The sequence below is a fragment of the Hetaerina americana genome, unplaced genomic scaffold (genome assembly GCF_022747635.1).
Source record: "Hetaerina americana unplaced genomic scaffold, ioHetAmer1.1.p SCAF_4, whole genome shotgun sequence".
Lineage (NCBI taxonomy): Eukaryota > Metazoa > Arthropoda > Insecta > Odonata > Calopterygidae > Hetaerina > Hetaerina americana.
The window spans coordinates 76,665,059-76,788,758 of NW_027286985.1; the positions used below are offsets into that span (position 1 = coordinate 76,665,059).

Below are 123,700 nucleotides of genomic sequence, written 5' to 3' on the forward strand. Positions count from 1 at the left end.
ACGTATATGTACACCTCCTGCAGTCACTACGCAGTCCAAGTACTCATTTTACTTGTCACTATGAAAGATCCTCTTCAGAGATCATTTCAAAGTCTTCGTCACTATCCTCCTCTTCTTTGTGCTGACTACGAACAGGGGGTTGATGGTGCCCTGACGCTCTTTGTACAGGTGGCACCAATGACCCCATTCCCCGAACAACGGATGCTACTGCACCGGAACGTACGAGGATCTCACCAAGCAACTGACTGACCCCACCAGTGACCTCACTTCGAATCCCAACAAGATCGTCCTGAGGGACCCTGTCTAGGGATAGCCCTTGAGAGAACACCTTGAGCTCTTCCTCTTCTGAGCTGCTGTCTCCCCCTTCAAAGTGCATGCTCTCAAATTTCATCCCCTGATCGTCATCTCCATCTCGTTCTTCAAAATCTTGGTCGACACTTCTCCGGGCCTTCTTGCCACTGGAACCCTTTTTCCTCCTGCGGATGTGCTCCGAATTGAGGACGCCATCCACTTCATAGGGTGAGAGCTCAAATTCTTCCGGAGCATCTAAGCTTCCTTCCAGACTCTCTTGGTCATGAGATGGCATCTTCGTGACATCCAAGTCCAAATCCAGGTATGATACATGCGAGGATGAGTCTAAGTAAACAAAAAGATAAAACTGATTTAACATACGAGAATCAAGAAAGGATATAGGTAAAACATTGCCGTAGATACATGTATGTATGTATGTTTCTAGCTCATGAGAAAGACACTATACTGCATCACTTGAGCAACATGAATGAGAAAAAGGGAAGAGAGGAGTGAAAGCCAACTCAAGAATGAAATAAAAGAGTGATAGAGACCAGCTAGAAATTAAAAGGAAAGGTTGGTTTAAGTATTGCGCAGGGTGTAGCATTGTAGAGCATGAGAAGAAAAGGATGTTAGTAAGCTGGAGGTTTTCAAGAATAGCTTTGGATGAAGATGGAGAACGAACTGGACAAAGAAGGGGGACAAAAACAGTTGAATGTTTAACTTTTACACATATTTTACAAGTAAAATATTTTTCAGGCACATCTATAATAACCCTTCCCATGGACTACAACCTTGATGTGGTGAAAGTGCTTATGCATTCTGATGACCCCTAGAGCTGTGCAGGTGGGTACAATGATAATTCCTCTTCGTAGGGTTACTCATGCCAGATAGGTCGACGGTTACCAGCCAGACAAAAGACAGTCTACATAGTGTCTGCTACTCAGTGAGGCGACTGCAAAGACGTCTGACCCCAGTGGTGGAGCCATTAAGTGATAGTGTCACGTTAAAAACAGTATTGAGGCAGGCAATGGGAAACCCCCTCAATTATCATTCCCAAGAATATAATGATGGACGATATAGAGAATATCAGTCCAGGCAATTACAGGACTCAGTCCAGTTGGCCATGTGCCATGCCTGGCAGCGGGAGAGGCAAGGCCTCCACGGTCGTCATCTCTCGAAACCCTTGCAAAGGAAAACCGACAGCACCAGGACATAAGGTGCAGAAGAAGAAAACCACATTAGTTAGAATAGGAACTTGGAATGTTAGGACCATGCCGAAGACTGGAAAATTAGAAAATGCTAAGCGAGAGATGGAAAGAAGAAATACAGATAATTTAGGTTTATGCGAGGTGAGATGGAAGGATAGCGGGGATTACTGGAGTATTAAGTTATAGAATAAAATACAGCAGCGTGGATGAGAGGCAACATGGGATTGCCATAATATTGAATGAAGTGATAGGAAGAAGCATAGTAAACATAGAACAAGCAACAGATAGAATATTACTCCAAGAGATAAAAGCAGAACTGACAAACTTGGTCATTATTCAGGTATGCATACCACTGAGATATCATAACGAGGAAGATGTCGATAGGTGGATCAGTTAAAAGACATAATGGCATATGTTCCTGCAGGGAAACATTTGATATTGATGGGAAATTGAAATATAATGGTAGGTGAAGGAAGAGATGGTGATGAGGTGGGAGACTACAGTTTAGGTAAGAGAAATGACCAAAGGAGAAAGTAATTGAGTTCTGTAGGAGACAGGGGTTTGTCATCACCAACACTTAGTTTAGGCACCACAAAAGGCATAGGTATACGGAAAATTCCAGGCGACTCAGAAAGGTATCAGTTAGATTATATTATGGTTAAGCACAGGTTAGGAACAATGTCATCAATTTGCACAGCTTCCAGGGAGCAGATACGGAATCTGACCACAATTTAGTTGTCATGAAGCGTAGCGTTCATTTCAAAAAGATAAGGCAAGGGTGGCAGGTAAGGAAATGGAATGTAGAAGCATTAAATGGATTGACAAGGAAGGATTATCAGCAGGCTGTAGAGAAAATTATGGATGACAGTAACTAGCAGAATACTAATGAGAAAAAAATGGGAATACATCAAAACAGAAATATATCAAAAGTTGCAAAAGAAACTATAGGCACCGTAAATGGGAAAAGGAAACCATGAATCACAGATGAGATGATTAGAAAGATAGAAGAGAGAAGAAAATGGAAGAATGCAAACACAGAGCTCCGCAAAAGGAAGTACAAAGAGTTAAATAATAAATTAAGACAGGCAAAAAATAAAGCAAAAGAAGCATGGTGGAAGACGCAGTGCAAGGATATGGAAAGTCTGCAGAGGAAGGGTGAAATCGGTGCGCTGTACAGCAAGGTTAAATCGCTAGAGGGAAATAAGAAGGGAAGATCTATGCTAACAGTTAGAGAAAAGGTGGGTAAGATAATAGCTGACACACAAAAGATTTAAGAAAGATGGAAGGAAAATATAGAAGCGCTGTATGGTAAAGACCTTAGGCAAACAAGGTTAGACATAGAAAAGGAACATAATGTAGATGAAGACAGCTTAGGTCCAGACATACTCGACAATGAGATAGGGCATTACGGGAGATGAAACTAAATGAGGCTGTGGGGGTAGATCACATTCCTGTGGAACTACTGAAATGTTTAGGAAAATGTGGAAGAGGCCATATGGACTGATTCATAGTATCTATGAGGAAGTAATCTGGCCGGAAGACTTTGTGAGATCAGTGTTAGTTCCAATTCCGAAAAATGTTAAGGATAGGAACACAGCTAAAGTTGTTCTTTGGATCATCAACGAAAAGATAGAGTATGGCAAATGACTACTTAGGGGATGATCAGTTTGGGTTTAGGAAGGGGAGAGGTACGCATGATGCCATTGCAGTTATGAGATTATTAATCGAGAGGAATAAAGCATACAATTAGGACGTATTTGCCTGTTTCGTAGCTTTCAAAAAAGCGTTTGATGGAGTGAATTGGGAAAAACTAATGAGTATATTGAAGAAAATAGGAATAGATAAGAGGGACAAGAGGCTAATGCACAACCTGTACATGTCTCAGACTGCACAAGTGCGAGTGGGGAACAGGCAGTCCGGATGGGCGGTGTTAGGGAGAGGGGTAAGGCAGGGTTGCCCATAATCACCATTGCTGTTCAACGTATAAGTAGAGGAAATGATTAAAGAGGCATGGGAAGAACTCGAGGTAGGAATGAAAGTGGGCGGTGAATTCGTAAAATCAGTTAGGTTTGCTGATGACCAAGCTTTAGTTTGTCAGTCAGCCAAGGGGCTGCAAGCATTGCTGAGTGAATTGGAAATTCAGTGCGACAGCAATGGGATGAGAATCAATATTAAGAAAACAAAGGTTATGCGATTTTCTAGAAAGAAAAAGGCCAAGCTTAACATTAAAATAGGAGGGCAAAAACTAGAGCAGGTAGAGCAGTTTACGTATCTCGGTAGTGTTTTGGACCAACACGGTCAAAGTAGTAGGGACGTAAGGAGAAGAATTGCGCTAGGCAAAGAGGCTTTCACAAGGAGGAGGGAGTTGATGACGGGGACTCTGAGTAAGGATGTTAAGAAAAGACTCGTAAAAACTTTGATATGGAGCGTAGCTATGTACGGCGCGGAAACGTGGTCATTGAAGCAGGAGGATAGACGTAGACTGGAGGCTTTTGAAATGTGGGTGTGGAGAAGAATGGAGAAGGTGAAATGGACAGAGAAGAAAACAAATGAGGAAGTACTTGGTATGGTGGGCGAAGAGAGGGGTTTGTTGGGAGCAATCCTATGGAGGCAGGAAAAGTGGATGAAGGGGGTGTTGACCGGCAGTGGGATGTTGACAACTGTACTAGAGGGGAAGAATGTTAGGCAAACGAGGAAAGGGCAGGAATAGGAAAGGGATGTTGGACGGGATGAAGGGAGGAAGGAAGTACGCACAGATGAAGATGGACTTGATGTAGAGTAGGTTGCTGGATGGTTTTTGTTAGGAGTCGCAAAATTTTTATTTTGTAGTTGTGTCCATCCAAAACCTTCCTTAACCAGTAGATTACTTAATAATTAATCTACTAAGAGCCTGATGAACAATCCTAGAGGTGAGAAACATTTAGGGTTCCATGGGAAAGTATCTGTTTTTGCATACCCAATGAATCCTATACACAGTAAATGTAGGGTTTGGGAGAATTTGCACACAGGATATACACACTATTTCCCCACAATAATGAAAGTTTTCAAAAAGTTGACTTACAATGTTGTTGTCTGCACCAAAACTGACTTTAATGAATTTCACAATTATGATTAGAAGGCATCAGAGTGCTGTACGTTGAAGCATCAAAAAGATAGTAAATTAGGATATCTTCATACAAAAAATTCAATTTGTAAAGGAAACATAAAAAACAATTTGCTGACCAACGAGTGGCTAACCATTTTTTAGAGAGACAATGCAAACAGTAATCTCCAGTAAAAAATTAGATTACGTAGCGCATCTACAGCATAATGCAAAGCAATAATATCCTAATTATGAACTTGAATGTAGTATGGATATTAGAAGGTTTTATCTTTAAGTATGTGTAAAATGACAAAACCTTTTATCAGGAATGATGATATTGCTAAATACGACATTATGAAATGTAAACTCTTACACCATATCAAAAATTCAGATTTCTATAAAAAGAATTTTACTTCAAAACTAAAAGAAACACTTTTCACCCCTACCTGGCACAACACTAAATCCCTTAACAATACATAATAAACCAAAATACACATGCATGCCATCCACACACTGCCTGAAATTTTCATGCATCATACATCATTTACAAGTCATCATACATCGTTTACAATGGATTTCAAACATAAATTATTATGCTTTTCCACAGAAAAATGTACGTTACCATGTAACATTATGGTAAGGCACACCACCATATGGTACCAATTTACCATTTTAATAGTATTAATCTTAGGAAAATCACTATCGCTTAATAAAGATGGACATTCAAAGCTTCCTTGTAGTTATGCCCAGAGCAATAATTAATTCCTCTGAATTTTTTAAAAGAGACATGATAACATAATACTCCAAAAATAGATGCATTGTACGAAATCCAAATGTAAAAACCATACCGGAGGATTGGTTGTTCTAAGCTTTCTTTGAGGGATCAATTTTACCTTTTCACAATTATTACACACAATCCTGTGAACACATGACATATTCTCAAATCTGATTTTAGTTTTTTTAATTCAAAAGAATAATTATCTTTTATAATTTACACTTTTGGGGATATTACTTTGGAGACTTATGAAATTTAAATAAATGTCCTAACACAAAATGTCTAATTGCTGCAGAGAATTACCTGGTTAAAATAATTGAGATATTGGATGGAGAACATATATAACATATACGCAATAAAAATATGAGTATTCTTAATTTGTGGTTTTCATTATGTCTCATACCAAAAATCAATTGAAATTAAATATCCTCTTGGATGAGGAGGCTGAAAATCTAAAAGAGATATCAAGTGACATGACTAATTAGCCCTTCATCACAGAGTTTGGCATAAATAATCTGAAATGTTGCCAATTATGGAGATAAAAGCATCAAATATACTCTACAATAAACATCAAATAATTTTGCTTGGACAAAGCTCTAAAATTTTCCTTTGAAACAAGCCGGTTACTAACTTGTAAACAGCATCATCAAGGAAACAATGACATCCTGCAATCATAAGGATTTATTACTTAACCTGTTAATAGGAATTTATTTAATTTGTTATCATTTCTTCCCATGTTACCAACAAATCACTAAATTTGAAATAACAGTTTCGAGTAGCCACTGCTTGGTTAGGAAATTGCTACACCCAATTGGATTACCAACTAGAAAGCAGTGTGTGGGAATGTGTTTGAGAATATGACTGAAATGCAATAATCTATAGATAGGAGATGCAGGCCAATACAAAAGCAAATGGAAGGCGAAAAGATGATCATTTAGACCCAGTCCTGGGGAAAATACTGACAAGAAGAACAGATAACAAGAGAAATTTAGAGGAGGAAATGGCACTATCAAGCACTACACAGAAAAGAAGAACCAGTATACTTTAAGGCGCAATCAATTAGTTATGAACATCATAGAAAATACAGCAGGAAGACTGTATTCATGAGGATTCTATGGGATAAATTGTCCAAAAAAGCAGAATGTGAGATGGAACAGGAAGAGAAAATCTGCATTGAATAGGGAAGACTGTTAGACAAAAATCAACAACTTTCAGGTGTGAAATGCTGATAAAAGAAACTTTTCGACCAATCTTTGAAGACAAAAAGCCACTTTTTTCGAAAATAATATAGACTATTAAGTCCTGTTACAGAACAAAAGACCTTACATAATTGTAATTGGATAAACAATTACGATGCAACTTAATAACTGATTAACTACTGTGTTTAGTAATATGCTTTATTGAATAATAGATAAAATCTAGCTGCAAACTCAGAGCATTAAGATATTTTGAAGTATTTTCATTAATTCATGATAAAATTTGTGTTTTCAAAATTTCAGGATTTTAAGCTGGACAGATACTACTCTGTCCAATAAATATGCAAACTGAGGCCATAAAAACTTTATTTTGCAAAATTTAGTCTATATTCATATTGTCCCTTTCAAAGTACTCTCCATTTGTTTTTATGCTCTTATTCCATCTTCTTTTCCCCTGTTTAAAGCATTTTTGGATGCCCTCGGCAGTTAGGCTTTTTAGTTTTCTCATCTTTTCTTGCTTTATTGTGTCAAATCAGAAAACATCATAGATCTTACCTTCCAAGGAGAAGGATTTTCAATTTTCTTTTCCATATTTAACAAGGATGATGGAGCATATGTAGTAGCTACTAAACTCAAAATGACATCAGTACCTGCCTCCAGCTACAGACTGTTAATACCATTTAATAAGTATCATCCTCCACCCTTGACAAAGCATTGCCAAAAACATGTTCTTACTATATGAACACTTCCTGGTGGCCCATATCATCAAAAAATAATATTTTTGTGGTTTTTACAGGCTTGTAAACCTCTCATCCAGGACTGAAGTGAATAAAACTATTGAATCTTACTGTGATATATTTACAAACACAATAACCTGGTGATACCACATCCCCAGTATTGGCCTCCTTCCTCAATGGAATATTACTAGACAATATTTGTGATAACTAGCTACAATATGAAGCTGAGGAAGTGTTCCTCGTGAGCAGCAAAGCCAGCACTTGAGCATGTTGAAGCAATAGCTCAATATAAATCTCAGTGTACCTCCACCATTTGTGTGATTGATGTCATTTTCTGGTATTAGAGAATCCAATCCCTCATCCACACCTCCCTCAGCACTTGACTCACTTATGTCAGTTGCCTGGCTCAAAACAGCAAGGGTTTCCTTGTTGCTCTCTGGAAGATATTCATCCACCTCAGAATCATGTTCCCCTAAAAGATTATAAATTCCATAAATTATCACATCATAATATATTAAAACCAATCAATCATTGAATTTAAGAACAATGTAGAATCCACATAATGTGGACGTGGTTTGTGTCTAACATTTATATGAACTTCTAATACTGCAGAAGAAAAAAATTGAATTATCAACATAGATAAAATCGGAATCATATTATTTATAATTTTAGACATTACAATATAAAAAATAAAAACAAAAAATTACTATAAATATGTGAAATTATCATACACACGCAGATGAAAGAGACAAACAAATGTTGATTTCGTGTTTCCATAATCGGAAGATACCCTAAACTTTTGAATTGCCCATTATTTACCATTCTAACAGAAAATTAAATACTCCTGATATATTTAGTCAAGCTTTCTTTGAAGAGTTCTCAGCTTTAGACAATAGGCAAAAAGCCATGGTTCTTGGGAAAGGGGATGAATATATGCAGTGCAAAATAGGAAGAAAGAGTCAAAAAAATACCGGACATTTTATTCCATTTGCAATATTATAAATGCACATTAGTTTTCTCTCTTTAGCAACACAGAGTTCGTAGACAATGAATTCTGTTTTGGGTATAACACAAACGTAATAACTGACTAATTCACAATGATTGAAAATTTATCTTGATTTTATATTATCTGTTTTGATGGTTACGATGGGTTAAAAACGACATGATCCTTTTTCAGTACCCATCTTAAAGCACAAGTCACATAATCAATGTACAAGAATAAACTCAAGATATGGATTGTATAGATTAGGAAATATAAGTACGAATATATTGTATATTTAATATAAAATATTCACAGGTGACTGGAATACCAGTACCTTGCATTTATATATTTAATGTCATCTTACATGCAAAGGGTACAGTACAAGTACAAGTCCAACCACAATTACCATTGTCACTAAACAAGGACCTGCAACGACCTGCACCAACCATTTGTCAGGACACACAACACTGCTCATGGGCCCAACGCAATGGGCTTAAGGTTATTCAATAAACTTCCCCATGAAATCAAATATTTAACAAAAGTACCTGTTTTCAAGAAAAAGCTGCTTAACCTTTTAAAAAATAATATGTTCTATTCTGTAAATAAATACCTGGAATTGTCGCTATGCATCAATTCTGGCTTAACCAATTAATATGTAATTATACTAGTGTATTGGTATGTGTGTGAGTGTGTGTGTGTGTGTGTATGTATATACATATATATATACATACATATATATATATATATACAATACATATATATATATATATATATATATATATATATATATATATATATATATATATATATATATATATACATACATACATACATATATATATATACATACATATATATATATATATACATACATATATATATATATATACATACATATATATATATATATATACATATATATATATACATACACATATTTTCTTGATATTTCGACGGAAACAATCCGTCTTCCTCTGAAGATATAGAAGTAATGACTGCTGGAATTGTTGAGGTGAGGGGTGCCTGGGAAGTAGGTAGTACTACCTACTAATAAGCAGCAATACCTTCATTACAGCAGTTGTCACCCCTCCCATACCAAGCGCTCCCTCCCTTACTCTCTTTCTATCCGCGGTCACCGCATTGGCAACCATCCCGAATCCCTTAACAAATACCTTAACAACCTTCACCACTCCCTCCTCCAACGAGGATACCCTGATTGCCTCCTCCATAAAAAAATACTTAAACATTCCTACACCCCCAAGCCTGCCTCAACCACAGACTCCCAGCCTCTCTCAATCTGTACTACCTACTTCCCAGGCATTCAGTCTCTCAAATTCATCCTCAAAGACCTATTCCCCATCCTCAAAAATCACAACACTTCCTCCAACCTTCTCCCCAATTGCCCCTCTGTCACCTTCAAACGTCCCGCCAACCTAGCAGATATCCTCAAATCCACCAGGCCGCTCTCAAAATCCCCTCACACCCCCAGAGCCATACCCACTCCATGTCATCGAGCAAGAAACTCTTGAAATGGCATTCATTTACATCTGTATGGCCTATCAGCATCCGGGCCTCCATGTCGTTCACTGATGGGAGTGGCCTAAAATTGTTACTTTGTGGAAGCAAAGCATATCGGGGGGTGGACACTGTGTTTTTCCGAATGAGTTTTGGTGTACGTGGCCTTTGTTTTGACTTACGTGGTCTTTATCAATACTTTGTGGGTTGAAACATGAGTCTCGTATGTTGCAATAGTTGCGGTGAGCATGTTGTTCTATTTTCGGATCTTGTGTCAATTCCACCCCTTCCCTCTCCCCAACCATTCCTTTCACCCCTCCTTCGCCTCCCGTTCTCCCCTTCCCCTGGCCCCTATATCTGACATGTCCTATATTTGTGTATGTATGAATATGCAACATATCTCCGGACAAATAAATGTATTATTATAATTATTATCAGTATGCTATTAGGCCTACAGAATGAACTAATATAAGTACAAATTTCCATCCATAGTACACAAGCCACTAAATTACTTCCTTATATCCTTTCATGCTGACAATGGGTACCATTTATTTATTGAAAAAACTTGAAATCAATTCCTATTCGAGTTGAATTATTTTTACAGTTTGAAATTTCTCTAATTTGTATGCAAGCAAGCTGATGATCTCATTGAAACTACTGTTGCAGCATTCCTTACAGTTTCTAATGCTAATTAAAACTTGGCTTTAATTATTTGCCGAAGATAACAAGGAGCCATTAATATGCAATATAACAGTCAAACATTGCAATTTTACTTGAATGAAATGAGATCATCCGACCAAGAAATATTTTTGGCTACAGTATACCATTAAACATCCATGTAGACACTTCTGAGAAAGCTGATATGGGCTTGATGGTCACATGAGGTAAATGGAAAGACAAGGGTGTAAATTATAATGTGGTCGTAAAGAAGCAAAGTAATGAATGTGGACCATGGCAATAGTTTCCACTCAAAAGAGAATGAAGTGTAGGAAGAGCATAGTACACCCTCAAACTGAGTCGCCAATCAGTTCTCTGAAGAAAAGATAAGAAGTCATTGTCCCTTGGATTTGGGATCTTATACTTGCACAGGGTACATGGTGTCTAGCTGGATTTCTCGCTGTGACCAATGTGGTATTAATAAGCTATGAAAATAATTTGCTGCAGAACTCTGAATACAAGACCTCTTGTCTGAGCAAATACTGAAATGTTTATGGTCAGACGGATAACATAGGGAAGGGACAAAATTTTGCTGTTTGACTTTGTCCCATAAAGTTTATCTGTTGTCATTATCAAGTGACACTTCATGACCATTGAAGATTAATCATTTGGATTTGAGCACTCATGAAAGTTGGCTTTCAATCAAGAAAACAACTTTAAAACCTTAAAGTTTTTATGAAAGACATATTTACATCTAGAGGAGAACTTGACATTTTGAGGGTCTGATGACTTACGTCAGAAATCATAAAACGTGTGGCCATTTTGGACAGATACAAGAATTTCTCAGATAGATTGCGGAAGACAATTTCGAAGAAAAAATGTGAACAAAAATGAAACGCTGGGCAAAATTGAAGGAGTAGTCTCATCTACCCTGAATAAGTGGATCCCACATGTTTTGGGGGTTAGCTCACAGTGAGCACTGCCCTAATTTATGTCCCATAATTAAAAGTAACTTTGCTTTGAGTGTTGCCATAGAATTGTCGGAAATACAATGTTATTTTTGTCAAATTATGTATATCCATTATTTTCACATAATTATGAGTATGATGTTCATTGGTACCTAAAATACATGCTTGATACATGTATGGAACAGGTCACATCGATTGTAAATATTCCAGACAAACACAATACAATTGAATAGTTTGAATACAAATGATAGTTACAAACAACAAAGAAAACAGGAGCAGTTAAGTCGTACATAAGAATAAAATTATTTATTGACAGAAAGAGACCTGAATTCATCCACAGTAGAGAACTAATGCTAGCACAGGAACAGTTTAGACTTGAATGACATTTTTTTTTTATTTCCCTTACATTTCTAGGTAATGCATTCAGGAATTCCACAATAGCATAATTTGGAGTCTTAGCAAACATAGCAGAGTTGTGGGCAGTTATCCTCAGGTCATTAAAACCTCTTGTGCTATGCCTATGAACATCAGCATTGGTAATCAAATTGACATGGCTTTGTTTCACTATACAATATTAATAGCATGGAAAATATACGAATGGGGAATAGTTACAGTTTTTAAAGTAAGGTCTACAACTAATAGCCCTTGGAATATTAACTTGGATTCTTACCTCTCATTTGCGCAACCTAAAGAAGTGCATGGAATGATATGAGTGCCCCCACATGGCAATTCCATATTTCAGTGTACTATGATTGGATACAAGATGAACTGAGAGAGCCATATCATCGTTGGCCAGGGTCAGAATATCCTATGGTAACTTTAAAGCTTAATTCATCAACAGGAGTTTGTCTGACCTCTGATGGTAATGCTTAAAGTTAAAGTACTTTGACCAACCCTTTAGTAAATTGCCATGGATAGAAATTATTTGGAAAAAATCTGATTCTTTTCATTTTCATGAATCAACTCTAGTCTAGTCATTTATATCTAGCATAATAAGTCTCCAACATTAACCGTTTATAAGGAAAGTTTTAGTCCTACTCATATTATCACAGGATAAACTCATAAATATTGTTTATCGTTAATTTTATATTACCTAACTAGGACTTAAGTATAAAATGGGCACAAATCACTCATCAAGACATCTACAGTATTACCACTGTCATCATGTTTATGCCAAGAGTCATTTACCGCACAATACTTTCACATAATTCTCCCCGAATATTTTATTTTCTTGTCTGGTGCATCGTATAACAATATATACATCACAAAGTTCGATTTTGAAAAAATACTTAATCAATCAAGATTGAGCAAACACATAAATGACTCACGGAGAATGGAGTGAAATCAGAATAACATTTAAACATTACTTCGAAAATGTATCAGCCACTGCGATATGAAACTTAAAATTAGCATTAAAATATCGAACCCACCTGTGGTTGGAGGAATCAAAAGCTGACGAAAAGTAGAGATTCGATGAACGACAGATGACGGAAGGACATGAATCACAAGTCCTGGACCAATAAGCACAGTCATAGAAGCAATATAAGCCATTAATAAACCAGGTACTGCTTGGCCCAAAGCTGCGAGGCACACGAAGAAGACAATCATCCACACACAAAACTGAAATAATAATTATAAGGTAAGTATGACCGACAAACAGGAAAACTTCTTCAGGTTAAGTTATCTCTTGAATTTTTTTTTGACGAGTTATATGTCACAGATTTTAGCTACTGGTGCAGCAGAACCTTTAAACGCCCAGTATTTTATTCATTAGTTTACGATAATACACTAGACAATATGTTTTACATACAGTGGTAAAGAATGATCGAATTTATGGATACCACGGAATCGTAATTAATACGTATTAAATGGATCATACAAATTTAAAATTCATCCCCAGCCCAAAATTTAGGTTAGTTTAGTACGTTCTTTCATTACTAACCAGTACAGTGATTAGTCACAATATTGCAAGGAACAAGGCTGTCGCGACACTTTTAATAGCAATTTATTATAAACATGATACCCTTTAAGGTATTCGTAAATATCGCATTTTTTAATTAACATATAAAAATGAAATTATATTACGAAATTACAAAACAAGGATAACTCGTACCAAACCAGGATACTCCTGGCGAAAATTCACCATCCAACAGCAACATTTGGTAATACATCCACGTATTTGTACATAATATCGACCGCATTCATTCACAGCTGGGGCGCTGAAAGAATAGCACATATAAAATTAGCTTCAAGCCGGATATAAAAACTCTGACACAACATAAACTTGATACATGCCTGCAATTTTGATTACACCAATCTCCTATAAGGGCAAATTTGGTCCAACGCGTTTTCATGTACGGAAATATTTGCTCATTCCAAAAATTATAGAACAAGATTAGCCACAATATTAGAGTTATTATAAAATAAAATTTTCGTTCCAAGGTAAATATGATCCTGAAACCAAATGAAAATGTCAAAACTAGCCATTTTGGGGTGAAATTACGCATTTGTCAAGATAATTAAAATTAGGCCATGACTTACCAAAAGAAAAGGTTAACAGATAAGACACATGCTGCACTTACAACAGGATTCTCCCATACAACAACATTTTCGATTAGAATAGCATATTGGTCAAAACGATTTGCAGCCCTGTCCGTACTTTTCAACGATGACTGTTCATCTCCTTGATTTTTCTTCCATGGCCACAATCGCCACAAACAAGTTCTCCAGGTGGACATATTTATGCGATTTAGACCACTCAAATGTATTATTTGTGTATGCTCCGCTGTCTCTAGCGGGGGACTAGGAGAACACTGTGTCAATACAACAATAACAGCTGATGATTGCACTCCATAAGACAGCAATACCCACAAAAATTCAAGTTGCTATGAACAGAATAATACGTATGTTACTTTCACTATGTCCTTCACATTTCACGCGTTTACATATCGATAAACAGATGATTCGAAAACCTGACAACAGATTTGCGCATTGAATTACGAAACGTGCTGCTACTAGCGGGAGTGCCTACGACGAACTTCGGTGAAACTTATGATCACAAGATCGGCCTACCCTACGTTCCACGGCGTACGATGCATGCGCAACGTATTTACGCTTTGGAGGATCAGTTCTGCGCATTCGATTGGGAGATCACACAATGCGTTCTGTAACTAAATGTAACATCTCTAAATTTCGCTCAAAGGAAGACCATTAGATGTGATTGATTCTGTCACTCAAGTCATTCGACGTAATAAGAAATTAGTATCAATGGCATGACTGTTGAGGGAGGAGAAAATGTTTCTGCGAAGTTACCCAAAATAACTCGAGTGAATGACCTAAAATTTTGGCGAATTTACAAAATTTTCCTTGCGAAATTACGACTATTAAACGGAACAACGTGCGTCTCAAGCAAAAATAGCGTCCATTGAAGAGCGATTTCTCTGTCGTATTTCCCGAGTTTGGTTCGGGGTTTCGTTTATGCAGTCAGATATATTTTGATGTTCTAATATGGGAAACTAAAACTTGACAGCTACGCATGCTGTGTTTTAACTGTTCGCATAATTTACTCGAGCATTTATTTAATAGTATGTCCTTTTGTGATGCTATAAGAAAACGGAATCGCGCATAAGTAAATAGACATAATGTGGCCATTATTTGGTCGGGGGCAAAATGCAGATTCATTCCCTGGTACAATTCTCGACGTAATGAAATCTTTCCTCGCCTAATGTTCTTCGAAGGAGTATTGTACACATTTATTGGAAGAAAGTTCTGAAAAACGTCTCGTTATTCACAATAACGCATATGATCAAACAATGGATTTTGGAGAAAATAATTTTAGAGGAATGGCAATTGTTTTTTTATGTGTTAAATCTTTTTTTACTAAATGCCCAGATCAGGCCGATGTCAGTGATGGACCCCTTTTTGGCCTTATTCTGGCCATCTTTGAGAGGGTTTCCCAACTAAAGATGCCGACAGAACTCCGGATTCCTTCAGACCGAATCTCGTTGAATTCCGGAGAGGAGTTTTTTGTGACGTTTTCCCGTTTAATATTCCATAAAACAACTGCAACAACAACAAAGGCACCTGGAAGATGTTGCGCGTTCGGCTGTAACTCGGGAGGAGGAAAACAGTTCAACTTTCCAAGGGTGATTGAGAGGATAGTAAGTTGCGTAATAAGATTCATACCTAATGAATTCACGCGCTCCTGTTGCCAGTCAATTATGGAATCATTTTAGCTTTAATAATCATAAATAGTTATTCAATGTGTAGAGTAACTCTACTATACTCATACGGGAGTTGATTAATGAAGAATTATAAATATAAATAAAATTATATAATAAATAAAAATAATATAATAAATATAAATAAATAAAATAAATGACTCGATTAGGAAAATACTGGTTCTACCTGCAGTGTGTTCAGGAATTATTACAATACTTATACAATTCCCAAGTAAATTGTGTATTTGTGCCACATGTGGACTCAGTTAGTGATATTGATGGATAATATGCAGGGAATGTAGATTTTAGTCGTTTCACATGAGGATGACTCGGCAGGCCAATTGCCGTTACGTCGTTGTTAATGTCTCAGGACGAAAGCGTGACATTAAACTTTTAATTCTGTGTTATTAATAAATACTTTGTGATATATATAACTTATCCTTACTTAGAATAACTTCTATGTGTATATTTATACGACCCGACAACAACCCACCCACACAACTCAAAACCAACCAAGTGAAAGTACTCACGAGAGCAATATAACGCGTGGACGGCTGATTAGAACAAAGAAATGAAATACATGACACGTAAAAGGACACTCACATTTCAGAAAGTTGAAGCTTTCGGGCTTATTCAGGTCACTCAAATCTGACTTAAATTAGGCCGAAAGCTTCAACTTTAAAGTCTTTTTATGTATTATCTATTTATTTTTGTGTTCAATTGTGTCGTCCAAATGTTATATAGATAAATAATCCTCAACCTGTCCCTCTGAAGGACTGTCTGTAATTGGCGAAGCCATGACTTCTGATAGGCATGAATTAACACAATCATGTCACTGGAAAACATTTTCCAATTTAATAATCCCAATGCCGTCTGAAGCAGTTGATTTTCAATTTTTCAGGTGTCACTATTAGAGTTGATTTTGAGAATTTTTTTCCTTTAAGTTATCGCTGAAGTATCCATGAAGCAGTTTTATGTAGGGATGGATAAAATGACCTATTGGATTATTTTTACATTTCCTGCCTTCAATAGCCCTGGAAATTAATTCACTGTAATTGTAAATATGCAACCATAATAATTCTTTTTTCACAACCTTTCTGTGATACCGTTATCTGAAACTACTTTCATGGCGATTGCAGCAGTCATAGTCATTCATTTCATAAATTAAGGAAAACAAAGCTTATCCTTCTACTGTTAAATGACCAGATTTACTATACATTTCTGCAAAGTCCACAATTCCTTGCACGATGCCACAATTGTAATATCATTCTTAAGGTTGCAGCGCCAGATATTAGAAAATAAGGAAGCAACTTAAGAAGATTTTAGAGGTACCTACCAAAAATTTCTTTTGTAAATATTTGTCGTAAAAATATGCATTTAAATGTGAGGTCCATTTTTAATAAATAATTTGTAATTTTTGAACTGAATTTCTGTGCGGTTCTCCGTTCAATAAATAAACAAAGGCCACTGCAGATGTTTTCCTTTCCTGCGGACATCACTCAAATCATTCCCCAATGTCCCTCAACCAGTAGATTGCCTTATAATAATAATTGAAAAAATTAATACTATATGGGAAAAGATATAGGAGATACGCGTTTATAATAAGACGGGATATGAGCAACGGTGGAGTCGTAAGATGTCAGCGCTACCTATCAACCAAGTTAGTGACTACGTCGTAGTTTCATTGTAAAGCATCTCCCTCTTTGAACGGGTTTTCTAAAGAAACTACAGTTTACCGTCTTAACATGGGAGTGGTTTATCCGTCGTGGTACTGTCTTGAGCGTGTTTTATGAGCCACCTTCTCAAGCGTTTCCCGTTCCTTGGAGTCATAAATAACATTCAATTTGTATCGAATTTTTTTCGTAGAATGGGTGATGAAAGATCATATGCTAATATTTATGAAGATTATAGCGATGAGCGGTATTCAGAATTCTTCGAACAGAAAGATCCATTAGGGTTACCGGAGGTACTGCTGCATTTTTACCGGCTGGTTAATAATGAAGGAATTTGTCAGAATAATATATATTTTATTTTTAGCTAAAAGTGGACTTCAAGGAAAAACTCAAATCCACAGTGGATAACCTACTGGGAAGACTGGAAACAGGAATGGCAAGCTCCAGTAAATCAGATGTCACCATGTACACTGGTACATCTGGATATGCACTTCTTTTCTGGATGTTAAGCAGAAAAAGGAAGGATGATACCTTTAGAGATGTAAGGGTTTTCCACAATCCATGTGGTTAGCATCGTTCTCTAGCACTAATGTTGGGTGCCTAATTTTTCAGAAAAATTCGGCTAAACCGGCATTAAATTGTTCATTTCTGTTGACAAATTTGATATTCTGCTTTTGACCAAATATTTACAGTCCTTTGAGTGCCCATTTGAACATAAAATAGCTTCATAAATACCAATAGATTGGTTTCATTTTCAGCGTTCAATTCAAATTCTGGAAGTTGCATTTTCTAAGTTGAGAAATCGTGACGTAACTTTCATAATTGGAGACCCTGGACCGCTAGCTTTGGGAGCTGTTATTTATCACATGCGTGGTATGACTGATCGCTCTTCAGAATTAGTGAAAAGGTATGTACAGTCACCTTTGTGGTTTGGTGGAAGGAGTACTGAAATGAACCACCGCTCATAAATCATTCTCTTCACAGAATAAAATCAATGGTACCTGACATTACTGATTTGGAATCCGATCTACCTGATGAAGCTCTCTACGGCAGAGTGGGCTATTTGTACGCACTTTTATTTTTGAATCATTACTTACAGTCTAATACGGTTGAAGATAGCATTATACGTCAGGTAAGGATTACTTAATTAAGTTGATATGTACTTTATGGAAGCAATAGCTTACTCAAGAGTAAACGATGGATTTGTTTGAAGAATTTGTCATCTTCTGTTTACAATTGAAGTGTATAATATGTGCATATAAGTTTCATGATGTATTTGGGTCGTTCAAGTCGAAATTTCTGATCATTGCTTGCAATTAGGGACAAAATTATGCCAAAACAGTGGCAGTTGAATTATTTAGTTATACTATTTTTGTTATGTATGCAATTAAAATTTCATATTTCTCTTAAATATCACCAAGGTTTTAATTATGAATGAGATAGCTGTTATGGATTCTACATTTATTATTACTCTGGTCACTAATTTCCCTTTTGTATAGAGGGTGAATAGTGGTCAGGGTGGCAAAAATTACATATTGTGCAGCCAAAGTTACTTTTAAAATAACAGCCTATGTGTACTTATTATTTATTTTAACTCGGTAATAATCGGGATCAGTTCTTAAGATTATTTTTTTGGAGTTTGTTAGAATTCTCCAATTTTTCGGCTCACATTACACTAGACATTCTCCTTGTACAAAAGCATTTATTAAAGCTGTACTACTTGGGAGAGTATTTCATGGGTTCAACAGCTGAGATAGGTGTTCAGTAACCAAGGCACATTATAGAGGGTTTAAAATTTTTCAAGCAAATTTTATGAAGAATTTGTTTGCCTAGAAAAATAAGGCTGAATCCTTATAAATCAGGGTAAGCTCTATGCTGAGCAGCATTCACAAAAAAGCAAGTTTTAATATTTTAGGGAAGCTTTATGCAAAGTTAAAAAAATACACATTTTTTTAAATTTCAGGTTGTTTCAGCAATCCTTGCATCAGGGATATCTCTCGCAAAATCTGAGCGACGCAAAGTCCCTCTAATGTATTCTTGGCATGGCTCTTATTACCTGGGAGCAGCTCATGGAATTTCAGGCATTCTTTACACGCTCTTGCTGGTAAGTTTTTTCTCTGAATATTTACCATACTTGGCTTCATAACATTCAATATGGTATTCAACTGAGAAAAGTGGATGCAATTACTACTGGTTTAATGGAAAATAGAAGTAGGCTGGAGGTATAGTTGACATGTCAGAAGCCCATGCATGCCTCTAATAGTTAAGTATGGGTAGTGAATGGGTAATCAGGGTGGGCAGGATGTAAGTCAGTGCTGTTCATAATCACTTATGCTTTGTGGAGGAATGGAATGAGCTGATGGTTGGAGTGGAAGTAGGTGAGGAATTAATTTAATAACTTATGGATGTCCATATTAAAAGGACTTGGTACTTTTCCTAAGATTTTTATTATGAGGTACAATGCGTTTCACCGACTTGCGGCATCATCAGGTACAAATATACGTATACTTAACAACAGTGCGATAATATATATGCTCAGGACAGAGTGGGGGTGGGGAGGGGAAGGAAGCCTTGAGAGGGGAGGGGGCCATTAGGTGCATTGAGGGGTTGGTTTGACCAATTCCAGGCTAATTTCTCAGAAAGGAGTGGGGAGGGGGACGGGAACAATTGCTCGTTACAAAGTGTCTTGTTGGGGATTGCTAGGTGCCTCCGTATCTCCATTTGATCGAGAGCATCCATTTTTAATCCTTTTGAGGGAATATGTAATATTTCTTGGACAAAGTCCCTGCTGTGGTTGAATTCTAGTAGGTGCTTAGCAAAGAGAGAGGTGGTAATCTTATTTTTGTCACACCTTGCGCGTTCCTTGGCTGGTAGCTTGACATTCCTCCCTGTCTAACCAACATAAATGGTGTTACAAATCTTGCATTTCAGTTTATAAATACCTGATTTAAGAAGGCTATCCTATGTGTCTTTACTATTGACTAGATGTTTTGAGAGGGTTAGGGGTGTGTAAAAGGCTGCTTTGAGTGAGGTGGGTAGGCAGTTGGAAATCCTATAGATCTCCCAGAAATGGGATCAAGCACCACCTAAATTCTTTAGATACTGCAGACCGTGCAGAGGAAATTCTATTTTTGGCTATTGATTTTTCTTTTTTACGAAGTAATTTATCAACTAGCTTAGGGTTGTAGCCATTGTTGGTAGCTATATTTGTGATTGTTACGAGTTCAATGTTGAAGTTTTCGGGGGAAAGGGGGATAGTTGGAGGCGGTGGATCATTGAGTGGAGGGTCACATGTTTGTGAGAAAAATGGTGGGCGGAATCATTAGGAATTATGTGGTCTGTATACTTGGAATTCCTGTTAATTGCAAACTCATGTCTTTTTTCCCTCAAGGTAATTGATAAGTCGAGGAAGTTGATTTTGCCGTTGACATCTTTTTCGATGGAGAAAGAGATTTTCGGGTGGAGTGTGTTTATGTAATTGAGGAAGGTGTATAACTGGTGGTTGGTTCCTGTCCAAAGGCATAGAATGTCGTCAACGTAACGGAATCAATAACCCACGGTTTTTTCATGCTGATTGTCAATATTGAAAAGATTTTCTTTTAATGAAAGAAAAATCATTTGCCATAAATAGTATTTCCTCCGCACAGTCCGCAGTATCTAAAGAATTTAATCGGTCATCTGTTCTGATTATCATTATATTGTCGACAAATCAGTCTTGAAATGAACAATGGTGGATTCCTGATGCCTTCCTCAATAGTGTTTTTAATGTGATAACATCTGTCAAACATACACCTCAGCGTGGTCAGATGTCTTTGCAGCCACCTCACTGAGAAACAGACACTGTATGTACTACCTTTTATCTGGCTCCCACCCTTCCAATTATCTGGCATGGGTGCACCTACCAGGAGCAATTGTTAACTCTTCCACCAGCACAGCTCTAGGAACCATCTGAACACTCAACCCCTTCTACTACATCGAGGTTGTAGTCTCTCAGAAGGGCTGCATGTTAATATTGGTGATGTAATTATTAGGAAAATGTGTGTTTTAAAGTTAAGAAATCCTCCCACACAATAAAACTGTCAATACATGAGCTTTGTAGCTAAGTTTATTCATAATAAAATCTATCATCACAGCTGTCTGGAAATGAGTGAAAAAAAATAAGTGGGTGATTGCTAAATTCACTGCTCTATCCTTAAGTCAAAATTAGTACATTTTATCTTTAAAACTATTGAATATTAGGTGTTGATCAAAGAGCCTCAGTTAAAATTTGCATCATGCCTCTTGGTACCAAGATCTAAAAATTCAGCGTTGTGGTTTTCTGATCACCCAAACTTTCTTGGAAATCACTTGGAAAGGAACTTATCCCTTGTCCTCTCGTACCATGAGATTTATTCTTTTCGCATGCTGAAGGTGAGTTCTAGGTGAACTCCATCTATATTTGTCAAAACTGTGTTAGTTTACACGGAGGGTGAACCAGTTAAAACTATAGTCAGTGCACATTTTCTGTCCATTATAGGCCAGGGAGCATTTAACTGACTCAGAGCTAACAGAATTGGTTCGTCCTACCATTGACTTCCTCCTTTCAACTTCATTCCCAAGTGGAAACCTACCATCATCTCTGGGTCGAGAAAAGGATAAGCTGGTGCATTGGTGTCACGGAGCCCCTGGAGCAGTTTACTTGTACTCTCTGGCATACGAAGTGAGTATATATGTGGTCGAAAAATTTCATTTGAACATATGCCATGCATTGTTTTTATCGCAATATGATTGTTGATGGCAATGATTGGTATAAGAACAGTGTTGTAGATGAATGTTCAATCCAAGCCACACAGCTCTATGTTGGTATTATCTTATTTTAATCTCAAAATTGCCCTATGATTTCTAATTGAGCCATGAAATTCCCCTTGTGTTCTGATAATGATAATATTTTCAGAGTTCTAACTGGGACATTTCCAGAACTTACAACTTTTCTAAGTGGATGCATGAAAACACCTACCAAATTTCAGGCCCATAGGCCACCTGAATATGATCAAGCATATGAACAATCCATAAAATGAGAGTTAAGCCAGATCTAATTTCCTGTGTAGTTGCATTATGGTGTTGCTTGTATAGCCAAAGCACTTGGGGCAAGTATTATAAATTAACACTCCAAAAAGTCACCACTAATTGTGAGACTAGAAGTTTTATTCCCAATAAAGTTACCATGAGAGGCTGTATAATGAAGTTGAGGTAACAAGTATTTTTCTGGAATATCTGTTGTAACAGAAATCAGAATGAACAGTCATAAAATTGTTTGGATAAAATTGCATTTGAGGAAAGAAAATGCCTGTTGTGTTAATTAATGAAAAAAGAGTATTTGAAATTCAACCAGCATTAAAAAGATTACCTGAACTGTTGATGTTTTAGGGTCCACTAGTAAGCCATCTTCATAAATAATTCCTTATGTATAAGTTAATACACTTACAATTTCCAAAATAAATCCATCAATAGGTATCCCTAAAATATCATATGTATGATATAGCTTTCTAATTAGTCCTAAATCCTACAAAGTGAACAACACATCGAGATCGATGTAATTCCTATCTGAATTTCAGAAAGTAAGTTTTGTGATTATCTTAAATATGCCTATTTTTGAAAGGCATTGACTGAAATAGCACAACATATTGATATTCAGAGGGATGTTGTTGTCCATGGGTAGAGCATTGAACTACCAACTGTAGCCTCTGTGAGCACCCTCAGCTCCACCCAAGCTGTGTTACTTTTGGGTACCAGTTCTTCCTGGGACTTCCTGGGACCATAACTGGCACAGGGAAAGGAACTGGTCCCCTTACCCTAATGTATGAATATCCTATCCTGTTAGGCTTAGTACTGGGTGAACTCTACCACTACCTGCCAAACCAACCTTTGGGTTGATTACAGTGTTTATGGTTTTTATTGATTTTCATTGGTGTAGAAGACCTTTATCATGCATAATTTCAGAAAGAATATTTATTGATAAGCATATCCAATCAAGTCATGTTCAATCACTGTTTTCCTAGGAACCTTCCCTCAATGGAAATGTGCCAGTGTCATTCTGATACTTAGAACAGGTCCAAAGAATGATGTTTCAAACTATCACCTTATCTCATTGCTTCCAATCCTGTCTTCCATTTGTGAGCATATTATTCTCAACAGGATTTATTATTTCACCTCTCCTTTTTTATCTTCCCAGCAACATGGTTTTCTCTCAGGAAGATCATGCCTGACAAATCTTGCTGTTTTTCAGCATCACACAGTCATGGCAATAGAAAAATCAAGTCAACCTGATGCTATCAACCTTGACTTCTCAAAGGCTTTCGACACCCTCCATCATCAACTCCTCCTTCATTAACTCAGCCAGCAGTTTGGCATACATGGTATGGTCCTCAGTCTTCTTTCTAGCTTTCTCACCTACAGAACTCAGCATGTGATACTCTCGGGTGCTTCTTCCACTTGGTCTTCTGTGATATCTGGAGTTCTCCTGGGCAGTGTCCTTGGGCCATATCTTTTCAATTTATTCATGAATGATCTTCATTCCGGGCTCCTTTCCTCCCAAGTTCATACCCTTCTCAATGCTGATGATTGAAAGATTAACAAGCAAATTAATAATACTTCTGATTGTATTCACCTTCAGCTTGCCTTAAATTTCCCTGTGGTGTCATACCCGGAAGCTTAACTTAAACCCTGGAAAATGCAGCATCATGACTCTTGCCTTGAAAAAACCCCTGGAATTCTACTACACCATTAACTCAACTCCCTTAAACAGAGAAGCAACCATTAAAGACCGAAGTGTTTTAACCGACGATGAACTAAATTACTCCGACCACATTCAGACTATAAAAAATAAAGAAATGTCCCTATTAGGCCTTCTTTACCACTTCACAGAAAATAAAGATCAAATAGCACTCCGTTCGTACTTCTCAACAATCATCCTTCCCATATTATCATATTGCTCCCCAATTTGGTCCACCTCAGCCTCAACTAATCTGAAATGCCTCAATTGTATCTCTCACTTCTTTGCCAAAATAGTCAAACATAGAGTCCCACATTTCCGCAATATGTCCTCAAATGCTGTTCTGTCTTCTTTATCAATTTCTAGCCCCCAAAACTGTAGACTTAAAGATGATTCTTCTCTCAGGAGCTGTTGAACCACCAGTTCTTCTGCTCAAAACTAAGCAGTTTTGGCAAACTTCACTGACACATGTCTCATGCCCAAAGCATGCAAAAAAAATTGCATTGCATGAGCCAACCATTATGGCAACATCCTCTGCAACTTCCCTAATAGTAATTTGACAATTTTTCAAAACAATTTTCTTTACTGCCTAAATGTTTTCATATATTGTTGACATGCTGGGGTGTCCAGAGCGAGGCATCATTGGCATCTGCTTGGCCATCATGGAAGAGCTTTTACCACTTATAAACATTTTTTTTACTCAGAGTAGACTCACTGTATGCCACTGTGAACATTTCAAGTGTTTTGGAGCCATTAATTCCATTTTTACATAAAATTTGATGCCAATTCTTTGATCCATTTTTTTGTAGCAGAAAATCACCGTACACACCAAAACACATCTAACATTTGTATCTGTCAATAATAAACTAAACATGCTATGTTTTTGAAACTGTAAATAAATATTTGGGACATGTGTTCCGGAAAAACATAACCAAAAAATCAAAAATCGAATTACGAGGGTCATCCGGAAAGTAGTACCCGTTCGTGAAATAAAGACACAAAAGTAAATATTAACAAACATAAAAAATTTTATTTGAAAGAGGATACTTTAAACTACTTCTCAACATAATCTCCAAGCAAATTAAGGCATTTGTCATAACGTGTGACAAGTTTCTGTATTCCTGCTGCATAGTCCTTCGCCGCCAGCTCATTGAGATACGCGAGGGACCCATCTTGCACAAATTTTTGCATAATGCAGATGGTGTTTAACAATTTCATGAACAATTGTTCGAGAAACATTGGGAAAATGCTCACAGATGTCATCAATTGTGACGCGCCGATCGTTCCTCATGAATTCGTCAACTGAGCTCACCAGTTGGTCTGTAATGACAGACGGTCTCCCCGAACGCTCATCGTCGTGTGTGTTCCCCCTCCCCATGTTGAAGTTGCGACACCACCGCCGAACAGACGACTCGTCCATTACATTGTCTCCATACACCTCCTTTAATTGGCGATGAATATCACATGGGCGAACGTTTCTTGCATTGAGGAATTTAATCACTGCCCTCACTTCACAACTGGCGGCGTTCTCAATTTTTTTAAACATTGTAAACAATCACAGAAACAACACAGGCAATGCTAGCGTCACGCAACTTGGCTCAGAGAAGGCAGACAAGCCACTGAAGCTATCTGACCTCGTCCAGCGGCTACTCGCGTCGTCAGCACTTCATGCGGCACGAACGGGTACTACTTTCCGGATGACCCTCGTAGTATTGCCTGCAAAATTTGAAAAATCACTTAACTTTTTTAACACACCTCTGATAGTAGTGTCAGTTCATGTGATCAATGGTTTAATTTGATTTCCCTTGTCTCTCCTTATGGATTGCTTGAATTGGCCATCATCTTCAGTAGCAGAATGCTACCAAAGGAATCAAATTTTAAAAACTTGGGGCCATTCATTGGATGATATCCACCACCTATAGCATACATCTTTGATTTCTAGGTTTTTCTTTGACTGCGAAAAAATCCTTCAGATAATAATTAATTAATAGCAAAAAATGCTTCTTTTACAATATTAAAATCACATTCGGGGCTGGCTTACAGTGGGAATTAAGGCAGGTGCATGAAATTTTTAAGATTTTGAACTATTGGAAACAATAGGTATGTACCTAAAATGTAGAATCTATAACAATGTTTTTTTCGTTCCTTGGCATTGTAACAATCAGCCAGTTCAGGCCCCCTTACCATTCCTACCTGACCTCCTGTGAAGCACTTACTGTTTTAAGTGCCTATTCATATTCCATGAGAATGAATTTTTCAGCAGAGGAATTTATTAGTTTTCCAAGAAATGTTCTAATTATGTTCTGTGAATAACTCAAAAAAAATTAGTTTTTAGTTAAGACACACTTTTCATGAATCACCTATGTATCAAGGAATTAATTTCCACGTACAAGGACCTCTGCATCCTATGTTAATATGTGGCAGGAGTGCACAAGTTGTGAATAGAGTGCACCAGGTATGCACTATCCACAATACATGTTGATGTAGGTTTGGAACTTGTAGATAAGTTATGTGAGTCAAACAATGATACAGGGTGACTGAGGTTGCAAAATACTTCACATGCCCTACAATATTTAGGGCTTAGCTAATGGTACTTGCTAGGGCTTAGCTAATGGCACATGAAATAGGAGTGGTTACTGTAGTTGTACTATACAAGTTGTATACAAAAATGCCTGCAAACCTGTGCCTAATCTTGAGTATATAATCTAGTCACTTGAGTGATGTGAATTAACTATGTACCTTATGAAAGATTTCTTCAAGTAAGATTAGCCTTGTCCAGGTGGAGGGTTTTTCTCTTCATCCCTCCCTCTCTCACCATCCCTCATACTGATTTATCCTTTGACTAATAACTTTCTGAAGTGGTGACATTGATCTTTAGTTATGGAACAACTCCCATAAATACAACCATTTGCATAGAAAGAAAGACTCTTACTTTTCCACAGATTTTATTATACGGCACGACGCGTTTCACCGACTTGCGGCATCATCAGGTACAAATTTGCAAAACAGACAGGGCAAGCATATATACCCTCAGGACAGAGTGGGGGCGGGGAGGGTTGGAAGGATTTGAGGGGGGTGGGGGCTCGCAGGTGCGTTGATGGATTGTTTTGACCATTTCCAGGCTAATTTCTCGGAGAGGAGTGGGGAGGGGTATGGGAATAATTGCTCATTACAAAGTGTCGTGTTGGGGTTCACCAAGTGCCTTCTAATCTCTAATTGCTCGAGAGCGTCCATTTTTAATCCTTTTGGGAGTGTGTGTAATATCTCTGGGACAAAGTCACTGCTGTGGTTGAATTCTAGTAAATGCTTGGCGAAGAGAGAGTTGTTATTCTGATTTTTGTGACACCTAGCGTGTTCCTTGACTCGTAACTTGATATTCCTGCCTGCCTGTCTGTTTTGCAAATTTGTACCTGATGATGCCGCAAGTCGGTGAAACGCGTCGTGCTGTATAATAAAATCTGTGGAAAAGTACGAGTCTTTCTTTCTATTTCAATAATGGATATCAATTACTTCCACGAAGTGAAGCCTGAAACAATAGAATATATACAACCATTTGCTTTTGCTATGCCATGGAGGCATTATTGATAAACTTCGACCTATTGCTTTTGAATAATTTTCCAAACCTAATGATCCTTAAATTCATTTAGCTGAAATTTGGTGAAAACTAACATATCTTTAGAAACTGGTTGCTCTCCACTCCTTTTGTGACTTTCATCATGCCACCTTTCAGGTTTTCAATGATGAACGCTACCTTGATGCTGCAAATAAATGTGGGGATGTGGTTTGGGACAGGGGTCTTTTAAGAAAGGGGTATGGATTATGCCATGGAGTGGCTGGAAATGCATACACCTTTCTATGCCTCCACCAGTTGCTGAATAGAAAAACAGCTGACCCCAAAGCTCAACATAAAGCTGACTCCCGGGTATGTATTCCTCTTAGTTACAACATACTACCTTGATCAAAAAGTTCCCGGAATTTATTCAGAAAATTAAAAATACAAGTTTATTCATCTAAATCTATATTGTCCCCTTCAAAGTAATCCCCATCGACTGCAACACACTTATGCCAGCGCTTGATCCAATCCTCGAAACATTTTTTATATTCGGTTTTCGGTATGTCCATCAGTGCTTCCTGCGATTTTTCCATTACTTCCTCTTGGCTGCTAAAACGCGTTCCCCGTAATGGTTTTTTAACTCGATTGAACAGAAAGAAGTCACAGGGAGCCAAATCAGGTGAATTCGGTGGCTGTTGGATGGTATTTGTTGCATTTTTCGTCAAAAAATTACGAATAATGATAGCACTGTGCGACGGTGCGTTATCATGGTGCAAAATCCACGAGTTTTCTGCCCACATTTCTGGTCTCTTTCGGCGAATTGCTTCACGCAAACGTCTCATAACGCCCAAATAATACTCTTTGTTTACTGTCTGGCCTTGTGGCAAAAATTCATGATGCACTACACCGTTGTAATCCATGAAAACCGTCAGCATTGCCTTCTTTTTTGACTGAAAACGACGTGGTTTTTTTGGTCTCGGCTCATTTGGTGAACGCCATTCACTTGCCTGATGTCTGGATTGCGTGTCGTACTCATAAACCCACGTCTCGTCTCCAGTAATGATCCTTTTGATGAATGTGGGATCGGATTCAGCCTCGCAAATCATGTCTTTTGCGACGTCAACACGGTCTCTTTTTTGCATGAAATTGAGGTCTTTTGGCATGCTACACGACGGAAACCCAAATCATTAACCACAATGTCTTGGGCGGATCCATAGGCAATGTTCAAGTCCTCCGCTATTTCTCTGATGGTTAATTTGCGGTTATTGACCAACATTTCTTTTACTTTATCAATTTTTTCACCGACTTTCGATGTCGATGGTCTGCCACTGCGTTCATCATCTTCGATTGACTCACGACCACTTCTGAACCGCTCGTGCCACTGGTAAACGACCGTTTTTTTTAGAGAATCGTTGCCGAAACACTTTTCCAACATTTCCAACGTCCGTGCGCCACTAAATCCGTTTTTTACGCAAAATTTAATACAAGTTCGTTGTTGCAAATTTAAATCCATTTCTGAAATTGTAAAAAATCGCCAACACACACAGAGATAGATGTACTCTTGGCTACGTAACTTTTGCAAATGTCAAGTTATGACACTAAGATTTAAAGGGAATATCAACAACAGATGTACCAATTTAACAAAAAAAACAGAACTCAAATCGGAACGATGGGAGCGCCACACGGTGGTTATTCCGGGAACTTTTTGATCAAGGTAGTATAGTTATGTTCATGCATATCACAATGTTCAGAAGTGCCTTCAAAAGTGTTGGCTTCATAACCATGAGGTCCATTTCTCAAAGCCGCAAGCTAATTTGGAAGTCAGTGTAGTCGGCACGTATATTACCTTCTAATGAGTGTCAATCCACATAATTGCATTGGCTTTTCAAATTGATGTCATTTCAACAGTATATGCTGTTTACAAAGTTTGAAATTAGATGAATTATTGTTGTGTTAGAGGACCTGTGAGTATACTTTGAGACATGAGGAATGGACTCCTGGGTGGCTCAAATATGACCTTCCCAAAAATGCTGTATTTATTATTGAAATACATATTTTATATAGGGAGTTTTAAGGCGATTAAGGCACTCATGTATAGCATGAGTACTTTGATCACACCTCCATACTTTCAATATGATAAATAGAAAAGTAACGTGCAAACAAAAAAGTTAAAAAGTTGTATATTTTGAAGTTAAAAAGAGGTAATTATGCATTACACTAGCTTATACTAATTTTTTAGCATTATGGGTAAATGGTTTCATAAAGATAATTGAAAAAAATTCTTGCCATATGATAAGCAAAGAAAACATGCATAACAATATGCTTCATATACATTCCTCATTGCATCTGAATAAATTGAGTAATTAATGTTAAAACATGAAATTGATGCAAATCCTAACCCAGTTGCTATTTGGAATTATACAAATTAAAATTGTCTATTTTGATTATTATTTTTCATAATAGGCTAATCAATAATTGGGTTTCATTACTTATGAGAAAGCTTTACAAAATTTTGCAGTTAATATGCATAAGGACACAGTAACTGAGCTTGTTGTATGTTATGTTTTATTGGAATACATCATACAAAATAAGTCATTTTGACGTACTTATTCCTGACATTCATTTGATTTATTGTGGTTTTATTTTTTTGGAAGAATAATAGTTATTTTTGCTATTTTATTAACCTACAGTTATAAAATTGCATTTCTTTCAAAATTTGAGTACCACTTAAATCAGCGCAAACTTAAAATTTTGATTTTTGAAAATTCATTGCAATGATTTACTATTCAATTTAATTACAAGACTTATTAATATTATCAGTAAACTATTCTTTTCCAACTCTTCAGAACTTAGGGTTTTTGTAATGTTTTTTATTTTTCTTTTTAAAAATGTTACCCCTGTGTATATTTACAGTGGTTGATGGCCGATTTTAGGATATGTCCATCTAATGGTATAGATAATATTATTAATAAGACAAGCCAAATGGGTACAAAATGGCAAAACTATTCATCAAGTTCAATTAATCCAAAGATAACGAAGCAACAAAACTATAAACAAAATTTTCAGTGCATAAACTAATGTTTTGTTCACTCTTCTCATGGTATTTCAGTTTCATTCTAGTAGTTGAAAGGAACTACCCCTCATGAGCTTTTAGACAAACAAAAGTTGATGTATATAATAGTATCTAAGAAATGGAGTCAAAATTTTGGTTTTGATGCATATTTCATAAATAATAACATTTTTTGTTAATTTTCAAAATACTGTCAATTGGTCATTGTATTTTCCCTCAAAAGGATTTTGGTATTTTTATTTTTTCAAGCAGAGATAACCATCTATTTTCTTCGAAAAAAAATTGATGTAGATCACTGACATATAATGATGGTAGCTACCTGATTTGAGATGTAAATGGTTTGTAGATAGTTAAACATTTTTTAATGGATTAAAGAATTTCTTATAATTGCTCCTTCTGTAAGAGCCCATATAATATTCTCAGTTTTCAATTAAAAATTTTTTTAAATGAAAACATGAAGCTCTTTTTCATAGTTTCATGGAAAAGACAATGATTTAATAGAGCAATTAATAAGTTTGGTGGAACTTATGTATTCTTGTGATAGCAAAGTGAACATTTTTTAACCTTGGCATAAATTTTACAAGCTACATATTTACATACCCGGAAATTAACATTAATTTTTATTATTTTTGAGACATTAGCCCATCTGAGATACAGAATTTTTCATAAAGCTTCAAAATAATGTTGCTTAAAAGTGAAAAAATGAATGAAGTGTTAATATAAAACTTGTATTTACCCTCAGGATGTGAAAAATCTCTACCGAGCTTGTAAGTTTGCTGAATGGTGTACGACCTACAATCAACATCAAGACAGGACCCCTGATCGTCCCTTTTCACTTTTTGAAGGTAGATATGATGCCCTTTGTTGCCTTTTTTCAGCTACTTTGCTATGCCTCTTTACATTTATCATAGCAAGTATGGAAGGGAGAGACCACCTGAAGTGAGGAATAGAAGGAACCAATCAGAAAGGAGGATTTCAAACCTTGTCTGAGCATCATTACAGCGAAAACTTAATGTTGTTGAAAATTTTGAAAACAGTTTTATGAGTAGATTTATTCCTTGAATTCTGCACTTTATTCTGAGTGAGATTTCAATTTGCTAATTGTACCATGATATATGTGTATATATGTGTGTGTGTGTGTACAATATATATATATATATTCACTCTCCTTGTCAGGGGAGGAGTATGTCGATCAACATGTAACATCCTTTGCTATGGAATAGGCTTAGATGGGAAAGCAGCTCTTTGGAGTCAGTTGCTTTTCATTTTCTGCCCTCAGTAACACCTGAAGCTTCATGAGAGAAGTCAATTTCTACGCGTTATCCTTGATGAACTTTTTTTTTACAATTTGGCTGTTTCTGATCTTGCTTTTGTCGCCCTGACTCGAAGGACCCCCTATAGGTGGCTATTTTCACCTCTGAAAAAGGAACATTTGAATTTTCTTTATTTATATCTGTGATGATTTGTTAATTTATAGTGATTGGAAATTTGAGTGTTATTTTAAGATCGTGAAATCTCTCAAGATGGGGAAGAGGGAAGGCAGCATCACCTGCTTCTTCTTTATGTGAGTAAATATTAAACTACATTCATTACTATTGTATTTTTGTGGCTATTTTTCATGTAGTCAAATTTTTTTCTTTGTTCCAGCGAAAACAACCATCAAAAACCAGGCCCGGATTGCTCAAAATCAGGTGTGTCATTGCTATTATCATCATTTGTCATTACCTTTAGCCCAGTCCTCATTGACAGGGGTGATATCCATTGTCCTTCAATTACTGAATTAATTGCACCTTTTAATTCGATTGGTGTTAAAAAAAATTAAGATGGCATTTCTGATGTATTATGCTATGCTTAAAATCTATGCCTTTATGTAAGTGGTACACTTTTCCAAAGATATAATATTTTGCTTTACATTTTAATGTTGCATCATCTTTTGTTATTTTTGAATAAAAATTATTCTTTTTCTCTTCAGTCATAATTTTATTTATTTCAATAAAATATTCACTATCAATTATATATGTAGAATGCTTGAAGATCAAGTAGAATAATTTTTTCCGTTCCCTAAAATATTTTCTGCTGAAGTTAATTTTTTATCGTACCCATGCATGTCCTTACATATGTATGCATGATTTTCATATAAACATCTTCATATTTCCTGAATTATCTCCTTTCAATGCATTGACTGGTTACATTTAAAATTTAATCTTGATTTATACATGTATTATTTTTGTCATATGTTCATTTAATGATATATGCTTTTTGATAATATAATAAAGTGTTTAAGAGGCTTTTAATTTTGAATTTAATTTGTATTTTAGAGTCAATAGATAAATTGCAATTAATATTGGTGCAAAACTGTCAAAGTCTAAAATTTTTAATTTTGTCCATGTCTCTAGGAGAATCTTCTGGAACATCTAAGTATGTAAGCAAGGATAGAGCTTCGTAGAAAAGGAATTTGAAGAAATCCTCTTGATTTTTTCAGATTTTGACATCAGAGGTATAAGTTTTGTTCTCTACTGTGATGGGGACAACAATGCTAATAATGCCAAAGATTTAGAAGACTTTGTCCTCATGGAAGATAATATCTTAGCCACAGATTTTTTTACGGCCAGACCTCAAAGGCTATCATCAAGGACAAAAGACAGGCCTAATGTTTGCGACATCCTCATCTACTGATTCATTGAAAAGCTATTGCAGCATTTGTTTTATTCCTGAAGTCATTTGCTTGTCCATGTATGCAAACAACAATGTCTGCGACAATCGTTCATCCCGCCAGCTGTGAAGTGCGTTCTGTCATACGATTCTTGTATGCAAAAGGATTGTCGGCTGCTGAAATTCATCAGGAGTTATGTCTAGTTTATGGACCTACAGTTATGAGTGAAGGAAAGGTTAGACAACGGTTCCGTGATTTTAAAAATGGACGAACAAATGTCCATGCAAAGTGGCAGGCCCAGTATTCTGATGGATGCAATTGTTTCGCAAGTGGAACAAAAACTGCGATGTGATCGTCGATTGATGATTAATGGCTGGGCTGAACAATTTCCTCAACTAGGATGCACTACTGTCTACAATATTGTCACGGAAAACCTCGGATACCACAAATTGTGTGCAAGGTGGGTACGGAAAATGAATGCCCAGTAGATAAGAGTTTTTGGGCCGTGACCAACACGATGGAGATGACTTGTTTTCTCGCATTGTTACCAGGGACGAGATGTGGATACCCTACTTCAATCCAGAAACAAAACAGCAATCGATGCAGTGGTGACACTCACATTCACCAAAACCAAAAAAGTTTAAGCAAACTCTGTACAAAAATCGAAAATTGATGGCTACTGTTTTTTGGGACATAAACAGTGTTATTTTAGTGGATTTTATGGAATGTGGGAAAACAATTACAGCTGATGTGTACTGTGAAACGCTCAAAAAATTGAGACGTGTGATCCAAAACAAATGATGCGAGAAACTGCCATCTGGTGTAATTGTCCTCCATGATAACACATGTCCTCACACTGCTGCCAAAACCAATAAGAAAATTCAAGATTTTCGTTGGTAACTCTTTGACCACCATACAGTCCTGACCTTGCACCTAGCGACTACTTACTCTTGTTGCACTTGAAACAGTGGCTCGGTGGACAACATTTCGAAACCGAAGAGGAACTCAAGAACAGTGTTGTCAATTGGTTCAAATCTCAGGTGGCGAGCTTCTATGCAGAGGGGTTAAAGAAGCTGGTGCAGCGGTACGAAAAATGCTTCGAAGTGAACGGCAATTATGTAGAGAATTGAAGTAGGTTTGTAACTAACTAAAAGTGCCAATAAAATGGGTTTCTTATAAGTATATTTTTTCCTGTGACCAAACAGCCCTTATTTTATGAACATGCCTCATAGTTGAACAGCACAGGTGAAAATGGACATCTCTGTCTTACTCTTCTTACTAACACTGTGCATCCCGACTATCCATTTGCACCTGAATATTCTGAGACAAAGGTTAGAGAAAAAGTCTCCTATCCCTCCAGTCTACTCCTATTTTCTGCAGTTCGTTCATTAGTTCTACCCAATTTACTCTTTCTAAATTTCCTTTTGGCACACTAATTTCACCCTTTCTCCGTAAACTTCCCATATCCTTGCACTACTCCTTCCACCACTCTCCTTTCCAATTTTTTTCATGCCTCAGTGTATTATTTAGCACTTAATTCCTCTTTCTACTTAATTCTGTGTATATATTCTTCCATTTCCTTCTTGTCTTTTTTTGATCATCTCTTCCTTAATTAATGGTTTTATTGTCGTTTTGTTATAGTTTCTTATGTGACTTTCGATACCCCATCCTTTTTTAATATGTTCCCATTTTTGCTCTTAGTACCCAACTCCCTTTCCTCATTCACAATGTTCTCTACAGCCTGCTGGTGCTTCTAGTCCATTTGGTTAGTGATTCTACATTACATTTTCTAAACCATCTTCCTTGTTTTATCTTTTGGAATTTGACTCTAAACTTCATTATTACTTAATTATAGTCTGAATCCATATCTGCTCAAAGGAAACTGTGAATTGATCACCTTCTTCATAAATCTGTGCCTAACAGTAATGTAGTCTGATGGCTTTTTGAGTCACTTGGCATTTTCCATGTACACCTATGCCTTTTGTTGTGTCTAAACCATGTAGTCATTATGATTAAATCCTTCTCCTACAGAACTCAATTGCTTTCTCCTGTGGTCACTCTTGTCCCTAAACGATAGTCCCCCACTTCACTACCAATCACCCATCACTATCAAATGTATCCCTCCAGAAACATGCGCGATTATGCCCTTTAACTGATTGTATAGCCTATTTACTTCTTCCTCCCAAGAATTGCTTGATGGCATGTATACCTGAATAATAACAAAGTTCATCGGTTCCACTTTTATTTCTACCAGTAATATTCTACAAGTATATGTTACTTGCTCTGTGTTAACTACACCTATTGCTACCTTTTGATTCAATATTATTGCCACCCTTAAGTGGCTCTCTTCTTCTCTCCCGCATATTACAACTATCGCTCCAGTAATCCTTACTATCCTTCAATGTTACCTTGCACAGCCCTAAAATGTCTGCATTACCTTTCTCTATTTCTTGCTTTATATTTTCTAATTTTCCTGCCCTCAGCATTGTCTCAACATTCCAAGTCCCTATTTTAATACATCCTTCTGTGCTGCTACTGTCGCTTTGCAAAGATTTCATGAGATGACAACTATGGAAGCCTTGCCTCCCCTGCTGTTCGGACATGACACATGGACGATTGGGATGAGTCCCATAGTTGTCAGGACTCATTTGCTCTATACTGTCCATCATTGCATTCTTGGGATGACAAATTCAGGTAGTTTCTCTTGCCCAATAGTGTTTTTAACATGACACGTTCACTCAATGGCCATCCACTGGTGTCTAATGCCTTACAGAGGAACAGTTGCTTCACAGTCTACCTGATGATGTATGATGTGTATTCTGGACTCCCCTGGTGATCCATGTGTCCCTTGGGATCCTCCTAAGGCTTTGCCTTGTCATCAGGTTTCCCAGAGGCTAAACCACCGGAGTCGGCACTGCACACATGCTTGAGGTTGGCCTTGAACCATCAACCTTTGTGTTAGCAAGCAAGCATCTTACCCACCTAACTGACCTAGTTGGTTAATATGTATCTTTAGAGCATTGTTTTTTAATGTTATGGATAAAACAAAGATGTTAACATAGGCTTCTAGCCTATCTTAAGTTAATGCGCATTACAAATATCACTGTATTAAAAGGTACACAATCTATAAAGCATATATTTCAACTTTTAAGATGCTACATTGTTTTGTATTTGTTTAGCAGCCATCATAGCAAACGTTTTCAGTGAATTTGTGAAAATTAGTCATCGTTATGTGATACAGTACTTTTATTTGAAAGGCCTCAGCCCAACCAACTTAAAAGCTAAACTGGATTCTATTCTGGATGAGTCTGCTCCTTTGTTTACAACAGTAAAATATTGAGTAGCAGAGTTTAAATGAGGCCGTACGAACTGTCTAGACAACTGTCGCATTGGTCGACCAAATGAGGTTATGACTCCAGAAACAATGTAGAAAATCAACAAAGTGATGCTGAATGATCATCGATTGAAACTGCGCGAGTTAGCAGACATAGTAGGAATCTCAAAAAGTGCAGTACATCGCATATTAACAAAAAATTTGGACATGAGAAAGCTGTGTGCAATATGGGTGCCGCATTTGCTCACACTGGAGCAAAGCCAGTGTCATGAAGATGTTTCAATTGATTGTTTAGCAAAGTTTCAAAGCAGCAAAGCAGAATTTTTGCAGTTTCATAACCATGGATGAAAAATGGGTCTATTACTTCACACCCAGGACAATAGAACAATCAAAACTATGGATTCAAAAGGGAGAACCAAAGAAGGCAAAAACCATTTCACCTGCTGGCAAGGTCATGGCGTTGGTTTTTTGGGATGGGTGAGGGATAATTTTCATTGACTCTCTTAAAAAAGGGAAAAACTATGAACGGCAAATATTATGTGAACTTATTGCTACATTTGAGCGAAGAAATCAAGCAAAAGCGGTCACATTTGGCTAAGAAGAAAGTGTTGTTGCATCAAGACAATGCACCAGCTCACAAATCCGTTATTACAATTGCCAAAATTCATAAATTAAAGTTTGAATTGATACGTCATGCACCTTATTTGCCAGGTTTAGCCCTCTCGGATTATTTTCTGTTTGCAAACTTGAAAAAATGGCATGGTGGTCAAAGATTTTCCAACCATGAAGAAGTGATGTCAGCAGTTAATGGCTATTTAAGGAGCAAGGCAGTTCTTATTATGAGAAGGGTATCGAACTTACTGAACATTGCTGGGAAAAGTGTATAGAGCTGAAAGGAGATTATGTTGAAAAATAAATACATTTTTTCCCCAAAATTTTTGTGTTTTCTTTGTTGGATTGGGTTCCTCTTGGATTACCCTCGTACATTATATCATAGCAAAAATGAGGTCACAAAGTGAGAGGAATATAAATACAATTAAGATGTATTGTTTAGCAGATTTCAAGAAGTGTCTGGTAGAGTAAATTGGGTAGGGCTATTCAATGTATTGCTTAAGATAGAAGTGGATTGGAGGAATAGGTGACTTATCTGCCATCTGTACTTATCCAACTGCTCAGGAGCAAGTGGTGGATGAATAGTCAGTATGGGTAGTGTTAAGGAGAAGGGTAAGACATCACGTGCTGCTCCACTTATATGTAGAGGAAATGATTGAAGAGGAATGGGAATAACTGGAGATAGGAGTGAAAGTCAGTAGATAATTCATAAAATCAGGTTTTTGTATGATCAAGCTTTACTTTATCAAGAAGCCAAGGGGTTATAAGGCTGGGCAAATCAGTAATTCTGTGCGACAGGTATGAGATGGATGAGAATCAATGCAGACAAAGCAAAGGTTATGCAGGTTCCAAGAAAGAGGAGCTAAGTTTAATTTGGACCAAAATGGAGTGATTACTACAGGGTACAATTGATGAGATTTTTGTGGGGGAGCTGAGTACAAATGACAAGTTGCATAAATTGCAGGGCTATTATTATTTTTCTGAAAGACTTTTGGGAGAAGCGACAACCACCAGATAAGTGCAAAGGTCTGTGTGTAAATTCACTGAAACCATCTGAAATGTGTTTCCATGCATGTGAAAGGACAACATAAATTGCTAATCATTTTAGGGTACCATTGAAACCTTTAGATCTTCACTTCCTATAACACCTCTGCCACTGCTAGGTGCTATATCTAATGCCCACAATCATAACTTGCATAACCAATTAATTATATTTCCCAGGTTCGTAGCTAATGATATGAGATTTTTCCTCATTTGGGTTCACGTAATTTGAATCTGAAATTTGAAAGATTTTGCTTTTAAAACTTATTCTCCCATTAATCCTACGACAAATGCTGGGAATAGGCCCGATGCATGCCGAATATGATTAAATTTGGAAGAATTATTTTCCAATGAAAATCAAGACAGAAGGTTTCATTTATATTTTGGAAGTAATGTAACCTTAAAAATAAAACATTAAATTAACTAGTGCTATGCATTCTTAAGCATGGTTTTGATTTTTAAGGCTTGTATTACAATCTCTGCAGTTTGTTTTACCAGAGTAAGAAGCTAAACCAAGCAGTGCACCAAACCGTTTCGTTCCAAGCATTTCTAGAGATGCAACATACTCATATACCATAAACACAGTAATGAACCCAAAGGTCAGTTTGGTAGGTGATGGTAGAGTTTACCCAGTAATAAGCCAAACAGCATGTGAAATTCACACATCAGGATGGGGCCAATGTCTTCTCTGTGTTGGTTATGGTTTCCCAGGAAGATCTGGTTCCCAAAAAATCCCATAGCTTGGGTGGAGCTGAGGGTGCACAGAGAGGCTTGCCTGGGAATCAAACCCAGACCCTCCGGTCAGTAGTCCAATGCGCTACCCCTCAGCTGACGCGACCCATATAAGAATAAATATAATTTTCTGTGGATTGCATTGCCATATTTTGTTACTTTCCTGGCACACTAGTCTATTACATTTTGATTAAAAGGTTTTTCTTCAACATTGTATTGATTTTTGCCATAATCTCAGAACAGTGTTTGTAGCCCTAAGACTTTCCAATACCGGACCTTTTCGTTATTGAGCTTTTTGTCAGGCATGGCATTGAATCTTACACATTTTGCTAAATATGATTTAAGTTTTCTTGGAATGAAGGTACCACAAATCAATGAGGGTTATGATATTCAATATTACTTTTACAGACCTTCGGTCTTCGACAGCCCTCACCTCTTACTTTAATGATCCTTTCCTTGACCTTAACTAAGAGTAGCAAAAATAATATCCCAATTAGGCATGTAAAACAACTTAAGTTCAAATCACTTTCCTTGCAGTTCATGAAGGACTACATGTGATAATTGTCTGATTCATGAAATCAGCATTTTGAGTCCTCTTGGCTGGAAAAACGATGAAACCTCTGAAATGTGATAAACATTATGCTTGATTACAAGAAATCAGTAAGACCACCATACATGATTGAGACAGCAAGTGGGCCAATGTATTATCTTTTCATATTTGTGTATATGAAAAATAATTGATGGAAACAAAAATGTTTACTTTCCTTACCGGGTAAATACACTTACGTTATCACTGCCATGTACTTAAACTAAACAAATTATGTCAGTTTTGGTCAAAAAGTTCCGTACTTTTAGAATTATGCCAAAGCAAGTCATCCATGTGGCTGGAGACATTGTTTACAAGTAAAACTCCTATCCTAAAATAATATCCTAGTTTGGATTGTTTTTAACTTCTGACAAAGCTATTCTTTTGTATAGAATATGTTCACTTTCTACTTGATTTAATTGGCATCATTTGAGCTTGATTGGAGAGCAGTAGGCTTACATTAATTTTGAAGATACGGAAACTGTTAACAGAAGCTTTCATCATCTCACTAAATTCTTAGGGACAAGAAATTTTAAGTCATTCATTATACCATGAATGACTTTCAAGGTTCAAGAGTGACCAGGACTCAATCAAAGAGTACTCTAGTTGTGGATGACTACCTATGTGAACAGAAAAATCATGTAGCACAAGTTAAAAACTTGTGTGATGAAATCATCAATTAACCAGTCAAGAAATAACTGAAAAGGGCATCATTTAGTTTCATTTCTATTTTACTACCTCGAAGTTTCGAGATGATTGTGTGAAATTGTTCCGAGAAAGAAACCTGAACATTGGTCGATGGGCATTGCACCATAATAATGCTTTCAGTCAATTATCCCTTGTTTTGCATGAATTTTGCAACAAAAATGGGATGTCTGTTCCTTAGCTCCTGTAATTGACCACCCACCATCACTTTAGTTAGCCCCAGGTGACTTTTTTTACTTCCTCCTTAAAGTACCTGCTGAAGATGTGACATGATTATGAATTTTACGTATTGTAATTCTTCCAGGATAAAATCAGGAACAGTAAAATGACCATTTGTAAATTTCAATGGTTATTAAAGCACATGGATAAATAATTAGGAATATAACCTATTGAACTATAACACAATTTCGTCTTATCTTCATGATGTGGTTTATATGTACAATTTCAATGCAACAATTTCAGAGTGTAAAAATCATTCGCCTTGACTGGGATTGCATTGAAATGCACATTAGCGGATGACTCCGTTAAAAGTTACTGTTGCGACATCTCCTGCAGTTTCTATGGAATTTGTCAAAGTATAAACACCATAAGTGTTTAAAGTTGGCTTTAACCTCGTGGACTGTGGCACCTCGCGCACGAATACGAATACCTGTGACATTGTATGTACGGTATTTCGTCACAACATCTTGTTCCTTTATAAGCCCCAAAATTTCAGAGTTTAAGTGGACGCCTCGGTAGCTTAAGTGGCTAAAGCACTCGACCGGATATTGAGGGATCTGGGTTCGTATCCCAGTCAAGGCGAATGATTTTTACACTTTGAAATTGTTGCATTGAAATGCACATTAGCGGATGACTCCGTTAAAAGTTACTGTTGCGGCATCTCCTGCAGTTTCTTTGGAATTTATATGTACAAATTTATTTAAATTGATTCCCTTGGACTTAACTTCTTAAAATCATGTGCATAGTTCCAAATTATAATACATTCAGCTGCATTTATTTGTATTTGAATAGTGGAAGTAATATCTTAATTTTCACCAGTGAACATTAAAATAATGTTTTCTACTTCGTGACCTACGTCAATGTGTACAGTGTCAACAGTAAAACCTATCCAAAATCAATCCACTTCATTGAATATTTAGATTTTTGCAATAAAATAAATCCTTGTGTGTGCATTTGGTAATGGTTATTTCAATACCTCTGTTGTTTGCTGCTACATATTATGACCATATATATACATACAATATATATATTTCTGAAAAGTTGCTTTTCTTCCTAATAGGTCTTGCTGGCACAATTTACTTCTTGAATGACCTACAAGATCCAATGGAGGCACGTTTTCCTGCATATGCATTGTAAAGGTATATTCTATGTTATTAAAAGAAAAAAAGAAGTTCATTACTGAATCATTTTCATTCTTTCAGGCAAAAACCCACACACACTCACACATAATTTATAAGACAGATTAACATTGCGACATATGGTACCCATATTCACTTCAAATTTATATTATAACCTCTATAGATTATGTACAAATGTGCTATGTGTAAAAATGCCTGTTGTCTTGTTACAAAAAAGGCAACAATAGTGATCAAGTTGTGAGCCCATGTACTCACTGACTGCAGTACCATGTATTAAGAGCTTTAAAGGTAAGGGAAATTTTAGGCACATCATGAATTACAGTACTAATAATTTGGAATACTACTCTCTTTGTTCATACAGGCATCCTTAAATTCATTGTGATATGTAAAAATACACAAGTCTTTTTCAAAATGTTTAAATCATCTTTTCTTAATCATATTAATTTGTTCTATTTTGCTTTAAACTTCATGTAACATACCAATAAAGTTAAGAATCTGATTACTCTCATTTCTTTGGGATGGCAACAAACAGCAGCCAATAAAATATTACTATCTGTGGTAATTGTTAATTAAGATGTAGCAATATCTACAGTCAAAAAAAGACATCTTTAAATCATTATAACAGATGTAAATCAAAATTTCTCAATAAATAAGGTGACTTGATGACATCTGTTGGTCAAGCAACTTTCCTAACACATCCGAAACTATGTAAACATACTGCACATCCACCTACCATCCACTAACCTCGCACCTTGTTCAGATACCAAGGTCCAAAATTGTTTGCATTTCTGGAGATGATAACAAGAGACATGAGCCATAAAGAGCATTTTTACATAGGCTCCCATGCTGTGATGTAATCATATCAACTACAAACAGCAGTTCCCAAAAATCAACAAGAATGCCTACTTTAAAGCAACTCTTTCAGCAGGAGAAGGAACAATGGATGTATGAAAAAATCTATGGCACAAAGTTCATTCCGACCCTGAGTATGTACCACTGACGACAATAAAGAATGATGATGCATAATTCACAAAAAATATCGCCTTTAGGGTTATGCCATTAACGCCTCATCATTCGGCAACATGCACCATATTGAGAATTCATTTGCTCAGCAATGACTTGGGAAAGAGACGAAACGGCAGCTTCTCTCATCACAAGCCTTATAGACACTTTTTTTTGTAATTGAAGGTTTTTCCATCGATTTCATTGTATAAATACAATATTATCTTACATAACAACAAAATGTTAGTATTTTCTTTGAGAAACAACTTCACTTAAACACGCAAAGAAAGGAGTTACATCAAAAATTTAAGAAGGTACTCATTTTTTTCCCGTACGTGTGGCAGAGGGGGTCCACATTGAGACGGTTGGCCAGTTAAGGCAGGTGCAGCTTCCTCTTTCTCCCCCACTCATGCACTTCCTCTCCTGCACCCCAACACATTTATCCCCACAAAACGAGGACTCCCTCCATCCCCCCACACGCACCAGACTATCATCACAGCTCAAAAGCAAGATTGGCGAGGCACCCGCCAACCCACTGCCCATTTCTAATGGGTTTACTTCACTGCTCCCGTTCTGAGGGGCAGGCAGAACAAGTTACTGTGTCCTGTCTCGCCTGTCCCCACTTGCATATAACAACTCATTCACTCCCGCACTCAGTTTTTTGCTGGCAGTACAGTTCTTTGAGGGCCTTCAACTCGTCAATGAGTGCCTTGTTTTGATTCTCCAAAACTGCCACCCTGTTCTCCAGACACTTGATGTACTCCTTCTTCTTTCGACGACATTCCCGAGCAGCTTCCCTGTGAAAAGTTTCCCACCACTTCTTTGGTATTTTGAATTTCCACTAAAGTAATTTATCATTTAAAAGTAATTTCTACACTTGGTGTAAACACTTCAATGCCTTGCTGTAAACACGTAAGGATTTCTCCTTTTACTACCAAGACAATCTGCAATATACCACGAAACAGATTAAAAAGTGATCTTAAACTCCGAATTTCTTTGAAATTTTATGAAATCCCTACACTTTCTCATGCGAAGGATAATGGGGAATGGTAGACAAGTACTTTGAATCATAGTTGAAAGATTTTAAATTCATCAAAAAAGTCCCCTGAAAGCTGTAGAGATTGATTAAAAAGAGTAAAATGGTCATTGCTTGAAGCCTAACTCTTTTGCAATGCCTCTATTCATATGAAGCAATAGATGATTCAACACTACTGTAACTTTATGCCATTTACCCTTCACACATGGGAATAACCCTGTATATTGATACCAGGGTATAAATAAAAGGTGATATACTCCACTTAACATTCCCCAAATGGTTGAATTATTAATCAATTCTTGGCAGGAATAAAGAACATTCAGGGACTCACAAAATTATATGATATTAAGTTTCTTGCATTCTGTGGATGTAAAATTTCAAGTAGCATAAGTAAAAGACAATATTACGTAGTATAAAAATTCATTAAATGCAAACTATAAAAGAAAGAAAAATGAATCTTCCATCCAAGATAATTGTAATTGCTAATTAAAAGATGATACCTGAAACTGATTTCAGTATCCAGTTAAAATTAGAATTCTGAAGTTTCTCTACAAATTTTGAAATTAACTCTCTCTTCTCTAAATAAACTCAAAATTAATAGCCCACTAACCTTTTTTATCAAAACAACATAATTTTATACCATTCACGATTAATGGGCAATCAAGGGCACAAAGTGAATAGACCAAGTTTATATATATAGATACACATTGAAGTACACAAATAGCAATTAAGAGAGTTTGAAAGCCAAGTTATGTGTCCCATAATTGAAAAAAACATCATATCAAGATTACATTCAAATTACCAACTTAATTCACCATATAGGTAAAGAGTAAAACTATAACCTTTTGGTGATATTTAACCAGTTTTGTAAGATTATAATGGGAGCACTAAAGGTCATTAGTTGAAAGCTTTAAAAACAAAATTAATTTTCATTGCATTATTTCCAACTTATTATTATATTTTTCTGGGTTTAAATCATTTCAGCTTACAAACTCTCTTATACACAACGAATTTTCAATGACTACTTGAATATTATATTTAAGCAATAACAGCATTAGAAGTTCAAAAGGAGAATGGGGTCAAGATTGCTTGGGGGAACTGAGTAATTTTAACAAGCCAACTTGACCCCAATAGCATCCCTTTAACTTACTGATGTCACTAGAACTAATTCAACATTTAACTTAAAGGAATATATCAGGTCAACGGAGGACAGCATATTGTACATGTCAAGCACAATTTAAATGAAGTAGCACTTAAACAACATGAAGAATTTAACTGCACATATAGCTATACCTAATATAATTAAAAGTACAGCTTTAAAATCCTCACCTGTTCTTCATGAGCCGCTGCTCACGCTTTCTGGCCATTTATGAAAACAAATAAAAATCATTTCTAATTAACAGAGGGATATTTTCACACTAAACAAACTGAAGTAAAACAATTTTGCCCTTTAACAGCATGGTGTAGACTATAATATGTCTATTAAAGAGATAAAGCTACAATATTTACTAGCATAATTATCACCTGGCATAATGCAATATTTTTATAAAAAATTAAGTGTCTTCATAAATCTACATGAAGTGGCAGTCATTTCATGCCTTTACAAATATGACCTCAGAAAGTTTCCATAATTATGCCAAATGATTGCAGCAAACTCTTGGTCACCCTTGGATGTAAAAATGAATTGGAAAACAATCCACCACTGACTCCCAATCAACAAGAAATGAGTAATCAAGAGAAGTGCTCCTGTGAACAGCGATTCAAGATTCAATCAGACAACAGTCCAAAGGGAAAGTCTTCTTCATATGACAATGTAGTGTTCCTTAACCTGTAGACTGCATAAAATTGTATTGTAAACATTTGACAGTAATTAACATTAGACACTTTATCATATACTCTACTAAAAACACAAGAAATTACATTATTTTTAATCGAAATCCATGCAGTAGCCCAGTGAATATACCAATACGGGTCCCATGCAATAAAAAAGTTCCAAACTATGAAGGAGAAAAAAGTTCATAGAGTGTAACCTCAAACTCCCCTCCCTGCTGAGGGGAGCCAAGAAGATTCTAGAACATCAGGTCAACAACATTGACAAGGTTAAGCAACACTTTACATCATCACACTTAATAAGACATTTGAGTATAAATATTAATCTTATAAAATGAGGAAATATCCAAAAGACAAACAGAGAGTAGAATATATCTCCACCATGAAAATATCAGTCACCAGCTGACCAAAATTAAAGATAAATATAAGATGAGGGAGATTGACACTTGGAGGGAAGGGAGCATAGAGAAGCATTGTTCATTGACTTAATACTAGACAAGAAAGAGTGATTTTGCACATGATTTCCTATCTCAAACTCCCAAATTATTCATCCCAAATATCAGTCAGCTGGTCATTGAAATATTAATCATGAAGATATAATGCTGATAAATTACATCTAGCAGTGAAATGGTACATTAATTGTTTAAGGAATTGAACTAGAGGAATTCAGAGAAATTGTTATAACTGCAGAGGTAATGTAACATTTAAAAAATTGGCTGTTGGGAAATTTTTGTTCAAATATACATACATTTGACATTAAAGCACCTGATGAAAAGAGACTATTCAATGACAATAGTGAACCATAATGGAGGATATTTAATAGTTATTTCAACATTTTAAATAAACCTTGAGTTGAGTTAAAAATACCATGATAGCCTTAAGGATATTTTCCTAATTTTAATAACATTCAACCATAAAAAGTGCTCAAACCATCCCTACAAACAATTTCAATGGTCATCCCCACTCATCAACCCGGCTCACCAAGAGTTTGCTGCAGAGAAAATCGATGCATTTCTATGGCTCAATCAGTCAATCACAGGTGCACTCACCTGTTCTTCATGAGCCGCAGCTCGCGCTTCCTGGCTGCCTCTTCAGCGAGCTGTTGCGATGACTGGATGTTGGAGCCTGCGTTTGTGGTGACAACTGCCCCGATGCCACCCGACATGACGCCAAGGGACGAAGATGAGCCACCGCCGGCCACCAGTGGAGAGGACGAGCAGGAGGAGGATGACGGGGATGAGAGGGAGGGGGAGGGGGGCGGAGAGGAGTAGGAGGAGGAGGTGGTCGTCACCGCGCGCACGTGTGCGTACCCCAGAGGCTCCAGTTCCCCTGCAACTCCTCCCCCACTTACTCCCCCCACCACTCCACCACCTCCACCCACACTTACTGTGGGAGACACGCAGGGGCACAAGGGGGGTAGGGTCGGGTGGGGGAGGGGCAGGGGGGGACAGGAGCCCACTGCAGCACTCCGTCCGTCCACCACCCTCCCCCCTTCCTTCACACCCCTGAGTGTGTGCTCCCAGGGGTGTGAAGACCCTTACATTGTCTCTCTCTCTCTCTCAAACACACACCTCTTTATTTTGAATCCATTAAAATGTATACAGTGCACGCACTCCCCCTCAACACGAGTAGACATCAAATTCATGTTCATACAATTAGCAGTAATGAATACATTCATTGGCATCACATGTGCAATTACATCACCATTTCCACCAGTCAACTCTCAATTATCCATGATGATGGAAACTCGATGAAACAGTCAAAAAACATAGATAACGGAAATATGCAGAAATTTTGGTTGAGATATAAGCAGACTCCTTTTATGTTTCTTTAGATTAATTTGTATTTTTCAGCTATGCAGAGTATTTTGTTTCAATTTCAGCCATTTTTATAAGGGTGGTATTACAGTTTTATAAGAAAACGAAAATATCATCAAGCGAATAGCAGAACATACTTTCTTCAGAAAGTTAAACCAGTCATGTGGCCAGGAAAAAACAAATGGCTGGCAAAGGACAAACAAGGGGTTGGAGATATGGATTCATGTTTGTCATATGACACATTAAAATAATGCAGTTTAGATAGTTATTGACTTCTTAGTTGCATAGTAATACTGTATTTACCCACCTTCCAGAAGAGTTTGGAATTCTCAGGGCTAAAGAATGCAAGAGAAACAATAATGGGAAAATATGGACAGTATAAAAATGCTTAATTTGAGACAAATACCATTGGCAACTTTTTATCTTGCGAAATTAAATACTTTTAAAGAAGCCCAGGTATTTCAAACTAGTATTTTTTTAAAAAGTATATTGAAGTTTCAAAGAATTAAATTATCTTTATGATGGTAATTTTATTAAAATATTGAGGGGCTAGGAAAAGAATAGCATGGATAATCTGCAAAACAGATAATTAAGAGTTTACTGTGTTTATTTTTTACACACTACAAGCATTAAAAAAAGGCGATGACTTTCTTTCTAAATCTTGCTCAATAAATGCAACCTTACTAAATAAGAGCAGTTTTGTGAATTGATAGTTAAATGCATGTTACTTTCATTATTTCCACTGAATATTCCCAAGCTTCTGATTCTCCACAAAATCTTGACACACGAACTCTACCACCAACTTGGGCTACAAGGGTATTTAATTAACCTGGCCAACTTCCTGTCTAGCCATTTAAAAAATGCTGCCACCTCTTGCCTTTTCCTCCAGCTGATAATTGGGCGAAGATATGCATACAATGAACAACATCACATTCACTCAAAAACTTTCAACACCTTGTTACCAAGCACTTTTGACGTGTCAAAAGTACTTGGTAACAAGGTTCAAATACCCTAAGGACACCCCTTATGTGAGGTAAATCCCACAAACAAAGACAGGCAATTCAACTTTACTAAACCTCTGTAAATTTTTATAACCCATTTTAACCATAGCCATCCTCCTTATTTTACCAATTATTCTTCAGCCCAATTGGGTCAAGTTAAACAGTTGAAAACAAGTCATTTAGTGTCTGCAAAAACCAACCAATATTTTGGTGAAGCCAGCAAATGTGCACTGTTAAAACATTTTCCTCTACCACTGATGCTTTTTCCTTCTCTTTGCAATAATAATACAAGGAGCACCTGTAACAATCTCCTGAATGAGACGTCATGAAAAAAAGGGGCAGTTTAAACAAAGTTCCATTGTGAGCATTCAACAATCCATTTGAAGATTTCTGGCATTGATGATGATAAGATAAGAGTGTTTGTTAATGATCATCTCATGGCAATACCTCCATTTAACCTCATTCCCCTGTTGCCATACACTCAGGCCCATTTTAGAAATTCAGAAGCAAGTTTCTAGGTTGAATTGATGTTGTTCACTGCATACATAGCTAGACTCCCAAGGAATTTAAGTTTAAACTTATATTACTCCAGCAAATAGATTCTATGGCCAATTGCTTTTAGCTACTAGCACTATGATTTAGCGTCAACAATGGAAGGAACTAGTGTAAACTTTGGAGACTAATGTTATCCTGTCCAAATGTGTAATCAATAAATTACTCAAATATTGATCATTTCACAAGACAATGAATTCCTATTCCATACAAATATCAAATTTCTTACATAGTTCACTGAATATTAATATTAACTTTTTTAAATCAATAGTCACTTTGAGTGCATAAAGAACCATAAACAGTAATCAAATTAAAGGTTATTTTGGTAGGTGATGGTAGAGTTCACCCAGTACCAAGCCCAAAAGTGTGTGAAATTCACACATCAGGGTAGGGGTCCCAGTTCCTTTCCCTGGGCTGGTTATTGTTTCTCAGGAAGATCTAGTACCCAAAAAATTACATAGCTCCGGTTGAGCTGCGGGTGCCCGGAGAGACTTGCACGGGTATCGAACCTGGGCCCTCCGTTCAGTAGTCCAACAGTCTACCCCTGGACTACCGCGACCCATTTTGAGTGCATATTAAATGGTAATTAAGATTTGTATTAGTTGCCCCAGTCATTTCAATTATTTTTTTCACTTTCAAAAGATAACTATTTTCAATATTTTCTCAAAAAGGAAAAATTATTTTTTACTGTAAAATAAACTCAAACAAAATTTCCATTATTATTAAATCCTGAACCCTTTCAAGAAAAAACTATTTCAGAGTAAAACCATTTATTCCCCCAAATTGTTTTGCCCTAGAATGAAACTCTTTAAATATCTCCAAACACCACTTAGTTAACCTGCCAAACTGAAACTATATATAACAAAAGTTTAATTTTTAAAGAAACTACATATCTGTTTAGCTCAGTTTCATGTAACGTCTACTCTTATAATTCATTATGTTTTGCCTCCTGATGATAACACCATGGTGTTCATACTGCAAATTCTCTTCAACTCCATTTAATCTAATATTTTTTCAAGCCATTTCTGCCACTCTCATTCAACATGAGTAAGAAGTGATTATTTAGGGTTGCTATTGTAATTTATGAACAAACAGAATGAAATGCAATTAGCAAACAGGTAATGCCAGGAATGTATATGAACTTTTCCCCATTTATTAACTCTTTTCAATATTTCTTATATTATTCCCAACATCAAATGCACGTAATCTCAGTGTGTGCGCACATGAAAAAATGCATTAAGAGCTACTTCTTGTGTTGAGTGAGGAATATCTGCATTTAATTCACCACATTGTAAAAGCCTCTTGGTTTTGCCTTTAATCAAACAACAGTGATTGCTTTTTTTCCCATAATATGAGGCTAATATGCAAATTCAAGTTATTATAATTGAAGTTAGAGAAAGTTTCCCTTGCATTTACTTTACAAGTATCACTGCTTTAACTGCTTAAGTGATGAAAGCACAAGGTCTCATGAAGCAAATATCTATGAATTGAAACAAAATTTGAGGCAAAGCTACAAGGTTGGCCATTTAGTTTCTTACAAAGAGAGAGGATCATTTTTACAAAATTCAAAAAGCTTAAATATACAATAAAAGCTAATCAAATCAACTATGAAATATCATGCATACTTTATCTAATTAATATAATTTGCTAACAGAATTTACCAACAATAAAAGGACAATACATGTATGTAAGCCCTTCTTATAAAAATACATCATCCCTTAAGTAAGCAGATGTAACTTTCAACAAAGCAAGAGTTTTTGCTACTAGAAAAACATTCCAAACAGAAGAAGACAAAATTTTCTCTACTCATTCTCAACACAAGTGAACAAAAAATTAGCATGACAAGTTTCTGGTGACTCAATTTAAAACTTTACATTAATGTATCTGCCACTTGAGCTCATTTATATCTTGTGGCTATTCATTCTTTCTCAATTATAGAAGCTAAATTTGAAATTAACAATGAAATAGTTCATACTCATAACAAGAGCATTATGTGTCTCACTTGCTAGTCATTTAATAACAACTTGTCAAAGAATTTGAAAAATGAAAACTAAAGAAACATGTATCCATGACTAACTGTCCCATCAGAATTGCTAAGTGATGAATAATGCTACAATATATTTTTAAAGGGAATCACAAGAAAATTATCTTCCAATGACACTACACTGACACAAGCCTGAGTTAATGTGATACAATGCTTTGAATTGAACAGTAGGCATTTTAAACGAAATTGGAGTCCACCATGAATGTTTCTGCGCATTCCAAAGAGTAGGAAATGAATGTATCCATAGATTTTTACTGCACCAAATTGTTTCATTAACATAAATTTATTACACCTTGAATGAGAAGGTCAATGTGTGAAGGCCTGAACAAATGTGATTTTATTTGCCAAGATATGACGGTGGCACATAAAAGAGTAAAAGATTATGCCCTTCATAAATCTGGGAATGAGTTGGAGCAGCCACGTGCTTAAGATGCACAACTTCAACCTGCATGGTCATTATATGCACTATAAATAAATGAATCGGTTCCATAAAGTTACGCCAGAAACCATTAATTATTATATGCGCTGTTAACAGCATCCACTGATGACTGAACTGAACTAGAAAAACTTAGCTAACCTCACAATTACACACTGATGGCCACCCTTGCATTTTCTGTATTTACTCTGCCCAATGAGTGAACATTCTATTTATTTAAGAAAATTCAACAATAAAATCTTCAAATATTTTAGAGTGAACTCACTGAATTTTAAAGCTTAAAACAGAGAAGGCATTTTTGCTATGAAATACAAGTTAGGTATTCAATTATTTTATTCTTGTCAACCTCAAGAGTAAGTTAAAGGGTTTTTATTAGCATTTCACACTATTGAAAATAACTGTGATTTACATAGCAATCATTAACCAGTATTTCAGCTAGACCAAATATAAATGGCTTCATATTCAAGGCCTATTTTTCCACAGGATTTTATTTGCCAATAGTAATGTGAAACTCAATGTATGATGAACTGTTATCATATTCCATTCACATCTTTCCATAATCAAAAATTCAAATCCTGGCTATACAAAAAATTGCGAGGAAAGGAAAATGATTTTATAGCAGTGCATAATCTCAAAAGCAACATTTTTAACATATTTTCTCTTCTATGTAACAATTCATCAAAATCTAATAACTGACAAGATATTCCTTCAATGAGAGAAGAATGAATTTATTAAATATACCCCTGCACTGATAAGCTCCACTGCTAAATAAAACTATTACCAAGCAAACCATCTGGTTGGAATGATTCAACAGCATTCTTATTTTAGACTTCCCTTTTGTTAGTCCCTCCCTTTGTATTAGCATGATTATTACTTCACACATGAAAATGCTAGTGTGGTTAAGTGCCTCTGACCCTAGTCCAATGACATTGGAGAAAATTATTTTAACTGCGAGGAAGTTTATTTTCATTATGGATATCAAATATCTATATGGATATATACGAGGGCGGTTCAATAAGTACCCGTGTTTGACGACAAAGGGTGGTCCTGAGGGAAGTTTATGTTATCATTCTGTGCTGCCATCTATCAAACAACGGTGAAACAAATTTCAGGCATTTAAAGGTTGGTTTGGATTTGGCCACCATTCGAGTAAGACGTGTTTCGTGATTTTTCCTAAGATGGAAAAAGAGCAGTTCCGTTCCGTAATTCCCTTTTTGTTTTCAGATGGGAAGAAATGCGAGGAGATAAAAGCAAAATTGGATGCTGTTTATGGGGACGCTTCACCATCTATGACTGCAGTTAGATATTAATTCAACGAAATTAAACGTGGGCAAACATCTGTTTATGATGAAGAGCAACCAGGTTGCCCGGCAGATGTGGTTACCAAGGAAATCATTCAATAAGTCCACACCATGACTCTTGCTGATTGACCAACGAAAGTGCGCGAAGTAGCAGAGGCCGTGGGTGTGTCGACCGGAATGGCAATTAATATTTTACATAATAAGTTGGCGATGAAAAAATTGTTGGCCTGATGGGTGCCACGATTGCTCACGGTGGGCAACAAGCTGATCTGGAGTTGTCGCCGCCAAACTGCATGAACTACGCTATGAATTGCTGCCACACCCCCCGTATCCACCCGATCTGGCTCCCTGTGACTTTTCCTTATTCCCTAACATGAAGAAATGGCTCCCGGGAATAGATTTAGCTCGAACGAGGAAGTTATCGCCAAGACAGAGGCATATTTTGGAGAGTTCGACAAACCCTATTTTTTGGAGGGGTTAAAAAAATGGCCGGAACGTTGGGAGAAGTGTATCCTTCTAAAAGGGAACTATGTTGAAAAGTAAAGAAAAATGTTTTTGAAAAAATAGTTTCTCCATTTCTAACACGGTCACTTATTGAACCGCCATATATATTTAAGTTACTCTTATTTTGTCATCAAATGTTTTTATCGGGCATTTGAACATGAACTACTCCATTAATACAAATAAACGTCATTAACAGTTAGTAACAATATTATACTACTGCCTGAGTAATTCAAGCAATTCAAAAGTAATACAGAGTCTCCCTCCAGAACCTATACAGGAAAGCATTATGAGACATTTAACGGACATTATATAATTTAACTTCATCTCATCCAATACTTGATTTATCTTAGCAATAACAACGAAAAAATGTCAATGATAAATTATTTAATAATGTTTATTTTTTCTTATGAAATTTTTACCATGAAAATATGCAATTCTAATGAAGATAATATTTGAGATTCACTCTAAAATATTGAACGAAGGTCTGATGTGCAATCCTTTCAAAGCAAAATGATATACTTTCTCATCACAAAAACGCTGTTTAAGCAGTGATTATACTTTAATATCCCTACATAATTTCAGCTAGAATGAATAATGTTCATGGTATGGTATTTCATTATCAAGAAAGATATACAGCAGCGCTTCATAGGGTGTCATTTACAATTGCACTAAGATATATTTTAGGAGCATACCAGAAAAAATCATGCTACACAGACCTCACATTCGAGTCTATCAACATAAAAAATTCAAATTTATTCAATTTACCCTAGCACGATACTAGAGTAAACACCTGAACTTGCCTCCATCCATGAATGCTGCTTCGAAAATTACTTCTTTCCCAATCAACTCACCAGGGACGAAGAACTGGCCATCTTGACCTTGTGCATACTGAACAATGGTACCACTAGCAGTAGTAGCATTGGTCATGGTTAACGTATGTAAACCCTGGACACCATCCCCTTGCCCCCCAGGACCAGTGGCTATCTGAATGGTTCCTGCTGGTATCACTGAAAATAATTCAAAATTTAGTCCATTAAAATGATTTCACCAGAGAATTAAAGACATTGCACATTTTGCACAAAATACATTAGGTTTCAAGTAAATAAGACATGATAGTATATATGGCTGCGTAGGTTTTCGTGGCGGTGGTTTGAAGGATTCTGCATTCTTGGGTTTCACCGCATCGTTGTTTGATGCCGACAACAGTTTTGCCGAAGTTGCATTCGGCATCTTCAGGTCAAAGATGAGGGACTCAGACTTCTGCACCAAGAAAATAGCGGACGCTCTCCCAGGACCGAAGGGCAAAATTCCAAAAGACTAATATGAAGGGGTCTACCAAGTACCCTGCTCATGTGGGAAAGCCTACATCGGGGAAACATGCCGATCAATGAAAGTTTGGATGAAGGAACACCTCCGTGCAACAACAAATACGCAGTTTCACCTGTCGGCCATCTCAGGACACAAATGGAGTGAACCCGGTCACAAGATCTTATTCCAAAAAGCAAACGTAATAGCAAAGGAGAGTAGATTTACCCACGATTAATTAGAGAAGCAATTGAGATCGCCAAAAACCCGGAGAACATTAAGAGAGATAAAGGCTACCATCTCCACAATGCGTGGAAAAGAGTTCTCCGGAAACAGACCAATCAGCGAGCAGTTACTAGACGAGACCACCTATTTAAGGGTGGCAAAATCCGAGTCCATCATCTTCAACCTGAAGACGCCGAATGCAACTTCGGCGAAACTGTTGTCAGCATCAAACAACGACGCAGTGAAACCCAAGAATTCAGAATCCTTCATGATAGTATATTTATGCTTCATTCCAATGTTAGAGAAGGATAGGAGGGGGCATGAGAGTTTTCTCTCGAAGGGAAACAGAAGGTGAGGGGTATTTGGGAAAAGTGAAGATGCACAAGGGTTAGGGAGTAGTTACAAGGGAAGGTGACTGACAGCTGAGGTTATCTTCACCATAGGTAAGTGGGAATAGGTGTGTAATTCAGTAGGAGTAGGATATTCAGGGAATGGCAGAAGGGTGGAGAGTAACCCAGCATTGGAATTAGCTTACTTTTAGCTTTACTAGCCAACTAAAAGACCAACCGGTCCAACATTTCATCCATTGGATGGCATAATCCACTTCCACATAGTCCTCTGATTACAGATTAGGATACCATTGAAAATTCCTGCCTATTCCAGGATTCAAATCTAGGACCTTGAGGGAGGAAGCCAGTACACTAGCCACTGCATCAACCTGATTAGGTCAATGGGGATCTATCTTGCAGGTAGATCAAATTCATACATTGGCCTTGCCCTAGGTCAAAACCACAGTGTCAATCAGAAAGCAGAGGGATGAGGCATGGTGAAATTATTTCAAAATGGATTCATCTGGGTTAACTAAAGATATGCCAAATTTCTTACTTACTAAATACATATTTAACTATGCAACGAACATTTGTTTCTGCCCCCCTCGACCTGACTAGCATCAACCATTTTTTCTATAAAATAATTCACTCTTTCACTACCTACATTAATTCCTTAAACTATCATATCTCTGGGATGTCTGCTATTGGATGTTCATATTCAATGGAAGCTACATACTTAATTACCATAACACTTATCATGTTCTACTTACATACATAAACTATAAATCCAAACTTCCCAAGCATTTTGGTGCATTACCCAAATCAAAACATGAGGAAACCAACACATGCCACTCTAAATATGATAGAAATGTGGACAGCACATTGCCAATTTTATCCCAGCTCTTAAAGTTTAATCTTGAAGTAGAAGGTGTGAATCTTCAATAATTGAATGAAATGTGGATGAGCCTATTTCAGACACTTACGCTGAGGTTTGCCAGGTGTTCATGAATAATAAAATAAACTTGCAATTACAATACCTAGCCACTGTATGATTTTCCTTTCAGTAAAATTACAAAAATGCTCTGAACCAATGGAGGAAATTTTAAGCCATTAGGGTGAAGCATTCAGCTACTGGCCAATCGGTATGGTATGTTTATCACGGACTGACGTCCCCAGCTTCACCCAAGCTATGTGACTTTTCAGATACCATATCTTACCAGGAACTCACAAATGGCAAACAGAAGACCTATCCTCTCCCATAATGAAGTATTCCCCACCAGGGAATCCCATATGACATAAAGGACTTAGTGTGAACGCAGCTTCTATTGAGGAATCATTTAGCATTGTCCTAAGTTCCATCAAACCACTCAATGCTGCTCAATTCAATATAATATCGTTAAGGCTCCAGATGACATTAAATTTTGGTTTTCACGTTATTCAAGTACATAAATATTGACATAGTTACTGAAGCATGCTTTTAAAATATCAAGTACATCTATAGCTGTAGATCTGAAAAAAGATATCATTGTTAAAGCAAGAAAAATCTCAAGAAAATAAATAAATATTACCTAGTTGGTTTTGAAGTTTTACAGAGAATAATTTATTTTATGCAGAAGTCTTTTATATTCAAAAATTTTCATTTGTTAAGTCCCTAAAAATCCACTTCTCTAAATTATCCATAAATTCACCCATGCACCTTTTTGGTTTTTATAGTTAACAGTGGTCAGTTCTTGAAGTCATCAAGGCTTTCATTTAAACTTTACAATGAAAGTAAATATAAGATTACTCTCATCTGATACATTTGAAAACGTCAATAAAGTCACTCTTTTCTAAATTCAGTTTCACTCATATCCAGCATTACACTTTTCACTTGTTAGCACTGCATAATTTATGCCCAATTCACTTCAGTTGCTAACTTGATCAAAGCTTTGCCAGTGGATTACACTATCACTTCTAAAACTTAAATGCTCAACCTTGTTCTCCATTTCTCCCATAAAAGTCGATTATTTCTACCTGCGATGTGCAACTGCCAGTCTTAAAATTTTCTCCAATGCTGCCTCCAAACACTTCTCACATTCCCATACAATATGAGTGGATTCTCATGAATCACCTATACATTTGAAACAACTTACTTTATGTTGAATGATACAGTATGGGTTATCTTTTAATAAAGCTAGTAGTCTATTATATAACAATAATAAATTATTCTTGTTTTGAAAAATGTGTCTGTTAAAGTATTGGTTCTATAAACTTGTATTTTAAAGCCACATTGGATTAATCTCTAACACCTTTTCTAGTAGATGTAACAACAGCTAGCTGAACCTCAATTAGAAAGGTGAAAGATGAATGAAATAATTTTAAGAATAGAAAACTCTTTCCTTTAATTTTTTATTTATAGCTATACAACATTTTAAAATACATAATGCCCAACAAATAAGGAGAAAGATAAAAATAAATATTACAACCATAATGATTAAGAGTACAGAAAATATCATAATATATCTCCCTCTCAGACACATTTAAATTATTGGCCACAAGAATACTTTTGCAGAATGCATGATAATTAAATTCTAAAATTGATACATTAAACAAAATTATCACTTCATTGCTTGTCATTATTGTCATATGAACTTTTACAGCAACCCACTTCAGCTGAGGCCATGGGCATTCTTTGCACTGATAGCAATATTCTGCCACTTGGTTCTTAATGCTGTTAGCCCTGTTAGGCTTCCTTTGACTTTCATTATTGCTGGCATTCTCATTCCGATGGTATTTAGGAAAGATTGAAAAATTTGCATGCTGGTTTCAAGCAACATCTGAGCCTTGAGAAACATTGTTGGAAGCCAATTAGTTCAGCACAATAAGACTTCTTTCCATCACCTCCTCTTCAGGATTTCATCATCAGTGATGCCCTTTGATGATATCGATACATTCTGTTAATCCCAGTTTTGCCACACCTTTCTCAGAAAGCCTTGTTCCGTTTCTCCTCACTTTTTCTGATGTGCCCTCCCTTCTCTCTCCTGTATCTCACCTCACTTGGAAGAAAAGAAGTAAAACTAAACCCTGAATCACCATGCTTACTAGATGATAAATTCACAGGAGATACCCTTGGTTTTCTATATAATGTAATTACTGTTGCATCGACAATTAATTAAAAATTAGAGGAATGGATAAAGTATGTGCCTTCTCCTTTTTCTATGCCAGAAATGCAGTATTTTTTCTGGAAATCCAACAAATTCTCAGGTAACCCTAAATAGATTTAGGTAGGTAATAAGAAGAATAATTGAGAATAAATGCATTTAGAAGGTGTTTTTGCAATTGGATACTAAGAGTGGTAAAGTGAGAATGGCAAGTTAATTGAACAAATAGGCAATTTTGTAAATCTTGGGAGACATTTTTCAAAGAATTGCATGATAGATGAGGAGAGATTAAAAGTTGTTTCAATACCAGCAGAAATATTGCCGGTAGCATGTGAGGTATACATGAAATTGACTATATAAAATACAGGTGTCTATGACAGCAAAATAGCATCCTATAGCGGTGCACCCTTCCCCACATAATCTTAATGAAGTGAAACTAAGGCATGTTGGGATAAGCGTAAATACTAACAATGTGTAGTGCATACAGAATACTTGTAGAATATTCGCAGTACAGGTGGGAGAAACAGTAAGTGTGAGTGGGATATAAAGAGTTTTTGGATTGGATGTACCAATTAAAGAAAACTATGAGAAATGAGCTTCACCATTTTGGTCATATTGAGATAAAATATAACAGTAATAGCACCAAACAGTCAATGGAGAGAGAAGTAAATGATTTGAGAAGAAAAGGGTAAACAGAAAAAGGCACGGGTGAATATGGTCTCTCAAAGGAGGATATTAGAAATCTCAGGAACAGAAGAGGATGCATGAACATGAGGAACGAGAAATAAGTATACATGGATAGGGCAGTATGGATGAAATTAGTAAAAGATAGTGGGTTCCCTGAAATCTTATAATAATTTTTTTAAATATTAAATACTCCAGAGGGAGCTGCGTAAAGGGTGTGTATTTAAATTAGCTTAATTATCATTTAAAATCAGCTGTTGTACATAATGCACTGTGATAAAGATTATTGCCTATCCTTGAAAAATATATACATATGTACTGAAGTAAGAGTAGGAGTATTGAAAAACAATGGAGGTAAAATCAATTGAAATACATGATTTTTAAAGTTATCTCAGTTAGAGGTCAGGGTAACACCTGCATCAGTTTGAGTAGGAGAGTTAAAATTCAACAATATGAAACAAAAATAATCATATGGGTGAGGGATGAACAAAATCATTTCAAATTCACATTTACTTACTTTCATTTACTTAAAGCAGTGGGTAATGGTGGAAATGTTCACTTCCTTTCCAGTGTCAAGACTCAGGAAAAGGGAGTGTCAATAATCTAAAAACAATGCCCATTATATTATTAGAGCTTTAATTACAAAAGGAGACGAATATACTGTTAAAATGACATATGATTCTGTATGATTATTCAATTAAAACATTCAGAATAAGAAAGGTTCCACAATTTGCATCAAATTACCTTTTAAGGGTTTGAAGTAAACAATCCAGATGACAAAAAAATAAGAACATGCCTAAGCAAAGGTGACCTAACAGCACTGACACATGAGAAATGATAAGGCCAAGTTGTAGGAAGCAGTGATAGGATGGCTATCATCCAGGCCACGCTCAGCATGCTAAAATGCTTGTGATGAAACTCAAAATCTTTAGCCATCAAAAATCTGTCTAGATTAACTAATTTTTCACTCTCCAAAATAAAATTCAAACGCAGAGCTCCCAAGGATTATACAAAATCTCTTTTCTTCCCTGATTTCCTTCGCATGTTTCCACCATTGTATGGAGAAGCATCAAGGGCACCACTTGCAAATTTCTTCTCTTTTGTTCCAATCCAGTTACTTCCCCAACATCTCATTACTCACTTGTTAGATTCCTTCTCATTTCTTCAATGATTTAAAAGCATTCCACATAACTTCTGAAGGCATGACAGCACACTTCCATTTGTTGCTCATGGTATATGCACTCCACAGCTTTCATATCTTGACAAATTTCTTAAATAATATGCAGTGTAGATTTAACTGATGTTAAAGTAAGGTTCACTTAGTAGTAAAAGACCCTGTAGTTGTTGAAGTGGACTACTAGTAATTTGATGTGGATAGTAGAACATCATTAATCACTGAACCCAAGAGGGTAAGGTACTCATCATAACTCACATCACAAACATCTCAACCGCCGACTTGAACAGGTACTATCACAGTTCACAAAATCTCTGTGATGATATTTTTTTCTCCCTTGTACAGCAATGGGTAAATGCTACAAGGAATGGAGTTACAAGAATGTATAAGGGCCTCCATTTCAAATGCAATGAAGGGGATACGATTTCACCTAAATGATGCATATAATGGTATGTCAATAATGCCATGAGACAATAAATGACCTGTTTAACCCTAATTTCACATAAGTACCAATGCCCATTCCAAGGGCCCACGATGCAGCTTTATTATGTTATCATATCATCTATTTTATTCATAGGCTTATTTCAGCACCAATAAAAATTATTCAAACAATGTAAGGAAGAAGCACATAGAAATATACACAAACTATAGCTCAGATAATAGACACTTGGGAATGCATATGTCCTATATGACAAGCAAATCTGAAACGATGTTAACGCAGCACAATGCACTAAATTACTTATTCTGTGTAGCCCATGTACAAATTTGCCACACTGATCCAGAAAATTTTCCCCGTGAAATAATTATAGTACCAACAGGACCTCAGTCTGTATATTTAAACAATGCAAGTCATCAGTAAAGAATCATACTCCAAAATGACATAGATGAAGCCATAAAATTTTTCAAAGGGAATCTAAATATAACAATGCATCACAAGATCCATTAACTACAGGGGACAAAACGAGTAATTTTTAACTTCCTTACATTAGTACACATTTTATGGAACTAGGACAAATTGATTCCCACAGACAGAAAACTATGATAAACTTTAAGACTTCTCTCGGTAATAATGATTGGTATGGTGCTGCTCTAATGTCCAAAGGGTTACAACTAAATGATGAAAACTTGTAAATGACAATGTCATCTCTGATTGTTAAATACCATTCATAAAAAATCCAAAGTCTGCTTCTCAAAGCCAAAAGTGAGCTTTTGAGGACTCAAAAGAGTGTCAAACACCCAATCTAAAACCATATCAGCACAGCCAACCAAGAATATTTTAATGCACAAAAATACTCAATGAATTCATTTTTAAAAATTAAAACACTTTTGATTAAGTGTTGAAGACTATTTCATAAGTAAAAAACAATTCTTGCGAACACGCTCAAAATATTAGTCAATATTGACCACATTTCTACTATGGCTATATGCTATTTTTTTTATACATCACTAACTCATTCCAAACAGTCAAATTATTCACACATACAAATTGAGTAGTTTCAGGCATGATGTGGTGGGATTTGAATATAATAAAGAACAGATAGCAGCAATTTTCCACTGGATAAATTAAAAAATAAATTATTTATCCGGTGGAAACTTACTACCATCCCTATTAAAGAAAATGTGTATTGTACTTTGTAAGTTAAATAAAGGTATCTCTTAGTTCAAAAAAGGTTTCTGATATTCTAAACCTTGTCAAGGAATACCTATGCCACTAAGTGAGTAATTTTAATCATCTGATTGGCAAAGTCCTCAAAAACTACACACTGATGTGGTTTCTTGTATACATATTTTGCAATCTCTTGGAATATTGTTAGTAATTAAAGGTGCATGAAATGGGATTATTTTTGACAATAGATCAAATCTTGTATCAGCCATTTTTTCCAACAAGCACACACTAGTTTAAAAGATAACTGACAAAGTATGATAATTATTCTTACGGCTTCCACAACGTCTATCTAATGAAGGTTCCATGCTGCTTCTGAGAAGACCTTCACATAGCTTTTCCTCCAAGACTGGGGTCTTAACTGTTCAACAAGCCAACTTACAGGAAAGTAATTCCCAGAAGCAGCATAGAACCTTCAAGTGTGATAACATTATATTTGGGAAAAAGTGGCTATGCGAATTGAAAATATTAGTTACTTTAGACGGCAGAAGTATGATATTTACTAAGTTGTCAGGGAATTTAACCCAGTAAGGAATTCAGGCCAGTCAAAACCTTACTTGGAACTTCTATACATTCACATTTCATAGGTTGAAAATGTTAAATGAAAGCAAGTAAAAATCATCATCATTAAACCACTATATCAGAAGTTATATCATTAAAAAAACATTTTCATGTGAAAGTCATAATAATAACAAATACTTTCCGGCATTTTATCTCTCTATATCTGAATTTCCATGGTGCACAAAAAAGATATGACAATGAAAAAAGTACTAGGATTAAAGATTTTGAAAGATATAGCCTCATGTTGGAGGTTAAATTCTTTACATGATCATTCTGGGATAATTAAACACTAATTAAATTAAATAGACCAACTCCCTCATCCAGTAAACACAGTTATTGGCATGTATGCATCCATATGTTTCAACATCTGATAGGATTACCAAACAAATCAGTAGAAATAAAAAACATTAAAAAGTAAAATTTTCATAAAAATATTGAAAATATTTTACCTGCTATTTCTCCTCCTCCTAGATCATTTAATATTTTTCTATAGGAAGGCCTCCTCGTTAAAATGTCTCTCCTCTTTTTTGCTGTCTCATCGTCATTTGACAAGCTTTCGTCACTTCCAGTTTCGACAACCTAAGGAAAGAAACAATATCAGCATACAAATACAAAATGACATAAAAGATGCAAAATCATTAAATTTAGACCACAACAAACAACATCCAACGATGTAAACTTAAGATGACTGGTAAAAAATATTGCTTGAATAATATCTCCAGGACCTTCTAATATAAGACAATATTGAAGGATTTTTCATTGAATGCCATTAATATTCAATCCACTATAATAATTTTACTCCATACATTGAAAATAGATCAAGTGGAATCCTTCATCTAACTGAACAGGAGTATATGTATAATATGAGATTCAAGAAATTCTACCAACATCAGGTGGAGAAAAGCTCAAGCTAGGAAGCAACTTCTAAGCCAGCACTTTAGGGATCAGAGACATAACATATTGGAAAAGTGAACAAGCAAAGAATTGAAGCCTCAGAAATATGGCGCTAGAGGATAATGCTGAAGATTAAATGTATAAAGTGAGGAACAAGGAAGCATATAGAAGAGCAGAAGAAGAAAGGACCATATGGTGAACTCCATGGCAAAGAACTTAATGGATTGGGTACACCTTGAGGCACAATGGATTACTATGTAACATAATAGATGGGATAATTCAAAGAAGATCCTGTGAGGAAAGCCAAGAGTGGGTTAAAATTAAGGAGGATGCAAAACAGATCTAAGGGGATAAGGAAATAAACACTAAATAGAGAAAACTGGAGTGCTGCAGTAAACCACTCTTAGAATTGAAACACATGATGATGATGACAGTATAATTAATAACTGTTACTGAAACAGCATTTGAAAACCCGAAAAAAAATTAAAATCTCAAAACTTTCCAAGGAAATATTTCGTGGTAAGGCAATTTTTGGCAAATAATCTCATATAATTGACTCATTTTATTATATTTCAAAATTAAAACAAATTTTCAGAAGGCCAACTATATTTTGAGCCCCTTACCATGCTAAGATACATGATGTTCATTTTCTAGAAACACTAAACAACATTCATTTTATTGCTTAATTCAAAAAACTGTTTATTTAATATTGGGAAGAGCACATTCATAAGATGACAAAGTCACCATCGGGAAAAGTAATATTTTATTTTTACTTTAAAATCAATTTATAATCGTTTAACGTGATTTAGCTGCCATTACTGAAAAACTTGAACCAATTACAATCAATGTAAACTGATAAGTATATAAAACTAAGTTTTAAGAACATCCACAAACCTGTAAGGTCTGAAGGTTTCCACCAGCAGTTTGAATAACAGAGTTTGGTTTGCTAACCAAAATAACATTTCCTTTGGACAAATGTACAGGATGAATATTTGCTGCAGTTTGAATAACTGACTGTTGGTTGGGCTGAATAACTGATTGCACCTAAATAAAACATAAATTATATTAAAACACATTTCATTTGCATAATATATTTTGTTTCAATTAATTTTAAGTAAATAAAAAATAAAATATTAAAAGCTTGAGATGGATAACATTATTGCATGGCATGCAAAATATTGCATTTTAACATTAAATCTACTACAAATATTTATATTCACTTATCTCTACCACACCTAGAGCATTCTTCAAGCCACATCCCAAAGCACTCGGCGGTAGACAAATGGTAACTAAAATCAAAATGACCTTAAACTGAAAAGGGGAGTTTATGTTCACTGAATTTAACAATTTTTGTCAGATGAACAGGGAAAATAATTTCGCATTCCAAATCAATGACATGATCATTATGACCATAAAACAATGATGAAAAGGTTTAAAACATGCAAAATACTTCAAAATATTCTAAAGCATTATAAGTTTGACGGAATATTCATTCCAAATAAATATTTAAAAGTTTGTTGTACATGCCCATGTAAGTTTATGAATGGGTATTTTATGATGCATGCACTTGAATATCCTGAATAATCGATGCAAATAACTGCGATATACACGGAATGTAAAATGGAGGGAGAAGGTAACAATAATATGAAAGGAGTTTATTCAATCAGTACTATTCCTTCTTCACTTCTCCCTCTACCTGTGCACCGGGAGTCTGTGGGATGGTGACATGTAGAATGCTGAGACCCGTTGACCCCTGAGCAGAAGGGGTCGAGGGTGCAGGGGGGGCTTCCAAAGTGGGAGTCTGAGACTGCAAGGAGTTCTGTACCGAAGTCACTGTCGGTGATGAGGCCTCCCCAGGGGAGGGAGCGAGTGGATCACCTCCGGAGTTGCCCGCATTTCCATTTTCTTCGACCATAGTTTCCATCACCTCGAGGCACAATTCCTTGAGGTAAAAAATCCATGGATATACATACTGGCAAGCAGCTTACAAATATAAGTTTGACAAAAGTATTTCCATTTATGACTGCAACAATAAAAGATCTATTTCACTAACTTGTATGCCAAACAACCCTGAGTTGATTTCGACATTCAAATTTGCCTTAAAATTCTTATAACTAAAAAATATTCCCCAATTCGCCCGCTAGTTTGATTCCATTTGCAAAATTAATACCCAAACCGAAGTTGTCAATCGATAACAATTTTGTAAACTGTTTTTAACATTACCATTCACAACAATGATGACGCATTTCTTTTGATTCGTAATTTGGATAATATATTAAAATTCATTCCGCGATCTATCAACATCGATAAATTAAATAATTAATTCGTTTGAGTTGAGAACACTTATGTTGTGTACAAAGAGGTTCTAAATTTACACATTCATTCATTCCACTGGACGCCATATTCTCTACCTTGGCTTGTTTCAAGGTAAAAGCGTCGTTTAACGCTTCGTATCCATTTATTTATCCGAAACTAGCCATCTTAACCCCCCTATCCTGACCAGCTAAACCCTAACCCATGCTTCGTTGTTATTTTCTTCAACTGAGTACTTACCAGTTACGTATTCCTCGTCACCAAGTTTGCTGCAATCGGAGTGGGCAACCAGGCAAGTACGTAGTAGCCACGTCAAAATTCCAGGGCCTTCGTCACACCACGGAATAGGTGGGAGCCGAATCACCCAATGGCGAGAGGATGCTGCTTTCGTATACGTGCGCGAGCTAGCAGAATAAATGGTAGACCATGAGTAACCTAGTGTGCGTTCCGTTAATTTCCAAAGTTACCACTTTTTTTCATCTTTTTTTATCGTCAATAATATTAATTGCTGGATCAATTATTAAAGTATTATTCCCTCGCATTAGTAATACTTCCATGATGTTTATTATAAGCATCATTTCTCTAGCTATTTAATAAAATTTTGCTGTAATATCAACCATTCCGAGCTAAAACTAAGGAATCACCTTAAAAGTTGGATTTTGATCAGAATTTAGGTTAAATTAATATTAAATAAGAGCTTAGCTAATTTTATTGACGCGTTAAACGTGTTTCTAACACCACCATAATGTGTTTATCGATGGAAGCGTTGCCCTTAGCTCAAAATACAATTTGAGAAATATTTTACCTAGTTCACCATTGCCAATAACATTATTACTCCTCCGTAAACAAGCATATTTCTATCGCCAAGTAAAACCAGAATTAGCGCTGACGTCATCGCAACTTAATGTCTCGAAACGAGTAATCTGATCTACATGAAATAATGAACAAGGGTTAGCCGCAACCGAGTGAAGTTCAAGAATAGAATCACTAAAATTTACCGCTTAAATACCCAATAAAATCCAGAAGTTGGAATAATTTGGCGTCATTTTGTCTACGAATATTTTATCTTATGTAATTTCTTCATTGGAGGTTCGACTTATATGCTTCCATCATTCATTGCGTTTCTTAGTTGGAAACTGTTTATTTTAAAATTTATTGGTCATAACTGTTTCATTACATTTTAAGAAGAGAGTAGAGTACTTCGCCTGTAAGTGTACCATTAATTGTACCTTCCCCTTCCTGAAGGTTAAAAGAGTCACGTGTTTAAAGGAAAATGAATAACAATTATCTCGCAGTTGAGATCTATAATGACGCAAATCGGGAAGCGTTTATCCCAAGGATTGGTTTTGCCCTCAAAAATAGTTCTCATCAATTTTAACGCGAGATCCCAGTGACACCCGAAAGCATTGATGACGTCAATACTATGACGTAACCGTGAGTCATGAATCCGGAGTTTTTGGTTTTGGAGTCAACAAGTTTCACTTTCGCGATGCGAAAGAGTCCGTTGGGTTGGGTATCTAAAGGTAAATATTCAAGGGTAGCAACTTATTATAGTATTATTAAAAAAATTCATACAATAAAAATATAGCATTTATTGCATAATTATGTATAATGTTACATTTGGAAATAAACAAAATTTATGGGAGGCATGCGATACTTCGCTTCGGTTATTTTTACTTGTTCACTAAGTATTGGTTATTTTTCTTGAAGAAAGTGTTAATGGATGCGTAACTTGAGGGTATGTATTTATGAGAAATCTCAAATCTTCGAACGGCAATCGATAGATAGAATAGCAATATGATTTTAAAATGCACTCCATGGTGTTTCCCAGAGGGCAAATGCGCGGGCTCGTAACAGACTACGCCGTAGGTTACATCGACGTGTTGTTGGATATTAATCTTGAGATTTGAAATGTATTGACATTACATAGGAACTACACTGGTCTCTTCAAATAGACTGCATTGTTCAATACACCTCACGAACTTATTACCAGTTGGTTTCTACTTATAGCATTGTGGGTACCGGCTCAGTGATCCACTGACCTGTATGCCTATTTAGTCTAGCGTTGTGATGCTTAATATCATTGACTGTGCGTAGTTTTCCATTGAAGAATTTTATTTCCTAATGTACGCACATTTAATCTGTCACCACTTAACTATTTATTTCTAGGATGTTGGTTGGGGGACATGGGGAGAGTAACCCCAATACTGTATGGTTGCAAAGCCGGGGCCTGTGGCTGAGCTACATAGTTGGTGTTCTAGTGTTGCATTTGATTCTTCTGAGCGTACCGCCGCTCACTATCCCCTTGGCATGGACTTTAACCAATCTCATTCATAATTGTGTAAGTAAATTGATATGAATTTTCACCTTTGGTGTCTTGTAGTGTTCTGTTAAATCGTAGTCAATTATTTTCATTTATTAGGGCAATTAAAGTAAATTAATTGAAGTAATTTCACTTGCCTGCTCTTTCCTCAAGTTAATATTATTGGTTTTAGCCCTCATAGTATGATAAAATTACTATTTTGAAACTGTCGTGCTGTCATTCACTCTTTTGCTAACTCTCTTCTTACTGAAATTCTCGCTGCTTACGAAGAAGATGGTGGTGTCTAGAATCTTACATCGTTTCAGCAAAAATTGGGGATACAAACTTCATTCAAACATTACTTTTTTATTACTGATATTTCTGTCTAAAAATAACTGAGCAACAAAATATTAGCGTCAGTCTGACTGGAGTATACTTTCTAGTTAAATTAATTAGCCTTGAATGTATTTCACAAAAGTTGGTCATGATGATACCTCTCAGCTGAACAAATGTAGGAATTTTAAAAGAAATTTCAAACGGGCCATCTAAGGTAGTAGTGATCTTAAATTTGAGTCATTTCTCGTTGATTATGTTTTTTGTTATGTCATACAATTAAAGTACTGATTCATGGGAAGCAAACATGCATGTATTTTGTGAGGAGGAAATGTGGATCATTACATTATTTTAAATTCCCTTTTTTATGATGTTGTTAGAATATTCATGGCAGAAATGTATAACCTATTTTGAGACCAAAATGTTAGCATTTTTATTAGGGTCATACATATCGATTATAAAATGAAAACTACGTAGGATAGGATTTATTTGCAGATAATCATGGGTTAACATTATTTAGTAATCAAATGAAAAATTACCTGTGTTTACATCTTCAATAGATGTCATTGAGGTTACATTTTTGTTACCTGTACGCAGTGGCAGATTTTTATGTATGTAGTAAAATTCAATGTTATGAAGGTCAGTAGATAGATATAAGTTGAATTGCATGGATACTGTTGAAGAAATTGGTAGCATAGTTTCAGGTTGATAGGCAGAGTAATGGGTTTTCCAAATCCTTTTGTTATGGCTATGGTTTTATCCAATTGTCCAATAATTGGGCTCATCAGTCATTTCATTTCATTAACAGAAGCATCACAGTAGCAGATACAGATTAGTTTGAGTATATAGAATTACACTATTTAGCCGGATTTTAGGAGGAATGGAAGCAAAATATTTCATGAATTCTACAATTAACATTATTGAAATGATCTAAGATGTGATGGATTATTTCGTGTTAATTATCCCCATGTCACATGTGGAGGAGATTGGTAGTAGTTTGTATGGGTAGGAAAGGAGCATCTTACAAAAGAAAAGTATCCATTTACCAAATTGTGGTAATGGTCCAGTGAATTAAATCTTAAATCAAACATTTGGGGCCACGGGCATTATATATGTTTTACTGTGGAGAAATTGGAAACACTGTTTGTCAAATTCATACTAGATAATTACTTCCATAGAAACTTTCATCTCAAAATTCTACTCTTGCCTTGCCTTGTAATCATGGCAGTGTCGTCAAGCGGCATGCTATGCACCAAAGTTAAGTGGTGAAGAGGGAAGTGCACACCATAAATATTCAAGAACAATGTGGTGACATTGTGCCTCTCTTTATTATCCCATCTTATATATCTTGTTCTGAAATGCATGTTTCTGTGACTCCAGTTATACCTTCCCTCTGTTCCTTGTCTTCTATTCCTTTTCCAGTATAAGGTGGTATTAGTACTAAGTTAAAGAGTGTTTTTCTTTCTTTTACATTAACTCAGATTCATCCACTCAGAATAATTAGCTATTCAGATAATCACTAAAAATGCTGGCAGAATTATTTTAAAGAATTTTATTTTATATTTTATTTTTATTAATTTTATTAGATTTAATAGAGAATTTTATTAAATATTAAAATACTTATGAAGCATATGTTGAATTATTGTATCCTGAGAAGTCACCATAATTGTTTATTCAACTATGAATTGAATTTGTCTCTGTTGGCTTGAAAATCCAAGAAAGGTGTTGAATTATACCAAAAGAAATAATTTGCTGAGGCATGAGCAGGCTCATATAATTTTTAGTATGAGATTCACGAAATGTATTGTTTTCTTTTCTAGTCAATAGTGAAACAATGCCACAAAGTTAAGCTTAAGTCCCTTTTTATCTTGAGAGAGACTTAAGCTGCCTGCCAAATAAAGATTTTTTAGCAAGATTGATTTCAAAAAGGGCCAAATTTAAATTAGCTCTGAGTTAACATAATGGATAAAACCTAGTTTCGCTTGTTGCCTATAAATTATGCCGGTCAAATACTTATTAATGTGTTCATATTAAAAATCTAAAACAATTTCTTTCCCTATTCAAGTTATTTTTGTTCATTGTCCCTAAATATAATCAAATTCAAAATATCTGCCTAAGATAAGTAGAAAAATATGATATATATATATATACATATATATATATATATATATATATATATATATATATATATATATATATATATATATATATATATATATATATATATAGTATATGCTTTCATAGACGTAACACGGAAGTGCCGAATAGTACAATACACAGTAACACATAATATAGAAACACAAAAAAAGAGAACACTCACACGTATTTTCTTGATATTTCGACGGAAACAATCCGTCTTCCTCTGAAGATGTAGAAGTAATCATCACTTCTACATCTTCAGAGGAAGACGGATTGTTTCCGTCGAAATATCAAGAAAATACGTGTGAGTGTTCTCTTTTTTTGTGTTTCTATATTATGTGTTACTGTGTATTGTACTATATATATATATATATATATATATATATATATATATATATATATATATATATATATATATATATGTTTATGAACTTTATTGGTTGAATGTGTGTAGATGTATCGAAAAAAGTGTCAAGAGTGAATTGAACAATTTAGTTCTGCTTATGTTTCAAAAGAAAATGTGTTTTGGCCCAAAATTTGTTAAATTTTATGAAAATTCAATTTTTTTATGTCATAAGAAAAATGTGTATTGTGATTGTTAGCAAAAATGTTCTTTTGTCCAGTACTATGTTATAATATTATAAAAATCTAGAAAACATGAATTGATGGAAAATACAAAGGTGCTTGTACAATTCTTTATTTCAAACAGAAAGCAATACTCATTTATGTCATATATAGTCATGCAATGTCTTATCTTTAACTTAAGGACATGTTTTTAATTTCTTTAGTTCTACAGTTTAATTAAATTAATTTCAGTAATTTGAGAACTCTGGATTCTTTAATTCCACTATTGGATGATAGCAAATTCCCTTGAGGCCTTAAGCATCACTCATAGCGTGGGTCTTAACTGCTTCGTGTCATAAGATAAAAATACATGCCATGGTAGTTACTTTCTTCATTCTTCTTTCTAGTGCCACCTGGTATTTTTGCACATCATCAAAGGAGCACCATGGATTCCTCAAGACCAAGGGTATTGCAGGTCCTTGACTCACTGGGAGCAGATAGATTATGGATGTCAATTTACATCCACTCGAAAGTTTTTAACGGTTGTCCCCATTGTATTGTGAGTACAATTGCTCCTGCTACCTTATCCATTTCAATATTTTCTGGTGCTTTTTATCATGACGTGGTTCTCGGTAGTCCAGGGGCAGAGCATTGGACTATTGACCAAAGGGCCCAGGTTTGATTCCGGTCAAGTCTCTCTGGTACCCTCAGCTCCACCCAAGCTGTGTGATTTTTCAGTTACCGGATCTTTCTTGGGAGGAAGGGAGTACTCGGAGATGAAGAGGGACTTGTAGAGTAGGATGTTGGGTTGTGTTTTGTTATGTGAAACAAAATATATATTTGGTTGTTTTGTCCATCCTTATCAAATATTTTATACTCTTGCAAGAGGATTATCACAATGTGTAGATTAGCTTTCCTTTTAGTGTTTATGTGATGATAGTCTATTTATGAAAGGCAAGTACAAAAAGGCTCACTTTATTTCAGTCACCCTCTGTGGTAAGCTCCTTTGATGGCACATGCAAAGCTCCGATGTCAGCAATTAACCTTTGATGGCACTTAGAAAAATGTTATTATGACATTTGTTTTGTAAAATTTCCAGATGACTTGAGCTGTTTAGTTTGGCTCCGTCAATGTCATGTTAATCAGATTCCATTGTGTTTTGCTAAGTAATTGTGTTCTTTAATGGTTGGATTTCTTTCACAGGGACCACTGGGATGATATTAGCTTAGCTTGTAACCTTAATTTATTCACTGTTGTGGGGTGATACGGGAATGTGGTAGTCCAGTGGGTAGAGAATTGGACTACTGATTGGAGGGCCTGGGTTCGATTTCCAGGACCGCCTCTGAGCACCCTAAGCTTTACCAAAGCTGTGTGATTTTTTGGGTACCAGAACTTTCTGGGAAACCATAGACAGTGCAGGGAAAGGCAATAGCTCTCATGCCCTAATGTGTGAATTTAACATGCCATTTTTCTTAGAACTGGGTGAGCTCTACCCTCACCTATCAAACCCAACTTTGGTTTGATAACTGTGGTTAAGGGGTCATTGTACAATTTGATAACTGTATGATACATTAAAGCTGGTCCAGTGAAATCTAATATTCTTTAGCTGGTTGTGACTCAGTTTATTTAAATGGAGTTTCCATGAAACACTCTTCTCTGTTGTAATAAGGCATTATTGGACTAGGGACCCAATCAAAAAAGTATGCATAATTATCTTCAGTGATTTGTTTACAAACTGAAATTATAACATTGTGATTGATAATGAATAGTAGTGGTCGTGGTTCATTTATGGGAAGATGATTATTTTAGGAAGTCATGGCTACTAATATGTATTTGTCACTATTCATAACTGAGCTGAGAGTAATGTTGTCAATTATTAGATGACTCAGATCATTTGTGGATAATGAACGTGTGTTGTGCCAAATCACCTCTGAATACACTGGTCACTGGGGTGCTCTGAGCGTGCCTCATGGTTACTAGTATAAAATTTTGAAGCTAGACCTAATTAGACATAATTGCAATTTTTTATGTTAATTCAGTATTTTTGTAAAAACATATTTTTTAAAAATAAATTAATTCAACTTTGTTTGGAGTGGCAAGGTGGAACAACCTGTATAAAATAAAGAGCAACTTTTTTACTGTCCAATTATTAGAATATAATAATATACAGTTCAGCTCCTAGATATCATCATCAGTTCAACTGGTCTCTGATAAGTTTATCATTATCCGTACATCTTACCTCCCAGACATTGAAATGTGTCTAGTCATATTTAAATGAAGAAGTGGTTACTACAAACTGGGGTCTGTGTTTTATCCATAAAAAATATTATTTTGCTGTAATTCCTCATGCAAAAATTGAGAATGTACGATGTAGAATAAAACTCCAGGAAGAATATGTACTTCAAATGCCACATAGAGATGAGAAAACAATCATGTTATCTTCCAAATGTTCAGGAGTGGTATGGTGTGTAAATGCCTTCTAATATGATTAAAGGCCTTTTTGTTCTAAGTTAAGGAATGAAAGAGATGTGTATAATTAATGAGTCGCTTTATGATCATATTATGATGTTGATGGACTTCTGCAAAACTTAATGGAAAAAGAGATATGTCATAATCAAATTAAACTATTTGTTCCTTCTACAAACCAGCATGCAACATCTTGCATCCCTAATGATAGCTTCGCAGGACATTTTATTTTTAATAGTCTCAATTAGAAAGCAAAAAGAAATTCAAATACGACTTTGTTGATAATACCTTCATTTATATAGAAATAATTATTTATGCAAATCATGAAATACTTCAATGTGGCTTAGTCAGCATTTAAAAGTAGTGTGCATATTAAATTAGGTTGTCAATTAAGCACTAAATTGTATAGTAATTCATTTCTGTATGATAGAACAGATTAAGAAAATTAATCTTATAAACTTGTTCAGATTGAGTTTGTTCTACAAAATACCTGGTTGTCCCTATCATATTTGACCTTAAATGAGATAGCTAGTATTTGTTAAGCCTGCACTGACAAATATAGCAATGCACAAATGCTAGAGGCAAACTATTTGTTCCCAGTATTTAGAACCTGTTTAGAACCTGTCAAATGTGCTATTGGTATTTAGGATGTATCTTAGTGGCCCATAAAATTGAAAAAAAAATGCCGGAAAAGCTACAATCTGGCTCATTTATTATTTTCATGAAAAATACAAAACATCTCACAAACAATTACTGGAAAATCTGGGATGGAAGCCCCTGGAGACATTAAGATTCAATGTTATGTTAAATTTTGTGAAAATACATCAATAATGCAACTTGCGGCATTGAGAAAATAATATCCCAGAATGGCGAATTAAGAAATGGCGACTAAGTAAAAAAGATAGACTAATGAACAAGTTGGAAATGGATTTTTTTATTTTCTCTCTCTTAATTTCCAATCACTGCGTAAAAAGTGTAAATATACCCCTTTCAGGCTATCACTACACCCCCTGCCATGCTCCCCAGTGGTGTGCAGAATGTTATGTAGAGGAATGAAAAAATTGCTCCCTTTTCAATACTATACCACTCTTCTTAATTAGGTTCTCTAATTTACCTCATCCATATGCCATTCGAAATGTCTATGTAAATACATAAAATACATATAAGGTTTTATAAGAAATACTTTTTTATTAAATTTAAGGAAGCATTTTTTTCTAGTATTTAATTAAACTTGTATTTATTTTGATTTATTGCAGGTTCCTCCTGACAAGTTTTTACACCAAGTATGACACATACCATTTCATTGTCAACTTTATCTCTCTGGTTGTGGTCGTTCTTCCCAAGATGCCTCAGTTTCACGAAGTGCGCCTCTTTGGAATTAACAAGTATTAGAGAATATAGTGAAGGAAAGCAGAGGCTAGATACTTATTTATACTATCGCCAATTTCAGCTGTAAAGAGTCATGTTTTTAGAAAACAATGATTTCTCTGAAATTGTCCAAAGTACATGAAAACTGCAGGGCAAGGAGGGAAGATCAATAATGGAATGACTTGCTAACATAAATCTCATTGTTAAGCTTTAAAGGAATAATTCTCAAATGTTACTTAAATTTCTAAAAAAATATGAATGTATTTCAGTTATTTTGTATGTATCATTTTGGCTTCATCATTTCATTTCCAAAAGTATTGAGATTTTTCAATTCCATTCACATATGTCAATAAATATGTTATCTTATGTCATTAAAATGGAATTTTAAGTGTCAAATTACACTCATCAGTGAGTGAAATTTTGCAGCATTGAAAGTTTATTTTTTTCACTTCTATGTGAGTGCATTCCAAATTGTAGCACAACATTGTACTTAGTCATAGAGTGAAACTGGGTGACAGAATATTATGCATTTCAGAATTTGTTTGCATTTAATAGAGAGCTAATAGCTCCTTGTAACTATTGTCTCATAAAAAAAGGGTAAATAATTGTTGCTCAATCTGTGGGAATTATTTTTTGTGATTTACTTTATTTTATACATGCAAAACATTACCTAGTTCATGTGAGGTTTTTTTATGGTGAGAATGTATTATGTGATAAAATGAAATGTTAATGATGCTAACAACCTTGTAAACATTACCTTTATTGTCCATATTGTGAATATATTCAGATTAAAACATAATTTGATTATCTATATCCCTAATATCTTTTTTAAGCTGAAAAATTAAATTTACCTCTTTCTCTCTGATGTATTGAACAAGTTTATAGTCTGCAGTGTTGTTGACTTAAACTTGATTCTTACTGAGTTACATCTAGACTTGGCACTCAAATTGATTTTCCTGTAAGACATATAATAAAAAATATTGATGGATTGCTGTTGGCGGTGATCACAATATCAAGTGCAAGTCTGCTGATGTCATAAGTATGAGTAATATTTAGGAAATTGACATTTCATCAGTACTATGTATTACCCCACATAAGATGAAGGTTCGATTAAAAATATTTTTAAAATACATTTTTAGATTTCATGTGTGGAAGATGGGTAAAATACAAACATTGGGTATGCTGGTGATATGGATTAATATTAATTGCATGTGTCAAAAAACAAGTCATGGCATTTTTAATGTTAAAACATGAGGCCTTCCTTGTGACTTGCTATGAAAGGGACCTGATGGGACTCAACTAATTAGACTTGATGATGGCGGTAGTAATTTTTTGTAAAAAGACCTTGGGAGAGCAGTAGGTGATGGGATTTCCCATCTCTGCAATTTGTTCTTGTAAATAGTGAATAAATTATAATATTTACAATAGCTCAGAAGTAGTACCAAATCTGGACGACATAAACTTAAGCGGACACCATTACTCTACAGCAATGATATAATGATGCCTTCATTTATCCAGGAAGTTGGGATGTGTACATACATGAAGTACCTACATAAGAATGGAAATAAATGCTTTGAATCATCAATCTTTTTTTAAATTCAACTTTCCATTAATACTATCTTGACGCTTGTTTGATGTGAAACAAAAGTAACTGTTTTGTTTTGAAATTTTCAAAAGAATGGATTTCAAGATGCCATTTGGTGATGTGGTACATTTTGTTAAATCATATTAATCTGAATATTGATTTTGAAACTGCATTCTGGTGTCATCATCATGCTTAGGAGTTGACTGGGTTGGTTTTCATGTATTTTTGATTAGTCAATAGTACATAAACAATTAAAAGTCATTCATCCTAAGTTGCATATGCACAAATACCTAATGCACTCAAAAAAGCTTGAAACATGAGCAACAGGAAACAAGCAATCTTGTTATTTTAAGTGCTATTGTTTTCATCAATGAAAGTGTTTAGTAGTAAGGGATATTACCTTAAGCTACTTGTGTCGGTGCAAAATCACTGGTGTATTAAGTTTTGTCTCCATGGTACTTCCTACAATCATCATAGTATATCCATAGCTGTTATGCCAACCTGTGGTGGGCCACACACATTCCAAGAAAATTGGACTTGTCCTAATGAAACTTGGGTCCGTGAGACAGCTTTTATTATTTTCAAATATCTTTGAGACTGACCTTTCATTAGTGCTTAGAACCATTTGGGAAGTTCCACTGTTAGAAGATGAAGGTGATTTTATAAGAGACAGCTTTGACTAAAAGCTGCCATTTGATATGAGGTAATCTACTGGTTAAGGTAGGTTTTTGGATGGACAAACCTACCAAATAAATATTTTATGACTCCTAGCAAAACACAATCCAGCACACCTACTCTAAATCAGGTCCCTCTTCCTCTCTGAGTACTTTCTTCCTCCCTTCATCCCGTCCAACATCCTTATTCTGTTCCTGCCCATTCCTCGTTTGCCTAACATTCTCCCCTCTATCACAGTCTTCAACATCCCACTGCTGATCAATACCCCCTTCATCCATTTTTCCTGCCTCCATAGTATTTCTCCCAACAAACCCCTCTCTTCACCCACCATACCATGTACTTCCTCATTTGTTTTCTTCTCTGTCCATTTCACATTCTCCATTCTTCTCCACACCCACATTTCAAAATCCTCCAGTCTACGTCTATCCTCCTGCTTCAATGACCACGTTTCCGCGCCGTACATAGCTACGCTCCATATCAAAGTTTTTACGAGTCTTTTCTTAACATCATACATTCCCATTTTTCTTCCATAGTACACAGCTCTTTACCATCCTCCATGATTTTCTCTACAGCCTGCTGGTACTCCTTCCCTGTCAATCCATTTAATGCTTCTACATTCCATTTCCTAACCCACCTTATCTTCTTGAAATTTGACGTTACATTTCATAACAACTAAATTGTCGTCAGAGTCCGCATCTGCTCCCAGGAAGCTGTGCGAATTGATCGCACTGTTCCTAAACCTGTACCTAACCAGAATATAATCTAACTGATACATTTCTGAGTCACCTGGCATTTTCCATGCAAACCTGCATCTTTTGTGGTATCTAAACCAAGTGTTGGTGGTGACTAACCCTGTTGCCTGCAGAACTCAATTGCTTTCTCCCCGCGGTAATTCCTCGTGCCTGAACCGTAGTCCCCCACCTCATCGCTATCTCTCCCTCTGCCTACTGTTGCTTTCCAATCCCCCATTACAATGAAATGTTTCCCCGCAGGAACACATGCGATTATGGCCTTTAACTGATCGCTCATTCTTTGCTGGTTTAAGACCATAAATCTCAATCTGTTAGTTGGCATTTTACCCTCATTCTGATAATTTGGGATCTTGTAACACCCTTGCGGTTACCACTCTCGAATGTCAGAGATACATGGTTTTCAGATCTTCTTCAGTCTTGTGTTCACTATTTATCTTGTGAATCTGTTAGCTCGCTAGGTACATAACAGATAATGCTTTTGCTGTCCATTTTTGATCAGCCTAAATCTTCACTCATAACATTTCCTACTTGCATTTGATATTTTTTGAATCTAATAAAGTAGTGTCCTTTCATCGTTTTAATTACAAAACAAAGACTTCATTAATAAATGAAAAACATGCAATGTGTCAAAAATAATGTCTTTGATTTTGTCTTTTGTTTCTCACTTTTCAGTTTTCATTTCTGGGAATACCTACCCAAGATGAATTGAGAACTCTCCTTACTATCCACTATAAGTTTTAACTATCATAAGCTAAGGAAATATTATTCATTAGTTAGATCAATAGGAGACATTATATCTTTTAATATTAAACACCTTATCTCAATTGTTTAGCTACAGTGTTATTATATAGGTTTAGTCTCATTGACTTTGGTCCTGAGTTTGCAGCTTTGGTTCAATTGTGTTTGATATACAGTTTTGCTGCGTTCTGGTATGGGGACTGTGGTATTGAGAATTTGCATGGAAGTCTGACAGGTGTTATTTCATTTTTGTTAGTGTGAATAATATGTATATGGATGGGAAAGATAGAAGCCCAAGATCTTGAAAGATTGGACGGGGAGATGAAATTTGAGGTATAGGTGCAATGATGCGAAGAGCCTTCTTTTGCAGTTTAAATATTACCCTGGAGAAAGGAGATGAGCCCCAGAGAATGATACTTTATGTAATATTGGAGTAGATTAGGCCATAGTAAAGCATTAATAGCACATCTTTGCTCACTGTTTTCTTTAAAGTTCTTTAGAGGAAGCATGCCAAACTTAATTTTCCTGAAAGGCAGTTTATACGGGTTTCCTATGTCAAGTTAGAGTCCAAATGGATGCCAAGCAATTTTGCTGATATGATAAATTCTATATTTTGGCCTTTCACCGTTATTGTAGGGCTGGGTTAAGAGAAAAATATATTGCCTGGGACTTTTCATTATTCAGTTTCAGACTATTTTCATTTAACCAGTGTGTTGTCAGCTGCAATCCTGATGTACTCTCTGAAGTACTTCTAGTTCCAATAGCTTATTTATAATATATTAGGTTTTCTACCAGTAATTTATTTTGCATTCACCTTCATCATTTGTCATCTCACCACTGCCGATTGCCTGGGGTCTTGTAGTTCACTTTGGAGACTCATGTTTCATCAAATCCACAATAGTACAAAGCCATTGATGCAGAGGGAGGAAGATTTTGGGGTGATGGTGTTGAAGCAAGAGCTTTGGAATGGGAAGATGACTGATGTTTTGGAGCGGTTGAAGAGGAATGGGTAGTATTTCTGTATTTTTGTAATACAACAGAATGAAGTGGAAGTTCCGAATGCCAAGGTATAGAATTTAGGAGATTACATAGCTTTATTGAGCAATCTTTGATCCAAGGAAAATCTAAAGTTTGTAGCTATTTGATGCAATATGGGTATGGTGAGCAATCCAATGACCAGAGGGCCTGGGTTCAATTTTGGGGAAATGTCTCCAGGCACATTTATTTTCAACCAAGCTGTGTGACTTTGCAGGTACCTAATCTTACTGGAAAACCACAGGGGAAAGAACTGCCCTATGGATACCCTCACCTATCAAACAACCTTTGGGTTGAATATTATCATTACTTTACGTAATAAAGGAAAATATAAATGTTGAAAATAATAATTCTTCACCAACTTTGCCATTTTTTCCTCTCATAAAGAAAAATATAGTATTTTGCTCAGAAAAGGAGCTAAATAATTTAGAATAGTCTTTGTTGCACAACTGGAAATTGATGCTTCAGGGCGATCCCAGTAAAAACCATGTCATTTGGTTGGCAATCTTTCAAGATAACTCAAGACATCACAGGGAAAAAAACTGGCTTCCCATCCAAATTTGTGAATTTTTCTGGGCATAAGATAATTATTGCTCTAGCCAGTAAAAGGTCACAAATTTAATGATATTCACTCTTGAGTGAATAATTTTTTCAACATTGAAAATTTCCAATCTGGAAAAAGTTAGGCTAAAAAAATGAATGGGTCGACTGGCTTCATTGAAAAATATTTTAATTAAAAAGTGACAATTGTGCAAATTGATAATGTTATCTTACAAGATACAGGAATATGTATTTATGATAAATCTTAATTTCAATACTTACTCATTGTGCATTTTCATCCCGATTTGTTACAACTTGGTATCCTAATTTTACTGAACTCAATGCAATGTCTCTGTAAAACCATTGTTTATCATGTAAAGTCACAGACCCTCTCCTAAGTCTGATATGCCATGAAAACACAGCATTTGACCCCAAATCTCAAAGTAGGCTCTTTTGCCTTGCGAAATGATATCACTTACAAAAACTTACATTTAAGTGGCAATGGATATTTTATAAGAGTCAAGCTAAAGGATAAAAAATATAGGGTTTTTCTGCAGCCAAGAAAGAAGTGTAGGTCAAAATATTTTTTGTGTGAGCCAGTTAGCATCATTCATAATAAATCTTGTCAAAGAATAACAAAAATTCTAACAGCATTAATTAGACTCTCTTCTAAATGTAATTCCATACTGCAGTTATAAGGTATAAGAAATGTATCATGATGGACACATGTCAGGAGGCAACGAAATTGTAAAATGTTTTTTATTTATCGCATCCAAAAACTAAGTGTCATAGGTTAAATCACTAATGTAAAATGAGCCCTAAATCTAGTAGCAAATTGTTTTGTATGCTTATTGAGATTTATTTTCCCATGAATGACTCTTCTGAGAGGAATAGCACATTACCTATATGCTGCAGTATTCTTACATCCCCAAATTCAACCCTCTTTATCTTTCTAAAATGGTAGCACAGAATAAAAATTAATATTTTCACTTGGTAGTTATTGTGTCTCAGTGTTAGTATTAATATTAAAGCTAATTTTCTTTCAATGAATGCTATTATTTTGTAATTATTGGGTTTAAAAATGTCTACTGGGGCAATCACTATTTACAACATAAAAATTATTATATTGTTTATTAAAATCTCCATTACATTTGTGTTATGTAACCATTACCATCTTTGATTTTACTTTGTGAGTTAATTTTCACTATCTGTATCTTGCAATTTGCTATGCATTGTATTTGAATTTAGCAATGGAACATATTTTTATAATTATAATTTATGAAATTGAGCCCTTATCACTGACTTTTCATCATATGTAAGATTTAAAAGTCGTACATCATTGATATTAATGGTTAAATAATGGATAGTTCAGGCATCTTTGCACAATGATTTCAATTTCCTTTCTTCACCAGGAGACATTTAAGAGCTAAATTGGTCTTTAAAGTCAAATTTAATCATACAAGTAGTAATCAAGAAGACGAATCTGTTACCGGATCTTTTTTAGAGAAGCCAGTCTGCTATGCTGGGTTAAAGCCAAATTTTGAAATCGGTGCCAGTTGCAGTTCATTGGGGTACTTAGTTTTCGCCGAAATCCATAGATGTCGCATGCAGTAAATCATAAACTCCCCAGCTAGGATGGCGCCTAGCGCAAGCTAGACTGTTTGGATAATTGCACGACTGTCTGTCATTGTAATCAGTGGAATATAGTTGACGAATGACCAGTCGTGTTGGTTATTTATGGAATATATCACACTAAGTGCATTATTTAATCGTATAGCTTTAAAAATAGCTCATTTTTCGCCTGGTGAACTCATTTGCTGTGATCGATTTGACGGCTATTTCTGCTGGAAAAAATGTTTATGAAGTCAACTCATAAATCGTAAGTATTTCTTATTTATCACCTTCTCACTTGTATTCAGGCAATTAAAAATTAATCCAATACATTTAATCTTTGCTAGTTTGCATTGAGTGGCTTTTGTGTGACAACTGTCATTTTGTATTTATGAAGAATTCACGGGTAAAATTTAACGCATTTAATTATGGTCTGCTTGATTTGTATTTTTGAACATTTTCTTCAAAGCTGTCAAATTGATAATTTTTAAGAACCATTTACATTTGATTTATTTCTTTATTCAAATTAAGTAAAGTTTTTCTCTGCATTATTACCCCATTATTTTTAATTATGCCACCCATTGTCCACGTTCAGTGTGGCACGTTAAGTTCCTGCTTTTGTTGATTGATCAGCCGTGTACACTAATCTAATTTGTGATCGGTAAGCATTCACTTGAACATAGTAATATCCGCTTCATTAGGTGAAATTATATCAAATTCTGTTTTGAATTTATGTGCAGAGTTATTTAGTCAAAATGATCAATTTTATTTTCCCATTTATCAGTAATAGTCAATTTTAATTGGGGCTACCGTTTTGTGTGTAGCATTTCTTGGCAATTAGGGTACAAAATTGAAATGTGGTGGCTGACGATTGGAATGTGATCACGCAATGATATTTATTGTGTATGTTAATCATTATTCTCAATTAGGGTATTGTTTTTTGCCAGTTTCGAACCGGTTGTAATGCCAATTGGGGCTGGCCTTACCAAACATTTTGAAATATTCTCATGCATGTAAACTTCAAGTGTGGGCACATTTGAAAATTAATACCCTCAGCACATTTAAGACGAAGAGTGAAATTGATTTGTTTGCAACCACCCGCAGGGTGGATGCTAACAAATCAATTCTCAATGTTAATTTACGGATGCTGTTCGTCCTCTGTCATTACCTGTGTATATATTTTGTGTGTTCAGGTTCCTTTTCTTTTTTATTTACGCTACATTGCATATAGGGTGAGTCTATTTTTTCCAATTGATATTTGGACCATCTTGTTAAATTTACACTTTGATTAAGAAATGTTTGTCTTGATAAATTGAGCATTCATTGTTACCCTCCTAATTTTGGAAATATGAAATCATAACCTCTACCTATTTTTGAGACGCTTGAGTATTACATAGTAAATGAATGCTTCTTGTTAGTTCTATGGGCCATTAACAATTATCTTTGGGCTCAGAAAGTATCATAGAAATCGAAATGTTTGCTAAAAAACAAGGTCTAAATATCCTCCATTACTCGCGTAAACCTTTGCGACTTTTTCTTATGTATTGACGTTTAATGTCCTTGTTTTTTGTACAGAGCCTTACCAAAAACCCTCAATGAAAATAAGTCCTCCGATTGAGTTCATCACCTTACTTGAATGTGTGCTCCTAATTAGCTGTGATTTTTATTAGTCTACCGATTGAGAATGGAAAATTAATTCATCGGGTACTCATTTTTACCCTTCATGGGAAAGGAAGTTAGAGCAATAAGGAGCAGCTATCGTGTGGAAGAATTGAATGGAGCCTGTCTTGAGAAAGTGGTTCGTGTGTGAGTGAATCTAACCTATAAGTTAATTGGCACTTGACGTTGAATCTTACGGCCTTGGATCATCAGGAGGAGCATTCCGTGGAGTGTGAAGCTTTGAATAAGCACCAGCGACTTCATATCATCTTGCCAATCATGAAGGGTGAAGGGTGTTTGCTATGCAACCCGCGCTACGTACCTGTATCAGTGGCCCAACTTTGCAGGAAACATTCTCCATCTCGGTAAACAAGGACGCGTTGAGATATTGGAAGGGGAGGTGGGAGATATTAACTACTAAGCACCTCAATTCCTGTTACTGGCATGGCGTCAGATGCTGGCAATAGTTTCGGTAATCCACCTACTCATTTTAATGCAAGCTTCATTTGCCCGATATGTTAATAGAAAATGTTTTGATTAATTTTTTTTCCGAGTCCTGAAAGTTTCCATTTGTCTGATAGAAAGCATTAAATAATTTGATTGGTATTTAATTCAAGGTATTCTATCTATTGAAGGTAAATTTTGGACGATCCCTTACGCCTATGATCCTCCGCGTATTGCGAGAATGTCCAAATCATTGCTCTAAATTATTTCTTCCTTTAGTTCCTCGAAACTTCTACCCGCCTCAGGTTGTCTATTTCGATGCTTGCGTCACGCAGAATTCCTTATTGGTTTAACCTTTACTGTGTTATTTTTCCTGTGTTCGGCAAATTTATCTCTCACCCTTACAGATATGAATTTCTTTTAAAATTTTCTCCTTTTAGTTTATTCACTCTAAATATTGAAAATGTATTGTCAAATTGGAAGTTCTGGTAACTCCTGGGATAATTTTAACTTGGATGCCCAACAAATATGACATTTTTTGACGTCGTGTAAAGCAATTGACATCGCTGTGGACCCTTTTTGCCCATCATTTCCGTGACATTCTTTAACTAAACCTCAGGAACAGTCGGGGTGAATGTCATTTTTGGTTATTTGGAGCTATTAATGTTGTTTTCCTTCGGAGTAAGTAACCTTTTATGCCTGCTGTGAATTTATTTAGGTCTTAATCACGGTATAATAATTCAAAGATTGCTTTAAAACTGACACATCTGGTGAATATCCTGAAATATCCTGAAAAATATTGTCTTATCGTTCCTCTGTTTATATAGGAAATGTTGACCATCACTTAAGACTTTGTTAGATTCAAATAAGCGATGTGATTTCCATAACCATTGAACAAATCAAAGTGAGGACTCGGAAATATTAATATATGAAAGAAAAAGGCGTCGTTCTAACTTAATCAATGAATTTGTTTTTGTTCTCACCTGAAGCAGTAGGTTCTTTTTCTTTGTCCACGAGAGTCTATTTTTCTTTCTTCGCAGATACGTTTATAGTTCTGAAAAAATGGAACAGGAGTACAAAGAAAAATCGATATCATAGGTATTCTACCCATTAAAGTTAGGTTTTGGATGGTCCTTTAGAAGTTATGTTTTCCATTTTGCCCGGACTACCTCTTGCTTGTTATACATTATTTCTCTCTTCACGCTTTTTAATCCGCTTTCTTGCCATCTCAAAAACTCAATCCTTACCCAATATTTTCTCCTACACCACCGTATTCAGAATGGCACTCTCATATTTCTCCACCCACCTTCTTCCTTCGAATTTCACTTTGCATCCACCGTTGGGTGAGCGAGCATTTATTTAAGAGGACTACCAACGTTTGTCATTTATAGCCCTCTCCATTCAACTTATTTTCTTCATTTACTTCCGGGCCCATATCTCAAAGCCGTTAATCTAAACTCATCCTCTTGCCTCAAAGACCAGATTCCGAATCCTCACAGCGCTACGCTCCATGTTAACATTTTACTCATATTTTCTTTACGTCTTTACTTAGCCTTAGAAACTGATGACAGGTATCTACTTAGCGTAGGTTCCTGTCATCTGTTCCTTTCTTCTTTTAAATGCTTCTTTCACCAAAGTAATTCATCTCTTAATATCCCCACTGCTTTACCCATTTCATTTCATAACGCTGCAAAAATACCTCGACCCTTCCAACTATTTTTATCGAGTGAATTCAAAATCAGTGACAGCAATGACAATATGAAGCAGTTAAATTGGCCGCCGACTCAGCTCATGTCACCCGAAAAGGTAATTTTCGATGCATCTGAGTGATCTGGTCCGGATGTGGATAAGAAACACCGAAATTTTTAGGCGCGGAAAATCGTCCATTATCGACGTTCAAAGTGAATTGGTCGGTTAAGATCGTCCTCAGGCGATTTTCCTGCCGTATCTTGCGTGCAATCATGGATACATTTGCGCCTTATTTACGCTCCATATCCATAGCGCGATGTTCCACTCTAATAATTAGAGTTTACTATCATGAATCTTGCGACCCAACTCCAATGATTCGTGGCAGCGTCAGGCATCGCATTGTGTTGGTTAGTGTAATGTGAAAGGCAATGTCAAAATGTTTGTTATCCATCAGGTAAACAACGATTACGCGGTTTCCCCCAACAATTTTCTCTCCTCTCCCACCATGCCTAGCGCCTCTTCGTTTGTTTTCCTCTGTGTCCATCTCCTTTCCCACCCTTCTCTGCACCTACATTTTAAGAGTCTCCAATCTATCATCATCGACCTTGCTTCGATCTTGCTTCAATGACCATGTTTCCGGACCGTACGAAACCACGCTCCATATCAGGGTTTTGACGAGCCGTTTCTTGATGAGTGGAAAGAAAGAAACTTTCCACTTCCACGTAAAGATTTAATATTTCACAGCCATAGTTTCGATGCTACGCATCATCACCTGATGATGATGCGCACCATCGAAACCATGGCCGTGAAATATTATATCTTTATGTGGAAGTGCAAAGGTTCTTTCTTTACCCTCATCAGGAAGGAATTTAGCCAAGTTAAACCTGAAACTGTTATGAGCTGTTTCTTAACCTCCTTCCTCAATGTTGCTGGCATTAGTTCCCTCCTCCTTGTGGAAGCTTCTTAGTCTATCGCAAAACTTTTCCTTGAGTCCCTAGTAGTAACATGAATTTTTGTACCATTAACCCATAATAATACTGGTGGTAGTCCTCTACTGCCGTAAGAACTTGTATAAAATCTTGGATATTCGATGTCAATATCCGTAAAAACGAAGGAGGGAATATCGTGTTTCCTCATCGCCATTTGATGGAGTGCACTTTGCAATTCGGAAGACAATCTCTGGAAATCAGGACATTTTTAGGGAATTTTACTTTTCAGGTTCAGATCCCATCACGTTTAATCTAACATTGAGGCTTCTATTCTTATTTATGGGTTCCCATCTTCATTTAAGTAGGAGTTCAACTTTTGTGTGTTTTTAACCGTAATCTTCCATTCGAAGTAGGTTTTTGATGGACCGAGGCTTTAAGCGTTGATACACTTCTCGTCCCGCCAACATTACATCGTATTTTAATGTCTTGCATTCACTTTCCATGCCTTCTAATTTCTCGCAATAACCTCCTCTCTTCATGTACCATCTTTAGCTCTTCTTCGTCTGTTTCCCTTTTATCCATTAATTTAAATATTTAGCTCTTTACATATTTATTTTATTAAATAAAATATTTTGGTTAAGTTATTTAAAACAATAATAAAAAAAAAGTTATTTCCCACTCTCCTCCACACCCACATCTCAAAACCCTCCAATCTACGCTTATTACCTCACTTCATCGGTTTAGTTTCCAAGTCATACAAAACTATATTCCGCATCGACCTTCATTCATGTTTTTATATCGTCATTTAAGATTCTTGTCATATACTCCCTTCTCTTTGTTAATTCTTCTTTCTTTAACGCAATTCTTTGTAGTTACCACTTTGCCCACTTTCGTGTGAAATTCTTTCTAAATAATTGGTGTTCTACCTCCTCTACTCTGTCCGCTCAAAGTTTACTGCTTAACTTACCATTACCTACTTTAATATTTTTGGAGAACGTCTATGGTATTGTGTATATTTATTGATCTTGTGTTTATTGATGACATGGATACCATCTGTATAAAGGTAGTGATGAGGAAGAGAAATTTTCTGAACAGTACTCAAACCACACTGGTCTAAGTAATATGTGCGAAGTAGACGTTGTTTCGTAATTTCTCATTCTGGCTATCCAATCAAACTAATTGCGCTTACTTGCATTCTCAATATGCTTTCGATGCGTACCGATTTTCAAAAAAGCAGATTGTCGTTCATTTTTCACTCAGGTTTTGCCCACAAAACAATCGTAGCATACGGCAAAAACGGTAATCAAACCAGAATTCAGATTTTCGAAGGTTAAGCGTTCTCCGCAATACTCTTTGCAGTAGGTTGGAATATTACCCATTACCCGGCCGAAAGTCTGAAAACAAATTTCGGATGCTTCTAATTTTTCACCATTCAATAAATGAAGTCCGCATCCAAAGCCGTAATATCCACGTGATTGTGACTGATTTCCGGAGTTACTTCGTCAGTTAGAATTTGGCTGTTTTTCGGAGAATATTCGCATCTACTCGTCGCATGTGTCTTCGGTAGGGGTTGCTTTCGCTAATCCGCCGCGGGTTCCCACAAAGTTCTCGTATCCATGGAAATCAAACCGGTGGCATTTCCTCCGCGTGTGTGGAGAGGCAAACCTGGATTGTTTATAAACAGGGATGATTCAGTCAAACGGACGGTCTACCAGTTGGGTTACCACGATAGCGTTACGACCCTGTCCCATTCCACTTTCGAGTCTGGAGGTTTCGAACTTTGTCTCCATCCATTCGGAGTTGAAGTTTTGTGTGAAGTGGTCGCATGATTTTCTTGTTGTGGGAACGAGCTTGCATAGCTGATAATGAGTTGCTCAATTTTCCTTGCATCCTTTGACTTCTAAGAGGTTCCCCATTTCCATTTAAATTGAAAAATTTAATTCAATCCCTTTTCATTTCATTTTCCTTTTGACAGATGATTTATTCCTGTTACTCTGAGCGTGGCGTACTTGTGAATTCGCAGGTACCGAAGGAGGATGATGAATTTTTTAAAATTAGTATGCTAAGACACTTTTTTTGCATTATGTTTAGCGCAAATTCTATTTCTTCATTCACTCAGTTGTTGGGGATAGTTATTATTTGAATGTCCATGCTGTAAGGTAATTTTTTGGCTGAAAATACTATAAACTAGCTGTATTTCCCGGATTTACTTGTAAAAAATATTGACTCTCCAGTTTTTCAGGCTTAAAAAGTTGACAAATAAAGCACTCTTTATTTAATCCCTTGCTTAGAATAAAGGAAATGGAAAAAAACATGTGTGCCATTTTTGTATTACCAGTTAAAATGCTTCATCATAAGAAAAAATCAATGCAAAGCAAACTTTTATAAATCTTTAAGGCATTTTGTAGATCTTAAAAAATGTAAAGAATTTAATTCAATTTTTCTTCTCAATTTTGGCATGGAATGTGCTCGTTGGATGGAAAAACAAAGGCGTCAAACTCTTTCCTTTCAGTAGATTCTTTTTGATTTGCATATGAGTAAATGGAGGAATATATTACCTGATTGTTTAAAATAAGCACTTACGGAAATCCGGTGAAATCCGATGTTCAGAATAAGAGTGGACTATTATTTCCTCGTCCATGTTTGAAGTAAAAATATCCAGTTCTTTCGAATTGTCATTTTCAAAACACGAGAAAGTTCTAGTAGAATATTTAAATCTAGTTTTTGAAAACAGAATATCAGAAATACGACGCTCATGAACAATCCGAGGTGGTCACCAAATTTTGAAATTCCTGCCCTTCTACATTTTTTGGTGGATTTAAAGTCATGTTCAGGTGGCATCTTTTATTTTTGCGTCTTATTTATAGTGTTAAAGAAATGAGACTTGTTGAATTGAGCACTTTTTCATACTGTCTCAGTTTGATTGCATTGAGGTAATGTATCTTTTATTTTCAGTTAGTGTGAATGTTTGTGGCATTGCGTCCCGTTGTGGTGTTCACAAATTGATTTCTTTTATCCATTTATATGGCAATTTCCTTCCCATTGTGGTCGTATCCTATGATGAAATGTGGAGAATGTAATATTTTCCCTTTGTCAGCTTTAATCTAATGCGATTTCAATTATGTTGGAGGGGAAATGGTGCATGTAATCTTCTTGCCTCGAGTGGCTCCCATCCAATGGCGTTGGAGCGGTTGGAAGTAACTAACCTCCAATCTCCCAAGTCTGACGCCTCGCATATATCCGAGAACAGATAGCTGTCACCTTTAATTTTCAGGAGGGGAAAAAGTAACATTTTTTTGGCCTGATCAGAGTGACGAGGATGACCTTAATATCTTAAACCTTGCTGAGTTAGGCAGAATACCAAGGCATTAGGTGATAAAATTTAGGAAACGGAAATGAATGAAGTTGCCCAGTGAAACAATGGAAATTTCTCCTCAACCCGATGCTCTAATTCCCTCGTCTCCAGTGCTGTAGTCCCTCGACCTCTTCTTTATTCCTTTCCACAGTCATCAATCCCTGCCACACACCTTTTTTTTCCTTTTACTTGTTATCAAACTCCCTCCCCTCCCCAGCCTCTCCCTCTCGTAAATATCGCAGAATACATACCTCCCATGACCATCCCTTTACCCTTCAAAATGTGTGCTAAAAATTGTTGTATGCGGCTTAAACTAAAATTAACTTTCATGCTGAACCGAGGAGTATGGCGTACCCCTCTCGCATGAGCTACAAATATTAAAATCTAAAAATTAACAAATATTAATACACCAATTTTTCCTTGGACTTGAACCTGCTCGAAATGAAGTCTCAATTCTGGAAATGCTGCTCACGACACATGAGTGTATCGCAGATTTAATGTGCATTTAAAATCTAATGAAAGCCCAGCGTTAAACAGCATAAAAGGTTGCGCAGCTCAATCAACTACGGAAACACAGTTAATTGTAAAATGAAGTATTATATATGTATGTATATATATATATATATATATATATATATATATATATATATATATATATATATTGTCATGTATTAGTTACATTCTGAAAATATTACGACCAGACGATTCTTGAGGGTTTATAATTTTTCATTTAAAATACTACGGCTCCTTACCTTCAACTGCCCGAATGCTATGTAGTCACTAATTAAAAAAGGTCCCTTCAGTTTGATAAATGAAGCTAAAGTGCCATTAAGGAATTTTTATTAGGGAATATTTCGAGCATACGGTTGATAACATGTTTCCTGTTTGCATTTTTACGTGTGCAACGAACCCTATCACCCAGCCTACGTCACAGCTCCCATCTCAGGTTTTCCCTATAATCTTTATATGAACTTTATATAATATGAACTTTCGTTCATAAAAGGTGTCGATTAATTCTCTTTCAGCAAAAAAAGGTGAAGATAGAAACAGTGATAATTCTAAAATATTCAAGTCCGATTGCATGAAAATGCGTTTAAATTGTTCACGTGTATTGTGTATCAAGTTCTGCAGTACGAGCTGATTGACTTCTCTCTCGATTTGATGGCATCGAGGTGTCATGATATGTCGTTTTGATGAAAATCTCTGAATTCTATCTTAAGTGCATTTCATCTGATAAAACAGGATCTTCCCGTTTTAGTTTCCATAGAGATAGACATCGTAAATCCAAGGTTGTGTGCATGCTCTTGTGGTGCCGGAGGACTGCCCCTAGAAGTATTATGGATTACTAGTGCCGAAATATATGTCTTTCTCAAGTAAAACTGATATCGTGTACCCATTTATGTAAGATTTTTAATAATGCTAGCATAATGTCACTTACCTGCCTTTGTTTAAATGATATTTTTTAAGTAATTTGTATAGAAGGCAGCCGAAATCGCCCAGTTAAAAATATTTACGCCTTAGAACCACCCCAAAATGAGTTTTAGAGCGATTAGAGCACTGTTTATTTACATCACACCTATTTACGACGACGCATAATTGGGTATTGCATTACTATTCATCGTAAATCATTATTACATGAACTTAGGCGGCTTTTAACTAACGATCAAAATTCTTTAAACGAGTAAGTTAAATGACGTTGATATGAAATGGGTTTAGTTATAGTTAGATATTAGTTATCGTATTGCTAGTGGTTTTGCGTATCCGTGAAATTGCAGAAGGTATTATATCGCATATGAATGAGACAGCAAAAAGGTCATCAGTTCATCCGCTACTCCCTAGACTTGGCGTGTTCTACTTCTTCCGCTAGGAGAGAACCATACGAATAAATGGCATCTTACCCGTCAAATACGGGCCAAGGAGTGACAGCGGGCGTCATTGCTCTCATCGCGACAAAAGTGCCCGTACAAAGGAGGCCGAGGTCCCGATGCGCTTTATTTATTTACGTAGCCATGCGCCAGGAATGTGTTAGGATGTTGTCTCTTTATTAAATTTCCTTTTGAAATTTTCAGCCAGGTTTTTTTAAGGTTTTCATCCACAAGGAATGGGACAAAAGTTCCAGAAGTATATTTTTAGAGATTATTTTAGAGGGAATAGGATGCTAGTGTACAAGAACAAACGTTCTCTCCACTTGCGTGGTTTTTAAACCCGTCGAAATTCATCGCCAATTGAATGGGACATGAATTGATGGACGTGGATAAGATGGTTATAGTGTTGGTGTGATATATGTCCGTTTGTGGGTGCGACAGTTCAAAGCAGGTTGCATGTAGTGTGACCTCGAACCCAAAAAGCCTCGACCACGGGCCGTGGGCAATCTTCCAGTGGGCAAAAGTGACCCCTACAGAAGCGCTATTGGCGTCGATGTTTTGAAAAAACGTTTGTCTACAGGGAGATTGTGTCGAGAAGAAGCAGAAGTTCCCACTTTCTGGGGTAAGTAATTATTAGAAAAAATTAAGAAACCTTAGAACTTGAACATATTTTGAAGTAGTAGTTATTAGGGGCAGAGTGTTAGTTATTTATGTGCTGTTGAGGATTGATGGTTAATGCGGTAGGAGTAGGATTTTTATGAAATGGGGGAAAGTTGAAGAGAAACCCGTCGTCGGCATAAGCCTTCTGCTAACGCAAGACTTAATGCGAGTCTCACAGTTTAACATTCCATCTGACGGACGACGTACTCCACTTGAAATGCTTCAAGTAGTTTCCACTGGGACACCTCTGAAAAACTCAGCCAACGCTGGGATCCGAGCCTGGACCCTCAGAGTGGGAAGCCATTACACGAGCCACCCGACCAATCCGATCCTGGGGCGTCGATTGATTTATTCCATGAAAACAATTAATTCATTAAATCTTTCAAACATTTATGCTGAAACGTTAATTAGGACACAGGTTGTCGAATGAAGTGGGTCAGTTGAAGTGGCGACCAAATGTTTTTTCGAGATACGATCGGTGTTTTCAGACAATTCATGTATTTGAAAGCTATTTAGTTTGGTGACTCTAGTGCCTTCGAAAATATGGTTTGCCAAATCTTTGTCCCGTGTAAGAATCGAAGTATTTTTTGCTCCGATTTTTTACGTGATTCGTAAACTTTATGACGAAAAGCTTCCCTTGGCAGTAAACTCTATGGCTCCTTAGTAAGGAAAGCAACTACTCATTTCACTGTGTGAAAGTCCACGTTAAGTAAATAATGTTTGGTTGTAGGATTAATTGAAGGCAAAATTGAAGACACGAGTATAAGAGGAAGGCCTAGAGAACGACTATATTGATAGAAATTCATAAAATGTGATTTCTCATTTGGTCAGATTGATTCGAATGCACGCCTGATGTATGAGACCCATCGGAGCAAGCACTAATAAAGGACTAAAACAACAAGGAATCAATGTGTATGATATTATCCGTTTCTGAGGGAATGAGATCTTCGTCTTTGAATAGGGAAGCGCCTTGACCAAAATTTTAAATACTGTAACCAAAAAAACATTTGGTGTGGCAGGATAAATGGCAAAAATAAAAAAAACGGAAATTTTTAAAGGTTAACATCTGAAAAATTGAAATGCTCGAAATAAATTACTTTTCTTTTTTCTGTGACATGAACGTTCTCATTGATTTTCATCAAAATGCGATAGGTCAAGGGTCAACCTTGTTCTAAAGTAGTGTTAAATTTCTCGAAGATATGCCTGTTGTTGTTTTCTCTGATGAACTAATACATGCCTAAATATTCCCATTCACGGATTTTTCGTTGCTCAAAAAAATTTAGTTACACCCTAATTCCGGGAAGTCGATTAATTAGAGGCCTCAAATAAATGTTGCTGTGCTGACAAAGGGCATTGGCTTTACATTGAGATTCCACGTCGATTTCTTGTACGAACGCTTCGTTAAATAATGCATTAAACTTCCACAATTACGATATTAAAATCTGATTTCAAACACACCGTGACAAAGACTCACCTGGCGGATCATATGGAATAAGACGAGAGATGTGAAAATGGGAAGGTGTAGTGTGGTGGGCGTGGTAACCTTTTGGATAGAGCGTTCGCCTACCAACCGGATGGTCCGGGTTCACATCCACGTGGGTCCATAAATTCCTTTTTCACCCAACATGCGTAATGTTTCGGGAACAAGATCTTTCTGGGAAACCGCCAGCGGCATACAGGAGAGGTAGGATAGAGGGAGGTTCTCTTCCTGTAGAGAAGTGAACTGGTCTCTTTGCCCTGATTTGTTTATTGTACTTTCCGTAGAGCTTTGGACCAGGTGAGTTCTTCCCTCAACGATCCAACACTCGAGTCGGTTATTATTTTTAGCATAGTAGTTTACTATTTAAGGTTGATTTTGGAGTGACAAACACCTAACCACTGGTGCATTTCTAAGCCTCAACTGACACTTCAAAACGCGACACCCCAGAGTACATTAAAACTTTCTTCAATTCCGCATTATTTTCTGCCTTCCTTCATTTCTTCGTACATACTCATTATTATTCTCCCCTCTTTGTTTTTCTAGCTTTCTTCTCTCTGTCTGAGTTTCCAATATTTCATCACCAATCAAAATGCTCTGCATCCACTTTTTCTTTGCCTCCTTAGATTTCTCCAAGTATCTCTCTCTCTATTCCCATAGTACTTCGTTTGATTTACTTTGTGTCAGAATTTCTTTTCCATCCTTTTCTACATCCACATCTCAAAAGCCTCCAACCCACGCTTATCATCTTGCCTCAACGACCCAAGTTTCCATACTGTAGACAACTATGATCCAAAAAAAAAGGCTTAAATAATATTTTAATCCTCACTCAACGTCCCTTTCATCAACTCGCCCCTCTTATAAACACCTATTTCCCTAACGCAGGTGTTTGTGGAGGTTTTTTCATGGGTCGCGTCAGCTTAGTGGGTAAAGCATTGACATTATTATTGACAGGAGGGTCCTGGGTTCAAATTCCTACCTCTGGACAACTCAATCTAGAAATCCGAGCGGTAAGATTTTCTCTTAACTTGGACATCGTGGATAACTGACCGGAACTGGCTCCCCTAACTTGAATGTGTGAATTTCACACACCTTAATTGGGGATTAGTTCTCTCGAAATTAATGGAAAACTAACAAAAAACAAACCTCAGGGTTGACTTCTGTGGATGCCAGGATGTATATCGAGGTTAAGGCCGTGGCGAAAAATGTAGATGAATGAAGGACTTCAGTTTCCATCGTTGGATTGAAAATTAATGATGTTGGCGGGTCGTAAATAGCAGGCGGTTAAGTTTTATCGCAATAAATGGCGATCGTTCGACCAATGGGATCCATGCCCTCGCCTCCGCCGAAGAGGAATTCTATCCTCGATTGGACATCGCAAATCTTAGCCTTGCGCGTTCGCGTTAATTAATTTTCCTGATTTCGATAAAAGCTCCGTATCTCAACGATAAATATACGATTGCTCGGGAAAATAATATTCTGCGAGGCGTACGGAAAAATAAATGCATGTACATATGTTCAGCGAGCGAGCGAATCCGTATATCTCTTGACCAACCTGTTAAGAATTTCTCGAGACCACGCACTTGAATCTATCCTCTTAGTGTACTTTTTTTCGAAGGTTGGTTGCCCTTCGTCAATCGAGACGGCTCTCTGAATCCTCTTCCACTCTTCAAAGCTAAGGGATTTTCTCCACCGAAGGAGTTAAGTCCCTATCCTTCACGATCGTCCTTGGCTCAGAAAAATGTGTATTAGCCAACTTGGAATGGAGTGAGCATTCGTACCAGGGCTTCGTGGTATGACGATAAATCGACTCTTTGTTGTATCTTTCATATGGCTTAGGTCTGAATGAATAGTTTTAAGGGAACGATTCCACGGAGATAGAGCGTATCATTATCGGCAAGTCAGTATGAATTCCTTATGTAGAAATTCCATGTGTATAAATGGATTCCATATGTATGAGTGATATTCTGGATGTATAGATAGAAGAGAGTGAGACGACAGCCATCCCTCTACGTGATGTCAATGGAGATTGACACTGTAGTACATGATGAAATCATCTTTAGAATATAGTGTCTTGTATATTCTTAATATGAAGCGCAGAGAATTATGGGTCCTAAGTCTATTATTTGAAGTTAGATGGTGAGCGTAGATTGGAGGATTTTGATATCTGGATTTCGCGATATGTAGAGAAATGGGCAGGAGAGAGACGAAGGCAAACGATTGAAACGTAATATGGACGAAGAGCGGAAGTTCCTTGAGGAAACCCGATAAATACAGAAAAAACGGGCGAAGGTACAAGGAGAGGTGTGGGATGTTGAAAGCAGTGATAGAAAGTAGAATTAAGCGGGGTAGAAGGAAAGAAGGGAGTAGGCTTTTTAGACAGCATTTAGGGAGGCAGAAGTCACTAAGAAACGAAGAAGGAAATAGTGTATGGCAAAGAAAAGAGTTTATTTTCGCGATGCTTGGTAGTCGATAGTAGTTAGGGACCGTCCAAAATCTAATTTTGAATGGGTAGAAACTCCGAATGAATGATATTTATTTTTGTCGAGGGCCGATATTGGAGAATACGCTGGGCCCCATTTCTAATGCTTACAATGGGAAGTCACCCATCCCGTCCACTCGGCCATGTTCCCCGCCGGACTCCACATCTCTCCCAATGGACGTGACCACCGTCCCTCCCCCTCTCATTCCTTGTATTGACCCACTGATACTTTTTTCTCCGATTGTTTGAGTATCATGGGAATGTCTATGTGTGTATGTGTGCGTGTTTTGAGAGGGAGGGGCATGGACGATATATTTTACTCGCTCGGCGCCACCGCTCTCCCCGCGGACCTCCAATAACCATTTCTGTAAATCTAATTTCCCGCTTGAAGTTCACGTCCCAGAGGCGTCGAAACCAGCTGACGCCGCCCCTGTGAGTTGTGTGCATTTCCAAAATTCCCCCGTCCCTTCTCTCCTGCCACCCTCAGATGCGATGGAAGACTCCGCGTAATCCCACCCCGTCGACACTCTGTCTCTTCCCCCCTCGTCATTTCTTTCGCTTCCGACGCCGGGCCGTCCCGGAACGTGAATTCTCCGATATCTCATATGGCCACACAGGTGTTTTAATAAAAACTATAATGGCTTCTACCTATTCGGTTCAGGTTGGGTTGGTGCGGGCATTTCCGCGGATGTCCCTGGCACGGTTCTGGGTAACTTGCTGACCAGTGTTCTCTTTGTCATCATCGTCGTAAATATTGGTTTGACGTAGCCCTCCGACCAATTATCTTCATGTCCGCGTGTTTCTTTTCCATTAAGTCAGTAATTATATTTATAGTGTACAAGTTAGAAGATAAAATTTAAGTGGAGGGGTTTTGAGAGTATTTATTTAGAGTCGTTTTTAGGGAGATGAATCCATCAAAAATCTTCCTCAACTAGATTACTCTTAATAATAATACCTTGTTTGCAGAAAAACATATGATGAATTTTTAAGATGAAGAAAGATTTAAGATTATTTAAAAAATATTTGGTGAGTGAAGTAGAGAGTGGAACAGGGCAGGGATATAGTGTGGAATGAAGGGAGGTAAAAAATATTGTATTGTAAAATTGGGTTTGACGATCATTAGCTATCGGAGTAGTTCAGAAGAGTAACTATCCGTTGTCCCTTGACCTATAATGAATCTACCTTTGCCGGTGGGTTATTATTAGCAGTAGTATAAACGGTTTGGAGTTGGTTTTCGATGGATCCTGGCGCTACATACTAATGCACTTCTAAGCCCTGACTAACTGGGCAAAAAATATCCTTAAACTCCATAATGAGAGAACTTCTTCGTTTACCTTTCCGTCGTTTTAATTTTTCCCGTTCTTCTCCACAACCAAATCTCAAAAACCGTATTAGAACGAACGGGTTAGTAAGCTCGGTGATGAATGTTAGAATAACTCATTCTTTTGTTCTGCATATTTTATATTTAATTCCTTTAATTTTATCCAAAATGCTTATTCTATTCCTCATCGTACCTTGTTTTCCGAGCATTCTCCCCTCCAATACCATCATCAGCGTCTCATTGCCTATTAGAATGTCGTGCATCCAATTGTTCGTCTCTCTTCCACTGCCATGCTTAGAACTTCTTCATTTTCCTTTCCGTCTAATTTATTTTTCCCGATATTCTCCCCAGCCAAATCTCAAAAACGACCGATAGTCTACTATTAACACAAACAAAAGTCATATTAAGGTTTTCTTCTGCAATTCATCCCCTTACTGTTCCCTGGACGACGGTCTTCATTTGGCCATCATGCTTCAAAATGTGCCTTTCCCCTCCCAGGCATCTTTTTCCAGTGTTTTATTTGGAGCACACCAAGAAAGGAAGCTTGAGTCGTCGAGAGCAGCCTTCCTTCCACTCGCGGGGCTGGTTTAATGGGCAAGGGCAGAGCTCACCTTTCATTGATTTTTAAGGCTTGTGTACTTAAACACGTCACATATTCGTGGCATCAAAGTGGACAGCTCCTATCCCCATGCCGCCAGTGGTTTCCGAGAAAGACATTCTACCCTAAAAATCACGATGTATTGGATTAGCTGAGGAATCCAGGCGACATTACCCGGATTTGAAACCTCGATCCTTCGATACGAAGCTTGGCTAAAGGTGGTATCTCCTGAGGTGAAAACTTTTCAGAGCCGAAATCTGGATGGACTAACCCATAATGACCAGCTTTTCCAAAGTAAGACCTTCAGAAAGACGGAATCTGAGAGAAGTGGATGGAGGGTATGGCTCACAGCATTTCTTGCATGAATAAGGTCTGTTTAACCTTTGACAGGCGCTAATTAAGTATTAGGCGGAAAATTTGAAGAATATTTCTGTCAGAGCTTGGAGATGCATAAAAGATAAACGCTACCTCCGTATTAAACCTCTGTTGTTTGAAATTATGTACTTTATGAACCCATAACTTTGAAATGAAAATGGTTCAATTGCAATAAAGTTAATGCTGAATTTCGTGAGTTTAATATTGCCCATTTTTAAACCTGTTCAAGGTGAAAAACCTGCTATTAACGGAAATATCGCGTCCTACCTTGCAATTCCGCCTCTGGAAAGCTTTAATACAAGTGAAATGGACTCGATAACTGCTTGAGTTTGAATATTCGTTCTTCACTCGAGGTCTTCTCTATCGCAGTAACGCGAGGCAAAACACCTCGAGAACTGTGCCTAATCGAAAAACCATATTGTAATTTCCCATTACTTTTTCGAACGCTTTAAATTTAAGAGTCAATTCAATGAGTGTATCTCATTATAGACAAATGTCTCTCAATAACCCTTGCTACACCACCCCATGGCGACTATCCAGGATTGACTTAGTCGCGAAATAGTTCCTCCCGAATGTATTTATCCACTTCTCTTCCTCTCCTCGCTCACTCCCATTTCGCCACGACTTCTTCACGCGCGTCGATCCCTTTCACAGTTATGTAAATCGTTTTCCTATAAACCGAGTGATCCTCCTTTTCTACCAATCTCTCCCTACTTGCCGATTATCTATATTATTTTTTCCTTTCTCCCAAACTCAGGTGACATACGTGCTCTCTTGTCCGCTTTGTGTGCGTATCTGTGGAGACGTTTCTTCGATATTTCAATTGTTTAGAGCATCGGCCCGGCAAGTCTCGAAGATCTGAATTTCAAGTCCCGGCCCAGAAAATTTTAGCCGGACCCGGTGGCGGCGGGGTAACGTCCTGGCCTGACAACCCAGAGGTCGGGGGTTCGATTCCCAACTAGATGGGTTTTCCTCCACGTAGGAATTGGATGTTTTGAATTGTCTTTAATGCATGCCAGTATAGAGGTTAGGTGGAGGAAGCGACTATGGAACCCCGATCTCGCCACAATAAACCCGTTAATTACTAAATAAAAGAATTAAACATCTGTGGTGCGTGGATGTTAGTCGGTGACCCTCAATTGATATCGCTGATCCGTGCTCAACTTCCTTCAATGCCTAAGAGTTTCGATGCTTTTTTGTCATCTTCAGGTCTCGTAACTCTTTACTATCTCTTCACGTTGAACACGTAAGAACATTACGCAAGGACTTAAGACTCGCGACTTTATTTGGAGTTGACCTTGTGCGTAGGAACGCACAAGGTCAACTCCAAGGTCCTTATTGCGTCTTAAGAACTTAACGCGGAAGATGGCCGACGTTCATCCTTGGCGTCGTCAAGTTCTCCAATCACGCACGATCGAGGCACGCAGCGGACCGCTAAAAATGACCGAACATTGCAGTGCCCTCGCAAACAATGCCAACGGGGTGAAAATCAATAATGGACAATTAACGGAGCACAAAATCAACCACGAATATCAACGGTTTGAGGGGTTTTCCTAAAATTGCGTAAGGCTGTGGGGGAGGGGTTCTCTGTGCTATTACATTAAGTTTCATTACGGGGGTTAAGGGTGGGTTCAGGGGAATCTTGTGTTAGGTTTATTATTGCATTGTTTCGGTTAATGTCTATGACGGAAGAATTTAAATTGCCCTTGGTCACAAAAGAAGGCATTGTGCAAATGTTCACTAATAAACTGTCGCTTCAGAATTATTTGAGCATTTATCAACATGTTGAAAGAGTTTTGAAACTTCTTTCATTTCACTCTATGCATTCCGGTGCCTACCATTAAAATAAAAATAGCAAGTCATTCAAGGTATTGTGCTTTGTTCCAGTAAGAATACCCCAATGAAGTCATCAGTATATATCGTAATCTTAGTGAAAAACGCTTTCTTCATACCCAAGTACAGTTTTTTTCTTTCTTTTAGAACAAGTGCCTGTGTGATATATTGATTATAGAACCGAGAGTCATTCAAGAGGGAGGCGGTGGAAGGATGGTCATAACTTACGGATCCTTAGAAAGGGTAGGGATGGTAAAAAATCCGAAAATGAGTTTCTGTAATTTAAGGAAGATCCCTATTACTATTCCTCAGGGGATACAAAATAAATCGTGAAGTTTTAATCTGACTCTTGCCATTCGTAAATACAAGAAAAAATTCATCAATTTACTGATCTTAGTAGATATACTTTATTCATTGTCGACGATGAAATAATTTGGAGCCTTAGTTAACTGTTAAGTTGAAGTAATGAGAGGAGTTTTTGTATATTTAAGCTTGGAAAATATTTATTCCGAGAGCTATTGAAAGCATGGAAGCTGGGCAGAATAAAATGTACCAAGATGAAAAGAAATGAAACTCGGTTGATTATGAATCACTTCTACCATATCAGTGACGTGCTTATTGTTCTTTGATGAGTTTTTTTGTATTTGCATTTTTTTAGGATTCCGCAAGCCAAGTAACTGCAGGAGATGCCATTACAGTCATACGCTAAATGTGCATTACAACAGCAATGTCAGAGTGTAAATATCATTCTCCTTGACTGGGGACCCGGTCAAGGCGAATCCTTATTACACTCTGAAATTGCTGCATTGACTCTGCAAGCCACTATGAGGGTGTGTGGCAGGGGGTGAATACATATCAGATTAATTTTGACCCGAATATTTTTACCCCTACCGCGGTCGGACAATTTTATTTTGATCCCGTATCGTTCGTGGAAAACAAATGACATCTTAAATCTGCGATATCTCTTCTGCACTTACTCTCTCTAATTTTATTGGCATGATATTGCCTACTGTTGTACGTTGGGGCTAATAATTGATTTTCAACATCATTCTCAAAAGGGACAATTTTCCAAGTAATGCAAGAGGTTTAATCTGGGATTTAAGCTTCGCTTTGTGAGTGATTCCTAGCCTAGCTCCTCCAATATTTTGGATACGCTACTAAGTTTATCAATTTCTTAAGTCAAGCTCTTCCATTTAATGTAAACCAGTCTTTTTTGAATTTCATTGAATGCCGTAAAAAGGAATCTTGTATGCATAGAGTACTAATTTAAACTTATATACTACAATATAAGGAAATATTTTTGCAATCTCAGTTACTTTCATCGTTTGGATATATCACTACATAACTAGTTCCTAATATTTTAGTTATATGCAATATTGTCGTGCATACTTGGTGCGGAATCACTCCCTGCCCCGCCGGATTGCATGAGTACTGATGGGTATTGTGCAGGCGTACATTTTTTTAGGTTTCCCTAACCAAATTAATTATTGGGTCATTTATCTGGTCTCATCCTTGCCAAGTGCAATTCTATTGGGCCCTGTTAATATTTCGTCACCTTGGCAAGATTAATTTTCTGATTCTCATCGAAAGATTTAGACCTCCAGACCGGAGATGAGGTTAGCGCAAGGGCGGAAATGAGGGGCGGACCTTATGGAACCGGAGACTAGCGAGAAAGTTTTGATGGCCTTTCGAGTTCGTAATGAGTCTCCCCCCGCCCCGATTTGGACTTCATCGTCGCCAATTCGGGTTGCAAAATGAAGGTGACCAACCTCCGTTCTTCCCCTGTCGCTATTCGGTGTCCAGTAGTTTCTCTGAGTTCCACTTCGATTACATTTGTCGTGACTGTCCTGATCTTTCCTAAGCTACCTCGGAAATAACGGTTTTACCAAAGCTATGTTTGGTGCCTTCAGGGCTATATCGTTTTCTTGCGCTATTAACATTTATTCGACATCGAAAATAGTTTCAAAAACTTTTCAAAATTTTTCCATCTAAATATTTTGAAATTGGCTGAATTGACAACGCGAAGCATGTATACTTTATTCCATCTTATCCTACATCGTAGTCTGCAAGTTGCTACTTCGGTGTGGCAGGGGTAATTCCATGCCAGCTATGCAACACCAAAGCTAACTTTCACTTATTATTTACAACATACGCAGTATATGCGTATGAAATCTTTCAAATAATGGAGGTGTTGTAACTTGGACTACATGCACTAAAGTACTTAGTACAAAAAGCTTCTCTAAGGAGGCGAGACGAGCCATTAGTAACAAGAAGCATTGATGTAAAAAGGATTAAATAAAATAATGGAAGCATACTAGGCTACTTAAAACAAAAAAATAATCTTCTCCTCCTAACGTGATCGTTTGCAGTTATTCTGATCCCTTATTGTTCGCGGAAAAATGACATTAAATATGTCGTTTCAAGACGTTTCAGGATCTCTTTGATCTTATTTTTGTGGTACCTGTTATCGTAGAACATTGGGACTATCATTACATTTGTATTCAATCCGTAAAAAATTTACATTCCGATCCTCTGTTTCATGTCACGTCCAGAGTTGCCATAACCTTTGGGCTGGTTGGGTGGGTTAGAAATATAAATAGCGACATAAATGACCCATGAATTACTATAAATAAGATATGAGCATTTTAATTTCTGCTTGTTGATATGAAATGGCAGAGACTTCTGGAGTGAAAAATTTGGTTTGCTCATATTTCAAATTGTTGCTGATTAATGATCTCCATTCTTTCATTGTTCCCTGTTTCCCAAGTTTCCGAACCATACCTTTGGCGCCATACACACTCTTTTCTCAATTTCCCCCGTGTACTCAAATCTCCATTCTGCATCATCCGGAGCCACCATGTTTGACTCGGGCGATATATATCGGTATACCGGTTTAGGATTTCTTCCATTATACGACATAATATTTTCTCGCGTGGATTTCGCTTTGCCTCTGTAGTTCCGCGACCAAGTAAATTCGGCGTGGTGACAAAAGAGGCCCTCATTTTTCCTTGCCCTCTATCACTTTCCTTGAAGTTGAAGCTCCTTTCATTTATATTTCACACGCCAGCACTTCATTTTTCTCGGAAACCACTCATCCACCTCTCACTTTCCTCGCCCTCTCCTCCCTTCGTATTCCCCGTCATCCCGTCCGAATGACAAAAATTCTGCTCTCGTGGTCCAGAAGTTCTCCAACTGTCTTCACACCTCCGCGTCCCCCCCCACGCCCTTCGTGACCACCCATCACCGCTACCCCAACCGCTATTAATGCCTCTCTCCTTCCGCCAATGTAAAAGCAAATCATTCTCGGATGTCAGGATTGGTGGCAATCATGGAAGGAAGAGAAGGGAAACGACCCCGTGGATGCATGAGGGAATGGATCGAAGCGGAGGACGACCTCGTCCCCGCCCGTGACCGATTCGTGGCGTCGTCGGTGGACGGGCGCGGGCGCTTCGGTTGCTCCTTCCGCCTCGATCCCCCCCCCCCTCACACCTGGTGCTAGTCAGGGAGAGTAAATTGAGGAAATGGTAGTGTTGTGGACTTACAACATCCGGCGCTGAAATTGCCTATTCAATCCATTTCTGTCCTTCTGATTTAACGTTTAATTTACCCCTCACACTTTCAGTGAATATCGTCGGTTGATTTTTGTGATTTATTTTCATCCCATGCCTCTCATGTGCTCATCTATGACAGTAATCCCATGACTTGCTGGCTAATTTAATCTTTTAACATTTCGCAAAGTGAATTGAATTAACGAAAAGGCTCCCCGCTCTACTACCGTCTCTATATCCGCCCTTCCCAAGCCTCTTTTGCTATTTCCTCGAATTTTAAAGATAATTTAATAACACCTTTTCAGAATGCTTTAATTTAAATCCTTTCTCTTTGCTTCAGTATTTTGAGCCAGTTATTAATATTACACATCTAATTGAATTTGTATGTTCATTATGGTTTTGAATCAAATGTGCGCGTGCTCTTTGCGTGCGTGAAATATATCGCCACATGCAATGGCTCGCAGTCAATAGAGTTGTAAATATTTATGTAATACGGTCCTAATGACTAATTAATATTTAATTTGCCAAATTAATAGTGTTGTTTTGCTTCACAACCGAGGTTTAGAAGTATAGTTGCATGGTCGGTTCTACTGTGTATCGAAACCCATGACAAGGAACATAAGTCAACGAAGTGCATCTATATACTGATTCCATAATGATATACAGATGATTTCCATGTACCAATGGCGAACACACACTATTTTATATCATTATATAATGAATCGTTTATTTGATAACTCCACCTTCTCTTTATAACATTTACGAGTCATAAACAACAGAGTTGGTGTTGTTTTTTTGTTATACCTTGATTTATACTTTGCCACATTAGACCAGGAAACTTGCCTTGCCAACTCCTCTCTACCGCTCGATGCGCATTTCCTATTCTTGCTTATTTTGATTGGTATGATTTTGGTATCTAATTGTGGTTATAAGTGTAAGATGTAACTCTTGGCATGTAGTTGGTCATTTATAAGAAATATTTCTGGAACCTGTATTTAATTCGAAAAACTCTATGAATTCTAGTAACATTTTCATACCACTCGCGAAATATATATGCTTTATGGTATTCATGAAGGTGGTCACCGATATCGGCGAGTTGAAACGCAGCTTCCCAAATTCCATAGAATACATTTATCCAGCGACCTGGGAGTACCAGGACCTTTCGGGTTTACCGAATCACTAATCGCCTTCTTTGAAAAGTCATTTTGCGTCATCTCTCTCAGTTTATATATGTATAAATACTTAATAACGCTCATCTCCCCGTGGTTTAATAAGCATTTGCCCTCTCCTCGTAGTTTTGCCATTGATGTCACGTCCCTTCCGTTTTCGAAACTCTCTGCCATCAAGTTTTCAGTCACGGGCGGTAAAAATTAAAATTTTTGGCATTCATCCAGCGTGATGAATTTCTCAGACGAGTTGAAGAGATTTTTATCAGTAGTAGTTTTTAGGGGAAGCGACCGACAGCTAAGGCCATTTGCGCCATTAGGGATGGATGGGAAAAAGGATTGAGAGAAACCCGGCATCGCAATTCGCCTACTCTTTACGAAAGGCGCAGGGGGGTCCGCTGCTTAACGTCCCATCCGACGGATGGTGTACTCAATCAAAGTGCCCTCCACAAAGCACTTCAAGTAGGGATCGGGTTACCGCTGAAAAATATCTACCGTCTCCTGGCTTTGAACCCGAGCCCTCTCGGTGGGAAGCCGGTACGTTAGCCATCCCGATACCGATTTTTATCATTTGGTATAATTGTATTTAATCATCTTTCGTTCATTACCTATTTTTTGTCTGCCATGTTCGCATATATCCGGTTAAACTTTGCATTTTCGCAGGAGTTCATGGAAAGGGATGGTGGAAGGAGAAGCGAGTCACCTGCTCATCCAGAGCGGAGACGTTTATCTACCTATGTATAGCTTTGATCGTAACTGCGGTCGTAACCGGAAATTGTGCTGCCGGCCAGCCAGTTCCTCATTTCCCCTAAACCTTATCCCTTCCGGCGCCACTGCCTCCTCTGAGGGCTGCAACGTATTCTGATATACCGACTCCGGTGTGTGACGTATAGGATGAGATATCGCATTGCAGTCGACCCAAGCACTACGATTCTTCATCTCGCGATGTAAATATGATCTGTGCGATATTCCATTTTCATCAATCATCATTATCAATCGAAAAAAATAAAGAAATGGCGGAAATTCTTCTTCCGTGGTAATATTTACCTTTTAGCTGACGTGGAATTCCTCTTTACAACCGCAGGTGAGTGTTTCTTTGTCGGTGTGATGTGTTTGTTTCGTAGGTGAGTTCTTCCCTGGTGTTGGATCCATCCCTCCATAAACCACATCACATGTTTGGGTGAATTTTTTGTATACTTCGGTATATTTTAAGTAGCAGTTTTATCCATAACTGTATAACATCACTACTGGTGGAAAACATTATTGCTGCTAAAAGAGCTCCTCCCCCTTGTATGCTTTTCGATTTGTTAATATCATAGCAGCTCACCAAATAATCGTGATCGTGGATGTGTGAACGTATCTCGTATATCGATATATAGTTTCGTATATCGATATAGTTAGAACGAGGACGTAATCGGGGGGGCTGCAAGTCGCCTGTTCATATTGAGCGATGAGTATTTACATTTGCTCTTCTATATTAATTTCGACCGCAGTGCGGCGCTCAAATTAACATTTCCCGACCGTGCTGCGTTCCCTCCCTCCTCCCCTTTCACTTCCTTTTCTCAGCTCACTCTCTCCTCTTCCGTTCCGTTTCCTCATCACGTCCCTTTCCGTCTTCCCTCCACCTCTCGTCCTCCACAGCCTATAGTGGAGGCGAGGGAGTGTTTTCCCCGTTCCCCCGAAAAAAATAGTATAGGGGCGGCAGACAGGCAAGCAGGAGGCCGACCGCCTGGAGTGAAGGCAGATGAGGGACGTGGGCGGAGAAAGGGTATTTGGTGCGCTAATTGAGTTGCGGCCCCGTGTGATTCGTCCGGGGTTCCTCCTCCTCCTTCGGCTCTCGCCCGCTCTCCTTCTCCTCCTCGGGGGCACTTATTCTTCCATTGGCGGCAAGGCAACGTGCCAGTACTGTTTGGCCCGAAAATTGATTCCTGAGAAGAGGAAAGGGAAGCCCTCTCCCGATCCCCTTTCTTGGGAATCCGTGTGAAGGAAGCGGCGCTCAGCATTTGGAGTCTATGTCGTCTTCGCACTTCCTAAGTGCAGAGTTCCAGCATCGCCCTCTTCCGCGCCTTAGGCATGCACACGCGGTCTCCCCTGTTAATTTATTCTCTCAACCAAAGTAAACATTCGACAGTGTCGGGCATTTGGGAACGCGCGCTGAGGGATCTCTTTCTGAATTGTACAAGACGCCGAAGAAGAGGCTCGAAGAAGAGCTTCGTTTAAAATTGTAAAAGCGAACAGAAAGGGTCTAACGATTTTTAGAAATCCCTAAATGGGAGTCTCTCTAGGGCAAGAAGATATAATTCCCGACGTAACGTATTCATCTACACCATCCTGCCGCCACGAGGACGTGCGGCAGAGTGTGTTAGTTCGCTAGTCATTAAAGTTGATTGATTTTTTGTAAATTATTTTCCTACTGATGTGATCTATGACTGTTCGAGGGAAGTTTCATCTCTTAAATCGGGTTGACAGACGTACATTGGAGGCTTTAGAGATGCGGGTATTTCGGTTTTGTTTTGTTGTTTGGCTTTGGATGGACACAGACTGAACATCGCTACATTTCTTAGCCTCGCCCAACTAGACAAACAAGTACAGTTAACTGCTCTTCAATTCCTATTACTTTCTACCTTCCATCACTCCGTCAAAAATGCCTATCTTTTCCTTCAGCTTCCTTGCATGTCTGACATCTTCTCCTCCATCACAGAATTCATCGTTCCTGTAACAGTATCAACATTATAAAAGTATTCTAACTAGTAGAAAAAGAAATGCTACCAGATGCTCCTGGATGATAACCATTAGTAATTACCATAGTGCTTGTATCTAGTTGTCACTAGATATTCAGACGAGTACCAGGGCAATTAGTACTTGTAAATTGAATGAGCATACTCGTATTCCACGGGGCCAGTCGTGTTTTTCGTTGTTGCTTTTAAATGCAATATTTTTACAAGAAAAACATGGGAAACCTGGAAATATTTTGCAAGTGAAATATTAATTCTGCATTACCCAAATTCAGGCCAATTCATTGAAAAAAGTTTCTATCCTTTGGTTTAGGTTGTGGAGTGTTCTTCAACGTCTTTGTTGTACAAGTATTTGATTTGTTCATCACAAAATGCAACCGATTGAAAGTTTGCTGTATGAAAATTTTTGGTCGCATCATCTTTACGTTAAAACGCTCGCCTGGTCAGGCAAACGTCGACATGGTAAACGGTGAAATTAATTTAGCGTTTTGAGAACCTAAACTAAAAAAAGCTGCCGCTGTTAGCACCATTACACCTATCTGCTCCTGATGGAGCCCTAATTAATTTATCTCCTGCACAATCTTTGGTCGTCATTTACTCAATAGCTATATCTATAAAATTACCGGCTATGACCTCCTTTAACCTCTGTTTTTTCACTTTCACAAGCCTGTATTAATATGTCAGTTATATATATATATATATATATATATATATATATATATATATATATATATATATATATATATATATATATATATATATATATATATATATATATATATACATATACATGTATTATATATATATATAACAAACTTTGACAGCAACAAACAATATAAGAATACATAAAAAGATCACTCACGTTATTTCTTGATCATTTCGACGGCATTCAACTCCATCGGAAGAAATAGAAGTAATGACTGCTATATATGTATATATGTGTGTATATATATGTATATATACACACACACATGCGAGTTAATTATAGTGTTCATAATTTGTTTATTTTAGCTTTTTTGCTCTGCCTAGTTGATAGCCCCTCCTATTGGACTACAATCATAACTTGGTGTTAGGGCTTGTGCGTTCTAATGATCCCTAGGCTGTGATGTCGGAAGCATTTATAATTGCTCCTGGTGGGGTCTCCTATCGGTCAGATAAGTCGAAGAGTCGGAGCCACACGAAAGGTGATCCGCGCAGTCTATTCCTAAGTGAGACTGTTGCGAAGGCGTCTGACCCCAGTGGGGCAGCCATTTGAGTCATGGTGTCACGTTGAAAACACTATTGAGGAAGGAAAGGGAAAACTACCTCAGTTATTGTCCCATGAACCGATGATGGACAATATTATCCCCTGAAACAAACAATTAATCGGATGTAGATCTGAGTATGAATTCTGGCAATTACGGGACCCGGCCCAATGGGCTGTGTGTCCGCGTACTCGTTCAATCAGTTAGAGGACAATAGCGGGTGCATTATAGCGGATACGGATTAAGATCATAATTTAGTACTAATGAAGTATAGCGCCAAATTTAAGAGAATAAAACAGGGAAGAAGGTTTAGGAAATGTGATGTGGAAACCTTAGCCTTCACGGTCAAAGAGTTATACCGGCAGGCTTCAGAGAAAATTTTATGAGTGAGAACAGGGAGGCGGGCAAAATAGAAGAAAAATGGGAACATAAAAAAAGAGATACTGAAAGCTACAAATGAAGCTTTGAGAACAGTAATTAGGAAAAGGACAAGGAAACCATAGATTACAGACGCGATGCTCGGGTGCGTGTAGATGGACGAGAGAAGGATATGGAATAATGTAAACAGAGTTTGACCTAAGAAAGTACAAATAGTTAAATAATAAACTGAGTCGAGAAACAAATAAGGTGAAAGAAGCATGGTGGAAGACGCATTTCGAGGATATGGAAAGTTTGTTGTCTCAGGCGTAACTTTATGGAATTTGCATGACATATTGAAAGTAAATGAAATAATTGACTTTGTAATTCCACACACTTTTTTTCAAAAACACGACCCAGGTTTCGACGTTGAACGTCATCATTAGGTGGTCCTCATAGGAGCAAACTTTATATATATATATATATATATATATATATATATATATATATATATACCTTCTGATAAAGGGAGGGGGGGTTGGTCAGAGAGGGAGGGTTGAGGGTTAAAAATGTTATCATGTAGCTGGGAAGAAAAGAGAATTACATCTTTAGAGTAATGATGTAATTCTCTTTTAATAAGTGTTTTAAATTTTAATTTGATATAATTCTATTTTCTTCCCAGCTACATTGTAACCTTTTTACCTCTCCACCCTCCCTCTCTGACCAACTCCCCCCCCCTTCCTTGATGAGAAGGTATATATACCAAGTTTGCTTCTATGAGGATCACCTGATGATGACGTTCAACGTCGAAACCTGGGTTGTGTTTTTTAAATAAAATGTGTGGAATTACAGAGTCAATTATTTTATTTCAATATGGAAAGTTTACAAAAGAAGGGTGAAATTGATACGCTATACAGGAAAGTGTAAGCAGTGTATGAAAGTAAAAAAGGAAAATCCGTGCAAGCCATCGAAGATAAGTAAGACATATTATTGATTGAACGAGGAAAGATTCAAGAAATTTGGAAACTTGATGGCTAGATACGTAGAAAGGGCATTTAGGAAATTTAAATCAAATGAGTTTGTGGGGGTGGATAATATTCCTGCGGAACTACTAATTACATGATTAGTGTTTTATAATTCCTCAGTAATGAGTAAAATTTGTTCATTCCAATACAAAGAATTTGGATATGGTTTTGAAGAAATAATACGTTTAGGAGATTAAAAAAATGTTTTATCGAGTGGCCCCTTGTGGGAAATATTCTTTTAACTGAGAGTGGCCGAAGACGTGCCCGGAGAGCGAAGACAGTGAATCGATAGCATACCAAGTGTTTAGGGAACCCACGCTATTTTCTCGATTTCCCTCATGTCCAGAGAAAACTTGAAAACGAGACGAAATAAAATGCCTTAAATGTTTTCTTGTCATTAATGTTTGGGATTCAAGCAAACAAATCCTAACAATTATCTATTTTGAGGATTTGATATTTTCATGTTGTCTCTGTCCTGTCTACGTACTCGTACAAGGATGTCAGGGTTTGACTGACTTATATCATGCTCAAGCATTAGAATGATTTCTTCGATGTTTCCACATGTTTTGAGTGTTCTATTCCTATGGATCTATGTACTCTTTCTCACCATAAGAAGGTTGAATTTTAAATGTCAGGCAAAGTCGAGGAACACCAAGTTTGTGAACAGTACATTAATGTACCACCTTTAAACATCTTCGATTGATTGGGTAACTATGGCTGCGCAAAACACGTAAAGCGTCAAATTGTCCCAGGAAAGTTATTACCTACAAGAAATCAGAAAATTTCCTTTTGTTTATTAAGGTTATGAGTTTCTTGGAAAAAATATGATCATTGTAACAACTTGATTGGTTAGTCATGTGAATCTAAGGATTCACGATTACGATACAACACGCCTGCAATGTAGCTGCCCCTTATCCAACAGAGCATCCGGAATTCGTTAGCACTTTACCGATTAGATTATCCTAGGGTGACATTTTCAACCTGACCTTCCCATATATTTATGTTTCCCTCAAAATATCGATCTTTTGGGCTTATCACGACAGAGCGAGTCGAGATATAAACTTACTCTGATTTATGATGGGAATTATTCATTATTGGTTATAGTATCCCCCGTAAAATTCCATGTAAAATATATAGCAGCGCAAGAAAACTATAATAAACATTTGGGAGTTTTATTTCGTTAGTGTGATTCCACAATATCGCGAACGCAGTGAATTCTGGATTTATCTTAGCATCATTCTTGGTATTGTATTGTGAGCGGAAAAATCGATTTCAAAACTCGAACCAAGCGTTACGTCTCCTTTGTTATCAATACGAACAAGAGTGAGTGGACCATTAAAGTTTTTTGTCCCGCTGCGGAAGGAGAGGTCGTTGCTTCGCATAAGTCAATCCAGTTTTTTGTGCGGCGAAAGTCATAAAATAAGGAGTCCTCTGTCTGACCGTTCGAATGAGTAGGCCCTAAGTTTAGGAGAAATCTACAATGGTAGCTTAGGTGGTCTTGGGATCTGTAGGTTTTGTCGAAGGTTCAAAGTCTCCCTCCCAATAATATTTTTGTCGCAATTCAAACATTCTGCATCAAAGATACGGCTTTGTCTATCAACGGATCATACAAATAGCTTTTATTAGTAACATTTTAGTCAGTGTGTGAATTGATCTGTGTAAATGAATTATTTTATTGCAGTAATAAGTACCTGCATATAGGAACCCAAAGTAAAAAAAAAGAATTGTTAATTACTTGTAAGAGCTAAATTAATTTTCTTATTATTTCATCGAACAATTTTACAATGTGAAACTTAAAATGCATTTCATTTTAAATACCTTAAAAGCAGCGGTATTATTATTTTATTGTGCATTTTGTCACACCGGAATATGTGGATTGAAATCTTCGGTGCATTATTTATATGTTTCTAACTAGTCTAATAAAATAATTATTTATTATGTTAGCCAGGGTTTTGAAGAGTGCAACCGGAAGTTTAAGATGCTATCGCCTCGTCTTATTTTTCAAATTCTCTGGAATATTCTCAACTCGTCCTCCGCTTTAGTGGTGGCAGTTTTGTCAAACCAACCCATGACTTTGTTTCGAATGAATTTTTTAGCGCAAAGAAATCGTTACTGTTTTGTTTTGCTAAATAATTGAACGCATTTCTTGTTTTTTTATCTCCTGAACTGAAATATACATGTAAAATAGAAATTAAATGGTTTAGGTATCTGAAACGATTCTCATTCCATTTACTTTTCGTAAAAATTCCGGTCAAGGTGAATTATGGTTTTTACACTCTGAAATTGTTGTTTTGTAATGCACGTTTAGTGTAAGACTCCGTTGAAAGTTACTGTCACGGCATCTCCCACAGTTTCTTGGAATTTTTCGTTAAAATATTATTGTGGGTGGGAAAATACTAAAAATATAAATATTTTGTGAAGTTTTTCATTAATTTTTATGAAATTTTGCTCCAAACGACCTAGATCTCTTCCCCCCATTCTCGCAGGCACACAGACTCGATCAAGTCGTTTTGGAATTCTTTCCAATATCCTCTTCGCTCTCTCCTCTTTTCCCTGGACCAGAACTTTGCTGCAAACGTTCTTACGCTTGTGAAGTGACTAATAGAGAAGCAAAAAATGTCTCGTCTAATAATTATGCTTCTGCTATTTCGTTCCTTGAAGCGTACTCTTTCGCGCTTCCGTGCCGTATTAGTATCGTTATCATGTTCTGTGTACGTAGGTTTCAGTTTTCCTAAGGAACTTTAAGACACAATAAATCCTAAATGCGTCTCATTCTTCGAGTTTGGTTTATGTCAATCGCCCCGTTTAGTATAAGGGTGGGAGTTTCGTGGTAGTTGAGCCGTTGCCGAGTTTGTGTGCGATTTTGGGTTGGTGGGAAATGGTGCATAGTTCAATGGAACGAGGAAAGTTGAATAGAAGCTTGGCTCCGGTACTTAACCTATCCCAATGAAAGACATTCCAATTTCCACCATGTGGTCCTGCCTTCTTTAAGAGCTTGTTAATGGGTTACTGTTTTAATAAAAAAATTGCTCCTAATTCCTCTCGGTCTGAAAAAACCCAGGAGCTTAATTTATAATCAAGTTTTGTCGACGAAGACATTTTTATGTTTGTCCTGAGTTAAGTGGCTAGTGCACTGGCTTCCCGGCCGGAGAGCCGTGACTCGAATCCCGGTTTTACCAAAATTTTTCAGCGGTAACCCATTCCCTACTTGGGGTACTACGTGGGGAGTCGGTTGAAGAGAACTCCGTACGTCGGAGAGGACGTTTAACTAAAATCCTTTTCCTATTCCCATCTCTAGCATCCTACCTCTACACAAGTACCCATTCATTCCTGGTGACGCAAATGACCTCAGCTGTCGGTCGCCTCCCTTAATAACTAACTACTATTGCAATTGGAGGACTGCAAACCACTGCAATTCGAGGACTGACCTCCCTGGGAATGAAACAAAAATTTTGCCGGTCTAAAATCCGGAAGGGCGAAGAACCCTCCCTATAACGGGGAGCTTCGGAATTTTATTCGGTCGCAAGGAGTTCTGTCCTGGGAGAAAGACCTCGCTTTTAACTGGATTTGAACTCGCGTCGTGGAAAAACCAGCGGCATGAGTGCATTGAATATGTCGGCGGCAAGCGGAAACTTTTATGATGTTTTCGAAGGTGGGTGTGTTCTTGATTTTTTTATCGTTCGGTGCGACCGGATTGGTTTCGCCTCCGGGGGAAAAGTGTATCTTATTTTTTATTTAGGTTACCCACGTCCCAGCACTTTACTGCCGTAAATAAATCCTTTAATTAATTAATCTGCGTTATCCGGGTGAGTTTCGTGGCGTTCCTCGCGACTCACACGAGTTCATTCCTCCCTCCCCGCAATACCTTCCGCGGGTCGAGGTACTTATTCAGCCTCTCTGCATCGCTCAGAATCCCACATAAAAAAAAGACGTTCGGTTGTTTTAAGGGCCACGTAGCGCCTGCGCCTTCTAAAGGGTATCCCGGGAATTTACTCATACCCGTGTATATGGTATTAAGTATTTCCCCGGCCAATATCCCTTTCAGCTTTCCCGTTGAGAGATCACCATTCCCTCCCTCTCGGCCCTCAGTCGCCACCGCAGGGGTTTTAAAAGCTTTGTGAGATAAGTGGTGACCGCGGAGGAAAACAGCGACCCTCTCCACTCTCGCGGCCCGCAATTTCCCCGTTAAAGCGACCGACCACCGAGTCTAATTCTCTCATTTCCCTCCTTCTTTCTCCCCCCACCTCTCTCTCTTTCACCCGGCGGCGTATCATGTCTCTTTTCGAGTGCACGAGCCTTCGTGTGAGGAAAAAAACACTGCCCGGTCGTCGTTGCGTTCGTTTCTTTCGGGTTAATTTTGAGGGGGCGGCAGTTATAACTTACGTCAACCCGTGCGCTCAAAAAACAAGAAGTCAGGACTTCGTGACGACGTGACTCATTGCGTGGGAGTTATTTGGACCGTTCAATAATTAGTGGGACAGGCGCATTTTTCCAGGTGAGCTTCAACCCCTGCTTGTCCCTTCACGTCAGCTCCAGGTCGCAGTAATCGTAATATCTTTCCTTTCCTCTTGCCCTTATATCTCCGAGACACTCTTCTCTTGTGTCCGGGTGACCCACATTCATTCTCCTTAATTATTTTCGAGTGAATCCCGAGGGCTAAAATTCAAAATGTATTATCTTCCTTTGTTAAACTCCCAAGTAAATACGTGGAAACCTTCTTTAGTAACGCTTGCTTGCTTGCTTGAAACGCTTGTTGCTTTCGTCGGACTCAATTTGAGTACCCTTCTGGCGAGTTCCTTTAAAAGCCATTGTCGCTCCATTAATCCATTGTTCCCTCTTAAAGTTAAATGCATTCTCAGAATGGAAATTTCATTTAATCGTCCCATTGGTGAAAACAATCGGTAATTCTCGCGAAGGTTTAAAAGCTTTAATTGGGAAACAGAAATCGAATCCTCATGGAGAAGGTGGATTATCTTGACTGGGAGTCCTATTGACTCTGCATTTCCTCCGTCTCACTCTTCCTGGGCAAGACGTGGCACAGCCATTCCACATTGTGAAATATGATAAAAATTTTGGAGTTCCGCTGTTTATTTTCGGTTTTCGTTCAGCATTGTGTTCTCTGTGTTCCTTCCTCTCGTTACTCCCATTCTCTGGATGACTCTCAAAATTTCCTTCCGTTTTCTTATGATTTATTTCATTTCCGTCCTTGTTTAGGCACGTCGAGCGGAAATTCAGATTTTCCCGGGAATATGTAACAATCACTTTCAGTTGAATGTGATCGGGTGAAGACCATTTTTGTTCGGAGAGACGCCGTGCGCAGTCTGGTTATGGAACAGTCTCACATTTACATTTGTCAATGTGATACAACTGCTGACTTAGCCCTTCAGACATTCACAACTTAATATCACGGCGTGATTAGAACTATTTACATAGCTCGAATTTGAAAGAATATACAACACCTTTTTATTTTGAAACAAATACCGACTATTATTATTGCTTTTGAATACATATTTTTTCCTGTACGCCGGACGTAAGTGACACATGAAGTAGTAGTATAGATACGTCATATCATTTATTTTTTTGAAGTGGGAGACAAATAACCTCGTGGATTTTCATCCTTATATTTTATGTGGTACAAGACGTAAATCATGAAAACTCCTCTCTCGCCATTTTGACTGAACAGGTATTAGTTTCGTGCATATAATTATATTATCACATTATTTTATAGGTGTTTTTTAAAATTCATTCAAAATTAAAAATGTCTCGTGCCTCATCGTGACACAGACGCAATTTCGTTTAATTGTTGATTGTATTCGAAAATCGTTGCGATAACAGCAGCTGAAATGTTGAAATTGACTCCAGAGTTGTGTAAATATTTATCGAAAAATCCCACCAAAGGAGAAATAGACGACACACAGGAGGAAGGTGAAACAGCTCCCTAACGCCATCTCTTGGAAAAAGATTCGAGGCCCTTGGTTGCATAAAGCCCCCGCAAATTCGCCATATCTCGTCTGTGTGTGTGTGTGTATATAAATATATAATATATATATATATATATATATATATATATATATATATATATATATATATATATATATATATGTATATATATATTTATATTTATATATATATATATATATAAAGTGAAATAAAGGTATACAGACATATGTATACGTGGTAAGGCTACCTGTCTTACCTGAAGAACACCTAAGAGAAGGCCGAAAGCTTAAACTTTCTTAATTGTGATTGTCCTTTTACGTGTTTTCTAATCACAAAAACATTTTGCGTTTCGGGAACCAGGCCGCCTTCTTCGAACGGAGAAGAAACTTGGATATTTCCAACGGTAATTTCATAAAATTACTGCATTAAGGAGGTGGGGTACAAACACGGAAGAATTATGGACTAAGACTAACGTGAAAGCCCACTTAGCACTTGCATAATATCCCATGAGATGATAAAATAGTGTGCACGCCAGTGCACCGGAGTGCACACTATTTTATCAGCATCGTGACTTTTAGTTTTATAGCCAAGTGGAGCAATTATATGACTGCAAAATTATACGTACGAGAGGCTGGAAATCAGCTACAGGCAGGATGAAATTTGCATCAATTCATAGGAGAGTAATTAACTGTGGCTTGTTTCGCTTCGTAGCCGTTTGTATTGTTGGCGAACTTACGAATCCACCGAAACAAGTTTTTTTTCAAAAATATGCACCAGACCTGCCATAGAGAATAAGTGAAACGGAAAAAGTATCTGCATTAGGCAGTGTGTTATACTAGAACGCTCTTGGTGCAGTGTTTTAAAATAGCTTTTGTTGTTTTCCAGACAATTAACTTATTAGCATGTGCATCCATGAATCCCCTTCAGGTGTGGATAAGCAGTAGGGTAAAAATGTGATCTTTTTGGGGTCGAATTCCGCTATACATATACAATACATTAATAATATTAAAATGTTTAATGACGATCCCACTTTCTATTTTTAGCATTGAAGGTCTCCACAGTAAGCATTTTTTTGCATCTAAATGCGTTCCTAATGCCCAGTTACTGGCGAGTAAATTAAAAAAACTGTAATTGAATACCCATAAAAATAGTAAATAAATGAGAAATACCTAAAATATTAACTGAAATTGAAAAAAAACAATTAGTATGCAAGTAGGGGGCAAAATTGAATTCACGACAAAATCGTTAAGGAAAGCTACACTTAGATCACTTGAGTAACGACTTTGTTAGGACTAATATATTTTTACTAGGTTTTCACGTAGTTACGGTATACGTATGACGGTAAAGCAATTAATTATCGCGGTGAAAATGTAACCCCTGCAGCTGAAACGGCAAGGCAGGGTTCATCTTACATATATTTGTCGTCGTTCAGCCAAAAATCAAGTTGAAATGAAGGTAGGTACGATATGTGCCGGCATAGGTTCACCTTGCTCCCGCAAATAATCGTATCGGTTGGCACAGGGGTGGGAAAAATGCAATCTCGGGAGCCATTAAGAGCGAACTTTTGAATTAACCAAATTGTCTTTGACGAATTAATCCTTTCATTGATTTGTTTATGTCCTTCTTTTATTATTTTCATTTTTGTCTTAAAACAAGCAAATCCAAAATTATAATTAGTGACTGTATCTAGGCATGCGTAATATAGTGGTCTTTTTTTAGAAAATATAATTTTCTGCGTATTTATTTGCATACCAGGTAATATTTTGATTGGACTTTTGAATGATGTTTTTTAGCATATTTAGATGCAACAAATGCATAATAAGAAGTTTGAAATGTAATTTAATGGATAGGGTAGGTTATTTGATAGACCTAAGCTATGCTACATTTCTAAGCCTCATCTAACAGCACCAAATAAATACTCTAGAACCTGCTCTACAGAAAACCATTCATCTAATCCTAAGCTTTTAACGAAGCCTCTCTTCACGTCCCGCCTACCATTAGTCTGTCCAATATGCCTGTTCTTTTCCTGCCTCTACCTTGTCCATTCAACATTCTGCTCTCTACCAGTCTTCGACATTCCATCACCAATCAAAATGTCCTGAGCTCACCTTTCATGACTCCTATGGATTTCTACCAATAACCTTCTCTACTCCTCAAAAACGCCCAGCACGAATTCGTTCGTTTTTATCTCCGTCCATTACACTTTTTCCTTCCTCCTCCACAACCACATCTCAAAAGTATCCGTTCTCCGGTATTCTTTGCCTCATTGACGAAGTTCAACACGTAAAATATTACCCTCATACTCAAAACACTTAAGAATAAAACAAGATTTAATGAAATAATCGTTCACGACTACTGGTGCGTACAATTTGAAGTGTACCCAATTGAAGTTTCTCAAATGCTTCCTTATGAGGGTACAGCTATCGTGCTAAATGCCACCATCCAACATGGAAAGGTTTGATACCCCTTGTTTGGCTAAACCATTGCCATATTTGGCTTTAAAGTTCACAGTTACGGAATTTATTTGCTGGTTAAGTTGATTAGTTTTATCCATGATATTTTTGGCGAGCTTAATCTTAAGTTTTCATTGGAGAGCACCTTGCCATCATTCCATCGGACGTTGAAGTGTTACAGGTTGGCGTCATTTCGTAGGAAAAGTCCAATCCCGACGCCGGATAACTTCCCGTGCCTCTTGTGTTGAGGAGGGTTGGTTTTGGAGTTGGTTTTGTGTTGGTTGAGGAGCGAATTTCTGTGAGGGGTACTTAGCGTAACATCCTCAATTGTGACCTCTGCCTGTTTGAGAGCATTATTTACTGCTCTTTCCGTAGTTAGTGGAGCACTTGTTAGCCGATTTATGCGTTGTAGCATCGAATTGTTACTTAATTGTTTCTGACAGTGGCTCTTGAACTCTACAATAAATGAAATACTCGAGTCTTACAACTCCCCTGGATTTATGATACTCCTGAAGGAGAAATACGATTTAGTTGGTGGTTGGGCCATTAAGTACTCTTTTACTAATCGATCTAAAGGTATAGGAATTCTAATTAAATGCCAGTGGACTCGAGTTCTTATATGCATTTTTGGGTGATGAAACCTACAGTTTGTACATATTTTCGTGAAAATTCAGACTCGGTTCGAATTTATAATTTTAAACCAAATATAATTTCAAGTTTTCATTTGTATAATCTTGATCTTGCCATCGTGTTCCATTCACGATGTGTGTATATCATACTCTTAACTTGCATGCCTTCGAATTATCGTATGATTAATATAACTAAATGATTCCATCTTTAGAACGATGGCGAAGGGGTCGGTTAATTTATAATGTGGTGAAAGCTAAAAAGTCGATTTAGCTTTGCCTCAGGTAAATGTTGGAAAGCAGATAAGGGCAGTATTTATATTTCAATGTTTCAGTTGCCTTGAAAATGGTGGTTCACCACCGAAAGTTCGTCGGTTTAATGAATAGTTAATTTACGGAAAGGTAGGACATTTGTTTGATTGTTCTCTGGAAGAGTTGATATTAGCAGATCCTGATTAAATCCATTATAGTGCTCTAGTGCCTTCCCGCGAGGGATTAAGGGTTAAGTGGCTTCCACGGTTCCATGTAACTGCAGAGCACGCCGTCACTCTCAGGGAATTTCCCGTGGTCGTCCCCTCGTAAACGGGCACCCGAAAGCGGTCGATTTCCACCGTCGTTATACCCACTCACGCCGCCGTCCGCCTCACCCCCTACTTACCCACTCTCATCCCACGCCGCTCCTCCCTCAGTCCCTCCATGACATTTATCGACAGTCGATCCCTCGCCTAAGGGCGCCGCGAAAATAAACGCTCATCGAATTATGATAATCTCATTTCGTAGCAGCGCCTTTTTAATTTTCTCCTATTGCCTCTCATACTCATTCCTTCCCCTCCTGCATAATCTGCTGTTTCCCTCCTCTGTCAATTTTATTTTCGATATAGTTCTCCCGGATATACTAGGAGGATTGGTGCATTCGAAATTGTGCCAATACTTTGACTGCTGCAGAGTATGTGAATAATTTGAGGATGTATCTAGGGTCGTCTAGTAAAATGCAGAATAAAGATTACACCTATGGTCGTATTATATGTACAAAAACCACGATCTTATATCCAGTCTTCATTTTGCTGAGTACATATGTTTATTTGCTGAGTACATATTTTTTTTGTAAGTATGAAAATAAAAGCTCTGTTGATTGCTGTGAATTCCATTTAAAGCGACCGGTTTCGTTGAACCTTCGGCATCATCAGTTACAAAATACTGTATTTTTGCCGTATATATGAGTGCTAATGCCGGGTATACTCATGGATGTGGTGGGTGAGTTTTGGGAGGAGGGGTCTTGGGTGGAGATGAAAGGGAGGTAAAGAAATTTAGGGAAGTATGCTATTTTAGTGGTGTAATCCTGAAATCCTTTCCCCTCCTCTCCCCTCCCCTAAAATCTTTTCCCCCTCCATCCTCACCCAAGCCGCCAAAACTCCTCCCACCACATCCATGCGTAGGTATACGGCAAAAATCCTTTATTTGTTAACTGATGATATGGACGTTGACTTTCCACGAAACTGGTTGTTTTAAATAAAATTCAGTGGAACGAATAGATTTTTTATTTTTTTTATTCCATCCTGAAGATCCATTAAGTTTAGCTGAGTGCCGTACAGACTCATAGACTTCATATGCTTATCTAGGCTTCATATGTTTATTTGATTTATGCATATATGTTCTTCTGTTATGCTTAGTTATACTTGTATGTTCATCTCTATTGTGCAGTTTTAAAGCTAACGTTTATCCTCTTACCCGAAATGGTAGAAGAGACCGTGCAGATCTTAATAGTTTAATTCTGTCTCGGCATATTTAGTGATATTTCTTAGAGGCGGCTCTTGATGTGATTACTCTTTGAGTTTGTTCCTTTCCTCAAATTCTTTTCACAAGTGTTCTATAATAATAATGTATTATTCTCGTACATTTCTTATTGCGTAAATGTTACCAGTTACTTCAATTTTAACACTTAGATAATAATTTATTTTCAATGTGCTTTAATCATTTATCTTGTACCATCGGTAGGGATTTCGCCGGATTTTCACAGCCAGAATCTTTGCATTTGTTTCCCGTCGTGAGTTTTACTTGATTCATCGTCGAGTGCAGAGCAGAGGTTTTTTGAAACGCGTGTCGAATGAAGGAAATGGGAAAACTGGGTTAAAAAGTGAGGAAGATAAACATATTTGGAAGGAGAGGAAGGAAGGTTGATGGAATTCGCAAAAGTTAGGACGGATATTGAGAGGTAATGGAATATTGAAGGCTGTGATAGAAGGGAGAACGTTAAGGAAACAGGGTGGGAGGAGGATAATGAGCATTTCGTGTGGCGTTAAGGAAGAAGACATCCTTAGCAGGAGGTAGGTTTTGTCAATAAAACCTTCAGAATGAGGTGCCTTCTAGTTCTAAGATCGAAATTTTTTCTGACTTACAATTTACTCCAGAAAGTTAAAATTATTGCTACTTCTCAACGTATGTCTCTTTCGATAAACGCATTTTTCACAACCTGGACTCCTGATTCCATGGACCCTTCTTTACGGATCAATTTTGCTCGTCGGAAAATTGTTAATTGTCTGTGGCCGAGGCTTCTTGGGGTAGTTGTCACACGACATTCGGTCTGGTCGAACTGTCGCACCCACAAACTGATATTAATCATACCCATACACTATCAAAGTGGGTCTCTCTCAATTTTTGATGGGTTTTCAACCATACAAGGGAAGAAAACGCATGATTACACGCTATTATAATATTTGTAACGACGCCATGGTACGTATTGAAAACGCTTCTTTCTCAAGCGGAAGCTCGACTATGCGGAGTGCGGTGCAGCCATCAATGTGTTGTATTTATAAAGGGTGCCCGCTTTTTTTAAGCCCAAACATATTTTACCTACTCCCAGTCCTGGGGCAAATATTGGGATAACTTTTAACTTGAACACTCTCTACAATAATATAAAGGATATTATCGTCTAGAGCTAATTTCCCTTAAGTACAATATATTACTGCCTTAGTTTATGCCAATATTCCATTTAGGTTATATTTCACCAAAAATATATGTTTAATGTGACTACAACATTTAATACCATTTCTTGTAAATCTATAAATCATAGTCCGTATTAATATATTGCAAGGGATACCAAAATAATGCGACACTTAAGAATTCAACATGGGTAAATAAATGCAAATATGAGTATAGTTTGCAAAATACACATCCTAAGATAAGAACAAGCTTTTTGGTTAATTAACATATGAAACAATAATGAGAGATTTTGTAGGATTTTACGTGGAATAAATGCAAACTCGCACGTTATGGATCGCACTGGAGAGAGGAATGAATATCTAAACTCATCGGGCATACTCAGACAAGATAGTCTCCTGAAGACAATGGTGGAAATGAAAGCGGACGGGACGAAAAGCAGACGGATGCCATCTGCGATGCATAAACCAAACAATGGAAGGCATGAAAGCGATGAGATATGAAGAAGATGTGAACCCATCTGGATATCTACTCGAGGCTTTAATCGGAATCTGTGGATAACTTTCGCCCTTACACTGATAATGTAGACATTCCATTGAAACTGCGAAAACCTTATATGGATTTCAATGGATACGTATGATTACGTTTCCAGTAAGAAATACGTCGGTAAAATGGAGTCTCACATGTTAATGGTTAATGGGATCAATTTTACTCTTTGTTTTTCCAAGCATGACGTATATTTTTCAGTAGGGCCCCGAGTATGAAATTAGTATAGTTGCTAAAACGAATAAATATGTGTACTGTACTTATTACGTGAGCATTACTGTTAGTAATGACCCTGAGAAATAACTCCTTCCAGTGCCCTTATTGAGTCCTCGGCGCGGCACACAACGTGCTCATATCTCATACGGCCCCACATTTCGGCATGAAGGTGTGTTGCAGGTTGTGTTAGAACGTTAGCCGTTATCGTAATCGGTGATTATTAAGCTTAGGTATTGTATCATTTTTAGCTATTTTGAATTGCCGCACGTGATTACACATATTCTTGTGGTCACCTTATGTGAGAAGGAAAAAAGTGCATCCAACGCGAAATAACACTTCTCCTTAACTTTTTCACACGCTCACCCAAAATTAAGGAACGTGTAGCTGGTGATGAAGTTCCAAAAATATGAAGCGTATATCTTTTCGTTGGATAATATTTCCTTTACTTAGGTTTCTCTTCTGATTTTTTACGTACTCGTATATGGGAAGTTCATAGAAATACTCAGTTAACGCTTTAAAAGCATGCCAGATACAGACCTAAAGAAAAGCAGTTAATGAAACATATGTAAGCGAACTGAGTGGATATGCAAATGTACACGGAA

General features: G+C 37.0%; 4 protein-coding genes across 16 annotated transcripts in view; 2 read left to right on the top strand and 2 right to left on the bottom strand.

Annotated features, from left to right (window-relative positions):
* The window catches only part of LOC139692127 (reticulophagy regulator 2-like), a 16,057-nt gene extending 1,414 nt beyond the window's left edge, over positions 1-14,643 (bottom strand). Inside the window, exons 1-6 of one of the 2 annotated variants that reach the window (XM_071590170.1) lie at positions 13,953-14,643; positions 13,707-13,865; positions 13,525-13,630; positions 12,842-13,031; positions 7,594-7,761; positions 1-636 (exon numbers count right to left, since the gene is read on the bottom strand). The exon at positions 1-636 is cut by the window's left edge and continues 1,414 nt beyond it. In XM_071590170.1, coding sequence (XP_071446271.1) covers positions 59-636; positions 7,594-7,761; positions 12,842-13,031; positions 13,525-13,630; positions 13,707-13,865; positions 13,953-14,149 — 1,398 coding nt within the window. In that variant the 5' untranslated portion in view covers positions 14,150-14,643 and the 3' untranslated portion in view covers positions 1-58. The remainder of the gene's footprint in view (positions 637-7,593; positions 7,762-12,841; positions 13,032-13,524; positions 13,631-13,706; positions 13,866-13,952) is intronic. The other variant, XM_071590171.1, reaches the window with a different exon arrangement.
* A 2,705-nt stretch (positions 14,644-17,348) lies between these two features.
* LOC139692136 (glutathione S-transferase LANCL1) lies at positions 17,349-42,362 on the top strand. The gene is made up of 9 exons (XM_071590184.1): positions 17,349-17,597; positions 17,669-17,845; positions 18,063-18,211; positions 18,289-18,436; positions 19,268-19,408; positions 21,821-22,003; positions 27,786-27,977; positions 31,421-31,523; positions 41,621-42,362. Exons 1-9 carry the CDS (start codon positions 17,421-17,423, stop codon positions 41,695-41,697), a joined length of 1,347 nt encoding a protein of 448 aa, XP_071446285.1. The 5' UTR covers positions 17,349-17,420; the 3' UTR covers positions 41,698-42,362.
* LOC139692137 (cyclic AMP-responsive element-binding protein 1-like) lies at positions 42,336-65,844 on the bottom strand. 8 transcript variants are annotated; one of them, XM_071590188.1, is made up of 8 exons: positions 65,751-65,844; positions 65,023-65,139; positions 64,092-64,241; positions 62,753-62,882; positions 54,023-54,229; positions 46,617-46,710; positions 45,067-45,096; positions 42,336-43,498 (listed from the first exon to the last, which is right to left on the bottom strand). In XM_071590188.1, exons 2-8 carry the CDS (start codon positions 65,119-65,121, stop codon positions 43,339-43,341), a joined length of 870 nt encoding a protein of 289 aa, XP_071446289.1. In that variant the 5' UTR covers positions 65,122-65,139; positions 65,751-65,844; the 3' UTR covers positions 42,336-43,338. The 8 variants fall into 8 exon arrangements, with proteins under 8 accessions (XP_071446289.1, XP_071446290.1, XP_071446292.1 ...); XM_071590189.1 differs by lacking the exon at positions 65,751-65,844 and adding an exon at positions 65,609-65,737; XM_071590191.1 differs by lacking the exon at positions 65,751-65,844 and adding an exon at positions 65,421-65,737 and having other exon boundaries at positions 54,074-54,229.
* Positions 65,845-66,945: 1,101 nt separating this feature from the next.
* Positions 66,946-76,235, top strand: ORMDL (Orosomucoid 1-like). 5 transcript variants are annotated; one of them, XM_071590572.1, is made up of 4 exons: positions 66,946-67,033; positions 67,680-67,851; positions 71,256-71,407; positions 74,571-76,234. In XM_071590572.1, the coding sequence occupies exons 2-4, from the start codon at positions 67,681-67,683 to the stop codon at positions 74,704-74,706; spliced, it is 459 nt and encodes a 152-aa protein (XP_071446673.1). In that variant the 5' UTR covers positions 66,946-67,033; position 67,680; the 3' UTR covers positions 74,707-76,234. The 5 variants fall into 5 exon arrangements, with proteins under 5 accessions (XP_071446673.1, XP_071446672.1, XP_071446676.1 ...); XM_071590571.1 differs by lacking the exon at positions 66,946-67,033 and adding an exon at positions 67,125-67,248; XM_071590575.1 differs by lacking the exon at positions 66,946-67,033 and adding an exon at positions 67,357-67,375 and having other exon boundaries at positions 74,571-76,235.
* The last annotated feature ends 47,465 nt before the right edge of the window (positions 76,236-123,700 follow it).

Coding starts and splice junctions, on each gene's coding strand:
- LOC139692136 (XM_071590184.1), top strand. CDS start 17,421: ATGAGCCACCTTCTCAAGCGTTTCCCGTTCCTTGGAGTCATAAATAAC. Junction 18,212..18,288: donor TCTTCAGAATTAGTGAAAAG/GTATGTACAGTC, acceptor TTCTCTTCACAG/AATAAAATCAATGGTACCTG. Junction 19,409..21,820: donor TTCTTTACACGCTCTTGCTG/GTAAGTTTTTTC, acceptor TGTCCATTATAG/GCCAGGGAGCATTTAACTGA.
- LOC139692137 (XM_071590185.1), bottom strand. Junction 62,883..64,091: donor GAAACCTTCAGACCTTACAG/GTTTGTGGATGT, acceptor TTCTTTCCTTAG/GTTGTCGAAACTGGAAGTGA. Junction 54,230..62,752: donor AGGAGGAGGAGAAATAGCAG/GTAAAATATTTT, acceptor AATTATTTTCAG/TGATACCAGCAGGAACCATT.
- ORMDL (XM_071590572.1), top strand. CDS start 67,681: ATGTTGGTTGGGGGACATGGGGAGAGTAACCCCAATACTGTATGGTTG. Junction 67,852..71,255: donor CCAATCTCATTCATAATTGT/GTAAGTAAATTG, acceptor TCTTCTTTCTAG/TGCCACCTGGTATTTTTGCA. Junction 71,408..74,570: donor ACGGTTGTCCCCATTGTATT/GTGAGTACAATT, acceptor GATTTATTGCAG/GTTCCTCCTGACAAGTTTTT.